This window comes from Enhydra lutris, unplaced genomic scaffold (assembly GCF_002288905.1).
Source record: "Enhydra lutris kenyoni isolate GAN:26980312 unplaced genomic scaffold, ASM228890v2 scaffoldscaffold63, whole genome shotgun sequence".
Lineage (NCBI taxonomy): Eukaryota > Metazoa > Chordata > Mammalia > Carnivora > Mustelidae > Enhydra > Enhydra lutris.
Window position 1 is genome coordinate 3587977 of NW_019154147.1, and position 144179 is coordinate 3732155.

The 144179-nt window shown below is 37.8% G+C and overlaps 1 protein-coding gene across 6 annotated transcripts; it reads left to right on the forward strand.

The window, feature by feature from the left end:
- The first annotated feature begins 26075 nt into the window (after positions 1-26075).
- LOC111158801 (mitogen-activated protein kinase kinase kinase 7) lies at positions 26076-100837 on the forward strand. 6 transcript variants are annotated; one of them, XR_002641377.1, is made up of 17 exons: positions 26076-26366; positions 40266-40376; positions 43439-43504; positions 44008-44053; positions 45139-45277; positions 54918-55042; positions 58230-58358; positions 60077-60207; positions 62012-62093; positions 64797-64927; positions 65601-65730; positions 78036-78100; positions 90677-90782; positions 95217-95278; positions 96393-96508; positions 98613-99381; positions 100178-100837. XR_002641377.1 is itself a non-coding variant. In XM_022521063.1 (17 exons), exons 1-17 carry the CDS (start codon positions 26247-26249, stop codon positions 98791-98793), a joined length of 1821 nt encoding a protein of 606 aa, XP_022376771.1. In that variant the 5' UTR covers positions 26076-26246; the 3' UTR covers positions 98794-100837. The 6 variants fall into 6 exon arrangements, 5 of the variants coding, with proteins under 5 accessions (XP_022376771.1, XP_022376770.1, XP_022376772.1 ...); XM_022521063.1 differs by adding an exon at positions 69270-69355 and having other exon boundaries at positions 78041-78100; positions 98613-100837; XM_022521062.1 differs by adding an exon at positions 69270-69350 and having other exon boundaries at positions 98613-100837.
- The last annotated feature ends 43342 nt before the right edge of the window (positions 100838-144179 follow it).

Below are 144179 nucleotides of genomic sequence, written 5' to 3' on the forward strand. Positions count from 1 at the left end.
TCCCCCAAGCCCCACCCCAGCCTCCACTAGTAGCCTTGGGATCTACCACCAATGCTTTGGCATTAGGGAATTCCCTGCTTCCACCATCCAGCAGAGAAGAAAGAGAGGAGCTCTTCTTGATTTCACAGAACCATGACGTACACACACAAGTTCAATGACTGAAAGCCATTTCCTGATACATCATTATGCACAGTGAATTATCTAAATTCAAAAATATATGCTTTTCCTTTAAAATACATATTCCTTGAAGGCAAAGCTCTTATAAAGTGACCAGTGCATATGTATACATGTCCACTGCATTATTGCCTACCAATTTTACCCTCTGCTTTAATTTCCAGAGCCAGTGCCTCAGTCACTGCAACCCAGTAAAACACCACCAATTGTGCCCATTTCTACAACTAACAATGTCCAATTCTGCCACCTCCTCTGGCCTTCTCTTTTTTGTTTCCTATCTGTATTCATTCTGTCCTACATTCTCTCGTGCATGAAGGTGTTACACAAACATTCATTATTGATGTAAGAATTATTCACTGAATGCCTACTATGTACAAGACATCGTGCTGAGTACAAAGCATTGGAGTACCTGGAGTTTTAGCATTCCATTCATGTCTGCTCTAGCCCACCAATTTCTAAAATGTCAACCAGGTCTTAGTCCACTGATGCAATATGAACCTAAGTTCTTATTCCTCATACTCCTGGCATTTGTCTAGAGATTGTTGAATGCATGCATAGTTCTTTTCTTACTGATCCTTGGTAGTCTTATTATGTAGACCACAAAAACCCTAGCTCATTTTTTGAGAATGAACCTCAGTTGTTCAATCATTTAAATAAATGAAATTGCTTTCAATAGATAGTTCTGTGTTTTACAGAGATTGTATAAAAGTCCCTTTTAAATAGTTATGTTCAGAGGTAATTCTGAGGAGATAAAGGGAGCAAAAGGAGATGAAAACTATAATAAAAGTAAAATAAAATTAAAATAACTAAAATCCTGAAAGTAAGAGGCATAACTGTGCCATGTTTACCTGAAAACACCGATTTTCAGGGCAGAAAAAACCGAAGCAGAGGTGAGTTTTCACTTGACAAAAAGATTTACAGTATCGCTTTCCAATATGAATAAAGTACAATTCAATTAGTAAAAAGAGAATATACGTGCTATTTTCTAGTATATATCGATATAGCAAATCTGCAGTATTTGTACACTTTACTCAGCCTAAGTTTGATAATTGATCATTGATGCCCACCTTCTCAATTTCTGGCTCTTACTTCATTTTCAAAACCTTATTTTCTACAAAAATAAGAATAACCAGGTGAGAGGCATATTCTGAGAACAGGTTAAATGATTTAAGATTGGATCAGTCCTCTGCTTCTTCTCAGCCACCCAGACAAAGGCTAATATATGATTGTCAGATCTGGAATCCATAAATGTCATAAGCACAAAGCTGAATAATCCATATCAGTGCACAGGGCTTGGGGGAAGGTGTGGGAAACAGAGGATAAAGAGGCAGAGAGATTACATTTAAAGAAAAATTTTATAATCATAGTTTCTAAATGTTGGTTAAAGGAACATTTTAATCTTATTATACTGTATTTTTCTTACTCTCTGTACTGCCTGAATTCTTTCTATTCAAATTTCTGCTTATTCTTCCTTGCTAGTAAATTCCCTTTTTTCTCCATCTTTTCTATAGATCTTTTATATTCCTTCAGATTTTCTCATCCTTGCTTCTTTTCCCCTTTTCATTAGTCTATGTAATCTATTCTTCTCTCAACCACTTTATTTCTCTTTTTTTTTTCTCATCTTAGATCTGGCTTGCATACAATCAGATCTATAGATAACAGTATTAGCGAATACAGGATGTTACAAATAAGTATAAGAACAAAAGCATCATTCTAGTTTTAATTTCTTTTGTAAACCAGCTTTGTGTTTTTCCTCAAGGCTTCTACCTTATTTTCTTTTTATTGTTATAAGCATCTTTATTCAGTTAAATGTATAAATGTGAATCAGTGTTTCCAACAAGAACCCAAACCCCAAGCTAGAAACCCAGAGAATTCAGAGTCTGTAAAAATTTGCCAGTGCCTCCACTTTTTGATGAGAACAGATTTGGGTCTGGATGAAGTCACCGATGTGTCTCTGAAGAAACAAATGTCAGCACGACCTATTAAAGTCAACCCAGAGCTAGGTAGCAACAATGAGCTGGGGATTAGCATTGACAGCTCCCTTAATGTGATTCTTTTGGACAGGGATTAATTTAATGTGTTGCTGTCAAATGAAACAAAAAACGAGATGGATTTACTAATGACTCTATTCTATACCACACACTTTTCCACCCCTGATCTATGTCAGAATGAATCTGACAGCAAAAGAAAATAATTTTTAAGATGAAAAGGAAGAAGACATTGCCTTCTTGACAAACTTCCAAGAAGGGAATTTTTACTGGGCTCCCAAGAGGGAGGATGAGTGTAGGGTAGGGGGCCAAGTGAAGGAAGACAATGGGAATGGCTGACCACCATTCCAACAAAGAAGCAGAGCACAAGGATGGGGACCTGGTGTTGGCCCCATGCTTTGGCACAAACTTGCAAGATGCCCTTAACTTCTCCAGGCCTCTTTTACCTCCTGTGTGACAGTAAAGGTTGTATGTGCTAGGAGGCTTCTCAATGTCATTTTACTTCTAAACTGCTAAACTCTGAGAGGGGCCCCAAACCAACTGGGAGCATTAGCCTTGCAAAGACAAGCCTGCACTGAGGCTATGACAGAGAGGGGGCGAATCAAAGAGCGAAGGTTGATCTTTTAGCAAAACGGTTTGCCAAGTCAAATGCTAAAGCCTCCTTAAAATAATTTGGATTCTTCTTTGTTCTCCCTAACAAAGAAACTTTAATTCGCAGTTCTCTGCGAAGACAATGCAGACAAGCCATTTTCAGGTGAAAGGTGTCTCGTCAATTAATAATCATTGAATAATCACTAAGAATTGGCAGGAGATATTCATCAAATTTTGATGCTCATAATATGACACCGCATTGACCTACAATACAAACTGGGCATCACTCTTCCTTGTGATTGTTTTGGTTTTACTTCCTATGAGGTAAACACTTCTCTACTCACTTATTTGTATATCCTCCTGTAAGTTACCATGAGGCTAGTAAATAACCTCGGCTTCCCTGTGTCTGCGGCTGGTCTCTGACAGGTACGCTCCACCACAGAGTGTGCGCACAGGCGCTGGGAAACACTGTCCTCAGAGCCCCGCCTGAAGCGTGTGGTTAACTCAGCACCCACCCGGAACAGGGTCCATCCCCAGCCCGCCCGTCGGTGGGTCCAGGTCGGGGTAGAGGTACAGGCCACGAGAGGGAAAGCGGAGGCACCTCGCCATGGCTTAATTGGGGGACCCAAGTGCGGAGCAGGAAGAACCAGGATGTGACGGGGAGCAGAGGGATGAGACCCCTCTCCCCTTGCAGGACCCCAGTGCCGCTCGCCCTCACTCCTCTGCCCAGACTCCGACTGGGGTTATCTCCGGCTAGAGATAACCCGTGCTGCGCCCCCGAAAAGCGTCCTTGGTTGAGGAGGTAATGACTGTTCCCCGCCCGGCAGCCTGCACGGCGCTCTCCTGGAGCAGGGACTCCAACCCGGCGGGTCCTTCGCTTTGCCTGCCCTGTGCGCTCTTTTCCTTGGGCCGCTGGCACGATCCAGCCAGACCCCGATGAGAATCCTGCCTCCGGTACTTATCTCGGTGACCTTGAGCAGTTATCTAACCTCTTAAGGTCAGTGATTCCCACTGGTTAAACGGGACCGAAGATGCGGTCTCCGGGGCTCCCTGTGGGATGAAATGAGAGGACCTACGCCCGCCTCGAACCCTTAGTGCCCTGCCCCGTCTTCGTTCAGTTCCGCTTCTTCCTTTTCTATGATCTCCTTCTCCCTTTCCTGGCTTTTGCTGTTATTTTTGATCCCGTGTTTTCCCTTGATTTTATCTCCCCAATCTTTCCCAGAATCCTTTTACTTCTCTTTTTTCCATTTCTCCTTTTCCTTCCATACTCATTATTGTAGCCAACAATTCATCAAAGATTTGTTTCCACTTCCTAGACTTCAGGATTCCCAAGGCAAACCCCTATCATCTCCACTGGCCCGCTCCCCGGGCCACCCCAAATAATCAGGCAGTCAAGGAAGAGCTCTGCTTACTATGTAAATGCGGTCTCAAGATATACGTGCCCTAGCCCCAGTTCCAACCAGTAATTTTCTGCTATGCAGGACCCCTGAGACCACCGCTGCCCTAAAGGCAAGGGCCGCTGTGTTATCTTTGTCATTGTGTCCCTCTGCCAGGCCCAGAAATCTATGCAAGGGTTTAAGAACGACACAAGCTACCAGCGAGCAGAAGCAGGAGCTGAAACTGGAACCCAGTCTTGAACTGACTTGCCTTGATTTCTTACTAAAGAGAAAATCAAACTTATATATAATGTTCTATATTCATATAGGAACATTTTTTTCAAATCTTCGATTAAGCTGAAAGATAAAATGTAAAAAGAAATAGCACAAGATTTACTCAAGTGTTTTGTTGTCTTTTTCTAAGCCATGTTCTGTAATTTTTACCTATAGAACTGAAGTTTAAGATCAAGTTCTTTGTTGAGATTGGTTAGAACAGGAAGAATATTGCATTGCTTAATAAGGAGGAGTTACATTTTTGTTCATTTATTGAAACACTTTAAAGATGTCTGATAATGCTATTTTTTGTAATAATGAAAACTGCTACCACATACACTATCATAGTACATATAGTATAAAAAGTATAAATAAAATACCAAAACCTATAACCAAAGTTTGTATATGAACTTTTTTAAAAGAAGCAAAAAGCTAAGGGGAAAAATTCTTCTAAAGAAGACTAGAGAATTTTTAGTTGCTTGCCATTTACCTCAAACTTAAAAGTATCAAGTTTCCCTTAAAATTATTTCTCATTTTTATTAGAATCTAATTGTAGATCACCTGTAAAATGTTGGGGGAAAGAAGACAAGTGGAGAAATACTAAATCTGTGCTTAGATTTTTGAAAGAGTAAAAGAACCACAGTACCACCTTGTGGGGAACTGAGATTTTTTTCATCTGTATTATGGTTGTTTTATGCCCCTTCACTATATAGTCACATACACACACAAATTTTAAATAAAAATAAAATCTTTTAAAGCACAGAACAAAAAGTTGGGTCTATGTGAATAAATTATGATAATATGCCTTCTCTATTATTTTAAACACACTAGCATGTTTATGTCAAAATAACTTTCAAGTTTTATTAACAAACTAGCATAACAATATGCTAGTTTGTTCTTTCAATAAAGAAATCTTGCTTCTAATACTAATTAATCCCAGAAATCAAATGTTAGGCATGAAACACTAAATATAATTATATACATATCCCAAAAGAAGAATAAGTCTTTCAAAACTGGTTTAAATTTTATTAAATAGTATTTATGCCTTTTAAATTTCTTTGTTCGGTTGCCTAGACTTGAAAGAGGGATATTCTTAGACAAATACAAAACAGTGTTTTACTTTTTTAAAGCTGTTTGTTTCATTACATTTAAGATTGGTAGAGAAGCCAGATGTGTTTAGAGCCTATATTTGATAGTTTAAGAACTGTTCTAGTCATTTACTGCATATTAAAAAGGACATAGATCATAAAGACTGCATTTTAAGATTAGAAGACTCCAAAGCCAAGAAATGCAAAATAAAAACTGTGTCTCTTCTATTGTACATCTGGAACTATCTTACATGACATGGATGTCTCCTGCTTCTAAACATGTTTTCTGCAAGGCAAGAGAGAATTCTGGGGTTACCTGTAGGCATTCTTTATTCTCTGTGCTTTAGAATCACAGAGCTAGGATATCCCTCTGACCTTCAGGGAGGACTAAATCAAAAGCATCCCAGGAAGAGAACAGTGTATTTCAAACTGTGTTCGGCAAGCCCTAGGGTCTGTCAAAAGATTAGAAGGGGAGGGGAACACCAGCAGAGGCCCCTCGCTCCCAGGTTCTACCAACTGACTATGATTACATCATTTTCACTCTGATTTTCATCATTTAAACAACAGGCTCTATGGCTTTAAAGGTGTTAGAAAATCACTAATCTAACATAGCTTATTTTGTAAAAGATTAGTGAAGAATTGCTACAAGAAATGTCCTGATGCTTCCTGTACATTTACTAACTAATGTATTTTAGGAGCAGCCAACCGTGTTTCCATATAAAACATTCCTTTCTTTTAAAAAAAAAAAAAAAAGGTTCATTACAAAATGAACTAAAATTGAAAAGTTTGGCTGTATTTAAAAAAAATCTCAGTTAAAACATAAGTATATTAAATAAAAAATCTCTGTATTACCACCTCAATCCGCTCACTTCCAAAGAATAACACAATTAACAATCTGGTTTGTACCCCCCCAGACACTTTATCTCTGTGAGCACAGATACAAATGTGTATGGGTACGTACACACAGACACATACACACAGAGTGTTTGTTTCAAAAAAACAGGATTTTATCATCTGTGGTTTTGCCCTAAATAAAACAATAAAGAATATTTTTCTGTGTCACTGCCTCCAGAACCACCTCATTTCTTGTATTGACTCCATCTTATAACTGACTCCATATAAACTTAATTTCATTTCAAATGTTAAATATTTGGATTTTTGTTTGTATATTATGTATTTGCCCTTGCTCTTCCCTGATCCAAAATGCATTACTTGCATTCCACCTGGCCAACGCCTACACATGTAAGTTTCAGTTTTTTATGTTACCTTAGAGTAACCACTCTACCAACCTGTAAGAAGAAACAATTTCAAAATTTTGAAACATAGTTTCTTAATACAACATACTTTCTTCTCTACCTGAACATTTTAAACACAGTAACACAGGATTTTTTTAAAGCATATTAATTTCTTTACATGAAAATAATAAACCTACATCCTTTTTGGATTTTCCTACCTCAAGAATTGGATTTATGCTTTTTGGAGAGCAATCTGCTTGCACCTATCAATAAAGTGTGGATGTTGGTTCTCATGAAAGAGTGGGAAGAAGGAAAGGAAAGGAGGGGAGGACGAAGAGACAACAACCCAGAGAGATTATAGGATATTGGGATAAATCTGCACTGGGTAAATAATCATATAATATGTTTGTCATTATTAATTTTGACAAATAGTAATAAGGATATTACATTATGATAAACTATTTAAAGAAATTGGGTTTTCTTCTCAAAGAGCTGCAAAATGTTACAAAACCTCTCATTCTTCTTTACCTTTTAAACCCAATCTTTGGTGATATATTTCTGAAGCATCCGACGTATGTTCTTTCCTTTTTAAAAAATATATCTCAACATACAGATAAGCCCCTTTTAAGTCTAATGAATCTTTGATTGAAATTTATATGTCATTGCTTTCTTCTCATTTAATGATTATAGTCTTTGTCCTAAATTTATTATTAACATACTTAGGCCTTTGTTTCTTACCAGCCCATTCATTTTTCTATTCTTAATTCATTTTTCAAATAAAGATAAAATATAATTGGATATTCAACTGTTAAATAAATACTGCTACTTGGATAAAACCAAGGAGACAGGTGAAGCTAAAGTTTTGGTTGATTTCTAAATCAGCACTAATAAGATGGTGTATAAGAGCCCAAATTCAATATACTCCGTAGTTCAGGAGTGTCAATGTTTAAATGTCTTAAGTCTTCACTTTAATACATGAAAAGGAATGTATGAAAGCTAAAGGCCAACATAAAACATAAAGTGTTTTCCATAGTATTAGAGGAGTAACAACTAGAAAAAAGGTGTGCCCTTATCAGGGGTTTCGTTTTCAAGGATATCATTTGTAATAGTAGCAGCAGCCACCAAGATAAAGCTAAGCTATGAACCCACAGAAAATTCAGACAGGTCTGAGTATACATATCTCGAAGACAATTGAGATTGGGTTGCCAAAGGCCTATTTCTTTTTTTTTTTTCTTTTTCTTTAATTTTTATTTATTTTTTAAATTTCTTTTCAGTATTCCAGAATTCATTGTTTATGTACCACATCCAGTATTCCAAGCAATATGTGCTCTCCACAATACCCACCACCAGGCTCACCCAACCTCCCACACCCAGACCCTCCAAAACCCTCAGATTGTTTTTCAGAGTCCATAGTCTTTCATGGTTTGTCTCCCCCTCCAATTACCCCCAACTCCCTTCTTCTCTCCATCTCCCCATGTCCTCCGTGTTATTTCTTATGCTCCACAAATAAGTGAAACCATATGATAATTGACACTCTCTGCTTGACATTTCACTCAGCATAATCTTCTCCAGTCCCGTCCATGTCAATACAAAAGTTGGGTATTCATCCTTTTTGATGGAGGCATAATACTCCATAGTGTATATGGACCACATCTTCCTTATCCATTCATCCGTTGAAGGGCATCTTGTTTCTTTCCACAGTTTGGCAACTATGGCCATTGCTGCTATGAACATTGGGGTACAGAAGGCCCTTCTTTTCACTACATCTGTATCTTTGGGATAAATACCCAGTAGTGAAATTGCAGGGTCATAGGGAAGCTCTATTTTTAATTTCTTAAGGAATCTCCACACTGTTATCCAAAGTAGCTGTACCAACTTGCATTCCCACCAACAGTGTAAGAGGGTTCCCCTTTCTCCACATCCTCTCCAACACACGTTGTTTATGTCTTGTTCATTTTGGCCATTCTAACTGGTGTAAGGTGGTATCTCAGTGTGGTTTTGATTTGAATCTCCCTGATAGCTAATGATGATGAACATTTTTTCATGTGTCTCTTAGCCATTTGTATGTCTTCATTGGAGAAGTGTCTGTTCATGTCTTCTGCCCATGTTTTGACAGGATTATCTGTTTTGTGTGTGTTGAGTTTGAGTTCTTTATAGATCCTGGATAGCAGCCCTTTGTCTATATTGTCATTTGCAAATATCTTCTCTCATTCTGTGGGTTGCCTCTTTGTTTTGTTGACTGTTTCCTTTGCTGTGCGGAAGCTTTTGATCTTGATGAATTCCCAAAAATTCATTTTCGATTTTGTTTCCTTTGCCTTTGGAGACATATCTTGAAAGAAGTGGCTGTGGCCAATGTCAAAGAGGTTACTGCCTATGTTCTCCTCTATGGTTCTGATGGATTCCTCCCTCATGTTGAGGTCTTTTTATCCATTTAGAGTTTATCTTTGTGCATGGTATAAGAGAATGGTCCACTTTCATACTTCTACATATAGCTGTTCAATTTTCCCAGCACCATTTATTGAAGAGACTATCTTTTTTCCACTGTATATTTTTCCCTGCTTTGTCAAAGATTATTTGGCCATAAAGTGAGGGTCCATATCTGGGCTCTCTACTCTGTTTCACTGGTCTATGTATCTGTTTTTATGCCAGTCCCATGCTGTCTTGGTGATCACAGCTTTGTAGTAAAGCTTGAAATCAAGCAACGTGATGCCCCCAGTTTTGTTTTTCTTTTTCAATGTTTCCTTAGCAATTTGGGGTCTCTTCTGATTCCATACAAATTTTAAGATTGTTTGCTCCAGCTCTTTGGAAAATGCCCATGGAATTTTGATCGGAATGGCATTAAAAGTATAGATTGCTCTAGGCAATATAGACATTTTAATAATGTTTTTCTTCCGATCCATGAACATGGAATAGTCTTCCACCTTTTTGTGTCTTCAATTCCTTTCTTGAGTGTTCTGTAGTTCCTCGAGTACAGATCCTTTACCTCCTTGGTTAGGTTTATTCCCAGGTATCTTATGGTTCTTGGTGCTATAGTAAATAGAACTGATTCTCTAATTTCCCTTTCTGTATTTTCATTGTTAGTGTATAAGAAAGCAACTGATTTCTGTACATTGATTTTGTATCCTGCCACATTACTGAATTGCTGTATGAGTTCTAGTAGTTTGGGGGTGGAGTCTTTTGGGTTTTCCATATAAAGTAACATGTCATCTGCGAAGAGAGAGAGTTTGGCTTCTTCATTGCCAATTTGAATACCTTTTATTTCTCTTTGTTGTCTGATTGTTGTTGCTAGGACTTCAAGAGTTGAACAAGAGTGGTGAGAGCAGGCATCCTTGTGTTCCTGATCTCAAACGGAAGCTGTGAGCTTTTTCCCATTGAGGATGATATTTGCTGTGGGTTTTTCATAGATAGATTTATGAAGCTGAGGAAAGTTCCTTCTATCCCTATACTTTGAAGTGTTTTAATCAGGAACGGATGCTGGATTTTGTCGAGTGCTTTTTCTGCATCAATTGAGGAGACCATGTGGTTCTTCTCTCTTCTCTTATTGATTTGTTCTATCACATTGATTGATTTGTGAATGTTGAACCACCCTTGCAACCCAGGGATGAATCCTGTTTCTAAAATAGACCAAGGATGATCCTGGGAAATACATCTTTATGTTATCAGAAACTTCAGGAGTACCAATTTACCCAAATGAAAGTAATAAGCTAGTGTTAACACAGAGGGATGATTTTGGTCATGTTAGCAAGATTATATATGACATGTATGGAGACTTTTTAAAAGCACTGGTAAGAATTTAAGAGACCAGAATGACCTTGGAGTGGCCTGGGGCAAGGGCTAAGGGGAGGAAGGGGGGAGTAGATAACTACAGAAATACTGTTTGCTTTCTGTTACAGTGAACTTGTAACACTTTATCCTATCTATATTCTGTATCTGGGGCACCCTGAGAAAACGTGAGTTAGATAATACAACACTAGGCTCCAACAGACACTGTGCCAAGTTCTTTCTTTCAAAGTTTGATTGATTTTTAATTTCAGAAGCAGAATTTTTTATTTGAATCATGAGAAGAACAAATAACTACTAAAGGAAAATTATTTAAGGGCTCATTACTCACCATAATTTGTATAAACCAGTGTCTCCAAACTATGATAGGGAAACAAACAAACAAAACCCCAAAAACAGAACAGCCCTGGCCTTTGAGACCTTTAGGGCCGAAATCAGCTGGTAAAGGGTATAAGGAATATACACAGATGATGGCAATGTTTTATACCTTAATAGGGTTTGGATTCTATAGAGGTATTCACTTGTCAAAACCCAGCAAATGGAATACTAAAGATTTGTACATTTATTGTATGTAAAATTTACCTCAAAAGAAAAAGTGTAAAAAATACTGAACTCTTGTTAATGATATGAATGTTAAAGCACTTAAAGAAAAATGTACCAATGTCTTCTATTACTTTCATCAGTGAATATATCAAAAATTAAGATATATCAATAGGTGGATAAAGGGTTAACTATATGGACACGTAATAAAACAAGGAAAGTAAAAAATGTTAATGTTAGACTCTAGATGGTAAATATTTAGGTTTCACAATAAAAATACTTTTCAGTTTGCTGTACATTTGAAAACTTTCATAATGAAACACTGGAGAAAAAAAATTAATGTCTCGGATCTAGGAAGACTTGAAGTCTAAAAGGGATCAGAGTGGGCTGATAGGATCTGTTTATAACCCAACTAAAATAAATAACCAGTATGGGATGGAAATAGGAAAGAGCAATATGTCAGCTCATCTCATTTTTACTGCCTCCAATTCCCCCAGCATTCCCTAGCACCTCAGATTATTTTGATTCTCCCACCTTTGCCTGGTTATCTAGCCATTCTGTGTGTCAGGCAGTCAGTATAAAAATAATTACAGCTGTCCTCCATCCCACCTCCAACTCACACCACCATCACACTCCAAACAAACAAGTTTAGACGCTGATGCACTTGCCCATATTCCCAGTCTCATCACTGGCTTCTATGTTGTGGCCTGAAGCTCTTTAGCCCACAGTCAGGTTTAGGATTCAGTTCTTCCATAATGACCAGTGGGTTTCTGGGATTACCCTGCCCCTTTCAATTCCAGTTCTGAAAAACTCTAGTTGGAAGGGTGGAGTTTCTGTTTTGGTTCCATTTATCTCATCAGGTTCTGTGGTCACTCTCCCAGTTTGGTGCCTGCAGCCCAGACTATCACATAAACAGATAATGACTGCTGTACCAGAATGACCTCTAGGATAAGCAGCTTAAAGAAGAGGGCTACCAAGGGTCCTTGACTTGGAAAGCATGTGGCTCAAAGAAGGGTTAAGACAGTAAATGATAAATCTAAAAAGGCTGAGGTCAAGCCACATAGTTACGCAACAAATATATTTAAGTCCCTACAATGTGTTGGGTACTACGCCAGGCACTGAGTAATTCAGTGGTGAACAAAATATAGTCTCGGACCTCACAGAGAGGCAGAGGTAGTAAATAAACACTAAAAAACAAATATATATAAATATATACATACTAAATTTATTACAAATACTATGAAAAAAGAGATCAAATATTAAGGAGACCCACTTTAGACTGGGTGGGGAGGGAATGTCTCTCTCTGAAAAAGTGTCATTTAAGCTGTGATCCTGTGAAGTGTCAGGGGAAGAGACAAACAAGATGGAGAGAAGATGTGAATGTTTGTGAGACAGATCGATGTTCAAGAAAGGAAAGAAAGCTTATTTGCCTGGACCAGCATGAGTAAGGGAATATAAGTTCTTGGAAAAGGTTTTAGACAACTGAACATGGTCCAGATCCATGCAGTACTGGTAAGCATGTTACGGCCTCTCGGTTTTATTTAAGTACAGTGGGAAACCACTGGGTTTTAGGCAGAGGAATTAAGTCTTCCTGAGTGCCACCTGCCCCAAAAATGGCTCCAGTTCTGGGTACTAAGGCTTCTGAAATAACACAAGGATGTCAGCTTCAAAAGTTCAGAGATTTTTATCTGTATTGCTCATTGCTCTATTTCCATCAGGAACTTGGTATACATTTGTTTGCATCTTAGAGATACATTGTATCTCTAAGCATAATAGGTCTTCTTTATGATTGCAGACTTAGGTCATACTCAGTTTCAATGGCTTTGCTCTCCTTTAAGCATCTAACTATAGTTGCAACATTATAGACTCTTCTTATTGCTTTACAAAAGAGAGAGCTTAACTCTCTAGCATATATCCCAAGAGCCAAAGGATTTTCAAAATATAAGTCCATGTGTTTGATATTTTGATGATAAATCTTGTTGGGGGAAGGAAAACCATGGCTTCATATAGTGTATACAGTGTTACAAACCCTACAGTTGCAAGTGAGAAAACAATGTAAATTGTGTAGGGGTGGTGGGGACTATTTGGTGGAACAGTTGGAACTTAATGGTTCATGAAAGTAACAGTTCAGGGATGGAACTCCAGGCACCTCTGAACACAGATGTTCAGGCATTGTCATTAGGATCCTGTCTCTTTCCATCCATGCTGCAATTCCCTTACAGGCTTTGTTCTCAAGCAAGGTCTCCCCAAATGGTCATAGGAACAGTTAGTAGTAGCTCTGGGTATACAAACTACCAGTTTAGCAACCTAGCAGAAAGAGAATGACTCTAGCCAAAGTCTATTGGCTCTGATTAGCCTGACCTAGTTCACATATCTACTCCTGAACCAGTCACTGTGACCAAAGAGAGATACTATTCTTTGTGGCCACACCTAGATGGTTTTCCCACCACTGAAAGTTGGGGTGGGGGATGGAGCAGTGAACCTCACCTGAAAACCAAGTACAGAGAGGGGTCACTATTCAAAGGAAAACCAAGATGCTAATGCCAGAAGAAAGGAAAGTGAGTATTAGGTGGACAAGTAAAAAGCCAACTACAGAGTATTAAGAATCATTTTTATGTCAAAAAAAAAAAAAAAATTAAAGGCAGGGATGCCTGGGTGGCTCAGTCAGTTAAGCATCTGCCTTCAGCTCAGGTCATGATCCCAGGGTCCCAGGATCAAGTCCCACATTGGGCTCCCTGCTCGGCAGGCAGCCTGCTTCTCCCACTGCCCTTCACCTTCTTGTGCTCGTTCTCACTTACTCTCTCTCTCTCAAATAAATAAAATATTTTTAAAAAAATTTTAAAGGCAGAGAATGGCTAACAATTTTTTTATGGACCATACATACAAATAAGTACAAACCTTTACATAACAGACTCTGTGTGTATAAACTTCCTATTTCCTCAAGGTTCAGCTGAATGAAAATTTCAGGTGAACACTCCAATCAATGCATGCACTTGAAAAAAAAAAAACACAGCTTTTAACTTATACATGTTTACCCTGACATGACAGGAAAGCAATAACCATTTACAAGAACTTTATGCATTTCTAAGGAAGTTTTAACAATATTTTTTAAATTAAGCTGAAATGTGAAAAGCTAAATGTGGCATGTCATATAGCAATCAAACTGCTATATGCTATTCTGCATATTATTAAGAATTACTAGTGTTTTGGACCACTTATTTACTTAATAAAAATATATTCAGTTGTAAGTATTTTTATACTTAATCAAAAACTTTTAAAAAAAATCTTAAGTATAAATATGGCTGAACCAAGTGTGATAACACTGAAAAATGCTAATTGCAGTGAGACATTCCTAGAATAATAAAGACCTTGAAACAGAGTCTATGGTAATGAGGTCATTCTTGAAAGAGAATTCTTGCAAGAGAAGAATATCTGAAACTGAAGAGGGGGGGAAAAAAAAAGAACTGATTAAGTAGAACTACCAGATATGCAAAATCAGTAAGCTGCAATCAATATGGAAAAGCATAATCGAGAAAATGTATTACAACTTTGACTTTTGCAATGCAAGTACTAGGTAAAAGCATTAAACACATTGAGTGAAACCAATAATTTATTGACAACTATTAACATTTGTAAGAATAGTATGTAAACAACAAAATATGCAGCTCAACTTTAAGTTTCCATAAAAAGGTGGAGAGTTAAGACCAATCAATAGGCTCATTAACTGCTGTGAATCTGAAAGCCAGGAATAGTACCTGACACATAGTGGATGTTCAATACATTTTGTTCAATTAAAAATATGGCATATGTAATCATTCCAGTTACTTCCATTAATTAAAGTGAACAATTTGGTGGATCATTTGGTGAATCCAATACAGCATTTACTAGAATGTGAATTTACAATTGAATATACCCAGTAAGGTTCTGCCAATCATATGTTGGGGTATATAAGTTCTCAGTCCTGAAAAAGTAAAAAAAAAAAAATCATACCTACCATTTGAATTTTATACACCTGCCTGGCTACAACCAAGACTCTATCATTATTGTTTAGAGAATACCAAGTTCTTAGTTAGGTATCCCCTAAAGGCAAATCCTGAGACAAGGATGTAATGTACCTTGTTTATTTGAAATAGTGACCTTGACAAGGACATGAGAAGATAATGCGGAAAAGGAAAAGCAGCTGATACATGGTGCATAAGCCAACTACCTCAGTGGACACATAGGGAAGCTCTAGAATTATGCCGGTAAAGGGGTGAAGAGCCTCGTATTTATACCTCTATACCATGGTGACTGGGTTAAGGGTGATCAACTAAGGAATACTACTTTTCATGCATTTTCAGAGCACCCAAGCATGTCAACAAAGTGAGTTTTGGTAACCCAAAGTTAGCCCCCACAATAAAGATGTAATAGCTGGCCCTTAAAAAATCAAGTTGGCATGCTTGAAAATACTAAAAGAATCTGAGGGTATGAATATGGCACTCATAGTGTCTGCTACAACAGGCAAGAAATGGCAACTGGTATGTGTAGTGGAAGAGGATCTAGAGAAAAAGAGAGGATATGAAGATAAAACTCTTCATAACACCAAGCTAATTAGCTTTTAAGGGCACTATAGTAAAGTAGCTACTACTGTCTATACTCAGCAACTCACTGCTGCTTGATCGAGGAGTGAATAAATAATTTAGGACTGTGCTACCCAAGAACAGATAAAACCAGAACACTACAGACAGCCATGGCAGCTCACTGGCAGTGAGCTCTGAATTTTACTTTTTAATGTTTACTTTTGACAACCTAGCTAAAAGGGCATGGCTTTGAGGTAGGACTTTTTCTTCTAAGAGATAGTTATATACAGTTTTAGCCATAAAATATCAAAAATAAAAGTAATAGATTAAACCCCAACACTTTCTCCTAATATAAACACAATTAGTCAATTAAAAATCTAAAGTAAAAAAGTATCTTGAAAGAAGTGTAGTAATTTAACTTATTCTCTACATATCCTAAATCTCCCACATTCTTTCTCAAAATCTCATGACATTTCGAGACTAAATTTTTTGTAAAGATTTCATTTATTTATTTGACAGAGAGAGAGCACACAAGTAGGCAGAGTGGCAGGCAGAGGGAGAGGGAGAAGCAGGCTCCCCGCTGAATAGGGTGCCTGACGCGGAGCTTGATCCCAGGATGCTGCAATCACGACCAGAGCCAAAGGCAGCCTCTTAACAGACTGAGCCACCCAGGAAGCCCTCAAGACTACATTTTTAACCCAGATTTCACATCTTATTACAGTCCTACAGCTAAATCTTGCTGCTTTCAGAAATCTTTTGTATGTCAGTTCAATATGCCTCGAATGGAGGTGAATTATCAATTCTGATGATATGCTTTTTTTTTTTTTTTTTGGTAAATTAAGCTAGAGACACAGGAAATAACGTATTCTTTGTTTAGAGGTTTACTGAAGTTGGTAATGAGTCCTTTAGAAAAAACAGAAATCAATTCTGAGCAAGGAAGTTATGGTAAGCTATATGAAATTGAAACCAAAGATGACTCCATTTTTGTTAGTTTAATAAACACCATACGTCAATTCAAATATATGTTATCATTTCCCTTTTAGTGAAGATAGCTAATATTGATTAATAAACTTTTGAATTGTGTGGATATATGAGGAGGTGTAAAACTTACTCTCATTTAGATTGATCAAGCGTTATTTCATTTGATCCCAGAATGAAATTTCTCTTTAGGCCGTGAATCTAGTTTGATCAGGATAATGACATACTAACCTAAGCAAGTGCCATTTATCAAGGAAACACAAGTATTTACTAGGAAAGTTAAAAAAAAAATAGAGATTTAAAACCCTAACATAAACTGAATGATAATATTTTTCGTCATCCCCAAATTACCAATTCCTACTTAATGGCCATGCAGTAAAACAGTATTATATTTGATATACTCATTACAGTATGACCATATTCCTAAACATCCCTGAAGATTCATTCTTAATGATTAATTGAACCTGTACTCTTTAAAATGTTTTACTCCACTTAAATTTCATCTTTAATTTCTTCTCCCTGAAACCAAAGAATCTCACCACGACATCTGTAAATGATCAGATGAGAATGGAAATCCTATTAGAAAAGTCATAGGGATGCAATCCTAAAGTATAATTATCTCATCAAATAAATGGAAAAGGTTCCATATTTTTCCAGGGTAGGCCCATATTCAAAAAATATCCTGCAAATAAAGTTACAATTAATCTATTTTTCTTCAGGGACCCCAATATACCCCAAAGCAATTTGATCATCTGAGAGTTCAATATGCAAAAGCCTAGAACTGGATTGTTAGCAGCTACAAGTAGTAGTAGAATCTAATTCAATAGCTCAATAGAAGCTAGGACTAGTAATCTGGCCCTGAACTTTCAGGCAAATAGATTTTGGTGATTTTACAAAGAACCTCAAGTGTCCATTAAAATGAAACATCTTCCTACAGTTACAGTGCTGGTAACTGTCTTTACAAAAGTGACCAGAGGATGTTGGTAAAATGATTTCATAGGACACGGTGGTGAGTTCATCACAACTGTACCATATCTTTAATACACCACCTCTTTCAAGCCTCTTTTCTTAATGTTTTCTATTATTAGAACTAGGTTCCCTTTCTCCAGCCTCTCACTCAGAAGCACCATACTATAGCATTGGCTTTTTATTTCTTATGGTTACTAGTGGTTTTGCCAAGTAGGAATCTAAAGCCTAATCATCTTTGAGCGAACCAATAAAATTGAGTTATTGAAGTTATAAAACCAAAGATTACAGCCAAGATCAATGTGTCCTCACCAAGGTGAATTGTTCCGTAGATGCTACTGGAAACAGTCTTCAACTGCAGCCAAAAGAAATGTCTTACAAATCAGGACACTAACATCACTAACATCAATTTTTTCTTTTAAGTAATAGAAAAATAGGCCCAAGATTATTGTTGTATAATTTTTAATTCTTCAAAATGAATTATTAAAATACATGCTGCTACCTATATGTGACCTTAAAAATTCTCTACTCTGACCAGGCTGTGAAATAGATGCTTAAGGCTGCCTCAGTCATATTTTAGACCTACCTGATCAGATTCTCCACGAGTAGTACTCACTGACAAAACTCTAGGCTGTGGCTAACGTTTGTTATCACATCATGTTCCTTTATGTAGTATTTCATTCATATTAACATTTCTGAACACCATATATTTTCCAGGCACTGTACTATATACTTTCACATATTGTTTCATATACATTAAGATTTAAAGATGGACTGACATTTTAATATTTAACTTTGATATTATTCATATTCATAACAACACAAATGAAATATGGCAATATTAATAGGAATATAGCATAACTTATAGGGTAATTCATTTAACTCAATATTGACAGTGTGGTCAGTCAGGCTTCAAATAATAAAAAATTATTGGATTATTTAACAATTCAAGCTAAAGCTATCAGCATGAATTTAATAGTCCATGCTATTGCACTACAGGTAGAAAATTCCATTTAAAGAATAATCATCATAATTCCATTTCCTGAATTCTTCTAATACTTCCAGTATTTCTTCAAATATCTGAGCTTTAAATATTGATTTCCCAAACTTATCAAATATGACAGAACAAGTGAAAACTGAAGATCAAGCTAAAACACCACTGGGGGATTATTTCCGTTTAGACTTATTTCCCTTAACTTTCTGAATGCCTCTGGGCATAATCGAAAGACCCTGTTTGTTTTCCTGTACTACGTGTTAACGTTTAAGTGCATTACATAATTGAATTGATTAAGAATTTTTAGAAGATTAATTAGCATCCCAACAGAAATTTAACAGAACTTTTCATTAATACCTTAATCTTGATGGTACCAATTTCCTTCTCAGAACACTCTAAATTCCCAGAGATGGCTTCTAAATATGGAGCCTCTATTTACTTAATGGAGCTTTGCACCACTGAGAGTAGCTCTGTGGGGTACTAGGGAACTCAGAGAAAGATGTGAAATGGGCTGCTTAGGAATAAGAATGCAAAGTAGGCCCCCTCAGCCTTGCAGGTTTCAAGCACTATATATCCCTTACTCTGATTGCAACTTCAGCAGAGTGGAGTGGTTTGTTGAAATAATGAAGAGTAGATGGCATCCATTTTAGTGGAAAGTTTTAATTTGTGATTCCCTGAGGCTGTGTGAAATAAAACACCCTCATTTATTCCCGTAAATGAAGCCAAATTGCTTTCTGGAATTTCTTCTGAGATAGACCATCTAAGAACACTGATTTGACATATTAGTCTGTGAACTAACACATTTAATGAATGCACTTTTGTAGTGAAGAGCACTATTTCTATGAAGGTTATTTTTATTTCTGAAGTATATTCTTATCTGATTAAGTTTTTGCTTTTAAAAACCAACGCTAAATATATCATGATGTTTTAAGTTTGCCTCAGAAGCCCAAAAAATAAAAACCTACCTATTCTATTTGATTCTACATCTGTTTTACTCATTTATTATTTTAAGTAAGCTCTCCATCCAACATAGTGCTTGAACTCAGGACCCTGAGATCAAGAGTTTCATGCTTTACCGACTGAGTAAGCCAGGCACCTCGATTTTACATCTATTTTCCTTAAAATACCAGTTATTTCTGAAAGCAATCATTAGCATCACAGTAACATTTCAATTTCAAAATGCAATTTAAATGTATTGCATTGTAATGAGTATTTGGAAAAAATAACAAGTTCATCCTTGAAAAATCTAGAAACAGAAATATCCTTTTTTTAATCTTTTTTTTTTTTTTTTGAGATTTTACTTATCTATTTGTCAGAGATTGAGAGAGAGTACAAGCAGGGGGAGCAGCAGGCAAAGGGAAAAGCAGACTTCCTGCTAAGCAAGGAGCCCAATGTGGGGCTTGATCCCAGAACCCTGGAATCACCACCCAAGCCAAAGGCAGATGCTTATCTGACTGAGCCACTCAGGCATCCCCAGAAATATCTTAAAAATGAATCATTTAAAGATTGAAGAAAGATTTAAATAGACCAGGAGAACAAAGCATTTTCAAAACTCTAAAATACTTAAGAAATCTTGATGATAAACAATTGATATGCTATTTATCAATTTAGCCATTTATTAAATCTTCTCTCAATGATAATACAGAAAATATGTGATTAGCTCATTCCTTATAACTGAAATAAAGTGTTTGCTTAGACATAAAGGTATTCATTTACATTTTATAAAATGATTAAATGTCTACTTCTTTTCAGGTGCTGTTCTAAGTCCTGAGACAGTGGTGAGCACATGCTTATAATCCCTGTCCCAAGTGGAACTAACATCCAATGAGCAGGAGTTGGGAGGGTGGGAGTACAGAAAATAAACAAGGAGGCAAATAATTAAATAAGATGATGTCAGATAGGTAAGGACTAGAAATAAAACTGAGTAATGGATAGAAAGGGAAGGAGTATGTTGCTGAAGGGAGGAAATTTGGGAAATCGTAAATCCAAGTTGAGAACGGCTTACCTGTAGACTAGCATGTAGGAATAGAAACCTAACACACAGAAAACAGAACTTCTCCTAATTGTATGGGTCCAGGGCATAAATGCCTGGACTCACATGCTACATTTCTAAATATTTATAAGTTCTAACTCAAGATAACAACCTGGTAAAGGAAATATATTCCATCCTTCTACTTCGGTGATACTAAGTTCACCAGAATGTGGTGGTATGAGCAAAGCCTGTCTTCAGCTCCTGACCTAGACCCCTTTTTCCTATTTTGGACTCAAGTCTATATTGTAAGGAACCTTACATACCCACATGTTTAACTTCGTGTAAGCATTGAACACTGAAACACCCTTCTATCTTGGTTTCCAAAACATCATAATTTTTAGTTTTCTACAAATTTCTTTAGCAATTCCTCTGCATCCACCCATGCCTTAAATATTTCATTCCTTAAGGCTGTTTTCTATCCTATTCTTTCTCACTTGACACATCCTCCCTAGGTGACCTCATTCATTTCCATGACTTAAATTAATGTCATAAATTTCACTTTTTACTATAAGATTTTTGCTTAAAATGCCTACTATCAATTCCTGATTAGACCTTTAAGGATGTTCCCTTCAAACTCTTGATAGTCGTCATCAAAGAGAAACTTTGTTCACACAAAGAAATGAAAAAAGTGTTTAAATACTTTTAGAGCCATTTTTAAAATTTGCAACAATTACAATCATATTTAAGACTCCAACAGCTCTTCCTCTTTTTAAAATACAAATGTAATGTTCAAATTTTTATAATACTATGAATGGATTTTGAAACCAGTTGAACTTTTTCTTATCAAATATTTCAAAAACAAGGGAGATTTTATCTGCAGGACATAATGGCACCATCAAGGCAGTTGTCTTACAGCCAGCTTAGCTGAGGGAGTAAAAATTAAAACATTAGTTAGCTACAAACAGAAATGTCTGTTATATGTAATGTCGAGAATGCTTTAGAACTGTACCTACCTCTACTACTCCCTCAGGTAGTAGAGGTCTAACTTTACCCTCCACACTGTGGGCATCTGAAACACAAACCCTTTCTGCAGCCCCATGGGCTGCTAAAGACCTAGGATAAAGATGTCGGGAGTAGCAAATATGGATAAACTCAAATATTTAAGAAATGCATGAATTTGGGGAGCTGCTCTCCAGCAGTGTCACTGAATTACAAAGTCATTGGCTATCCTTTGTGTATTGCACTTTTGAATATTTGAACAGAAATCTATTTCTGAACTACCTGGAAAGAATATTTGATCAGGTTGGGCTAGTTTGTTTCTAGGACAGGCAGTAAGGATAATACTTTCTAGACACTTAGCTCAATTAGAATAGACATACGAATAATGAACATTTGTTGGTTGCAAACCAAACAAACATTCCCTGCTTTTTCTAGATTTTTCTTCTGGTTGGGAGCTCCTCCTTCTCATAGCCCATGACTCTTTGAATCCTCAGTCTAAGTTATACAAGATATTTTCAACCTCAAACCTCCTGTGCCCTACTGGTCACTCAAGGGTACAGTTGCCAAGAACTTTTTGAAAACAGAAGTTCCATGCTCTTCTGAAATAGCCACCAAAAGAGATACTCTGTCATTGTACTGGAGTGTATGTAACTGAACAGTGAAATTTCTAGAGCCTACATTCTCAATGGGGGTGAAAATTGGAGAGAGAGAAAAAAGTCTTACTTTCTTTGTGTATAAAGCATAAAATGGGCATACAATCCATAAACAGATATGCACCATATCTGTGGTATTAAAACTTGGGGGGGGGAGCATTGAGAAAAAAAATTTTAAAAGGCTCTTTGAGGGAGCATTAAAGATAAAAAGATAGAGAAACAATGTTCTAGAGCAATGGCAAATACCACAAAAGGCAGAAGACAACAATGGAAGTAAATTATTGATGCTATCACTAAGTTTATGAATCAAGGTTTATACACCAAAACCTGTTCTAGCTCAACTTTCCACTTAACTAAGTAAATAAATTCCTTTTATTAAGCCATTATGTATTGAGTTTCCTATCATTTATAACAAACGTCATTAACTGACAAAATATGGAATTCATTACCTGATGTATTATACATGCCGATGCAACAGAACACTAAAGTGGAACTGTTTTAGTCTGTTTCTGCTAAGTCGCCATGAAATTAGGTGCCAGATATCTTCATACCAAAATGAGCCAAGTAGGATGATATTCCTACTTAAAACATGCAAAGAGAGAGTGGGAAATGGATTTCAAAACTCTTGGTCCTCATCCCATGGATAGTGCAGAAGAGTTAAAATTGAAGACAAGGTTGAAGGTTAAAGAGTAGTGATTAGGCCACTGACATGAGGGTGGTTGGTGGAGAGTGCTCAAATTGAGAGAAACATCAAGAAGTTCCTTTAAAGGGTGCCTGGGTGGCTCAGTGGGTTAAAGCCTCTGCCTTCGGCTCAGGTCATGATCTCAGGGTCCTGGGATCGGGCCCCGCATCGGGCTCTCTGCTCGGCGGGGAGCCTGCTTCCCCCTCTCCCTCTGCCTGCCTCTCTGCCTACTTGTGATCTGTCTCTGTCAAAGAAATAAATAAAATCTTAAAAAAAAAAAAAGAAGAAGCTCCTTTAAAACCTTACTTATATCTCTGGAAATGTGTGTAGACAAATTAGACTGGTAAATAAAATTCAAATTGTGAGGTCCAACCATCAATTCTCAACTCATGAAAGTTAAAGAAGTTAAAGGGAATACAAATTAAAAATTGAGGTGAATTAAGATAAGTTCAGCCCCACCCCCTCATTTCTCTGGATTCAAACTGAATTACTCAGGAATCTTTGATTGCAAGTGACAAAAATACAACTTGGCTTGGCTTAATTGAAAAATGGAAATTTACCATCCACATAATCCAATCACAGGAGGTGATCTGGACTTTGGGGATGACTGGATCCAGACATGATCAGTGCTGGGACGTTATGAGAAGCTAGTGAAAAGGTTCCAGGCAGACCTACCTGCTTGCCCTGTACCCCCATAAAAAGCAGTCTGTGAGCACACAGGGGAACTGACTTTAGACTAGTATCAGTATCATAAGTCCAAATCAATGGATAAAATATAGAAGCAGAAATACTGGAGATTTCAAAATCATGTAGGAAGTTCACTTTGAAATGCATCCACCAAAAAAAATGATAGAAGTATGTGTGCATGGTTAAATAGATGGGGGGGGGGAGACAAAAACAAAACAAAACCAAAAAACAAAAAAAATAAATAAATAGACGGACAAATATAGAATAAATCAAGTAGAGTAAAATGTTAATGCTAGAATCTTGATGGTAAGTATATAGGAGTTCACTGTAAAATTCTTTCATATTTTCTGTATGTTTAATTTTTTTTTCCCAACAATATGTTGGGGGCGGGTAGAGGAAATCAAGCAGAATAGCATCATGGCTATAAGGATTAGTCCCTTGTCAGCAGAATACTAGTTCTAAACTGAAGGTACAGAAAAGAGACCTTACACCCCAGGCAAAGGGAGAATTAGTAAAACCATTCATTCAACCAGAACACAGAACAAACATTTCTTGAGCTTCCACTTAGTAAACCCACTGAATTAAGATCTAAGTGTTAAAGAGAAATCAGTAATGACCTGCAGAGTGATAGCATGAGGTAAGAGATGACCATCCTAATTTGGGAAATCCAAAATGACAGGTGAACATGGTTATCCCATTGACTTAATCTGTTTTTATTTAGTTATTAGTGCACTAAGCATCATTTTAAATGTATAAATAAAGCTCTGATTTTTCACTTGGACAAACGAGTAGATGGATATTATCCTTCACAGAGACAGAAAATGCACACAGAAAAACATATTTGTACTGGGTAATTTTTGCATTTGCTTTTGGAATCTTGAAGTTTAGGTGTTTACGTCACACCTAAATAAAGATGTTCAATAGGCTGGGAATGCAGGTAATATTTGAGCATTGGGAGAGATTGGGCATCATCATAAAAGTGGTCTAGGTATCCAAGACACTGTGTATCATCCAGGGTGTATGTGGAGAAGAAATTCTTTCACTCTTTTTATAGCCACTCACCAAACTATCATTATTACCAGAACTACAAAAATGACATGTTTTTCAGTTCAAAACTTAATTTCCAAATCCAATCACCCATTTGTTATCCCAAATATGTTTCTTACTTCTGTACAGCATTTACTGGGTTGGCTACTTTTTTTTTTTTTAAGATTTTATTTATTTATTCGACAGAGATCACAAGTAGGCAGAGAGGCAGGCAGAGAGAGAGAGGAGGAAGCAGGCTCCCTGCAGAGCAGAGAGCCCGATGCGGGACTCGATCCCAGAACCCCGAGATCATGACCTGAGCCAAAGGCAGAGGCTTAACCCACTGAGCCACCCAGGCGCCCAGGGTTGGCTACTCTTTAATTGGAAAGCTCTCCTCCAGTGATATTCCCATCACCATTCCCCTCTCTTTCCCTGTTCTGACTGTTCCTTTTCTGTCTCTTACCTTACTGAGTCTTAGAATTTGACAACTATAGGGTTTCATCCTTGGTCCTTAAGCCTTCATTTCTAACTCCAATTCTACCAGTTCAGTTTTAGGTCAAATCGACTAAATAAAGTTTAAAAGCTAGTTTAAAACTAAAAATTGAATTAATAGCACAACACAGGCAACACCTTGGAGCTACACTGACCTAGCTTCTTATAGCCTGTGATATTCATAATCTTTTTCCTCTCTCTAAGCTTATTTTCTCATATCCTTAAAATGGCAGCCAAAATATTTAATTTGCAAGGATATTAATGATTAAATTATAAACACAAAGCATCTGGGTGCTCCGCACTCGATAAGTACTATAGATACAACCCATAACTTCAGATGAATACAAGTTATAAATATCTACCTTACCTAATATTAACTTCTGTTCGTGTGCACTCAGCCTACAGTTATTCAGGTTACATGCGTTGGCTCGCTCTGTATTATTTTCTTTAGAATCTCTCATAGCATCAAGTACTGGCTCAAAGTAACAGCAGCAACCGCTTTCTTGCCTACACCGCATTGAGGGAAACACATTTCCCATGACTTCTTAAAGATATAGTTCGGTTTAGCTTAGAGGTGAAACTGAAAAGCTTCGTCACAAAAACTTAGTCCAACACTAGCCCGTCTGTCCGCAGGTCTCTGAGAGAAAACGGAGGGGAGATACAACACAGTTTACCAAGCAGAGTTGAAAACTTAGTTTTTATCTTTCCCGCGGGTGTCTGAACAACCAACCGCATTAATATACCGTCGTACTCTGCGCCACTTCCGTTCGCGCATTTTAATTACGTCAGGCATCAGCTCTCGCGGTATCACCCGATGCTGCAGCCCCTTAATAAAGATCTCGCGAAATTTGTTCTACAGTTCCAAGCCGGCCACTCACTCTCCCCTACCCCACCCCCAATCTGCCCTTCCTTTCCCAGTCTCAGTCACAAAATTCTCCCCTCCCCTTTCTGGAGCTCCCAACCCTCCACCTATTTCCGATTTCAGGCCGGAACCGGAAGTCCGGTGGGCGGGCCCGGCGGCGGAAAACGCAGAGGAGCCGGAGCCGGGACTCGGCTGTGGCCGCTGTCCCTGTCCCCGCCACGGATCGCCGTGGCTTCAGTCTGAAGGTCGGTCCGGAGACGGGTGGGCGCGGCTCTCCCCCGGAGTCTCGGGGTGGCAGCCTTCCCGGGCCCCCCGGGCTCCGTGAGGGATCATGTCTACAGCCTCCGCCGCTTCCTCCTCTTCTTCGTCTTCGGCCGGTGAGATGATCGAAGCCCCCTCCCAAGTCCTCAACTTTGAAGAGATCGATTACAAGGAAATCGAGGTGGAAGAGGTGAGTGAAGTCTAACACGGGGGCACCGGAACCGGCCTTTGGGTGGTGCCGACTCTTTAAGGCTTCCCCTGGCCCCTCTGATTCTCAGGGCCCCTTCGGGTCCACTCGGGAGTCCCCACACAGGCTAGGTATAGAGCGGACTTTGCTTTCAGATGTCCTGGGGAAGCTTGCTTTTTCCTTACTTGCGGCACTCTTGTGTTTGGTCCGGTGCCTGGAGTTCGGTTATCTCAAACAGCTCAACTGGTGAGATGGTGTGGTCCACCAGTTCTTTTGTATATATGTGTTTGTGTGGCGGGGGGGGGGGGGTAAATTCATCAAAGACCATGGCCGTTTTGGAGTTTCCGTTCATTGAGACTTGTCTGAAGGGCCAACGATTGTATTATGTTTGACTTATAGCTCAGTGCCTGGTACGTAAATGCTTGTTAAATAAACTGTTTCCCCAGCTACCGAATGATTCCTCACTTTCGCTGATTCTGTAGAGTAGTATTCATGATATTAAATGTTCTACCTTCAGTTGGACTGATTTGGATAAATTTTACTGTTAGTAATGTAGACTATGATGAAAAACTGCTTCAAGGTATTATATTCCGAAGAGATAGTTAATGATTTCGGTGACAACCGCAATATAACACCAAACCAGAAATCACTATTAGAAAACCCAAATCCATTCTTCATTCTGTAATAAGAAATTTTAGAGAAAGATAATAATGTGCTTTTAACATATTGTTTGTTTATAAATATACAGAGTAGATTGATTCTAAGGACCACAAAATTTAGAGAAGTAAAAACTGTACATATTTTAAAGATGCACTTTAGAAAGTGTTAAACCTTTAGCTGAAAATAGTATCTTTCAGTTATCATTTATTCTTCATTTTTAAAATTTGTTAAATACTTTGCAGTATATATGCCATAAAGAACACTGTGTGTCCTATGTTGCAGACTTTCAGCGAATCATCTCTACTTTGAAAATCCAAAATTCTTTTTAGACAGTGGCAAGCTAAAGTAGTGAGATAATTATCATTCAACAAATAATTTTTTTCTATTCATGTTTTGGAAGAAAAATGGATTCCTTAATCATATCTTTTTGTGGCATAAAGTAATCGTTGAGAACAGCCTCATTTTGCAAGGTAGCATAAACAAGGCTTTTGGAGTTAGCCATGTGATTTGAAGCCAGTTTCCTAACTAATCCCTTTGAGCATTATAGCTTTATCCTTTAACTATGAAACAGGGATAATAATTTCTATGTAATTTTATCTGTGTACTTCCTATTATGCAATAAAATCAAAACACCCAACACAGTACCTGACACTAACTACTAGGAAACTGAGTTCTAGAGAGGAACAGTAACCTTCTTTAAGGTCACGTGGCTAAAAGAAGGCCCTAGATTTTGAAAAGAGGGGGGAATTTTTTTGTGATCATGGGGGTGTGTGTTTTCTATTGAGGCTATGATAAATTCCTTTTTCAGAAGTGGATAGTTGATCTGCTTTCATGGCTTTCTTTTTTAAGAATAAAAATTCAGTGAGTCAGTATAAAAGAATTGCAGTTTTTAAATAAGCATTTACGTCTACTCTGTGGCAAACTGCTGTACTTGTAGACTACAAATTGTTATATAATAATAACTTGTACTTCACCGTCTACCAAATGCTTTCACAGACTTACATCATTTGATTCTTACAGCCTTCATTTTCTCACACTATTTTCTAAAGCATTTTACATTATTGCTTCTTGGAAGAATGGAAGTTAGTGAGGGGACATTCATCATTTTACTGCTCTTCCCAGAAAACCGTCTAACTTCTGATAAAGTTTTACATTTCTAAAGATATTTCTTTCAGTTTAGATATTGTTTCAACCTTTCTTTAGTATACTTAGGATATTCCTGAGGAGTAAATTTTTGTTTTCAGATGAAAATTTCTAATACTAGTTGGTTATCTAGTTTAGTTTTCATTTTTTTAATACCCAGTTTATTTTCACTTTAAAGATTGAATTTGGACCTTTCTGTTGTTGAAAACATACGTAATTCCCATTACATTCATTCGCACACATTAAAACAGTGTTCTATAATCCAGCGTTTACTATAGGTATTTAGTTAATAACTATTTCTGAACTTAGATTTTGCTTCTAGATTAAAATCAAAAATAAGAGAGCAAAGAAAGATGACCAGAAACAAAAAGTATTTTACATTGCTTTTAGTATTTCATATTATACAAATACATTGTCTATAAATAAAATTAAATTTGTATTTCTTAAGTAACAGTGTAATTGAAGCAGCATTATATTGATACAGATAGAAACTGTGTAAGAAAAATACTCCAACCACAAGCCAAATATGCAGTCATTTCGTAGATGCATATTTTTAAGGCATCAGCTGATTGTAATCCTTACATTCCTAATCTTGTGACTCAGTAATATCAGGGCAGCACTTCCTAAATTCAGTTCTGATATCAAATTATGTGAGGTCTCAGCCTCAGAAACTTATATAGGTTTTGGGGTTTTGGGGTTTTTTTTATTATTTTTGTGTTTTGTTTTGTTTTGTTTTGTTTTGTTTTGTTTTTAAGCCACCTGGTTTTTACCATTCTGGATCTGAGTGAAGAGAATGTTAGAATAAATAGTGAGGTATGTACATTGAAGACAAGGTTGCAAAAGTGGTAAAAGCAGTGTGGTGTAGTTAAAAGTGTGCTGGACTGGGTATTTTAAAAAATTGAATGCCGCACTGATTCTAGCGTAATATATTTCAGTAGCCTTGAACAGGTAACTTAATTTTTCTGAGTCTCTGACTTTTCATGTGAACTGAAGGATTAAATATGATCATTTAAGGGGCACCTGGGTGGCTCAGTGGGTTAAAGCCTCTGCCTTTGGCTCAGGTCATGATCTTAGGGTCCTGGGATAGAGCCCCGCATCAGGCTCTCTGCTCAGCAGGGAGCCTGCTTCCCTTCCTCTCTCTCTGCCTGCCTCTCTGCCTACTTGTGATCTCTCTCTGTCAAATGAATAAATAAAAATCTTTAAATAGGATCATTTAAGGTGTCTTCCAGTTCTAAAATGAAAACACTTTTATTATTTCTAGTATTTTTGCTCTGTTTCCACAGTAAGCTTTACATGATCTCTTGTGGAATGTAGTTGGTAACTAACCCTGGTTAAACAAGACAAATTTCCCTATTTTACAGATTCTGACAAATGGTCATAGAGTTTGATTTACTAGAATCAATTACTAGAAGCCTCATACCTAAGTAAATGGTAGAGCTGGGAAATTTGAATTTGAGATATCTCACTCCTGAGTCAGTTGCTCTTTCTACTAGATTTACAGTGAAGCACTCTGACCAAACCTTATTCTGAGAATGGAGAAACAAAATACTGATTTTCTTTATGGTGGTTGGTCCTACACATTTAGTGAACATTCTCTTCTGTGTACAATACAGCTAAAGTACTGTGAAAGATGAATAGAAGAATGCTAGGATACTCTCCTTTTTTTAAAAAAAAAATTTTTTTTTAAGATTTTATTTATTTATTTGACAGAGATCACAAGTAGGTGGAGAGGCAGGCAGAGAGAGAGAGAGAGAAAGGAGGAAGCAGGCTCCCTGCTGAGCAGAGAGCCTGATGCGAGGCTCCATCCCAGGACCCTGGGATCGTGACCTGAGCCGAAGGCCCACTGAGCCAGCCAACCAGGTGCCCTGACTCCTTGAAATTTTTGACTTATTGTGAGACTAGAATAAACACAGAACAGTTAATAATTAACATTTTTAGAACCATGAATTTAAAACTGTGGCTATAAATAACTGAGCACTGAAGCCATAATTTGAAAGTAGGGTTAATCACAGAAGACTTCATTGTATGGAAAACAGTTTGAAGCCAGATTTTGAATAAAGTAAGCATCACACATTGGGGAAGACACAAAGGTGAATTTTCTTTGCAGTTGCTCCTCTACCTAGCATTCTCTTCTCCCAAGAACTTCACATGGCTGGCTCCTCTCACCAAGTCCCAGCCCAAATGTTTAATCCTTAGGGAAACTTTACCAGATCTGCATTAGTTCCGTTATCCTTTGTGGAACTTAACCAGTAAACAAAATTATGTATCCCCCAGCAAAACGTAAGGTGCCTTATTCATACTTGTAACACCAATGCGTAGCACCTAGTTTTTCTATAAATATTTGTTGAATGAGTAGTTGAAGTTATCACAGCATAATCATGAAGATTTAGTGCTCATCCAGTTCTTTCATATTGCATGTGATAAAACCAGAGGTTGCGGTAAGTTTGTGATTTGGCTTAGGCAGCATTTACACTAGAAATGAAATCTGATTCTCTGTCTAAATGTTGATTCCATTATACCTAGCAAATGCATTTGTTTAGTAGCGATTTTAAAAAGTGCTGTGAAGGGTCAGATGCTGTAAGTAAACCATGTATTGGTGGGCTTTTACTAACATCCTGAAAAGACCCTATTTGGCATGGCTGCTTTTTAAAAGGGAGACCTATGGTGTTGACATCAAGTATAATAGGAGCAACGTACATATTATCACTACAGTACTTATATGTTGTTAAGCTTTATTATAGAGACCCAAAGGGTTTGTTTTAAAGGAAAATATAGAAAGAACTTTGGCAGGGATGTATATTTTGTAATTTCAGAAGTATATGGGCAACATAATGGAGAAAAACCTCATTTATAGTGGCCTGAAAAAACTGAGTCTATAGATTTGTGAGCCAGTACTTAATTGTGGATATCCAGAATTATTAATAAACTCTTCCATGTGAAACTTAATGATCTTTGGTTTCATTAGAAATCTGAAATTGTTATCACAATGAAGAGATAGGCACATGATAACTTGTGTGTGTGTGTGTGTGTGTGGCTTAAAAGGTGACATAGGCATATTACTTGAAAGAAAGGCCTACTAATTAGGTCAGATGTCTATGCCAGATTTTAAAAAAAGACCATGAAAATTCAAAAGTAAGTTTGGATAATCAAAGCTTTACTTTTATGTTGTCAAGCCTATCTTGTCAGCAGATGGCAGTTCTATTCTGCCGCAGTTTATTAATAGATATTGAAGTTCTAAGTTCTGAAATAGTTGGAGGCTCTAAATTCTAACAAATAAATATAAGATCTATGCTTGTTCTGTCATGTTCCATATTTCTAGCCAGAGCAGTGGCAGCACAGCCAGGGACCATTCGCATAGTTCACAGAGCAGGGCCAAATCAAAGTGACAACTATAGTCACTGAACTAAAAATAACATGAATTGGGGACAATTTAGAAGAATTATTTTGTAGTAAATTAAGAGCATATAAGCATCCTTCACCATTTAGTATAGCTTAGGTAGGCTTTTTGTTTTGTTTGTTCATTAGTTTTTAATAATATGACTTGGATAAAGGAATAGTCTTCCATCCTAAAGAAATTAGTTTTTAAAGGAGTTGCTTTCCTTAAACACACAGAATGAATTCTGATTTTGATTTTTGTGCTTTTTAATATTAATTGCATATAAATATTCCCATTATCTCATATTTTTCTGTACTATTTTTTATTTAAAAATTACATTTAAACTCTGCTTTTACTATATGAAACTAAAGTTGTGGACCCCAAACCAAGAGGACTACATCACCAAGAGGGGAAAGATGCATATCATAAGAGAATTAATCTAACAACATTTTAATTTAGAAAACATTCATAAATTTGGAGGAAATATTTCTAAATTAACTTCCCTTTTAAAACCAAAATCCTGTTAGTATTCCTCTGTTCTTCTATTTTTACAGAGGAGAGATTGTGAAAAATAGCTAATATCTATTTCTGGGTTTGCCATTTTGTATGGAATTTGTGTGATAGGGGAGATGCTTGTAATTTGGATGTGTGCCCTTTTTACCCTCTTGCCGAAAATTGATCTTTGGAGAAAGCAGTCATTCAGAATAATTGTTAATGATGATATGTCAAAGAAACTTACGTTATTTGGATATGAATCCAACCCAGAAAGCATATTGATTTGTCAACTTGAATTAGAAATTTAGTAGCAAGTAAAAAGTACTTCCTTTCGGGCGCCTGGGTGGCTCAGTGGGTTAAGCCGCTGCCTTCGGCTCAGGTCATGATCTCAGGGTCCTGGGATCGAGCCCCGCGTCGGGCTCTCTGCTCAGCAGGGAGCCTGCTTCCTCCTCTCTCTCTGCCTGCCTCTCTGCCTGCTTGTGATCTCTCTCTGTCAAATAAATAAATAAAAAATCTTTAAAAAAAAAAAAAAAAAAAAAAAAAAAGTACTTCCTTTCTTTGTCTTGTAATTTGAATATTAGGTTTTTCATTGTTTACCTCAGTTGCCAATGTGTCTCAACTTGTCATCTATGCCACTCATTTCTACTGACTTACTGTGTGTCAAGAAAAACACTTGGGTTGCTCACAAGAATCCCCTTTTCCTTTCTTCCTGCCCAAGGTAGCCTCTTAGTGCTCTGGGAGACTTTCATAAATAATGTCAACTGGTCTATGTGATGGCTTCCACCAGAATATTTTGTTTCACTATTAATTATGTTTTTAATAGGACCTAATGTTGTCATTCTCAAACCAGAATCACCTGAAGAGCTTATTAAAACACAGATTGCTGGACCCTACCCTCAAACTCAGTACTTTTGGGTTGGAACCTTAGAATTTATATTTCTCACAAATATTCTGTGATGCTGATGCTTTTGATCCAGAGACCACACTTTGAGAGAGCCATTGAATTAATGCTTTGCTGTTTTTGCATTTGCTTTCTTGTGACACTCTTCTGGTTTGCCTGCTACAGTACTGACTGTTCCTTCCCAGTTTTTGCTGGTTCTTCCTCCTGTGTGTTTTAGATGTTGAAGTTCTTTGGAACTCAATTCCGGGTCCCCAGTATTTAGATACTGTTTTTTGGTAATCTCACCCAGTTGATTGACTAGAAATAACCAACTAAATGCTGTTATTTAATTGCTAAATGTGTTATTTTAAAAAACATATTTTATATATATATAAAATTTTTTTGTTTTCCTTCATTAAGCTGTTGCTTAATCTAGACATTATCCTTGATTCATCTCTTCCTCTCCACCCATCCTGCTGCATGCAGACCATCAGCAAGCTCTTTTTTTTTTCTTTTTAATTTGAGACAGAGGGAGAAAGAAGCATAAGCAGGGAGGCAGGAGCAGTGGGAAAGGGAGAAGCAGACTCCCCACTGAGCAAGGATCCTTATGTGGAGCTTGATCCCGGGACTCTGAGATCATGACCTGAGCCGAAGGCAGTCACTTAATCAACTGAGCCACTCTGGTGCTCCGCAAGCTCATTTAACCCTACTATAAAACATATTCCAGATCTGCCCATTTTTCTGCGCTAACATCAGTCTTGTCCTCACAGCTCTTCTCTCTTGCTTGAGCTGCTGTAATAGCCTCGTATCTGGTCTCTCTATATATTCTAGCTTCCCTACAATCCATTTTTCATGTAAGAGCTAGAATGATTTTTTTAAAATATAAAATCATATCACATCGTTTCTTCTTAAACTCCTTCTGTTTCTTCCCATTGCACTTGGACTGAAATCCAAACTCCTTTTCATGATGGAGAGAGTCATTCAGGATCCAGACTCTGCCTGTCTCTCCAGCCTTATCTTGCATCACTCTTCCCTTCTCCCACTATGCACCGCCCACACCAAACCTTCCAAGTATTTCTCTAGGTCATCACTAAAATGTCACCTTTCTCAGTGCAGCTTTACGGACTACCCTGTTTGAAATAGGCGAGGGGGCGGGGGGTATAGTACATACATAATTGTACACACAGTATTTTTCTCCTTTTCTTCTTAGCACACTTGTGATTTACTAAAATATATGTGTTTTCTTGTATATCTTGGGTCCTCTTTATTTGTCTTTCTCCACAAGAATATAAGCAGTAGGAACAAGGATTATGGTTTATTTTGTTCGCTTCTGTACCTTGAGTGTCTAGGATACCACCTAGTTTATAGATGGAGTTCAGATATTGTTGAATAGGGAATAGTGGGTTATTTCCATCCCTCCTTATGGCCTTCATTTTACTTGTTTCTTCTTTGATTGGTTCCTTCGATCATTCAAGTACCAAGTTAGTAACATCCCAAGGTTTCCACTAGTCTCTGTCCTCTCATCCTCATTTTGTGTTTTCTACATGGCATTTTTTGCAGTCTGGTATTTTTCTCGTTCATCTTTTTGTCTGTTGATTGTCGCGCCCCCCCCCCCCCCCCCCCCCCCCCCCCCCCGCCTCCCTTAATTAAAAGCACATTCAATGTAGATCAGGGCCTTTGTCTTGTTTATTGCTGTATCACTGGTATCCTAAATGGTACCTGGACATAGTAGACATTCAGAAAGTACTGGTGTAAGGAGTGAACAAATGAAGTTCATTATTCTCTTGGCATGAACCTCACCTTTACCCCTTTTGAAAGGAGAACTTACCTGTCCTTCCTCCATTGGCCTACACTGATTCTCCAAAACTGCTGAGCTCCGTGTATTTGAATTATCTGCCATCCTACAGTCTGTGATATAGGTTCCAACAATTTGCTCAACCACAGCCTCCTTCCAGCAGTGTAGAAAACTCTAATTTTCAGTTGCCTCATTTTTCTCTTGATAAGAGTTTTTTGTATCATTTCCATGTTCTCTTGGGGCTGAGAGAGCCTGAGTAGGGCCTCCCTTTGTCTGCCTCTTTTGCATTCTCCATCATCTGTAGCTTCCCTTGTTAGCTAAGCTGCATGAGGCAGCCCTCTCTTAGGGATCTCTTTGAGAAGTGGAAGGGATAAGTCCTTTCTGCCTTCAAATCCCTAAACCTGTCCTGAATCCCTAAGCCTATCCCCTGAAGGGGAGGGGGTGTTACTTTAGCCACCATCATAGACTAACCTTTGGCTTACTTTAGCGGTTAAGTACTTAAAAATTATTTAACTCTTGTTTTGCCTTGAATTATTTTTCTACCTCACAAGGTCAGTTATTTTTTTTCTTGTTAACTCTTAATGTCTCTACATTTATGCCTTTGAAAAAATGGGAGTTTTTTTTGATATTGCATTCTGAATGACCAACTATGTATTTCTTAATATATTAATATTTATTATTATATTATATATTATGTATATTATATTATATATTATAATAATATATATAATATATATTACTTTTTCACAGTTCCTGGCTCACAGCTCCCAAAACCCTCAAAAGTTCATAAGTGAAGAGAGATATAAAAATCTCTCTCTCTCTTTCTCATATGTTTTGTCTTTGTCTCTCTCTCTCTCTCTCTCTCTCTCTCTCATATGTTGGTATTGTCTACAATAGTCATTATTATATTTATTGGCATTATTTACATTACATTATTTACAATAGTCAAGATATGGAAGTAGCCTAAGTGTCCATTGACTGACGAATGGATAAAGATGATGTGGTTTGTTGGTATGGTAATGAGGCTACTTTGAACACTACCAAAGGATAGGGGTTGGTGCAAGGAGAAGCTACTTTGTGATTAGAAGTTTGGAACGTTCATTGCCATCCCCCTGACCTCCAAGGAGGGGAGAGGAGAAAAAAGGAGAAGGGCTGGAGGTCAGACCACTTGCCAATAACCAAAGTTTAATCGATCATACCTGTCTAATGAGGCCTCTATAAAAACCCAAAAGAACAGTGTTTGGAGAACTTCCAGGTTGGTGAACACATAGAGGTGCTAGGAGAGTGGCTCTCCTGAAGAGGTCTTGGAAGCCCTCTACCCTTTTCGCATACCTTACCCTGTGGTTCTCGTCCATCTGGTGGTTTCTGAGTTATATCCTTTTATAATAAACTGGTAATCTAGTAAGTAAAATGTTAAAGTTTTGTGAGCCACTCTAGCAAATTAAGTGAACCCAAGGAGGGAGCCATTGGAACCTCCAGTCTGTAGCCATGGTCAGAAGCACAAGTTACACCTGGGCTTGTGACTGGCATCTGAAGTTGTGGGAGGAAGGGGCAGGTTTGTAGAACGGAGCCCTTAACCTGCAGGATCTGATGCTATGACCAGGTAGATAGTGTCAGAATTGAACTGAATTATAAGATACCTAGCTGGTATCTGAGCATTGCTTGGTGGTGTGAAGAAAGTCCTCTTCGTTCATTGGAAATGGTGATCAGAATCATTTGATACACAGAAATTTAATTCTTTAAGCATTGATTCTGTGCTTCTAACGTCACTCCTTTGAATTCATAGCAATTTTTTTTTAATCATGAGTTTCAGTTTATGTATACAACCTTAGGCATCTTATACTTTCTTTACTATCATTTTGTATATGTTTCACTGTATATGTGAAGTCTCTTATGGCCCTAACATGAGTGGAGGCTTTTTTAATAAGCCATGGGCTCTCATCTTACAAGAATATGCCTGTTTTATATGTCAGTGTTCCCAGAAATTAGTTTCTTTAGCAAATGGAAGAAAGTTTATCATGTCCTTTTTTGTTCACATTATGTTCCCATGATTTTAAGTTGAAAACTCAAGATTCAGCCATTATCTCAGCACTAGATGGCACTTTTGCATCACAACTAGTCCTACAACACCTAACAGTTTTTGTGACAAGTGAATGATCCACAAATGTAATGTTTGGAATTCCTGCATGGGTATTCCTGAGAATAGGAAAATGAAACAGGAGGAGACTTACTAAGTACCAGTTGCTTTGAGGTATTTTTAAATATATGGTTGAAGAATATTTTAAATTCATAATCATCATTTCGTAGTAATATTAATAGTCTGGTCTCTATCCATACCTTCTTAGCCTAATGTTGCCATAAAGTTGAAATTTCTTTCAGGACCTTTTTTGCTATCCATCATGGCTAATTGTGAGACAAATGAGTAGTATCGCTCCTTACACTGATCCATACCTAACTCTAAGCACTTACTCTTCTGTAGGATTTAAGAAAATGCATGGGTTTGGCTTTCTTAAGAACCCTATAGATATCACTGAGGACACTGTAAGCATCTCCCTTTTACTGTTGAGAAAACAGAAGTGCAGAGATGTTAATCTTCCCAGCATTAATAGCTAGTATGTAGACAGGACCTGTATTCAAACTCAAGTCTGTTGGATTTTAGAGCCGAGATCTGCTCTTTCCTTTATTCTGATGGTGCCAGGTTTAGCCAATACCTATTCATGGTAAAGTAACTGGATGACTAGTGCAATGATTGATGTTGGTTTCTTTCTCTTACAAGAGATATAACTCAACACCCAAAAACAACCCAATTAAAAAGTGGGCCAAATACACAAACAGACATTTCTCCAAAGAGGACATATAGGTGGCCAGACATGTGAAAATATGATCAACATCACTCATCATCAGAGAAATGCAGTTCAAACTATAATGATATATCACCTCACATCTGTCAGAGTGACTAAAATCAAAAACAGCAAGAAACAGCAAGTGTTAGTAAGGATGTGGAGAGAAAGGAACCCTCGTGTGCTATTGATGGGAATGCAGACTGGTATAGCCATTGTGGGAAACAGTATAGAAATTCTTTAAAAAGTTTAAAAAAAAAAAAAAGGAACTACCCTGTGATCTAGTAATTGCACTACTGGGTATTTACCCAAAAAAAAAAAAAAAAAAAATGAAAACACTAAAGGGATACATGCCCCTGCCCCAGGTTTATTGCAGCAGGTTTATTTACAATAGTCAAGATATGGAAGTAGCCTAAGTGTCCATTGACGAATGGATAAAGATGATGTGGTGTGGATATGTACACACGCACACGCATGCACAGGAACATTTTTCAGCCATAAAAAAAGAATGAAGTCTTGCCATTTGCAACAACCTGGATATAGCCAGAAAGTATTATGCCAAGCTAATCAGTCAGAGACAAATACCATATGGTTTCACTCATATGTGGAATTTAAGAAATAAAACAGAAGAACCAAGGAAAAATAAAAAGACAAACCAAGAAACAGACTCTTAACTGAAGAGAACAAATGGATGGTTACCAAAGGGGAGGTGGAAGGGGGAATGGTGAAATAGGTAACAAGGATTAAAGAGTATCCTTACCATGATAAGCATTGGATAATGTATAAAATTGTTGAATCACTATATTGTACACCTAAAACTAATATAACACTGTATGTTAACTATTCTGGAATTAAAACTAAAAACTTAAAGAAATACTTAGAGATGACAAAATAAAATAGAGAAGAATGTAAGAATAGAGGAGAATGCATGAAAAGCGCATAGACTAGTACCTGGCACATGGTGAATATTCAGTAAATGGCCCATGGTTTAACCATTTGGGTAGTTTTATATATTATTTAACATGAGAAACGTCTATGCTGCTTTGTGTAACGTATGAAATAGGATTTGAGCTATGGCTAGAGTGGCCATATATCCCAGTTTACAGCCACCGTCCTGGTAATTACTAGCACTTTCTTCTTGCTCTAAAAAGAGTTCTGATATAAATAATAAATTACCTAATCACCCTGGCTATAGCCAGCTTTGTTACAGAAGAGCTTTGTACCCAGGGATTTGTTCTTGGAAAGTTTGTCTAAAGTAAAAACTCCTCTAAGGAAAGATAACTGGTACTTTTCTGACATAGAATAGAGATATGTGTGTGTATATTAGCATCCTTAACATTCTGGTGTTAAACTCTCTGGCATCAAACTGCACTTGCTCTTCACGAAGGAATATAGCCTTGGGCAAGTTCATTTCCTTCTTTAAAACTAGGTACTTTATCTGTAAAATAACAATAGCATTAGTACCTGTCTCCTATGGTTGTGTAAATGGGATAATGTAAGTAAAGCGTTACATAGAAAGTGTATCATAAATGAGAGATGTACAGAGGTAGATATTTCACTTAAGGAGAAAGCATTGATACGAAGTATTTAGATACATTGGGAACTGAAAAATTGGAGTAGACGACACTTAACTAAGGTCCTTTACAGTGATGAAAATCTAATGGTTTTGATTTACAAGGATAAAAAGCTATTCTTTTGTTGATTTTATATTAGGGCAAATTTCAAACATTTGTGAAAGTAGAAAGCGTAGTGTGAGAAAGCAGTGAACCCATGAGGTACCCATCACTTAGCTGTCAACAGTAATACAATACATAGCCAATCATTCTTTTATAACTTTCAAAAATAACTTTAACGAGATATTTTACATATCATAAAATTCACCCATTTGAACTATTAGTCATTTGTCAAATTTGCCAAGTTATGGAACTGTCACCATAAATCAGTTTTCAGACATTTTCATCCCTTTGGTAATATTCATTCTACCACTTTACAGTTAATCCCAGTTTTCACAGTCAGTTCCAAGCAACCACTGATCTACTTTCTATCTCTATGAATTACCTTTTCTGGACATTTCATGTCAATGGAATCATACAGGATATGGTTTCTTGTGTCCAGCTACTTTCACTTAGTATAGTGTGTTTGAGGTTCATTCACATTATAGCATGTATCAATTAGTAGTTCATTTCTTTCTCTTGAAAAGTGTATTCTCTTGTATAGGTAATACCTTGTTTCGTTTGTCTTTGCAGTCCCAGTGTTTTATCATCTGTATTTTTATCCTTTCACATCTGTTTCATACCCCTACTGAACTATACAAAAGCTATGTTTAATTTCATGAATATGATAGCTTAAAAACATTGATTGTATGTTCTTGCTTTTTATATTTATTTTCCCAAACGTAGTCTTTCTGTCCTCTCATTCATCTTGCCAGTTTTAATTTGTTTTCTTGCTCCAGGGGTCTTTGTTGTTTGTTGTTTGATTTTACCTGACAATAAAGAGCTGTCTAGACTATAAACTTTCAGAGACAGAGATAAGTTCATTTCTTTATTTCCTCACTTTAATGAAACATTGTACTTGCTCAGTGGCAAATCCAGATAGTGATGATTTCTAAATCTTTTAATAAGTCTTTCAAGTTGGCTTCAGTGTTCTATGTTGGGCTGAATCTATTTATTTCTGATTCTCATGGGTGTTTGTTTTTTGTTTTGTTTTAACTCAGGTTGTTGGAAGAGGAGCCTTTGGAGTGGTTTGCAAAGCTAAGTGGAGAGCAAAAGATGTTGCTATTAAACAAATAGAAAGTGAATCTGAGAGGAAAGCTTTTATTGTAGAGGTAAGTTGTAATGTTTTTTCTAATGTATAGTTCTTTACCAAAGATATTCTGTGAATTTAATATGAAAAAGTTATTTCCCAGTTGTCATTTCCCTGTATACTTGAACCTTAACATTTGGTTGAACCAAAGATAATGCTGTAGAAACATTTTTCATTCACACTCTTAATTTTAATTAAAAATTGGGGGGAAAAGACTTTTAACCACATAAATGAATTCATCCCTGAATTAAAATACAGATCATCTGTGTAATTCAGATCTATTTCAAGGCATAGGATTTAAATTTTAGAATAGAAATGGTATTCTATCCCATTATCTAAAATTAAGAAGGGAAATTTTATGCATTCATTATTGACTGAATATTTTTAGAAATTCAAATGAGATCACTTTACAGGGAAATAATTTCAAATTTGATTTTTTTTCTCATTTAGCATGAAAATCTACAACTCTGTTCTCTTACAGATTCAGTGATCAAGAATTCAATAATCATGAATTTAATAATAGTAATTGTATTATCAGATTTATTCTTTATTAATTTTGAACTATTTTGTATATTAGATCACAGTAGTTCGTTAAATTAGTGGGGTTTTTTTCCCCCTCATTGGCCAATGGATAAGTGGTCTTTACCTTACAAACCTTTCTGAATTTATGTCTGTGGTTATATTTAATTATAATTTGCAAATATACTTTATGATATTTTTAAATGTATAATATGGAGAATGAAAATTTAGTTGGGATACAATGAAGGGGATTTTTGTAATTAATTGAATGAGTTGAGAAATGTTGATAATTTGGGGTCCTCATGAAGAAAAGGTGATCTCTAGTAGTATGCTCCAAGAGTGGCCTCAGCATTGCCTTATTCATGATTTTTGTTTATGGTTGAAATAAGGTCTAAAAGTGCATTGGTACTTTCACAAAACTAGCTAAGAGCATATGTGTTAAATGCTAGGAATTAGGAGTCAAAACATTATAATAGGTTGGATAAAAAAATTTTTATCAAGGTTATACATACAGGTAATTCAGATTGTCAAATAGTTCTCCACATAGTCTTATTTTAAAAACTTTTTAATACCCAGACCTCTTCCCATCAAGTTTTTTGCTTATCAAGGCAACTACTTTGAGCTCATCCCTTAGTTTTGTTTGTGTCCCCCAATCGAGAGACTCTAATCATTGGGATGATAAAGAGGCAGTCACTAAACTGAAGTCAGGAAAGGAGAGAATCTGGTCTGCCTTTCAACTAATCTCTCTGTTCCTTTGTTGGCTTATTTGCATAGGTTCCTGGTAGTACCATCGGTCCAACCCTTTGTAGGTTTTATGAAATTAATCTCATTTCTGTTCATTTTTTTCTCATTTTTTTTTAGGTCCACTGTGTCAGTTACTGCTAGTCATTTGCTTTTCAGCTTCCAGAAACATGTGCTGTTTCCTCATTTGACATTCTCTTCATCTTTCTGAATTTGTGCCTTGAAAAAATGCCTGTAATATCTTGGTAGGATTTGGGGAAGGAGCAGAAATAAATGCTTAAGGGACATCTGGGTGGCTTAGTTGGTTAAGTGTTTGCCTTCGGCCCAGGTCAGATCCCAGGGTCCTGGGATCAAGTCCCATATTGGGCTCCCTGCCCCACTCTGCCTGCTTCTCCCACTGCTTGTGCTCTCTCTCTCTGACAAATAAATAAAATAAAATCTTAACAAAATAAAGAAAGAAATGCTTAAATAATGTGCTATCCGAAGCTTAGTGCTAAACCTTTAGAAGACGAAATACCATAAATATATTTTTTATATAATAAATGAATATAATAAATAGTAATTGTTGTGTTGGGACTGAAAATACACAAGTGTTGACTATAGAGAAATACAGCTTTCTAGTGACATATAGTAAAAAGGTTAACCTTCATATGAGCCGGCTGTATAGTGTGGATAATAGAGAAGAGAAAGAGAGGGGAAAAGACAGAAAAGAGAGGAGAAGGAAGAGTAAGTGCAGTTTGGAGGGACACATTAATAGAAGTTTGGGGTGTAGAGCAAGAGAAACAGTACAGCCAAACCTCTCACCGACCTCAATGTGATTCATTGGATTGGGGAAGATTATTTGCATAGGTACCTGGTACTATCATTAGGAAGTAGGGAGAACAGCTAGGAACATACCATAGTGATTACTGCAACAATTCATGTTGGAATTACTAAGGCAGTGGTAGTGGGAATGGAGAGGACGCGATTAATTCAAGAGATGGGAGAAGGAAGAAGACCATACACATATGCAGAAAGAGTACAGATTTTAAGTTGGATGAACCAAAGTTGAAACCTTGGCAGTAGCAATAGGTTATTTAACCTCTCCCTTAGCCCTGTCTGAGCTTTATCTTAAATGTCCCTTTTCTTTTCTTTTAAATTTTATTTATTTATAACAGAGATAACAGGGAACATAAGCAGAGGGAGCTGGAGAGGGAGAAGCAGGCTCGCTGCTGAGCAGGGAGCCTGAGATGGGGCTCAAACCCAGGACGCTGGGATCGTGACCTGAGCCAAAGGCAGCCACTTAACTGACTGAGCTACCCAGGCGCCCCAAAGGTCTCTTTTCTTATAGGCAGAAATGACAATACCTACCTTGCAGAGTTGTGAGAATTACGTAGTATCTGTTAAATGCCCACCAGGACCTGGTACAGAGTGAGGTAGGCTATGCAGCCATAACTCTGAAGGTGATGATGGTGACATAGCTTCATTTGCCTTGGATAACTAAGCTCAGTGCCCTCTCTGGGATGGTGTACTAACATTTCTTGTTAAAGTTTATTTTTTCTTACTTGTACTTATCATGGCTTGTTCATACTCCTGTTATAGCACTTTGCATTTTGCCTTAGTTATTCATTTACATGTCTGTCTCCCAAATAAAGTGTGAGAGCTCCAGGGCAGGGAATCTTTTCCATTCTGGGCAGGCATTTATGACACAGCATCTGCTACATAGTGAATAATGATTGTTAAATGATTAAACTAATATTTTATATACCCTAAAATTGTAATGATATAATGTAATCAATTCCTCAAAAATTAGCATCTTTTAAAAGAAACCTTAATTTGTTACAGCTTCGACAGTTATCCCGTGTGAACCATCCTAATATTGTAAAGCTATATGGAGCCTGCTTGAATCCAGTAAGTTTGTCACTTTTTCATTGTCACCTGTCTATAAGCACTGACATAGTAAATGTTTGCAGGTGTGTAGTTTCTGAAGTTATTTTGATCTGTTATTTTTTCTTAAATTAAAAGTGTAAAAATTACCCTTTACGTATTTGTTTGTAGTCTGTTAGCAACACAGTATATTGCAAGAGTTATCTTGGGTGGTCTTATCCATTAACCTCATCTTATGAGGCTCATGATGTTCTGTGCCAGTATCTACTCAACACTGGAGAAAGCTTTCAAAGTTCTGGCAATTATCTTTTTACACACACCTGCATTCTTGGACAGTGGGCCCCTATAAGACAAGGCCTTAGATCATAGATCCCCTTCTTTTTTCCATTAGTACCATTCACATAGCAGAAATCAAAAGAATAATTTCTTGTGCATTTTTAAAATTAAAGATTGAACTCAGTTCTCTCTCAAGTCACCTAAGATGTTATAGCCCTGTGGTTAATTATACTGACATATGTTTCTTTCAGGTATGTCTTGTGATGGAATATGCTGAAGGGGGCTCTTTATATAATGGTGAGTGTCATTAGACCTGTCTTTATCTAATAGAGTAAAATCATTGAAAAGCTTTTCATATACACTGTTAGTTACTTAATTTTCTTTACAGCTTACCTTCAGAATCTCAAAAGGAGGTAATTAAAAATAAATCTGCTAAAGATAAGAAATGAAAAGAACATTAGTATGTGAAATTTAGAAGTCTGAGTATATCAATCTTTTCAATTGATGGTACTTTTCATAATGTTAAAAGCATTTAAGTCAAGTAAAATTTGCTTTTTAAATAGATTTTAAAATATCTTCATACTTTTAATGTTTTTCTTTTTGTCCTCTCTTAGCTTTGAGCCTCCTAATTTGAGAACTCTTTAAACATACTTTCTTCCATTTCATTCCTCTTAATTTGCTCTCTTTACAAAAAATGAAATTGTGAAAACTTCAGAAAACATTTTAATTATAACAAAGAAACTAGGTCATTTAGTTATATTTACAGAACAGAGCTAACTTTTTCACTCTTAAGAAATACCAACCAGATAGTAAGTATATTAATTGTTGCATTTGTATAAAATAAATGGTTGTATTTTATTTTTTTTAATTACCATTTTATTTAAATTTTTACTTATATTCACTGCCCATGTGTTCATTGTTGATGGGTATCTCTAATACTCCATTGTCTTACTTGGTTGAATTATTTCTAGTTTTTAGCTATTGTAGAAAGCATAATTTTAAGTATCTTGACACACGTTATTTTCTTTTTGTACTACTTCTCTGTACTTCTCTTACAGTAGTATGCCATCACATTGCTTATAAGTCACATTATTGTGTGAAAGACTGTCAATGTGGAAAAGTGTGGTGATTCATATTAATTTTGCTCGAGTGTAGGTATAACATTTAATAGAAGTATCACATTGTAGGTGCTTATGTGATAGTTACCCATTTGAAATTATTAGATATTTCCATCTTTGTATTTAGAAAAGAATTAAAAGCAGAAGTGATGGGAGCATGAGTAGGAAAATACCCAGTCATGTGTTCCAATAGTGCTCGCATTCACCTTGTGTCTTTTTTTATATGCAATAAAGTTCTTTTTAGTTTGTGCCTTTCTTTTGCAGTGCTGCATGGTGCTGAACCATTGCCATATTACACTGCTGCCCATGCAATGAGTTGGTGTTTACAGTGTTCCCAAGGAGTGGCTTATCTTCACAGCATGCAACCCAAAGCTCTAATTCACAGGGACCTGAAACCACCAAAGTAAGTTCTAATAGTGTGGTGTCTGTCTCTGTCTCTGCCGCCCAGCCCTCCATCCACTTCCTAATTCAAGCTAATTGTTGCACCTGACTTTATCTTTTCTCTTCCTTTTTGGCTTGTTTGAGAGTGTTTATTTTTAACTCACCTTCATTATTTAGTCATTTCTCTAAGCTTGCATTTTAAAATGTTGTCTTTACTAGGATTTAAATCTTCGTCAGATTTTTATTTTAATAATTCTTGCTGTCGATTAGCATACTTCTGCAGTTGGTTAGCCTATAAATCTTATTTTGTGCCTGCTCTATATATTGTTGCCCCCAGACAGTTCCATAAAAAAGCAAAGACAAGTTTGTCTTATTCCCCACTATATTCCTAATAGCTAGTACAATGTCCACATGTAGTGGACATTCTGCAAAAATTTACAGAGTGGTTATTATTTGCCATTTTAGAGGAAGGCAAAAGGACATTTCTGGCTTCTGGGTAGAAAATGAAAATATTCTGGATTTCTTCATATTAAGGATCCTAGGACTTGGAAAGAACTTAAAAACTCCCTAAATAAGTACTTTAGAAGGCTAAAACTTTAGGGGTTTTTTTGTTTGCATAGGTACTCAGTTAAAGAAAACACACATGTGGGTTGTCCCCTTTTCTCTCAGATTTTTTTTTCTTCTTTATCCACTTGTGACAGAGCTAAAAAAAAAAAAAAAAAGTCCACATGCCATTCTCTCTCTTCCCACTCCCTCTGCCACCACATCAGTCCTTGTGTAAGAGGTTTTCCCTAGGAAATCAGTCTCAAATATTCGTTTCTCTTGATACAGGTAGCTTTAAAGTGTCCCTTCTGGGTACAACTTGTCACTCTTATGTCTGATCTGATACTTTCTACATAGGTTTCAGCTCTTGGAATGACTGTTCTCACTAGTGTACCTTATTTCTAGTCTCAGACTTAAACTGATTTCTCTTGCCCCAGGTCCCTGGTCAAATAATGTTTAAGACCTAGATTCATGACATACATTTTTTTTAACTTGACTCCTTGAGGCTATTGCCTTAGCTGCCTATCTTGAATATGAATAGTGAAGAAAAAAGCACTTTGTCTTTCTTTCTTTTTTATGAAGCGTGAGTCCTCTTTTGCTCCTCTTCATTAACACACAGCTGAATTATCAAAACAAATTAATGAGAATCATAGCTCTTATCCAGCAACAAATTGACTAATGATTCAAAAGATATAGGCAAGCATCAGGTACATAGCGTCTTTTTCTGAAAGATCCAGAAACTATTAGATGGAACTCTTCAAAAGTATCCCTTTTCTTCTGCATTAGGTCACATTTCAGCTTTGAAATAACTATTTCTAAACAATATACATGAAAATATCTCACAAAAGGAAGTCTTTTGAGTTTTCCAACATCTTTTCTATTCCATAATTTTACAACTAAAATAACTACCTTCATTCTCTATCTACCCATACTCCATAAATCCATAAATATTAGATGTATTTACTGAACCTACTTAGACCAGTTATGTCCTACTAAAATCATTTGTAGATAGGGCCTGTAACTTTTGCTAATAAATACCATCAGTATATTTACAGGAAGTCTGGCTTAGGTCATACATTCCTCTTGGGCATCCTTATGTGTGCACTCATCCTGTAGTATTTCAGATTATCTTTGGGACATCCGTATTCAAACTGGGCTTTAGAGTTAGAACTGATTTTTCAGAATGTACTGGGAAGAAAATTCTTTGAAATGGCTGTGTTTTCATATGAAATTATATATACAAGCACATGTACTATGTTATTGTCACTGGAAAACCTGTGGATTCTGTGGTCAGGAAGAATTCCTCTGAATGGCATATAAAGAAGGCACCTGATGATTTGGTTAGGTATTTTATATAATGTCAATTTGTGCCCTATTTTATTAATCTTTTGCAGGTTCGTTCGCATGTACTTAAGAAATAAAAGTGTGTTTTTGATCCCAGCTGTGTGAATGTAAGCCTACAGAGAACGTTTAGGTGCATATTTCAGTGAGCCTTGAATATCATGCTCATGGCTAATGGCATATTAAAATCTTAGTGAAGGAGTACTAATTAAAATAATAATAATAATGTAAAAGTCATTCAGAAAAAATTGAATCTATCAAGATGAAACAAGGAAAACCAGTTATAGTTCTTTTGTTGGGTAAAGAGTAGTTAGAGCTGGAACAAGAACAGTGAAACAGGAAGTTTTTTGTTGATGTGCATATAAAGGTAAATTGCATTTAGCATTCTTTCCACTTCAGTTATTATAGGAGTATTTGTGACATTATGGAAATGTGTGTAGCAGTTTATCTGGTTTATCATAGTCGTTGGACTAAAAAGAAACTAATTCCTAAATAATCTCTCCAGTTAGAATTTTAATATGAAAATTATATATAAAGAATGTATAAAAATTGTAATTTCAATGGACCCCATATACTGCTATTGAATATTACTACAGTGTGATGGTACAACTTATCTTTATTTCTGTTTGTCATCAAGAGGAAAACTTAAGTAAGGGTATACTACTTGGTGAATATATTTGGGTAATATAGCACCTAGGAAAATCAGAATCTTAAATTCAGAAAATTTTCTGGAAATCTTTCATTAAATTAGTCTAACCATAATAAGAGTTATGTTCCTCCCACACACACATTCAAAGCATAAGAATGGTTTTGGGTTTGAACATTTTTAGAAGTATCTTAAAAATAAAGATATTTAAAATAAGGACCATTTTTTTCCTTCTTCCTTAGAGGTTATTTTACTTTTTTCTTTAAATTATATGTTGTTATTCTCAAATAATACATGTTTGTGATTAAAAACAAATTCAAATAGTTAGAAAAATATAAAGCAAGTCTTTCCTGCCTCCTATTCCTCAAAGGTAACCACTGTTTTGTTTTTTTAACAATGTATGGGTTATACTGTATATAATGTTTCTTTTTTCACTTACTTGGACATCTTTTCATATCACTGTATTCAAATATTTACCTCTTTATTTTTTAGCCTCATTTTTAATAGATAAATAATATTTCTGTTACCTCTTAAGTAAGTACTTGAAACTATTCTTGGTCTTATAAGCAATCTCAGAAGACTTGATTTGTAGAGCTGTTTTTAGAAAACAGAGTGCTACTGAGTCTTTTAATGTTTTGAGATTCTGCATAGTTTTTAATGCCCTAAGTTGGTGCTTCTCAAACTTTCCTACCCCTCAGAACAAAGTTGTGATATAATGTAACCTCAGCCATTCTAAGACTAGGGACAGAGCCCAAATAACCCTTCTTTAGGAATTTTGCATGCACATTTTACTTCACCTGCATATATTGCGTAATTTGTTTTAAAATCAGTGTTAGGATGTTAAAAATACTTAAAACTGAGTAAAAGTGATGGTCCATGGAGAAGTGCTAGCTTTAACTTAAGGCTTTGTAGGCTCCCTGCCACTTATCCTGGCATACACTAATATAATGGCAAGGTTTCATACCCTGGTTTGAAAACCGCATAAAGTTAAGCTACAGTATCTATGCACTTAAATCCTAACAACCTGTGAGTGCTGATAGAGATTGTATAGAAATGTGGCTTTGATTCTTATGCTCACATGATAAGAATTTTGACACTCTAGAGTATGGCGAACCAGATCAACTGAAAAACCATCCTACAACAAACACCCAGAGATAAATGTGTATGACAACAAATATCCTTTTACATGTATAGGTGATCTTACAAGAAAAGAGAAATCATCAGGACAAAAAATGGAAAGCACTGAATCCTGAGAGAATTTAATCCAAGCATGGAAGCTAAAACTATTGTGAGCTGTCATTATCAAAAATGTAAAGCCCTGGTGTTAATGGCTCTTGTGTAATTGGAGGTAGGTCCTGTGTTCTGCACCAGGTGAAGTAGCAGAACTGAGATCTCTCCATAAATTTAGGATTCCTGGAGGGAACAACTTAAAAGTAGGCTAGAAAAAATACCAGTTTTCTGACTAGGCAGACATTTATTTCTTAACAGAGGTCTCCCCGTATGTTGTTGCGAGTTGAATTTGCCCTGCTTGCACAATCCAGAAAAATCCCAACAAAATAGATTGAAAGTGTTTTGGGATTGGTAGTGTCCCACGGCATCTAGTAGTAAGTGAAACTCCATTTTAAAATCCTATGTTTTGGGGCGCCTGGGTGGCTCGGACATTTAAGCATCTACCTTTGGTTCAGGTCATGATCTCGTGGTCCTGAGAGCAAGTGCTGCGTCGGGCTCCCTGCTCAGTGGGGAGCCTGCTTCTCCCTCTGCCTCTCTCTCTCTCTCTCTCTCTCTCTATATATATATATATATATATTTCTCACGAATAAATAAATAAAATCTTTTAAAAAATAATAAAAATTTAAAAATAAAGTCCTATGTTTTCAGTCCAGATTTTAATTATTCCAGATTAAAATTGATCAGATATGAAGCCACAATAAAAATTACCACATCCATAAGGGTCCAAGTTACCATGGGTAAAAGTCAGCAGAAATAACACAAAGCAGAAGTAAGCCCTCAAATATTAAGACTCCAGATATTTGGGGGCGCCTGGGTGGCTCAGTGGGTTAAGCCGCTGCCTTCGGCTCAGGTCATGATCCCAGGGTCCTGGGATCGAGTCCTGCGTCGGGCTCGCTGCTCAGCAGGGAGCCTGCTTCTCTTCCTCTCTCTCTGCCTGCCTCTCTGCCTGCTTGTGATCTCTCTCTGTCAAATAAATAAATAAAATCTTTAAAAAAAAAAAAGACTCCAGATATTTGGAATTATCAATATGAAATATAAAGTAAATATGCTTATATAATTTACCCCCAAAAAGGAATTAAAGTGTGCAAGGAATAAACTATACAAAATGACCAAAAGAACAAAATTCAACATTTAAGAATAATTAAAAATTTAAACTAGCAGATCTGAAATAGGTGACAAGAGAATTGGTGAGCTGTGAGATATATCTGTAACTACCCAGAATGCAACACAAACAAATAAATAAATGAGAAAAATAATAGGTTAAGGAACACAGGGAAAGGAAAGATAGGACTAACAGCACAGAACTCCAGTAGAAGAAAATAGGATGGAGAGAGTTTATAATTCAAGAGAGATTACGGGCACCTGGATGGTTCAATGGGTTAGGCCTCTGCATTCGGCTCAGGTCATGATCTCAGGGTCCTGGGATCGAGCCCTGCATCAGGCTCTCTGCTCAGCAAGGAGCCTGCTTTCCTCTCTCTCTATACCTGCCTCTCTGCCTACTTGTGATCTCTCTCTCTCTGCCAAGTAAATAAATGAAATATTTTTAGAGAGAGAGATTGGCCAGGAATTTTCTGGACAAAGGTATGATTTCTAAGCAGGATAAATGAAGTCTACCCTGTGACACACCTTAGTGAAGCTACAGAAGAACAAAAACAAAAGGGAGATTTTTAAATCATCTGATCAGAAAAGAGATTACCTACAAAGTATTGACAGATTGAAGTACACTTTCCAGCACCATTAGTAAAATCTGGAAAACTGGAATCATAACTTCACAGAGCTGAGAGAAAATAGTATACCTGCCCTAAATTACTTTCTAAGAAGAAGGTGGGAGTTAAAAGATGTTTTGAAACAAAACCTGAGAGAATTCACTATAAATGGACCTTAATTGAAGGTAGTTGGGATAGAAAGAAAATGGTTATGTAGGACAAGTATAAGATTCAAGAAGGAATGGTGAAACAAAATAAGTAAAAATAAAATAAATGTTGGCTGTAAAACAAAAATATCTTTTTTGTGTAAGAGAAGGTGGTTGAAAGGGATTCAAAATAAAGAATTATTTCTTTATAGAAAACAAGTAGAATTACTTCTTGTTTACACATGACTTTCAGCTTTTTTTTTTTTTTTTAATAAACATATAATATATTTTTATCCCCGGGGGTACAGGTCTGTGAATTGCCAGGTTTACACACTTCACAGCACTCACCATAGCACATACCCTCCTCAATGTCCATAACCCCACCCCTCTTCTCCCAACCCCCCTCCCCCCAGCAACCCTCAGTTTGTTTTGTGAGATTAAGAGTCACTTATAGTTTGTCTCCCTCCCAATCCCATCTTGTTTCATTTATTCTTCTCCTACCCCCTTAACCCCCCATGTTGCATCTCCACTTGCTCATATCAAAGAGATCATATGATAGTTGTCTTTCTCCAATTGACTTATTTCGCTAAGCATGATACCCTCTAGTTCCATCCATGTCGTCGCAAATGGAAGGATTTCATTTCTGTTGATGGCTGCATAGTATTCCATTGTGTATATGTACCACATCTTCTTTATCCATTCATCTGTTGATGGACATCTAGGTTCTTTCCATAATTTGGCTATTGTAGACATTGCTGCTATAAACATTCGGGTGCACGTGCCCCTTCAGATCACTACGTTTGTATCCTTTAGGGTAAATACCCAGTAGTGCAATTGCTGGGTCATAGGGTACTGGCACAAAAACAGACACACAGATCAATGGAACAGAATAGAGAGCCCAGAAATAGACCCAAAACTCTATGGTCAACTAATTTTCTACAAAGCAGAAAAGAATGTCCAATGGAGAAAAGCCTCTTCAATAAATGGTGTTGGGAAAATTGGACAGCCACATGCAGAAAAATGAAATTGGACCATTTCCTTATACCACACACGAAAATAGACTCAAAATGGATGAAGGACCTCAATGTGAGAAAGGAATCCATCAAAATCCTTGAGGAAAACATAGGCAGCAACCTCTTCGACCTCAGCCGCAGCAACATCTTCCTAGGAACATCGCCAAAGGCAAGGGAAGCAAGGGCAAAAATGAACTATTGGGATTTCATCAAGATCAAAAGCTTTTGCACAGCAAAGGAAACAGTTAACAAAACCAAAAGACAACTGACAGGATGGGAGAAGATATTTGCAAACGACATATCAGATAAAGGGCTAGTGTCCAAAATCTATAAAGAACTTAGCAAACTCAACACCCAAAGAACAAATAATCCAATCAAGAAATGGGCAGAGGACATGAACAGACATTTCTGCAGAGAAGACATCCAGATGGCCAACAGACACATGAAAAAGTGCTCGATATCACTTGGCATCAGGGAAATACAAATCAAAACCACAATGAGGTATCACCTCACACCAGTCAGAATGGCTAAAATTAACAAGTCAGGAAATGACAGATGCTAGCGAGGATGCAGAGAAAGGGGAACCCTCCTACACTGTTGGAATGCAAGCTGGTGCAACCACTCTGGAAAACAGCATGGAGGTTCCTCAAAATGTTGAAAATAGACTTTCAGCTTTTTAGGTAATGATATAGAGAGTGTTTTACACATTTAAATGTTTAACTTTTGAGTAAGGTAATAAAACTGTCTTTTACTTTCATAGTTCTTTTTGCACTTTTAAAGTGCTTTATATTGATTTCAGTTTTTATAGGAATAATAAGTTACATTGGGATATAAAATACCTAAAACTCTGAGTATCGGTTTCTTTAAAGGAATCCTAATAGCTAGGAATATTAGTTAAAACCAGCTGCTGTAGCTAATATTGGGCTTATCACAATAGAAATTTATTGCTCATGCATGTGAAATCCAAAAGAGGGGTTCCTGTTTGGCAGATGATCTTCCGCATTGTCATTCAAGGACCCAGTTAAGCTCCCTCCGTTTTGTACTTCCGCCGTCCTCCAGGACTTTGGGAACTTAAGCATTCAGCCAGCAGATAAAGAGAATGGAGATCACATATGAGAGGTTTTTTGAACAAGGCCTGGAAGTGACCCTCCCACCCTCAGTGGCCCCAACTCAGTCTTAGGTATAATTACCTACAGTAGAAGTTGGGAAATGTCTAGTATGCCCCAGAGGAAGAAGGGGATGGCTTTTATGAGCAGATGGCCAGTCCCAGTCACCCAGAGTATTTACTGCTCTAACCACCGGTTAGAGCCACTCACGGCTCTTCACCAGTTAAACATCTCAAAGGCTCTAACAGTCACCATCCAGTTCACCATCCGGATGAACAGCTCAGGATGACATGCAGTCCTCCACCTGTGGCCTTCCATAGTTTGGAAACGAATGAATTGAAAGGACAAGTTATCTGTCACCTCTCTCTCTCCCCATTCACCCAATACATAATAGCTGAAAGATGGGGCAATCAGTAAAACTTTCCACTGGGGAAAGGGAAGCATGGAGGCATACAGTAGTTCCTAGTCTCTAGGGGTGAAGTCTTGGCATTGTCTGGTCCCTCTGCCCTGGATTTGTAAGAGGGGTCTTGATCAGACCTTTGGCCCTTGAAAAGGAACTCCCTTATCCATTGCTCATGATTCCAAGCTTCACCCTTTCGTGGGTTCCCCCTTGTGCATTCTTTATACTATGCCAGATGTGGGTATTGGTGTATACTCTCCTCCAAAGCTGTACAGATTTCCCAGCTGCACACTGGTTATGTAAATCTGGGCTCCTGAGGATTGTTGTAAGACTCAAAATAATCAAAAGTCTTATTTAGAAATTTGTAGTTCATTTGACAGTATTAATTTCCTCAAGAGTAGGCTTATGATCACCCTGGTTCCAGTCAATTTCATGTGCCTGTGACTATTACCAGAATTCTTTCTTAGGCAAAATATTGAACCTGGTTTATTTGATTTCTGGCCACATTGCCTTTTCTTAGCGGAACATTTTAATTAAACTATTACGTTCAGGTGGGAAGTACTTTCTCTTAATTTGTTCTTTGCTGCGGTACTGAGTCTTAAGGGCTTTTGTCAGTCTTATTTCCTGCTATTTGGAGTTTAGAAGCAGTCAGCTTTTCCAGTCCTTCAAGGCCACATTATCATAGGAGACAATTTTTACAAAGTGTTTTGCCATGTCATTACATGGATCTGTTTCTTTCCAGTCTCCAGTTTTAGCTTTCTTGCTGCCTGTTGCTAAGTTAATATCAAATATATTAGATTTTTGTTATAGCAGCATCCACTTCTACACCAATTTCTTATATCGGTTAGAGTTGCACTGTTAACAGTAGGTAAGCTCTGAAATCTCATAGCTTTACAAAATACAAGTTTGTTTGTTGTTGTTGTTTTTTTTTCCACTCATGTGAAGTCCAAAATGAAATAGTAAGTTTCTCATGTGGTGGCTCAGGATCCCAGGCTCCTTGTAGCTCAAAATCCTCTGCACTCCATGGCATATGAGGAAAGGAAAAGAAATATATATATGTGGGAGATTTTTATGGCCAGGCTTAAAAGAGAACTACATCACTTCCACCTACAGCCCATTGGCTTGAAAAACACTGCAATAGGTAGATTGAATTTAGGGGACAAGTGACTTACAAAAGTATTGATATCCATTTACTTCCATTTTAGAACACATAATGTTGACCTACTAGAACTTTTTTAAATCCATATTTTATTTTGGCCCAGAGAGATGTATAGTCAGGAAAGATTATGGAGATAGAGATGAAGACATCAAAATGTGGATCTAGCAGTCTCCCTAAGAGAGCTAGGTTAAGGCAATTTATTTTTTGCTAATATTCCTCTGAACCATTGAGCTATTAGAGTGACCAAGAAGTGTTTGACAAAAGTTGATGACATTTTGCTTAACCATTTCTATTACCACAAATGCCTCCTCTTTTATTGTAGATAATCAAGTGTTGGTCTTACAACCTTTGTTTTTGTTGTTTTGTAAACAGCTTGCTGCTGGTTGCAGGCGGGACAGTATTAAAAATCTGTGACTTTGGTACAGCCTGTGACATTCAGACTCATATGACCAATAACAAGGGGAGTGCTGCTTGGATGGCACCTGAAGTTTTTGAAGGTAAATGACAAAAGCATGTCTTGACTGATAAGATGCCTTCTTACTCCATGTACATCCAGAGTGTGTTTATGGCTTTACCCTGTTTCAGTGGTTTTATTTCTGCATAGTACATACTAGAAAGGATATACAGTTGACCCTTGAACAACATAGAAGTTATTGGTGCTGACCATCCCGTGCGGTTGGAAATGCACATGTAACTTTTGACTCCCCCAAACTTAAATACTTATAGAAAACTATTGACCATAAGCATTAGTGATAAAATAAACAGCCTTTTAACACATATTTATGTATGTATGATATACTATATTCTTACACGAAAATAAACTGAAAAAAGAAAATGTTATTAAGAAAACAGTAAGGGAACTACATTTATAGTATTGTACTGTATTTCTCAAAAAAAAAAAATCACATTTAAGTAGACCTCTGCAATTCATACAAGTATTCACAGGTCAACGGTACTAAAGTCTAAGAGGCAGTAATAAATACAGCCCTAGATCTTAAATCTCATAGCAAGATTTGTGTTGTCTAGCAGTGTCCTATGCAAGTTCAAGTATATGTACAGTCAAGCCTCATCTTCCTTTTCCACCTATTGCAACTGTAAAATGTGCCTATTTTTAACCTGAAAATCAGTATTCATGGTTCTTTCATGGTTATTTGCAGGCATGTATAGAGCAGGGGAACATTTTGAGTCGTCCAACATATGTTCCCAGCTAAGTAGCAAGACAACACACTGCCTTCTTATTTCGGCTCTTATATTGTGTCATTTTAATGATCTACTTAGTGCTGTGTTTTTTTCGTTTTTTATGTGCTTTTTGTTGGTGATTTCGCTGTTTAAGATGGCCTCCAAGGGCAGCATTGAAGTGCTTTCTAGTGGTTCTAAGTATAACAAGGCTGTGATATGTCTTAACAGAGAAATATGCTAGCTAATCTTTATTCAGACATGAGTTATAGTGCTGTTCCATGAGGTCAATGTTAATGAACTCACATATATATTAAATAAGGTGTCTTAAACAGAAACCCATATAAAACAAGGTTATATACTGATCAGTGACATTAAGAGGTTCACAGGAACCTAACCCTGATTGCCCCCATGAGCAAATGACTCAGCTTTCACTAGTCCAGTCTTCACAGAAACTTTATAGAACATAAACACCAAGAATAACAAGAATCAGTTGTACTTTGTATTGATTTCCTAGCAATTAAAAACTGACAGTCTAAATGAGCATGCCTTAAAAGGATTGCAAGTAATTTGGTAGAAATATGATACCGAGAAAGACTAGTAAAGGATGAGATGTTTAATTTCTTTTACATCTCTGTATCTCACTCAAGTTCTAAAAGAATGATCCATAAATTTCATAATACCTTTCTGTATGAAAACATCAAGTTATCTTTTAAATGAGAAAAGTTGAACTGAAGATGTGTGATTTGTGTGTTAGAAAGTATGTCCATTAAATTCAGATATGTTCAGTAATCAGATTCTGATTATGGCTTATTTCTTTTATTTTTGATGAATTTAACGTTTTTTTTGTTTCTTTGTTTTTAGCCACCTGAGAGAAAGAGAAATTTGCCAATGCAGTTGGTCTCTTGAGTGGAACTGTTTTGCCATAAAATTCAGTTAAAAAGTGAATGAACCAGCAGACGTTAAATTGTACAAAATTAAATAGTGCTTCCTGTTTTGTTTTGTTTTTTTAAAGATTTTATTTATTTATTTGACAGAGAGAGAGATCACAAGCAGGCAGGGAGGCAGGCAGAGAGAGGAGGAAGCAGGCTCTCCGCAGAGCAGGGAGCCCGATGCAGAGCTCGATCCCAGGACGCTGGGATCATGACCTGAGCCAAAGGCAAAGGCTTTAACCCACTGAGCCACCCAGGCGCCCCCTGTTTTTAAGTTCATATACAGAATACATTGATTTAAAACTATTCAATTTTTTTAAAGATTTTATTTATTTGTTTGATAAGAGGGAGTGGCAAGCAGAGGGAGAGGGAGAATCAGGCTCTCCATGGAGCAGGGAGCCCTATGTGGGGCTCGATCCCAGGACCATGGGATTGTGACCTGAGCTAAAGGCAGACGCTTAACCGACTGAGCCACATAGGCGCCCCTGAAACAATTTATTTAAAATGCTTTTCTGTGAGTTAAAATCACATAGTATTACTGTAATGTGAAGAGCAAAAAGACTTATTTATACCAGAAGCCAGAAATAATTCAGAGTAATAAAAGTTCATACTGTAAGGCTATAGTGATTTCTTCATTTCTGAAAGATGTCAGTCCCTATTACCCAAATTAGATTTTAATATTTTAGTGCTTACAGTATACTTCTTAGTGCATGTGTGGTACTATAGTCATTCTTACATGGATTTTGGGGGTTTGGGGAGTTTTTTTGCTGTGTAGTTTGCTAATGGGCCCAATTTAGTGATCCTATAAATTTTGCAGCATAATCTGTCAATTGGTTATAATCATTCTGAAAAATTTGTTATCCATCATTTTCACTGCTTACAACATTAAAGTTTGCAAATTAAGAATTTTTGTCTTGCCAGATACTGAAAAGAAAGTTTTATCATTTAATTAGAAATTTCTTCTGTTGTGATAGTAGAGTAATGAATGGGGGAGGAAAATTTAAGAATGAAATTAAATTCTTAAAATGAAAGAAAGGAGGGGTGCCTGGGTGGCTCAGTGGGTTGAAGCCTCTGCCTTCAGCTCAGGTCATGATCCCAGGGTCCCGGAATCGAGCCCCGCATCGGGCTCTCTGCTCGGCAGGGAGCCTGCTTCCCTTCCTCTCTCTCTGCCTGCCTCTCTGCCTACTTGTGATCTCTGTCTATCAATTAAATAAATAAAATCTTTTAAAAAAAAATGAAGGAAAGGAAAGTACAAATGTCTTATACTCTGCCTCACAGAAAGTGGAAGTCTGAATAAATAAAAGACAAATCCTGTGGCTCTCCATGAAAAGGTAGAAAATGACCACCTTTCTAAAGTGGGGTTTTTTAGTGCATCATTAATATTCGGTTCATAAATAAATGTTTTGTTGCAGAGACTTAAGTTACTTAAGAAATTAAGAAAGAGTAATTTCTCAGCTATACATGCAGCATCCTCCTGTTTTTGTACATAGTGCTCATTCTTAAAAATTTATGAAAGCAATTGTTCCTGTAAGTCATGTGGAAAAGAGTCTTGAAATTATACCACCTTTTTCTCTAGGTAGCAATTACAGTGAAAAATGTGATGTCTTCAGCTGGGGTATTATCCTTTGGGAAGTGATAACACGTCGGAAACCCTTTGATGAGATTGGTGGCCCAGCTTTCCGTATCATGTGGGCTGTTCATAACGGTTTGTAAAAAGAAATTTTTCTTTTATATATTTTGTATATTTTCTGTCTGGACAATTGTATCTACCCCAAAGAAGACCATTTATCTCTAACATTAAAATGTCCAGTTCTCCTCACCCCCAGAATCAGGTAGGGCAGTACTGAGAGTGGTCCTGTCCTTTGCCCAAGGCTGAGGAGGTCTGCTGATCCTGCTAATTAAGGAAAGGCCATCAGTAGACAGCCAGAGCCGACTACCTAGGTTGGCTTTCTCTAGGGAATAGAGAAGCTTCAGATTGGACTCTGTGGAGAAAATAAAACTTAAAAATAAATAAATAAAATCTTTTTCAAGGTTAGGGTAATTGAGGAGGTATAGCCTTTTCTCCTGAGGGAGCAAAGAATAATAATAAGAATTGTTACTTCAGCTATTCATAAAGGCAAAACACAAAGTGCTTCACATATGCTTTCTTTTTATCTTCTCATTCATCCTTATAAGGGGAGTATGTTATTGCTTCATTTAACAGTTATACGATTTTACAGAAACCAAGACTTAGAGAGGGAAAGGAAGTTACTCAGGGTCATTAGATTAGTAAAGTATTGCTGGGATTCCCATCCAGATCTTTCTGATTCCCAGTGTCCCTATTTTTAACTTACATTGACTTATGAACTCAGTGTCCTTTATCCCTCCTGCTTTTTTTAGACATGTAGTTGTGATGTTTCTAACCACTGAAGATATTAGAATACATGTTCTTCATTAATCAAGTTATTTCACATTTGATTTGGGAAAATAAACTCTTCATGGAGGGAAGTTGCTTAACCTTTTTTATTTTTATATCATTCTCTATTATTTAATTTCTGTCAATTGGTTATAATCATTCTGATTATGGCATTTAAATTTTACTGGCATTTTAGTACACTATTCCACAGATCATAAAAATACCTGCCTAACTACATCATTCATAGATTTGTCAAACAGTACCATCATATGAGTAATCCTAAGTGTTCTTAGTTTCCTGTACTGTCTTTCATTTTACCACCTTTAATGTCATTGTAGAGAATGCTGGAGCATTGACTAAGACAATGTGTTTTGTTTTTCTATTAATTGTCAGTAAATAATTGACTGTCGGGGAAGTACAGAATAAAAGAACTAACTTGTTAGTTGGTAAAATTACAAGGATTTCATTATATTTGAGGCTCTTTTTCGGTTAGGGACCTTTCTGTTAATCTTGGTAATTACACAGAAGTTGACAGGTTTCAGTTGGTGAAGAGATGGATTCACAGCAGCCAGAAAGGTCTGCCACTGACAAAAGAGTCATTTAGAGATCAGTGAGTATAACACCATAGTTGATGACTTTTCTGTTATGGAAGGTGATTTTTCAAACACATTTGAAATTTTTATAGTGAATCTGAAAACCTACCTAGTTCAAGTAAGATTACCTCAAAGCACCCATTAAGCCATTATTACTTGTTAAAAGAACAATGTTTAGAACAAATGAGATATTATTTCTCAGTCTTACTCCTACTGTACTGCATATATTTTAATTTAACTTTGGGAAAGGTGTACCTTCCCCTTTATGAAAATATAATGTAAACCTAATAGACAAAAAAAAGTATTTATTATTCCAAAATAAATCTTAAATTATAAGATCTATAAAATAAATACTGTATTGGGAGTACATATAAAAAGCTTACACCATTCTTTGGGTAAATCCATTCTTTCCCCCCTTCTAATTTTCAATTATAGGTACTCGACCACCACTGATCAAAAATTTACCTAAGCCCATTGAGAGCCTGATGACTCGTTGTTGGTCTAAAGATCCTTCTCAGCGCCCTTCAATGGAGGAAATTGTGAAAATAATGACTCACTTGATGCGGGTATAATCCTTCTTTTGAGGGGCTTTGGATTTAGGGGAATTTGATATATACTGAGTCTGGGATTTTAAAGTGAAAAGACATATTGCTGTTTTCTGCTTTATACTTTCCTGTATTGTCCAAGTTAGAATGGGCATTTATTACTCATATAATCAGAGGAGAAGACTTATTTTGGGGGAAAAAATCTAGTTCTTTGTAATGGAAGGATAGCTTAACTAGATTTCTGAACTTGCTTTTTCCTCCTGCTTAATTTAGCGAACAAATGTGTTTGTTTGGGGGCCTGTTTCCTCATCTGTAATCTGAGAAGCTAAATTAGATGTCTTTATACAGGACTTGGGTATTTTCTTACTCTAATACTTGACAAACTAAATTTGAAATTTTCTTGAGTATAGATCTTCATCAAGCAGTCATTTTTGCAAGGCAATAGAATGGTTGTATTCCCAGACACATGTATTTCATGATTTTTACCTTTTGGTGTTTAATTACATATTTTTAGCTTTTCTTGTACCATTAAAAAGTTAAACATCTAGTATTTAATAGAAATTTTTAATTTAGAAGAATCCTTTCAAATGATTATCAAAATTTCTTAGTCTATAATAAGCAGACACTTGGAATTATTTTAATAATTTTAGGCCTCTAGTTTTTGGTACATTAACAAAAATCTCCCAAGTGGTACTTTGACTTTAAAAGTTCACATACTTATTAAGTGCCTGAATTTTAGAACAGTAGAATAATTTTGCTCGGTAGAAGAACCTTTCAGTCTCCTTAAATGTAGACTTCCTAGATGGCCAAAGATTTGTTTATTCTACTGAAAATGATTTAGGTTAACCAAGCTTGCACTAACTTGATTAAAGTTTAACCCATCATATGTGGGTGGGTACCAGCTATATGTACAATTTTAGGCCCTAAAGATGTGCTCATAAGAAAACAACTTAGTTTTCATAGTGAGATACCTTAAAACATTGGGATATATAAATTGTTCAGATTGTAATTGTACTTATATTTGCTTTGTCTGACTTGAAAAGAACACCTTTCTTTTTTTCCCTGAATTCTAGGGTTTTTTTTTTAAGATTGTATTTATTTATTGACAGAGATCACAAGTAGGCAGAGAGGCAGGCAGAGAGGTGGGGGGAAGCAGGCTCCCTGCTGAGCAGAGAGCCCCATGCAGGGCTCGGTCCCAGGACCCTGAGATATGACCCGAGCCAAAGGCAGAGGCTTTAACCCACTGAGCCACCCAGGCGCCCCCTGAATTTTAATTTTTGACAAGCAAAATTTCCAATATTGTATCTCCATTTTATAGAGGAACAGCCATAATCTGTCTTTGATATTCAAAATATTCTGATTATTCTCTGACATACCAAACTCAGTTGTCAGACTGACAATAATTTTAACAATTTGAAAGTTTGTATCGGTGCTATGAGAACATAAATACATTTTACCTAAGTACAAGGAATAATACTATTATATTTGGTATGTTCCTCTAGAAAAATATAGCTGTTTTCTTGAGGAGTATCTAGGCTCTGTGTAAAATAGATACTACTTAAGTACATACACAGCATTGATCACAGTTGAAATTTAAAAGAGTAGCACATTATCATCATCTTTGCAAGTTCACAAACTTAAGGCATATACTGAGTTTAGACCTCTATAAATTCAGTATATGCTGTAGGGAAAATAAAGCACCATCTCCGCTACTTTCACATCCCAGGACAAGGAAATAATTAATGTGTATTCTTCGAGTTAATTCTTACAGTATTTATTTTGTATTAAAGAAATTTTAAATTTTGATTTACTTTTTCATATATAGTACTTTCCAGGAGCAGATGAGCCATTACAGTACCCTTGTCAGTATTCAGATGAAGGACAGAGCAACTCTGCCACCAGTACAGGTAAATGGATAGATTGGAAGAGTAATAACTTAATTTTTTTTTGTCTCTGTTCCCATGAAATTATAATCAAGAGGCAATGGATGATGTCTCCATTTGCATTTTAATTTCTTCATTTCATATGATTGACTGCAATTTGGATTTCCAGGTGCATCATTCTTCAGGAAGGTACCCAGATTAAAGAGTTACTAAAGTCTTGCTTCCAAGTCGTAGAATTCTTGTATAGTTAAATATAAAAAGATAGTATATTGTATTGCTGGGATGTCATTCTTTATTTGAAAAATAATCATTTTTACACAGATATGGGTAAATCAAATAATATTAGAAATCATTGTAAATTTTAAAAACTGCATATTTTTTTATCATGAACACTCTTCTTTTTGGTCTTTATAGAAGAGTCTATAGAAACTCTTATTTAAGAACTCTTATTTTTAGTTCAAAGTTCCTTAGTTTTCTAAATACGGAGTAGTAGGATCTGTAGTTTGTGATCATCAGAAGAGACAGTAGAAATAAGTCTCTAACTTAGAAAAACTGCTTTTCAAAATATATGGCATTTTAAGCACTCATTAATTTAATTACAACTAAAAGATACATGTGTATATGTACACATATATTTATCCCATACTTAAAATTTTATTTTTACTGAAAAATAAGTTTGCTGATGTTTCCTTCACCTCAAAAATAATTACATTTATTTTAAGCTGGTTTAATAGTTTTTCCAAATTCTATTTTTACTAAAAATCTTTAAGTTGCTCTGAATTCTAAAGTGAACTTCTCTAAAATTCCTTTATTTGTTTCTACCACCACCTCCAAACTCTGTCCCTGTTTAAGTACTGTGACCTTCAGGCCTTTGATCCTTCCATCTTTTCACTGAGCCACAGTTCTCTTAGATCCTTCCTTTTATCCTCCCTTCACTTAATTCCAGATAGTTATTATAATTTCTTGTCTTAGGCTTGTTTGACTAAACCACAAATGGTTCGGTCTGACACTCAGCTTGCCGTTGCCTGTAACTGTGCAACTGAATGTGGCTGGAGACAATACGTGTTTACTGTTTTCAAATGCTTTAGTGATAGAGTGATGCTGGATGGTTGTACTGTAGTTTAGTCTGTCTCCTCTTGCCTGGGTGACTTAATTTTACACTTTAGCCTCTCTCCTCAAACTTCAAATACCTCCTCTTCACTCCTCACTTTTAGCTGATCCTATTTACCTATTTCTTTGAAAAATTGGAATGATCAGAAGATAGCTCCCAGAGGCTCCCCTACTACATTTGCCCACCTACCTATGTATCTGTGCCCATCTGGTCTACGTTCTTTTTGTTACTGTGGCTGAGCTCTCCACGCTCCTCACCAGAGGCAAGCTTGTCTACTTGTGCACTATATCCCATCTGCTCTTTGCAGCAGTTCTTCCCTCAGTCTCTTGCATCACCAGCCTTTCTACTGGAATCATTCCCAGGGCATATATAGTCTATATTTGCATCCTCTTAGCTTCTCTCTTCCTCATTCTCTATTGCCCAGTCTATTGAGGCTTTTATTATACCACTACTCCAGAATTGCTCTTGTCAAGGTCACCATTTGTCTCCACATGACTAAATTGAAATGATTTTCAGTTCTCATCATTTTTTTTAAGATTTATTTATTTCAGAGGGAGGGAGGGAGGAAGTGCATCCATAAGCGTGGGGGAAAGGCAGAGGGAGACAGGGAGAGAATATTAAGTAGACTCCCTGAGGAGCACAGAGCCTGACTTGTGGCTTCATCTCATGACCCTGACATGAACCAAAACCAAGAGTTGGATGCTTAACCAACTGCGCCACCCAAGCGCCCCCAGTTCTCATCTTTTTTGGCTTTCAGCAACATTTGACACAGTTCATTACTTTCTCCTTATATGTTGCACTTTCTTTAGTTGGTCTCTTGGATATCATACTAGCCTGGATTTCCATCTTCTATCTCTGGCCACTTTCTCTGATAGTTTCCTTTGCTGGTAATTTTACCTTCCCAACCTATTCATGTCAGCATGCCTAGGGCTCAGTCATTAATATTCTTTTGTTTATCTCTCTATACTCGTTTCCTCAGTAGTCTCATAATATTACAGCTCTGTATACCATCCATTTGCTGATATTTTCTTCCCTCCCTGACCTGAACCTCATACTCCTATATCCAACTCCTTACTTGATATCTAATAGGAACTCAGTTGTTAAGCATCTGCCTTTGGCTCAGGTCATGATCCCGGGGTTCTGGGATCCAGCCCCATGTTGGGCTCCCTGCTCGGCAGGAAGCCTGCTTCTCCCTCTTCCACTCTGCCTGCTTGTGTTCCCTCTCTCGCTGTTTTTCTCTCTGTCCAAATATATACAAATCTTTAATAGGAACTCAAATTTACCATTTTCCAAAAACTAAGTTCCTGACATTCCCCTCAGACTTACTTCTCCCGTTGTCTTCCCAACTTTGATTAATGGCTGCTCTGATTTACTAGCTGAGGCTAAGAATCTTATAGTCATCCTTGATTTTTAGAAGATTAAGCATTTTGGTTCCCTTTTTGTGTTATCCTTAAAATTCATTTAAAATGGGTTTAGATCTCTTCATTGGCTTGAAAAGTCTTATTTTGTTTCTGTTCATGTCTTGTTAGTTTAGAAAAGAGTTTAAGTTACATATTATTGAATGAAGCCTCTGTATTATTCCCAACCTGTAGTCATAAATATTTCTACTTTCCTAGGCTCATTCATGGACATCGCTTCTACAAATACCAGTAATAAAAGTGACACTAATATGGAGCAAGTTCCTGCCACAAATGATACTATTAAACGCTTAGAATCAAAATTGTTGAAAAATCAGGCAAAGCAACAGGTTTGTTTTGTTACTAAAAGTAAAATGTGATGACCTTACTAGTAGTCATAACTTTATACTAACTGAAATTTTTTGTTACCTTCCATTATACTAATGCTGAATCTTGTTCCTGAAGCAGACAGATAAGAATAGAGACATAAAATGAGATTCTCCAACTATTTATCACTGATCAAATTATTTTCCCTTCTGATGTTTGCTGCCTTTGCCAACAGTGCAGCTCCCTGCCTGTGATGTTCCCTAACTTTAATGGTTGATGATTAAAAATGTAAGAATGCTAAAAAAAAAAAAAGTAAAATGCTTATTTCTTGGTTCTACTGCCCAGTTAAAGGAGTTTGCCCTAAGTCTATCATTTCATATTGTCCAGATATATTTTTGCTATTATTGATTTAAAAGTATTTTAAGTGATTTCATTCATCTTACCTGCGGCATTTAGGTTAACTAATAATTGTAGCCTTTAACTCCCAACTCCAGTGACTACCCTTTCCTAAAGGCCCCTTCTGGAGCTTGCTGTCCCTTACCCCTGCAGCTTCCTCTCCCTTAAAACTTCCCTTTTCTTTCAGAACAGAACAGAATCCATTAAGGATCTCAGGTGATATCTTTCTCATCCTAGGCTGCCCAGGATTTTTCAATTTAAAGAGCTTCAGTAATTCAAATTGACCTATAATTTTAACAGAGTGAATCGGGACGTTTAAGCTTGGGAGCTTCCCGTGGGAGCAGCGTGGAAAGCTTGCCCCCAACCTCCGAGGGCAAGAGGATGAGTGCTGACATGTCTGAAATAGAAGCCAGGATTGCTGCAACCACAGGTAAAAAGGAAATAAAAATCTGAAGAGGAGTAGAAAGAGTAGTTTTAATCGTTTCAGCAGTGGGAGTATTGGGTTTTTTGTGTCATAAAATTTTTTAAAGCAGGAAATAGGCTTACAAGATACTTTCTAAGCTTCTAGCGGATAATTTATATGTTTTTCTCCAGTTCCAAATAAAGCAGATATGACTTGTAAAATTATTTGGATCATAAAATATATTTTTATCAAATGTAATTCAGCTCGAACATGAACTGAAAATTTAAGTGGAAAATTGAAATTTTGCCAAAACCAGAATGTTTTAGAGGATTTTTAGTGATTCTACTAGAATTTGTGCTGAATTCAAATAATAGCAAATACTTTGTTTTGAAATTAGTAGAAAAATGTACTCTAGATCCAAATATGATTTGGCCTTACTATCTGCACCTCTTCCTTCCAGTAGCAAAAATAGCTAAGTTGGGTGTAGCTAATTCTTTTAATTGCTATATAAAAGATCGTGGTAATTTTATTCAATCTTGGAAAAACTAGCATTTAAATTACATTTTTTCAATTCTTAAAAGGATTAATTACAAAAGCATTGGCTAGCACAAAAACAATTACAGTTGACCCTTGAACATCGTCCAGGTTCGGGGCATCAACCCGCCATGCATTTGAAAATCCACATGTAGGGTGCCTGCCTGGGTGACTCAGTCATTTGAGTGTCTGACAGAGAGTCTACTTGAGCTTCTCACGCTTCTTCTCTCACCCCTCTCCCCCGGCTCATGCTGTCTCCCTACATAAATAAATCAATCAAACCTAATAAAAATAAATAAAGAAATAAATAAATGAAAATCCAGGGGTACCTGGGTGACTCAGTTAAGTGTCTGACTTCAGCTCAGGTCATGATCTGAGGATCAGGGGGTCGAGCCCCGTGTCAGGGAAGAGACTAAGTGAAGAGCCGCTTTTCCCTCTCCCTTTGCTCCCCACCCCCTCATGTTCTCCTCTCACTCAAATAAATAAAATCATTTAAAAAAAAAAAAAAAAAAGGGAAAGGAAAGAAAATTCACATGTAACTTTCTACTCTCCCAGAACTTAACTACTAATATTGACCTGAAGCCTTACCAGTAACAAATAGTTAACAAGTTTTGTATATTATATGTATTTTCTACTGTATTCTTACAGTAAAGTAAACTAGAGAAAAGAACATGTTATTAAGAATATTGTAAGGAAAATAGGGGCACCTGGATGTCTCAGTTGGTTGGGTGGGCATCTGCCTTTGGCCCGGGTTATGATTCCAGGGTCCTGGGATAGAGCCCCGCATCTGGCTCCCTCTCCCTCTGCTGCTTCCCCTGCTTGTACTCTTTCTCTCTCTGTCAAATAAATAAATAAAATCTTAAAAAAAGAAAAAAGAATATTGTAAGGAAAATACATTTATAATACTATACGATATTTTTTTTAATCACATATAATTGGACCCACGCAATTGAAACCCATATTGTTCAAGGGTCAATTGTATATGTTTTATTACCTGAGTGAACTTGTAACCTTCTTTCTAACCAGGTTTCAGCTTAATAATGCTGGCTTAATTTGTTTTCTTTCAGTTCTTCCAGGGGTAGAGGGAAGCTAATTATAAAAGTAAATACATTTCTTTTATGGGAAATGTGGAAATGGAAACAAACAACCAAAAAAACAGTTTTCCATAATTGTCCCACTAAGAAATAAACACTTAACAGTTTTGTGTATTTACCTCTGGTCTTTTAACCATATATGTGTATACATGTGTATTTTCATGTATCATGTATTTTCATATACATTTTTAATTTAGCTAACCAGGTTGGTTTGTTTGTTTTTTTAGGTCTTTTTTCTCATTCATTCGTTTTGTTTTGTTTTCTAAATAGAATATTCTCCCTTTTTTGTGGAGCTCTTTTCAGAAAGAAGTTTTCCAGAGGACCATCATATTGTACTTGTCTTCATCTAATAATGAACACTGATTGTATCAGCATTAGAATCAGCTAGCTATAATAGAATATTCAGAATAACAATGTCTTGAACACATAAGCTTTCTTTTTCACACATAAAGAAATTTGAAGATAGGCTCTAGGATCATTAGGTACCTGAGCTCCTCTGTCTCTGGGCCACAGTCCTATTGTGTGGCTTCCATCCTCAAGGTTACTTTGTGCTCCAGAATAGCTGTCATAATCGGCAGTCATCACATCCACAGTCCAGGCAGCAAGAAAGGAAAATTAGGGAAAGGCCAAAGGGTCCACGCCCAGGCTCTTTCAAGGATCTTTACCAGAAGTTCCCCTTAACAACTTCCATATAGATGCCTTCGGCTATAGTAATATGGTCAAATGGCTACTCCTGGCTGCAAGGGAAAAAAGGATCTGTGATCTTTTATCTGGGAACACTGCTATCCTGAGTAAAGTCAGGGTTCTACTGCTAAGAAGGAGGGAAGAATAGAGATTGGCAGGGGACTGGCAGTCTTGGCCACACAGAAGATCTTTATAAATGATCAAGTTGAATGAAGCTCACCAGCCACTAACAAACAAGCCTTCCTGGTCTCTGAATCGCAGGTGTTTTTCTGTGGGGTGAGGGCATCTCAGTGTAGTGGCAGATGAATAGTGCACACAGTGATAGATCTTCACACTTGGGGAACCTTTTCACTTGAAGGATATCATTCAAATTAGAACTGCTAAATAATGATTGCTATTCTAAAAAAAGAAGTGGTGTTATAACGGTTTTTATATCTTTGCTAGTGTCAATTTTCTAGTCAGGCACTAGTTTATAATTATTCCTTACAGAAGTGATATTTCACTAGGTTAAAAACAACCATATTTAAATTATCCTACCCTCTCTAAATATAGAACAGATGCTGTTGAACGTCACTGAATTTTATATAGTTCAGATTTTTTATGATTGTCTTACTTTGAAAAACTCATACTCTCCAGCTTTTAATACTGTTCATATTTAATGGCAGTGCACCTTGAACTTTGGAAAGTACAGTAAATACTCAGTTTAATAGAAGTATATGTAAATATTTATTTACAAAAGCATAAACATTTCACACTTCAATTCAGTAATTACATTTAATCACAAATTTTACTTTATAGCACACTTCAAGAAACATCTGATTTGAACATATATTCCTGTGTTTGTGTGATTAAAACAAATATGGCAGCTTATTTCTTTTTAACTCCTCTCTCCCTTCCCACTTTCATCCTAGCCCTCCCGTCGCTTATCAGTGATTTCACTTAGGTAGTTTGTTTCTGTGAACATGTTTGAAATTTAGCTTTGTTATTACCCTGCAGCTTTGTTTGTCTCTGTCCTTTTTGTTTTCTTTTACTGCTAATAAAACTAGTATATGAAACATCTTTATTGATAGTTTGTTTCTCCTAAATCATGCCTTTTCTAAGCATGGATAAAAAGCTAGATAGTTCTGCATGCCATTCTGCATGAAGTATTATTAACATAACTATTTGAAAAGTATTCTGGTTTTGTAGTTAATCATTTTCCGTGTTACTGTTTGTGGTTGTTTGCATGTATACTGTATATATATGTTTTTGCAGCCTATTCCAAGCCTAAACGGGGCCACCGTAAAACTGCTTCATTTGGCAACATTCTGGATGTCCCTGAGATCGTCATATCAGGTATCATAGACCAACTCAGGTGGTCTAATAGCTGTGGGACCGAAATAATGAGCCCTGGTACTTATAAAATGCTTCTTGCTCCAATTCGTCTAGGACATAAAAATAGATACCTTGCATGCAGTGACTAGGAAGACAGATTGAAAACTATACATTTATATATACTGAAGCAGACTTGACAGGATACCTTAAATCTCCAAAAAGGAGGGTAGTAAACCTTTTCCCAGAAGGGAGAACACTAGCCTAGAATTTTACCAGCTTGCTTGCTGCTTTTAAATGAGCAGATGAGCTGAACCAAGACTTTTTTTGCACCCAGCAGAAAGAGGAAACAACTATTTAAAAATATTTGTTGTCCCTTGGCTCCTTTTCTTCCTTATTTTCTACTTTTCGGGTTCCCTCTAGGCTTCCTATCCAAGCCTCTTTCTGTTGGTAGCAATTGAAATTTGAAGTTAAGAAAAAAGAATTGCTAAATTCCATTTTGCCTTAACCTAGAAGATAGAAACAAAGTAAAACCAAATGAGATTTGCTGCATGGTATCCTGCCAAAGAATCATGGTCAATTCTGATTCTTATATGCTATCAAGAGAATCTTCTTGCAAATTTTATGTTTTTATACCTAACTCACACATGGTACTTCAGCATCTCAAATTGGTAAATTGCTTTTATTTGTTACGGTAATAATTTCATAGATGAATCTAAATCACCATATTTGACAAAAACTTAAATGGCATATGTAACCTTCATTATTGGTTAATATATGTCATCAGAATTATCATTTATTTCTCCATCTGCTTTGGGTTTTCCTCGACCTTTTCCCTAAAAAGAAATACACAATTTTCCCCACACACATTCATGGGTATGATTTGGGTAAATTCCTCAGCACTCTATACACTGCCTGTAATTGTGCTTTTAGCATAGTATTGTATCAAAGTTGAAAACCTAGAGGTCATTTTCTCCTCTAGTAAAATGAAAACAAAATAGAGACCATGTCTTTGTTACTTACTACTGATGGTATCAGCAGTTATCTGACACAGTGCCTCACACATAGTGTTTAATAAATATGTGCCTATTAAATAAACAAACTGTTATTGACCTCCCATGGCTAGGAACTAGGATACATATAAAATCTGTATAAATTATAAATATGCATAAAACATAAATAATACAATTCTTAGGCATTTTGTCTGTATAAAACCATTTTATATTAAAGTAATTTTTATTCTTTCAAAGTGCTTTATTCTGTAACACCATCACTATTGCTGTTCAGAGAAAAGAATTAACGCATGTCTTACATAGTAATTTCATTTATTGAGTCATGGCCTGCTTGCAGAATTAACAGAGTACTTGAGATCATTTTACCTCTGTACTGAAAGGTACAGCATTTAAAGGAATAATATTTTGACTAAAGAAGTGGGAACACAAATATGCATACTGTTAAGCTGTGATTACTTTAAATTTTCGAGTGAATCAGTAGAATTTAGAATTTGGCAGTATAATCTTAAGCCATGTCTTATGAGTAGCATTAAGAACACATACACCACATGCATTGAATGATATAGCCAGTACTGTACAAAATAATGAGGGAGAAAAAAGAGAAAGAATAGTCTTAATGGTTCTCAGCCACGATGAATTTGCCCTCCAGGGGATATTTGGCAACATCTGGAAACATTTTTGGTTGTCACAAGTGGCAGGTGCATATATGGTGAGCAGGACCCTGGGACACTGCTGAACATCCTACAGTGTACCAGATAATCTTCCAAAAGCCAAGAATTACTGAGCCTAAAATGTCAACAGTGCCAATGCTGAGAAACTGCTTCGATACTCTTGTGTGGCCTGTAAAGTAGTTTAGAGTACACCATCCTAATTGACCTCTACAACAGTCTTATAAGTGGGTTACCAGATTAAATTACAGCTCTTTTAGGAGTGAGGAACTCAGATCTAATGGGTTTTGAGTGGTTTTCCCAGAGGCAAATAGCCAGGATCCCAACCTAGATCTGACTCCAAGTCACATCCATTTTCTCCTCTTTTGTTTGAGTCAGAGAAGACAGTAATTCTGCCTTGCTCCTGTTTAGTGTTCACATTAAAGAGAACTCTTTGGCCAGCAGACTCTTTTTTGACACTGATTCCTTGTTGGGAGTCAGGAAACCTTAAGTCTGCTCTTAATTGCCAGAGCATCAATGCTGTTCAAATACAGATGGTATTCAGTAACACATTTTATTAAATATTTTTGGTGACTCCCCCCCCCCAGATAATCCAAACATTAATCAGTTTTGCTTTCTTTAATAAAAGAATACAAGCACTGAAATTAACAACAGTTGGACATAAAAGCCAGACATTAATGTGTTCTTAAGTTGTATTTTTAAATTAAATTAAATATAAAAATATAACCCATGCTTTGGGAATATTTCAAATGTCTTACATGGCCATTTTAATTTATAAAGAAAGATGATCCTTAATTCCCAAAATTTCTTTGTACCTTCTAGAATTTTTTTTCCTGAAAGTCCATTTCCCACAAGCTCTGTCGTCAAAACTTCTTGCTATATCCAAACAGGTATTCATGAATACTGGATCCCATTTGTAAGCACTTTTTTAAAATATAGCTTTTTTTTTATCTTATCTGTTATGAATAAGTATTTTGAATAGTACTGTCCATTGCCCAAGTGTAATATACTGAGTCTAATGTACTTCTTAGAATGAGCTGCATCTTTTAATAAGAGTGTTCTTTTGAGCGTCACGATAACTTTCATGTGTACTTTTGGCAATGTACAAATACATCTTTTTGAAAGTGTGTCATGCTTGAACTTTTTTACATGTACCAAGTTTTTAAAATTGTAAAGTACACACTGTTACTCTAAAGAGTTTTTTTAAAAAAATACATTTTTATAGTAACTGAAATGCCTAGTCAGAGGTGAACAAATTCAAGTCTTGTTTTTTGCTTGCTCTTCAGCACTGTTTTATATTCTGCCATCCTTCAAGCAATCTGTGGCTTACAATAACTTTCATTAATGTAATAGTCACTTGGGTCATGCAAAAATAGATCTTTAATACCTCAGGAGTTCCTATGGATTAAGCTACACAATTTTTTATACTTTTTCTACATTGACCCTGGCTCTGAAGAAGTGTTGGCAATGTTTGTTGCGAATGACTCCCTTCTACTTTTCTCTATAAGCCACAGAGAGTGGCTATAGATCAATCTGGCTTTTTATTACCAAGTGACACATAGTTAAGAGCAGATTGCCAATCGAGTATGACATTTTGCTAATTCTTCATTTGTGGAGAGTGCCCTGCAAAATAACAGTGTTCTACCTAAGCAAAGTAAGTATAAGTATAGAAGTGTCTTGCTTAGGATTTAAACTGACCTACCATTTTCTGATCTATTTGTTTATTGAACATTATAAACTGATAAATTGAAATGAATTTTGAGAAAAAGAAATAGACTTTCTTAAATGTTTTCCACTAATACTCGGAAGTTTTAAAAGCGTAATCAATTCTCCCTTTTAGCCAGTTCGTTTTCATTTGTTTTACTTTATTTGAGGAAAAGATGAATGAGTAGATTATTATTAGATTGCTTTAAATTTACTTATTTTTTCCTCTAAGATCTTAATAAAAATGTGAATTTTTGTTTATTTGGTTCTTCTATTTGGATTTTTTTGACTTTCCCACATTTTTTTGTGTCCAGGCTTCCAAGGTTCTATTTTTTCCCCCATCTTCATCTCAGATACTCAAATGAAACAGGCATTATGAATTATGAAGTTATATAATACATTTTGATAATATTTACTAGTATTAGAATACCTCATCTATATTTCTTTCAAAAATCCAGGTGTCAAAGATCACCAGGTAAAATGTCAAAAAAAAAAGTTAACAGGAGCAACAGTCTTTTCCCATTTAAAGCATGGAATAAGACACTAGGTAGTTAATACAAATTTTGTTCCTGGCTTTAGTTTCAGTAATTGAAAAAAATCAGCAGTTCTGCTCTGGAGGCCTTGTGTGAGTAATTACAGCATTTAAGGAAATCAACTGCAGTAATAAAGCATTTTGAAATCCACTGAAAAGATACTATCAAATACATACGTATATACTGCCTTTGAAAGATTTCACTGAAACATTAGTCTTCTGTAGTTCCTTACTTTTTAATATGATATCCCTTACACACAGTTTATACCAGATTGATTACTATCCTAAGATGATATATATTTCCAAATATTGCAAAAGTAAATTTTTCCAAATAGTGATATTATATGACTACCATAGTTATAGTATATATACATCTTTTAAAAAGTAACCTACAAAGTTTTATAGGATATTTATGTTTAAACAGTTTTTATGCTGTTATACTCAGTAGTACTGAATTTCTTAGGTTAGACTAAATTATAATTCTTGCGTTCGTGTAAAACACTTGAAAATTCTCATTCCATAGATTAAAAATTGCTTTAATGTGCTTCTGTTTGAGAACCTTGAACAGTGGTGCTTTAGTGTACCTTTGATAAGGCTAAAATAATATTGCATAGCATTTTAGAATCATAGAGTGCTTTAACAGAGGTGATTTTTCTGTCTTACATGCAATTCTTAAGGATATAATAAATAGTGAAGATTGAATGTGCAGATATTTCTTAGTCAGTTGTGTAAAATGTTTTTGCCTAGGTCCCTGAAGAACCTGAATTTAATTGATATTTTTTGTTTGTAATACTGTTCTTAAAGCTGAAAGGAACTTCAGGTGTCCTTATGATTTCAACTACATTTAGACATCTTAACTGAGAAAAGTTTAATGAATATTTGCTTTTAATATGCCAGACGTATTTAGCTCTGTATTAGTTGTTTTCATGAGTATAATGAACAGTTAAATAGAATAAGTAGAATATGGGAGAGTCCAAGCATATTTAACAAAAATAAATGGATAGTTGAGTTTCTCATACTTAAGTCTTTTCCTCCTCCAGCAGTTTCAGAGATCTTAGATAATAGGCAAACAGATTGGCCTGGTGGGGATGGGGGGTGGAGGGGTGGAGGGGTGGGGGGAGGGTAGTGCAGTGAGGGCTTTGTACAATCCTGGACAGCTGGACGCTGCGATACTGTTCAGAGGCACTTGGGCACTGTTTTGCTTTCTCCCCTCAGGACAAGAATATAACCTTATAATACTATATTTGGTTCAAGAACCAGTAGATCCTGTTCATAAACATTACTTTAAGTACATCAATTGGTGGTGTAGTTTTTCCACCCAAATAGTGCAGTGCTGGTGTGAAGAGACAGTGAGGTAAAAAATGTAGATCTGGCAGGTTCCTACCTTGGACACATAGTGTCATTAGCAGCTAGAAACCTTTGAATTTGGGACTCTGCAGCCCAAGGAGAGCTATGCTAAAATATTTCTGCTTCTGTTGTGTATAGCCACCTCACCTTCAATAAAATTCTGTAAATGTGGCTAATTAAAAAGGAAGTTCATCTAACCAACATTAACGAGAACATTTAGTAGTCTTTACATATTGTAGCCTATCAAGATAACATTTTGTAATCGAAAAACTAATAAAACTAGTTTGTTAGAAAGTAAAATACCACTAATAATTACTTCCCTTTGGTAGGAGGAAAAAAACACCCACCGTGAGGGGCCTTCTAAGGAATGAGGCAGAACTTGTTGAAATAAAAGAATATGAAATTTGTGGCAGCCTAAATGAGAACATACATTTTTAAATTGCATGATTTCATGTGAAGCAGTGATATAACACAAAAGTGTATAGTGCTGTACAAATTTTTTAAATTTTATATATTTTACACATGAAGACACAATTTTAATATTTTTGCTATTAAAATTTATACCATTCAGTATTTAATCAAAAATTCTAATATTAAAATATTTTAATGAATATGTAATATTCATTAATAGTTTATATTTGTTATTTATATAATTATTAATATTGTTTAAATATTTTAATATTCAAAACTTATGACTCTCAGAATTTCCAACATTTGTCAAGAGATGTCTCCAGGAAAATGTAGTGTTGATTTTGACATAAAAAGAATATTAAAGAAGTTTGGAAAATAGAAAAATAAGAATAATTAAGGTAAGGAAAATAATGAGCTTACTTAAACCAATAAGAAAAGCCACAGGAGTGTCTAGAAAGGGTTCTGTTCAAATACCAGTTCAATAAATGAGTTGTACTTCAAAGAGAAGCTTTTTGAAGAGATGTATTCTGTTTTTGTGACATTAATTGTAAAAGCAACTGAATTGACAAAGTTGCTGTTTCAACCACACTTTCTTTTTGGAGGGAAAGGGAGTATGTGGGGGCATTATGTTGGGCTAGGGATATAGTTTATTCCTTTTGTTGCTCTTACTTAGAGAAATTGTTCTAAAAAAATACCACTTGTTCCCTGTGGCAAGTCCTAAAAGTTCCAGAATTTATTATAAAATGAAATACTCAGGACATCATTTGCAGGTTTCAGATTCCTTGTTCAGGCATCTGTGGACATCATACTGACCCTCAATTCTACTTTTTTCATTTATACTACCATGTGTAATATAGGTATGCACATATCAAAGAACCATGAAAAAATATAGAATGAGTTTCTAAATTAGTTTTTAATTGCAAAAAAAAAGTTCAGACTCCAGCTAAATTTACTGAGAACACAGCCCAGTAATTTTCTTTTGCAATAATAGGAGTTTTACTTTTTTTTACATTCACATTTCCAAATTATAACTTAAAACTTAATATTGGAGCAACAAGTATTTGTTGATTACAGTACTTTTTTGCTTTGTCTAAACTTTGCCAGATGGTTTCTGCATTGGTTATGCTAATTAAAATGCATTGCCTAATATGCTTGCTTTGACTCGTTTTGTAGCTTGAAGATTTCTCATTTTATGGCATTCGTTAACTGTGTCCACCTCTTATTTACCCTACTTCCTTAAAAATTTTTATTCCCCTTCCTTCTACCCTACTTAGATTTGAGTTTGTTTTTGTTGTTATTGCAGTAGTGATGTAATGATTTTTAGAGACATGTGCTGGGTGGTTCCCCAGATTCACAAATGTTGCTAATCTGAAAAGAGAATTCCAGACACTTTTTTATAAGCCTGTCTCATCTCAGCTAATTTTAGAATGATTGTGTTGAATGAAGTGTGCCTAAAATTGCTTATTAGTCATGGTGGTAGGGATCTTTTTGTCCTCAGGAAACAGGGAGAGTTAAAAACTTTCACAAGAGTATCTTAGTGTGCCTGATTCAACAGATTTGCTGTTATTTGTGTTATTTTAATTTGTATCCAAAAGTTGGAACTTGCAGGGGACCTGGGTGCCTCAGTCGGTTAAGCGTCTGCCTTCAGCTCAGGTCATGGCCCTGGGGTCCTGGGATCTAGCCCCACATCTGGCTCCCTGCTCAGCGGAGAGCCTGCTTCTCCCTCTCCCTCTGCTGCTCCCCCTGCCTGTGTTCTCCCTCTCTCTGTCTCTCAAATAAATAAATAAAATCCTTTTTTTAAAAAGTTGGAACTTGGAATGAAATGAAATTTGAAGTAAATTTGAGCTAAAATTATGCAGAGAATTCTAAAACATAGTTTAAAATGAAAAAAAATGATGTCTTAAAAATTGGAGTGTAGCTATAAACTTGAGTTTTTATATTTGCTACATATTTTACTGCATTAAACATTCTGTGTAAGGTCCTTTTAGTTTACATACAAAATAATAATGGGGTCACATGGATTAAGATGCTAAATTATATTGCTCCTTGGTTTAAAATAAAATACTGAGGATTATAGAAATATAAAATTTTAAGAATGAATTCTCTCTGCTAATTGGACCAAAACTGTTACAGTGTACATTCTCAAAGCTGCCTACTAGTTTAGAAATTATGTAGCTTTCAGAGTCAAAAGAATTTTGAGTATTGTATCAGCTGTTTCTCACAATATTTTTGTGTTTCCTTTTAGACAGCTGATCTCTCATCTTAAATGATACCGTATAAACAGCTCTATGCCCAAATAAAAGTACTGAGTGAAACTTTTGCTTAATTCATTATATTTTGCTTATATTTTTAGAATTTTTTCGTAAACTGGTTTTTAGATTAAATTATTATTAGCATGGAAGTTCCTAAAGCAGCCCCTTTCAACAAGCTGTATATTCAAGAATGGAATGAGAGTCATTCTTCTTCAGTAGGAATATTAAAAGAGTTGTTCACCAGTAGTAAATTACTAGATTCTGACAAACACTAATGGGGTTAAGTGTGACTCAGTCTAATAAACTTAAGCCTAAGCATCCTTTTAGGCTCTGAATGAACAAGGTACTGTTGTTGGGTAAAGCCAGTCATGTTCTACTACCTGCTGGCTAGCTGTCTTGCTGTAGAAATTGTAACGTAAGGCCCTTGAAATAGATGCCATCATCAGCCCCAGCCCACAAACATTCATCTATTTAAATACATGACAGAAGATGGTGCAAGAGAGTTCAGCAGCTATTCATGCAGGGTAGGAGCAGGACCTACTTTGTTGGAGGCCGGCAACTTTTGAGTTAAAACTCTGCAGCTGTTTCTCTTCCTTTCCTTACAACATTCTCTTCTTTTTTTTTTTTTTTAAACAATAAACTGACTTAACTCTTTTTCCCACAAACATTTTGTATAGATCCAAGGAGCAACAAATTCCAGCTTCCTACTGTAGCAGTAACATCCTTGTTGTCTGTTTGAATAGATCTCAGTATTCTACTTTTTTTTTTTAATCTTTTAAAAGGCAACGGACAGCCAAGACGTAGATCCATCCAAGACTTGACTGTTACTGGAACAGAACCTAGTCAGGTAAGACTTAACATTTGAATTCTCTGTCTTTGAAGAAGAATAATGGGCAGAAATCAAGAATTAACTATAATATATATACTTTGCAGAATTAGTCTCATGAGTTAATCTAAAATTGTGGTAGAGAAGTTCATTGGCACCTGAATTTAAATACTTTGGGGAAAAAAAGTGTATATGCCATTGTTAGCTTAACTTGAAGGATAGTTTATCATAGTAGGTTGATTAATTCAGTAGTGTTCCATGTGCATTATATATATATATATGTGTTTTTATATATGATTTAATAAAGAAATATCAACTTCATAATTTAACAGTTTGTTGTTATCCTTATGCTCTAAAGTGAGTCATTAGTGCTGTCTCCTTTTTACTAACAAGATAAAGAAAAAAAATTTTACTAACTATTTTACTAATTACTAAGATTTACTAACAAATATTTTCCCAAGAAAATGTCACTCCTGTGGCATCACGTAAGGCACTAACATACCTAGATGACTCCAATATCTTTTAATTTGTCATATTTACTGGATTTATATTTTTGTGAAATATGCTTAAGACCGTATTTACTAAGCAGATGGATAAATTCTGGAATGGCTTCTATCACAGTTGCTAAGGTTTTCTTCATCTTATATTTCTGGATGTTCTTCAAAAGTCTTATTACCTCTTTATTGCTTTCTTTATAAATGATCCAGACAGTTATAATTTTAGCCATTACTGACAGAGTTTTAACCAACAAGTATATAAAAGTAGCAGCACAGCAAGTATTTTTTTCTGTTATTCAGCTCAATACATATAATTCATGTGATATTTTTTAAATGAATGAGAACAAATTGTGAGGTATTTGTTGATTTATTTTCAGCTGTATTACAATATGAGCACAACATACATCTGAAGCAATAAAAATCTCACATTATGGTCCATATTCATGTAAAATTACAGGATTATTTATTATAAACAAAGATTTAATTTATGATAAGATGTGCTAGTACTTTTCATTCTAGAAAGGTGTTTTATTATTTCATTTTTATAAATTTTTAAAAAATTCTTTTTTTAATTTATTTGAGAGAGAGAGAGAGAGCACAAGCAGTGGGAGTGGCAGAGGAAGGAGGCAGAAGCAGGGAGCCTGACAGAGGGCTCCATCTGAGGACCCCAGAATCATGACCTGAGTCGAAGGCAGATGCTTAACCAACTGAGCCACGCAGGCATCCCCCCTTTTTTTAATAATATTTTTAAATTTTAGAGAATCTTTGTAGTCGTTAATAAAAATTTGAAAGCCCTTTATAGGTATCAAATTAACTAACAAAAAGCACTTGAAATATTTAATGAATATTTAAATATTTAATGATATTTGAATATCATTAAATATTTAAATATTTAATGATAAATATCCTTGATCTTCATTTATATCTGGATATATTTTTTATTTCTCACAATGCCTATACAGACACTCAAACACCTATACACACATATGTACATTGTACATATATATTTATTATATATGATATGAAGTAACCCTAAATCTGAAAGTATTATAAATGAATACAGTCATTTTATTTCATTTATTTTAATGGCTTTTTCAGTATATCTGCTTTTGTGAAACCCCAGAACTTTTGAATGACATTTCCCACTTTCTCCCCCTCAAATACTTCAAGTGTTGGTGAGGGCAATTAGTAACAGATAGTTTGGCATCTGGTATTTGCTTTGATTCCTTAGAGGCTTGATGAGCTCAGCCTTTTTAACCCTGTTTATTATTGCCATTGATATTCCAGTTATGAGAAATGCTAGCCAAGTGTTCTCCCTTTGACTGAGAATGTGAAGCGTGCTCTGAGGCAGTTCAGAAGCTTGTGTGAGTGCAAGTGCCCTTCTCTGTACTCTGTAGTAAAGGCATTGCTGTTATTCGGGACTCACCTCACCAAAGTAAGCCTTTGTTACTTCATCACAAGTTCTGTATGACTTGAGATTATGATTCTTAGCCTTTTCATTTGTAATACCTTCCATGGAAAACACTGGAACTGAGGCAGTCATGTCAAATGACTGACAGTCATTTGCATGAATTGTCATGGACTACTGCAAAAGATTCAGAGTGAGGGGGATTTTAGGGTGGCAGTGAAACCAGTTCTAAAACGGTTGATGGGGGGGCGCCTGGGTGGCTCAGTGGGTTAAAACGGTTGATAGGGGCGCCTGGGTGGCTCAGCGGGTTAAGTCTCTGCCTTCAGCTCAGGTCATGATCTCAGGGTCCTGGGATCGAGCCGCGCATCAGGCTCTCTGCTTAGCAGGGAGCCTGCCTCCCCCCTCTCTCTGCCTGCCTCTCTGCCTACTTGTGATCTCTATCTGTCAAATAAATAAATAAAATCTTTAAAAAAATAAATAAATAAAACCGGTGATAGATGGCCATTGTGTAGCCAGTTTTTAAAACTGATCCACTCTTCCAGAATTACTTAAGTATCATAAATGTAAAATACCATTGAGGATGGTAAATAGCAATTCTAATACACTGTGAAAACATTTTCCTCTGAAAGTGTTAGGACAAACAAAAATTAAATCTTTTTAATTACTCATGAAAATGATATTCATTATTTGAAAAAAAATTATGCACAATATGGTTTTTCAGAATTGAAGGTATAGTTCTTTTTAAATTCTGGCTAAACGGTGATAAAACAGATGCATAGGGGGTTTTGTTTGTTGGTTGGTTTTCGCCATGGAAATTGGTAAAGAACATGAAGAAAAGAATTTGCCCACCTGGTACAGTCATCAGAGGAACAGAAAACTTACTAATTACGTTTAGTAGTATGTCTCATAGAGGAAAGTAAACTGATTGGAGTTTATACTTTGGCTCTTGATTCAAGACTGACCTTAAAAATCATTTAGACTTTATATCTGTAAATTAAAATTAGGTTGTTTTTATACTGCCGTTGCTGTTGAGCAGAATAGTGAATGAAGTAAACCTCTGAATTAACAGTAGTTGTGATTTGTCTAAAATTCTGTGTCCTTAAACATACAACTCACTTTAAATTCACTCAGGTTTTTATTAAGCCAGAAAGCTTATTAAGCACACTTAGTGGATCTGGCCTCTTACTTTGAAAACATACTGAGAAAGAAAATAGTAGCCCCAGGATGTCAAAGAACTGATCTGACGCTGAGGCCTCAAGGGCTGTTAGAAGCTGGGCATAAACAATGTCTCAGAACACCAATAGACAAGATTATACTGAGACCATGATAAGGTGAGACAAAACAAGAACACTTTTTAGTGTCTCAGCACAGACAAAAACAAGGTCACTGTGCCACACACAAAATACCAGACATTGCCGTCTCCCAGCTGATGTGAGTGACTGTGCTTCTTTACCAGCTGCAGCTCTATCCTCATTCTAGTCTAACTTCCCTGGAGAATTGCCTCTGCTTTCTGGCAGTAGCTAATCTGGAGTTCACCCCTCCTTCCTTGGAACTGCTCCAAAATCACTCATCGAAAGCCCCGAATCTACAAGTTCTACAGTCCTTTCAGAGATACCCCACATTATCCCATAGTGAGCACTCTGCTTCGCTGCAGTGAGTGTTAAACTCATCTCCTCCCATTGTGGGTATGTTCCTGGTGCCAAGAAGGCCCAGCCCCCTAATGTATTTGAGCACAGCAGACTTACACCCAGATCACTTAGAGAAATGCAGTAATATTGTTGTGCACCAACTTTGTGCTAGTCAGGCCTTTATTTTTTAATTTTTTTAAAAAAGATTTTATTTATTTATTTGACAAGGAGAAAGATCACAAGTAGGCAGAGCAGCAGGCAGAGAGAGACGGGAGGGTGGGGGGGGGGAAGCAGGCTCCCCACTGAGCAGAGAGCCCGATGTGGGGCTAGATCCCAGAACCCTGAGATCATGACCTGGGCTGAAGGCAGAGGCTTAACCCACTGAGCCACCCAGGCGCCCCTTTCTAATTTTTTTTTAAAGATTTTTATTTATTCATTAGAGAGAGAATGGGGGGGGGACATGAGCGGGAGAAGGGGCAGAAGGAGGAGAAGCAGACTCCCCACTGAGCCCCAACAAGGGGCTTCATCCCAGGACCCTGGGATCATAACCTGAGCTGAGGGCAGACACTTAACCAACTGAGCTACCCAGGCACCCCAATAATGTATGTTATTTAAATCATAACCCTGTAAAAAAATAAATAAATCATAACCCTGTAAATTTGGTACTTTTATTTTCCTCATTTTGCAGATGAATAAACTGAGGGTTAGAGAAACTTTCCAAAATGTCTTCCCTTGTACTGCCAGTAATTGCTATAGCCAACTTATGAATCCAGATCTGATTCCAGAACAGACACACTCTGTCATTCTGGGTTGCATGTAAAACTGAATGTATTGCATGCTAAAGTACTCCTAGATCTCTTTGATTTCAAGATTTCAAGATGATAGTGTACATCATCATTAATTATTTAAATAGTTTTTAATGATGATGAGTTTTAGCTGTATCATATTACTGAGCAAGGCTAATTTACCTTGATAATAAATTTCCTGAGATGGCTGTACAGATTTACTTTTTATATATCTGGGTGAGCTTTCCTTAAATTTCACCAAAATTACATATTTTTGTGTATGTCTGCATAACCTTCTGGAGTTTATATATATATAGATCTGTTTTCAGGAGTCTCTTGGGGGGATAGCAGTCAGTGAAAATCACAACCGTAAGATAGATGATGCGATGATGATTGTTTAAAGAGTTAGGCCTACTATATTTTTAAATGGACTTAGAATCTACTTTCATTAGTCAGATATGTGACTCTAGGTAGGTTCTTTAATTTCCCTGAGCTTCAGCAATCATATATACCAGTGGGGATCACAACACCCACTCCTTGGGGTTCTTATAATATGTAAAAGTACCAGACACACTGTAGATGCTTAATAATGTACACCTGCCTCCCCATAGTGTACTTCCCAAGGTTCTTATTACTTCCTTGTTCTCATTATAATATATTACTATCCAGAAAACAAAAATAGCACTGGGAAAGAGATAGTCCCATTGGCATTCAGTTTTTTCTGTATTATAGGAGAAGTTTGTGTTAGGGATCTTAGAAAGTATTGGCACTAAAGGCCTTTTATCACATATCAGTTATTTATTTAAGGGATATAATTTATTATACTACTACTTCTATCTGTCTTCAGTCTGTACCTCCTTCAGTATAAATAATTTTCTGTTAAAGCTCTAAGTCAGAGGTTCATATAATAGTTTTAAGTAATTCCTGGTTCATAGTATACCTTTCTTTTGGAGAATTTAAAGACCATATAAGAATAATAAAATTCTAAAATTTCCTTATAATGAACTATAGTGAAGCTAGAATTAGATTGATCCTGTACCTTCAGATTAGAAAGAATGTTTTCAGTATTACCTGTCGTGTAGAGATTTAATTATCTGTGACTATCATAATGGAGGAAGTACCCTTGTAAACGCACATCACTAATTTGATACCCGTTTCTTTTTAATGTTTATATTATTCAGATGTTACTTCAGCAAAATTATCATATAAATCTTTAATCTCTGTGCTTTGTTCTTATATAATTTTAGCAACTGAAAGTTTAAAATAGCTTTTAAATGTCAGTCTAAATGGTAGCACTGGCCATAAATTTTTTACTTACGAAAATATTTTCCCAGTCATTCAGGTGAGACGTAAAAAGCAAAGCTTTATTTTTGTCTGTAAAATAACTCCCAATTCCTTTTTATAAATATTGAGATAAAGTTCTGGGCAAAGTCCAATCCTGTTTCATGTCTACCGATGGTAATTTGCCCTCTGGTTTAAATTTGGCTTTGTATTCTTCTGCCTTAAATTTCAGTGTGGCATTTTTGTACTCTTGTAACCACTTTCACATCCAGCCTTGTGGTAAATCAAGTTTTTCCATCTCTCTTAAACTTTTTACAATTTGTGTGAGAATAGAATAAAGTAATTACAAATATCTTGAAGAAAGAGGCAACCCAAATGAGTTTTATTAATTTGAGAGCATACATGAACATAAGAATTTGACCAATGATTTTTTTAGTAGCTACTATAAACTAAAACTTCTCCCTTAGTAGTTTTCAAGCAGCAACATAAATTTAACCCATAAACTAGTTTGATTTTTTTAATTGTCAAATATTACGTGATCCTCTTATTAATACCTTATATTTTTCAGATGTTCAAGAAATATAATTATGGCTTATTTTTAAATATTTAGTTTTTTTATATGAACATTTTAGCATATTGTTACTCATTGAAAAACCAATTTATTGAAGTCTGAAGACTTACTTAGTTAATTTATGGATGTAAATTTAGCTCATGATGGCTTTTCCTGTAGTTTTCAGGAAAAACTAGTTTTGAAACTTGACTTTAAAATATTAGCCTTTGGGCATCTAGGTGGCTTAGTTGGTTAAACATCTGACTCTTGATTTCAGCTCAGGTCATGATCTCAGGGTTGTGAGATCAAGCCCCGTATCAGGCTCCAAGTTAGGCATAGAGCCTGCTTGAGATTCTCTCTCCCACTCCCTCTCTTCCTTCCTCCCTCCCTCTCTTAAAAAAAAAAAAAAAAAAAAAAAAAAAAAAACAGAAGAAGAAGAAGGTTTAAAGGACTCAGGAGTAATGTCATAGTATCTGTACTTTTTTTTTTTTTTACCAAGGGTAGCAGCATCCAAAAGTAAGAGTTAACGAATTTCATTACTGATTCTTTTTGGTATATATTCTTTCTTGTATACAAAAGGTAAATAAGCCTAAGCACCAGTCTTATACCTGAGTACTAAGAGCTTATGTTATCATTTTATTCAATGAGTATTTATTTTGTAGTTATTATATATTCAGTAATTTCCTAACTCCTGGGGAGTACAGTATACAAATACACATGATCTCTGCCCTTAGTATATTATAATATTTTTGAGGAATAACAAACATTGAGAGTAATATAAACTATTTCAATCTCAAGTTGAGGCTTATGTAGTAGCAGACTATAAATACAGCCAAATTCAAAGAAGAAAAGTGTCTTTGTTACAGGGTTTAGTCACTGTGTTTTATAAAAAGAACTGTGATTTTAATCTTGAGAGAGAATTGTTAGGTGCTACAACTTCATTCATATATTCCCATCTTAGATTTACAACCTAATAATCAGCCACTTAGTGAACATTTTTATTGTGTCAAAAAATACTTCAGATACTTTATTTCATTTGATTTTTTTACAAACTGATGAGGCGGGTAATACTGTCCTCATTTTACTTATTGAGGCTTAGAGATTAAACAATTTATGTAAAGCCACACTGCTAATAAATAGCAGACAGAGATTCAGACTCTGGGTTGTATTGTTTCCAGTGCCTGACTTCTTAACTATTACTACTATTCAACCACACTTGATAAATGAGCTTAAGGCACCAAAAGTTTTGGTGCCTTAAGCTCATTTATATTCAAGTTCACATAGCCAAAGATGGCAGAACTGAGATTTAAATCCAGGTCTCCACAAAGTATTAGACTAAATCATGTGAACTCGCTGATACTCAATTATTTTGATGTATAAAATGTCAGATTCATGTAGTTCAGTTGTCATATTTGCTCTTTGCATTAGACCATATAATCCTTAAATGAATGTAGGGTCAAGATTACAAGCAGGAAGAGAAAGAGGGGCATAAGGAATTGTCAGAGGAGAGATAATCCGGATAGGTAAGGTAAAACCTGCCGATGGAGGGTTAGGAATTCCAGGGTGGGAATTTCAGAATTGATCCATTCGCAACCAGTAGATGAACATTTGTAGATGCTGCTAGAATAAAGTAGTCTTCAAACACAGGATCTGGCTTTGTGCTCAGAGAACCAAGGATGTAGCAAGAATGAACATAACGTGTTGAAGGAAATCTCAGCAGGGCCCTAAAGGATGAAGAAGAATTAGCAATAAGGAGAGAAAAACAATGAGCATTGTTATACACAGGGCACCTTTGTAAGTATGACATGAATAAACTAAGGTTTTGGAAAGACCAGTCTAATAAGGAGTTGAAAATTGTTTGTGGTATAGGAAAGCTTTTTTGGAGTTTCTGAAGCAATTTCTTAGGTACCCAAGATGAAAGTAATATTCCATCAGTCTTTTCTTCAGAATTATTTTGTGATTTATTTCCAAAATTATTATACAGGTGCCTTTTACAGTTTTAGTATCCTCAATCCGTTGTGAGTTTTCAAGGCTTAAGATAATAGAACTGTAGCAGTGGATGAAATACTAAAAGTTAGCACATCTTTAACCCAGCTCCACCCCCTCTCTAGATAAAGAAAACAAGACTTCTTGAAGTAAACTAAATTAGACATAATACCATAATTAGAACTCACATCTGCTAATTTCTACACATGGGGACTTTCTATAACTATTGTATTGCCCTCATTTTACTTGATGCTGTCTTTGAGTGTTTCTGTTGAAGATTTTTTTGAATTTATGTACTTTTTATGTTTTACTTTGTATAACTCCATATTCTTTTTTAAGTATCAGTAACACTTTTAAGAAAAAAAGGTGCTTTTTTGAAAAAGAGTCTTATAGGGACACCAGGGCGGCTCAGTTAAGCTGCTGCCTTCAGCTCAGGTCATGATCCCAGGGTCTTGGGATCAAGTCCCGCATCGGGCTCCTTGCTAGGCAGGGAGCCTGATTCTCTCTCCGCCTCTGCCTGCCACTCTGCCTGCTTGTGTGTGTGTGCGCGCGCGTGCGCATGCTCTCTCTCTCTCTCTCTGACAAATAAATAAATAAAATCTTTTTTTTTTTAAGAGTCCTATAAAATCCATTTTAACTCATATGTCCTTTGAGAATTTTTAATATATGAAATATTAATACATAGATAAGAGTATATGTAATATGCAAGTTATAAAGCCTGATAATAAAATGAACACTTATGAATCCACCACCCAGCTTAAGAAATGGAACATGATCAATTCCCATGACTCTGCCTATGTGTGCTCCTTGCCTGTGACCTTTCTGTCATCCACCAGCCTACAATGCCATTTTCTGTGCTACCACATTTCTAGACTTTTTATAAATACTAGTTCTCTAGTTAAGAAACTATCTTCTCTTGAATGGAATTCAAGTTTGTTAAATGTAGTTTCATAAATGGCTGTTAAATTTTGTCAAATGCTTTTTTTATGCATCTGTTGAGATTTTTCTCCTTTAATCTGTTAATATGATAAATTGGATTAATAGAATTCCTAGCACAAAGTGACCTTTGCATTTATAGGATAACCTCAACTTTTCAAATGATTTTTATTGTTTTTATACTGCCAAATTCCATTTGCTAATATAATTTTTAGGACTTTGATTTTCGCCCCTATATTCATCAGTGAAGTTGCCTAGCATTTTTTCTTTTTCTGTCCTTATTTCTTGATCAGATTTACTGCCTTACAGAATGAGTCAGGAAGTGTTTCTTTTTTCTAGAATAATTTCTTCAGGATGGTAAGTGCCTGATAGAACTCAACTGTAAAATCCTCTGAGGTTGATGTTTTCTCTAATGTATAGAAACTTCAGTGATTTATATATTTTTTAGAATTTCTCTATTTCACTTTTTTTAATTTTTTGTTTTATTTTTAATTTACTAACCACCAATTTATAGTATTCTCTCATTCTTATTTTGTTATTTTTGAGGGGAGGCTGATGACTTTGTTCTTTTTCCAATTTTATAAGTTAAATCTCTAGCTTATAAACTGTCACTGCTTCTAATTTTTTTCATCTAAATATTTGGAATTAAGTATTTTTCTCCAAGTGCCTCTGTAGTTGCATCCCACAGGTTTTACTGTGTTTCATGGTAAAAATCAGTTCAAATACATTCTCATTTCCACGTTGCTTTTCTTTGAACAGTTAGTTATTTAGAAGTGTTTTTAAATGTCCAAATATATGAGATTTTTAAGGTTAACTTTGAGTCAGTACAAAAATAATTTTTTTTAACTTTTTTTGAGATTTGCCTTATAGCTAGTACATGATCAGTTTTCATAAATGTTCCATGGTGCTTAAAAAGAATGCATATTCTCCAGTTTTTAGGTATAAGATTCATTGATATGTTTAGATTAAGCTTTCTTCTTAATGCAGTTCAGGTTTTACTGGTGTTGTATCTTATTTTTTGATCTGGTTTTATAAATCATTTACCAAGGAGTTTTAAAATACTGCACTATAGTGGTGATTATGTTCCTTTCTCCTTGCAGTTTTATTGCTGTATCTGTTTGGAAGCTATGTATAGATATAGCATATCTTATAATAGGTAGAGCATTATAAATTTTGAATTGTTGTTACATAATGAATTGACTAATCATGTTATCTCTTTCTCTAGTAATTTTTTTTAATCCTAAAATGTATTCTTTCTCATATTAATATAGCTACATAACTTTATTTTGGGTAGGTTTGCCTGTCTTTTTTCATCCTTTAACTTCCTGGTTTCTCTACCCTGTGAATTAGAGCTGTCTCTTATAAAGAGCATTTAATCCAACCTTACAGTCTGATTTTTTAAATATCTTAACTCAAGAAATTAATCCATTTATATTATGGTTACTGATTGATTTGTTCCTTTTTATCTTATGCTTTATCTTATTTCCCTTTTTGCTCCTTTTTTTGCCTTCCTTTGAATTGAACAAATATATTTCTCATCCCATTATTTGTCTTTCTAATTTGGGGATATCATATACTACTACTTCTAGTAACTACCTGTGAAATTTTAACACTCATACTCAACCTAAAGTTAATATCTTTACCTCATCTTCAACAATATAAGGATTTTTAAATCAGTCTCTTGCTTATGCTATTTTTTTTAAAGATTTTATTTATTTATTTGACAGAGACCACAAGTAGGCAGAGAGGCAGAGAGAGAGGGGGAAGCAGGTTCCCCGCCAAGCAGAGAGCCCTATGCAGGGCTTGATCCCAGAACCCTGAGATCATGACCTGAGCCGAAGGCAGAGGCTTAACCTAACACTGAGCCACCCAGGCGCCCCTTGCTTATGCTGTTTTTATTCAAGTTTTAGTACTGTCTTATTATCTGTTTGCTTGGTAATTTTGAAAATTACTCATGTTCCCATTGTTTAATATTTTCTGTGCATAGAATCTCCTTATGTTTACCAGTATTCCTGATTGCAACTTGGTCCTTCAATCAGGGAAAACTTTTTCTTAACCCTAAACTACGTGCTTTAGAAATTGTTGTAAGAGCTTATGGATGAAAAAAAATTTAAAAATTTAAAAATTTAAAAAATTTTTTAAAAAGAGCTTATGGATGGTGGAGTCTATTTTTGTCTAAGAATGTTATTTTGACCTCATTCTTTTATGTTTTTGTTGGCCAAACAATTCTAAGATAGTTATTTTCTTTTAGCAGCTTAAAGATACTCCACTTTCTTCTGGCTTCCTTTTTGCTATTAAGAATCTAACTGGGGGGCGCCTGGGTGGCTCAGTGGGTTAAGCCTCTGCCTTCGGCTCAGGTCATGATCTCAGGGTCCTGGGATCGAGCCCCGCATCGGGCTCTCTGCTCAGCGGTGAGCCTGCTTCCCTCTCTCTCTGCCTGCCTCTCTGCCTACCTGTGATCTCTCTCTCTCTGTCAAATGAATAAAAATTAAAAAAAACAACAGTTACCTTTAAAAAAAGAAAAAAAAAAAAAAAGAATCTAACTGGAGGGGCACCTGAGTGGCTCAGTGGGTTAAAGCCTCTGCCTTCAGCTCAGGTCATGATCCTGGGGTCCTGGGATCGAGCTCCACATCGGGCTCTCTGCTCAGCAGGGAGCCTGCTTCCTCCTCTCTGCCTACTTGTGATCTCTGTCAAATAAATAAATAAAATCTTTAAAAAAAAAAAAAGAATCTGACTGGATGGTTTTGGGAATAATCTGTCTTTAGCTACTTTCTGCTATCTTCTATTTTCTTTGTTCTCTAGAATTGACTATAATATGACACATGTTTAATTCATTATTATAATTCTGTTATTTTTTTCTGCTTGGGATTGATTGTGGTTGGTATTTGTTGTATCATCCAGCAGTTATGTAAATATTTTATGAATTCACAGTGGATACATTTCTCCCCTCCACCCAGAGCCACTCCCAACACAGACAAATTTATTTGCTCTCTGCTTTTGTAGGGTAGATCTTTATTCCTAGTTCACTCTTTCCCCAAGACTGAAGTCTTTCTTGGGTTTTAGCTTTAAGCCCAGCAGTTCTCCAGTCTTATTCCCATCCTACAAAGGCCTAAGACTTAATGCCTGTTCCTTTGAGTGCAGAACATAGTCAAAACAAAAGTTTTAGGTCATTGGTGTTCATTTGAAATTCCCAGGACTAACAGTTTAAGCACTTAACTGGACTCCTGATCCTGCTTTATTTCTGGTCTCAGAGCATTTCTCTTACTTTCTTGAAAGCTCATCAGTTTTTAAGAGGTATTCTGCATGAGTGCATATAAATTTTTTGTTTGTGTGTATACATATGTACAGACGTGTGTGTGTGTGTGTATAAAATCTTAGAGGATTTATTTATTTTTTTCCAAGAGTATTTCAGGACCTCTAGTGATAGAAATGGAAAGCTGTCCTTTGCTTTATAATAAAAATTTTCTCGTATCTTTTTTTTCACATAAAAATCACATTTTGTTCCTCCTATCATTTCTTCCTATAGGTAAGCAGTAGGTCATCCAGTCCTAGCGTCAGAATGATCACTACCTCAGGACCAACCTCAGAAAAGCCAACTCGAAGTCATGCATGGACTCCTGATGATTCCACAGGTGACCAGTGTATTTCCTCACTATAATTAAGAAGTTGAATTCATCATATTTGTTTCCATTTATTTGTGTCATGACACTGATCTTTATAAAGGCAGGCATTTCAGAGTAGATTTTCATATTAATAAAATCAAATATTTAGCAATAAACTTAAAGATGAGTTTTTGAGTACTGAGATAGATTGTCTTGCCTTCTGCATTTTCCCCCCAGATACTAACCATCTATATTAAAGATGATTTTGTTCCTCTACAGAGGAGGATACTGTATTCTTGATTCTTAAGTCTCTGATTTTCCTATTTTTGATCCATCCTACAGATGATAGTAAAGTCCATTATCATTTAAATAACTAAAATCAGTAGGAGAATAAAAATAATCATCTTAGTCTTTTGTCTTAAAGACACGAGATACCATGTATTTCAGTAAGAAAAAAAAATTCTGACCGTTAATGTTACATAAATTTCTGTTAATTAGACCTTAAAAAGCCTGTTAAATTAAAACTCCCTAGTGGCACCTAGGTGGCTCAGTGGGTTAAGCCTCTGCCTTTGGCTCAGGTCAGGATCTCAGGGTCCTGGGATTGAGCCCTACATCGGGCTCTCTGCTTCCGCTTTGTCTCTGCCTGCCTACCTGTGATCTCTCTCTCTCTCTCTGTGTCAAATAAATAAATAAAATCTTTTAAAAATAGTAATAATCATACTAAAATTCCCTAACATGAATGACTAACTGGTCAAAATACTAGTATTAAAATCTAATGATGGAATAGTTTTATTATGGGCAAGCAGGAAGTTATGTGCCACAGTGGAATTAACTTTCCTTAGCATTAAGAGAATTCCCTGATAAATACTCAGCAGTATGGTTCTATAAAAATTTATTATTTATATGTTATTATGTCAGAGAGGGAAAGATGATCTCCTAGGTCTTGGAAAATTAAACCATTTGTGATTTTATTTAAGATCAACTGTGTTATTAATAGTGTCAATTAAATTGAAATTAAAAAGTCAGCTTTCTCCCTTTACAAACTAAAACACTCCTTGTAAGTATTTATAGATATTTGGCATGGCTTAGTCAAGTTCGTAATTTAATTTAAAAAAATTAACTGAATAGCTTTCTCTCTTTCATGTAAGATACAACTAAGTTTAGCCAGGGGTGTACTCTCTCGTTTTAGTAAGTTTAAATTTAGTGGTGGCAAAAAACTCCTCTGAGTTTCACCCCCTAGCAAGCCCAACCCCAATTGTCCAGAACATTCACCACTCAGCACATATGCAGAATTTGTCACAATGTGCTTTCTCTCAGAGGTAGGTAGGGAAATGCTCTTGACAGATTTGATCATTAACATTCAGGTAAGGTTAGCTCTTTCCTGGTTCTTCAACCCTCAATACTTGCCCTGACATTACACCATTTGCTGAGAGCTAGTGCTCATCTTTTGCAGGGCCTCCTGACTTCAGCCTAGACTACTCTAGCCATGCCAGTCAATGGAATTGTGAATTCATGGAAGTAAAATAAAAATTCTCTTATGTCCCTTTCACTTCTGTTTTTTTTTTCCTACTTCATGTGTTCTTCCAGCCTTTCAAACCCAATCTCACTTTTTTCCTTGCTGGGACCTAAAATACCAATAGCTAGAAATCATATCTAGGTCCAAAATTCAACTGAATTTTGTCTTTCCTTTAAAATACAGCAAGTATGTGGTTATAATTTTAGGTAATTTTGAATATAATTTTAGAAGTTGAAACTGGTTTAAGCTTATATTTAATGATGTTCAGCTTTGCATTGTTTCTAAGAAAAGTACTGATAATAAAGCTAATACAATAAATTACAGGGAAGAGATATTAGTAAAGCCTTTTTCTTTGAAGTCTCCCTGATTCAGGAAAAATTTAGAAGTGCATACATAAGTTTAAGTAACCTAATTAATTAGGTAGTTTTATTTTAAAAGAGGAGGGATTTCTATCCATTTTCAGAGAAAAATAAGAAGCATATCAGTTTAATAATCATAGCACACAATGAGTGCTCTTGGATTTATATTTATAATATACAGAGGATGAAGAAAGACATACATACCCAAGAGCAGTTAGAAAGATAGCTAGACACAGTAGAGGGAGCCAGAGAGAGGGAAAAACCCACTGAAGAGTTTTTCTTATTTGCAAAGTTTAGAAGTATAAAACATGGCCCACTGCTTACAATCTTATTAGAGTCATAATACTGACATATTAAAAATAAAAAACTCATCATGCTTTATGTAATTTAAAAAACTACTAAATTTGCAGTGGAAAGCTCAGTGTTTTAAAAGTTAATAGAACAATCCTTGAATTTTTTTTTTCTATTCCCTGAATACTGTGAAACATTAATATACTTAATTTTAAAATATGTATCAGAGGGGCGCCCATGTGGCTCTTTCAGTTAAGCATCTGCCTTCAGCTCAGGTCATGATTCCAGGATCCTGGGATGGAGCCCGGCACTGGCCGCCTTCTCCCTTTCCTGCTCCCCATCCCGCTGCTTCTGCGCTCTCTCATGCTTTCTCTCTCTCTCTCTCAAATAAATAAAATCTTTTAAAAAATAAAAATTTTTTTAAAAGTAAATATATATCAGATGACAGGGTGCTTATTTGATAAAATATACCAAGTATGAAAGATTTAAGAAAGTAATAAGAATAGAAATATTGAACGAGTTCAAGATACTTAATTCTTCCTATAAAGCCCAGGGGGAAATAATTTTTAATCAATTGTACTTTTGCGGAAAGTAATGTTCCCTGGGCACATAGTTCGAAACTGTTGTTGTGGGTAGGGAAAGAGTTAGAGAGATAATAAGTTAAATGTAGTTTTCCTTTAGCCATTCCAGAAGATTACTTACGTTAGTATATGATTTTAGGGTAGGTAAGACTGTATTAGGCACTACACTCTACTCTTTATTGCACTCCAGTATTTAATAAACATTACGTTTTTTAAACATTACTTTTTCAATCTGAAATGCAAACTTAAGTATGTAAAACTGCGCTTCCTTCCTAATTCTCCATTTAGTGTCAATAATAACAACAGTAGTAGTAACCATCACCACCATGTGTTGACAGCTTACTATATGTTAGCATTGCACGGTATTTCTTACATGCATTTTCTTATATCGTTTGATTTAGCTTAGCTTTTGGAGTTACTTGCAAGCACATTCACAGTGGCTTTGAAAAAGAAAACTAGAATATCCGTCAGTAATAAATTATTGAAGTTACTGAACCATCAGACTGTCCTGGATTTTTATTGCATCGCATGCCGTGCCTTGCTGTCAGCCCGAACGCATATTTATCTGCACCATCTTTCAAGGAGTCACTTGTTAGGAAAGGGGCTGAACAGTTCACTTTTTTTTTTAAGACTATTTATATATTTATTTGACAGACCACAAACAGGTAGAATGGGAGGGAGAGGGAGAAGCAAGTCTCTCCGCCGAGCAGAGAGCCCGACGTGGGGCTCAATTCCAGGACCCTGGGGTCATGACCTGAGCTTACAGCACACGCTTTGCAACTGAGCCACCCAGATGCCCTTGAACAATTCTCTTATTTAACTCATTTACTCTTTCCTAACAGTGGGAAAGCAGCTACTTGTGAAATAAAAAAGTCCATATTACTTCACAGTTGCCCTGCCTGCTTCTGGAGGCATAAACATGTGACTCATGAAGTTGTTATGACAGTTTACCTCTTTTGAAATACAAATAAAAGCTGTCTGTTCAAATACTTTGATAAAATCAACAGGTTGTTTGATTTAACCCATTTAACTCTCCCACCCATGACATCGAGCTAGTTTCCCTACTATTCATTACACCTGTGTTCATTGTACTCCCCTCAAAAACATCTTCCATTTTCTGCAGCGATTCTCATTAGGAGAGGTGGGAAGGAGTTCACACTAGAATATATATAAATTTAAGATATTCCACTGGAAGAGAATGTGTCTCCCCCCCACACTTTTTCCATTAAAGAATGCTAATATTCAGGGAATTGACACAGCGTTATAGTAAACAGCATGATCAAGGAAAGAGATATGAGGTTAGACTAGGTAGAGTTAATGAAGACTGAATTTAAAGTATAAAGGTCCCATACCACTGTTTTTGTTTTTGTTTTCTTTCAGGATTTTATTTAAATTCAAGTTGTTTAACATATAATGTAGTACTAGTCTCAAGGGTAGATGTTTTTGTTTTTAATTGAACAAGGGCTTATGACCTGTAACGTTACACAATTTATAACCAACTTAAATTGTGCTAGAGTATGGTTGCATTCTGATTATCTGGTGATTGGATGTTCTGTTTTTACCTTTAGAATTCAGAAATAGACTCTCTTCATTATTAATAACAATAACTTTAATGTATTATTTACTTTAGGAAAAAATGCTAATATTCATGCATGCTCTCTTGTGTTTTGCTTATAATTATTCATGATAGAAAATAAAACACATACTTGAATTCCAGATACCAATGGATCAGATAACTCTATCCCAATGGCTTATCTTACACTGGATCACCAACTACAGGTAAAAAGAGTACTTTCTCAGTGAATGTTTACTTTTTCCTTAGAAGTTTAGACATAGTCTCTCTAGAAAGTGGACAGTTTTATTTATATCTGGCATCATATATTCATTTATTTATGCTTTTAGATGGCCTCCTTAAACTTTCTAAAATCAAGTTAAAATGATTTGTCCAGTTAAGTTTAAGTTAATCAGATCTAAAATTGGTAGTCATAGGTTAACAGTTGTCTTTAAATATTTCCATATGTTTGTTTAAGAATACCAAGAATGTGGGGGGGTCATCTGGATTCCTCAGTTAGTTAAGTATCCAACTCCTTTTTTTTTTTCTCTCTCTTTTTTTAAAGATTTTATTTATTTATTTGACAGAGACATAGTGAGAGAGGGAACACAAGCAAGGGGAGTGGGAGAGGGAGAAGCAGGCTTCCCACCAAGCAGAGAGCCCAATGTGGGGCTTGATGCCAGGGCTCTGGGATCATTACCTGAGCTGAAGGCAGATACTTAATGACTGAGCCATCCAGGCGCTGCAAGCATCCAACTCTTGATTTTGGCTCAGGTCCTGTTCTCAGGGTTATGAAGTGGAGCCCCATGTCAGGCTCTCCACTGGGTGTGGAGCCTGCTTGAGATTCTCTCACTTTCTCAAAAAAAAAAAAAGGGGAATGCTAAGAATATCAAAAATAGCATTTTTGCTCTTTAATTTTAGTGCTGCAGTATAAAAATTTACAGAAGCTCATTTCTATTTAATAGATTTCATGGTACACTGTCATATTCATAGTGACTGAGAATTTAAGTAATACACTTAACTGTCTCCTCATGAGTATGAGAGCTAGAAGCTTCTTTTGGTATAATACAGTTTGACAACCTGAAATGTAAAACCAGAGGCCAGTGATACTCTGGTCATGATTCTCTGTAACAACAAAAGTGTTAAAACAGCGAGTGTGAATTTATATTCTGAGTTAACTCTGTCAAAAGGACACTGACATTTTCTAGACCATGGTTTAACACTTATTTTTAAAAGACAACTGCTTTAGTGCTATGAAAACATATCACTTACTGTCTTAACTCTCAGCTTGATATTGAACTTTGATTGAATTATGTTTTAAGAGTCCTGATTTATTTTTAGCCTCTAGCACCGTGCCCAAACTCCAAAGAATCTATGGCAGTGTTTGAACAGCATTGTAAAATGGCGCAAGAATATATGAAAGTTCAAACGGAAATTGCATTGTTATTACAGAGAAAGTAAGTTATCTTTTATGAATAAAACACATTAGTATTTTGAGTTTAAAATATGTTAAGGTGAAATATTGTTGGAAAACATGAAAACTTTGTAATTTTTAGAACTAATCGTTAAGCATAGAGTTGACCCTTGAACAGCTTGAGGGTTGGGGTGCTGAACCCCTACTCATCGAAAAATCCACATGTAAATTTTGACTCCTCAAAAGTGCTATTGGCCTACTGTTGACTAGAATCCTTACCAATAACATAAACAGTCAATTAACACATATTTTATATATGTATTATGTACTTTATTCCTAGAATAAAGTAAGCTAGAGAAAAAGTTTTCTTAAGGAAATCATAAGGAAAAGAAAACACATTTACAGTACTGTACAAAAATCCATGTGGAAGATGATCCATGTAGTTCAGACCCATGTTGTTCCAGGGTCAACTATATTTCCAACTTGAAGGTTTTACATGTGTTCATCTTTAAGTTTAAAGCAACTTTTGGCTTTTTTTTTTAATGCAAAATTCATCCCTTTTGACTACATATACTATATTAAAATTAAGGAAAATAAATTGGTGTTATATAAACATTTCTTATGTCCTAAGAATTTTAAAGCTAAAAGCTATTTAGATTTATAGTTATAAAGATTTATTATTTCTTTAGACATAGATAAAATAATTTGATTTACTAATACTCAGCTGTGTGTGATGAGTGCTATGAAATGTGGAAGCCCAATGATTCACAGACCTGTACCCCTGGGGAAAATAATATGTTATATGTTAACATAAAAAATAATAAATAAAAAAATATTTTATAGATATATTCTTTCTAGGTATATGTTTATTTTATACATGTGAGTGTTTTTCTGGGGGGTTTTATACTCACGTGTTTTTCTGAGAGTTATAAAGAGGCTGCCTTCCTCCTCCCTTTTTTAAGAAAACCAGTTTTCATGGTCCTTTATTTGAAATTCTAAAAAACAAAACAAAAACTTCAGTTTTCTTAAGCATGATCCTCATGAAATTTTATACCTCTGAAGCTTAATTATTGTGGAAACTGAAATGAAGTGCTGTAGTACAAAATCAAGGCAACTATATGTATACATGGTAATAGGATTCCCTCTGTTAATTTTAACCTAAATAAATGAAAATTTCTTGCTTCCTGAAGTAATTTGTGGGAAGTTTTGTTTGTACTTCAAAAAAAAAAAAAAAAAAAAAAAAACAACCGAAACCAAGCTCCTACTGTTAAAATTATTTCAGCTCAATACCTTAAAGGATATACAGTAAATAAATATTAGAATCTGCTAATTGTAGAATTGTTGACACTTCATGTTTAAAAAAAAAAACCTCTTTCTTTCACATATTTAATCTATACTTTGTTCATTTGAAGGAGGAATTAGTTGTGTGCTAGAAAAAATAAATGATGGATTAAGGGAGTGTGAAAATTGTGACAGTTTTAATCAATATTAAATACTTTAAATGAGAAATATTATAAGAAAATCATCTAAAGGCTTTTCATTAATTATTCAGTTATATCCAGGAACTTCACTTTAGGAGTTAATAATGAACATCTCAAAGTTTTATCAGGCTATAAAAGTGTCTAATGGTCTTTCCTGAAAATGTTCGTAAAAGTGAGTTAACTCATTTGAAAGTGGTACTTTGTATTGTTCTCACTTTTAAAATAGGAAATAGATTCTAAGTTGGTAGCATCTATTTTAATTAGCTTGTACATGTTATATGAGCCCCCACTTTGTACTGTAGTTAAATAAGACTGTAACTTCAAGCATGAATAAAAGTTCATGAGTGTAAAAGTGGAATGTGAATGATAAAACATGTTATTTTCCTGTGGTCAGGAAACTAGTATTTAAAAGTTGTTTTATACCATTTTATCTGCATTCACTATTTGTCTAAGTACAGTTACTTACAAAAGGATTATGGTGTTTCTATGGGTACACAGACTAGTGGGTGATAGATTTTATTCTAGTCCACAAGTGTATTTGATAAGTATACCTAAGATGCATAATGATCAACCCAGAATAAAAGTCCTAAAAAGTCGAGCTCATCAATTATTAGTATGAATTTTTCTATCACATACAATATTTTATTGTGTGGTATTTGTTTTCAGGCAAGAACTAGTTGCAGAACTGGACCAGGATGAAAAGGACCAGCAAAATACATCTCGTCTGGTACAGGAACATAAAAAGCTTTTAGATGAAAACAAAAGCCTTTCTACTTACTACCAGCAATGCAAAAAACAACTAGAGGTCATCAGAAGTCAGCAGCAAAAACGACAAGGCACTTCATGATTCTCTGGGACCTTTAAATTTTAAAATATGCAAAGAAAGACTTTTTTTTTTTTTTTTAGGAAAAGAAAAACCCTTATAATGACAATTCATGAGTATTAGCTTGGGGCGTGTTCTGAATGCCAACTGCCTGTATTTGCTGCATTTTGTTTCATCGTTAATTTTCTTTTTCTTATGGTGGACATGCAATTCAACTGTCTCCTTGCATAACATGGGGCATCTGTGACTTGAATAAGCAGCAGTTCTCAACTTCAAAACAGCTGCAGTGAACCATGGCTGTATATGCATGCTCATTGTGTGAAGGCTAGCCTAACAAAAACGGGGTATCAAACTAGCTGCTATGTGCAAACATCGTCTTTTTTTCGAGGTGGAACCTCAAGAATGATTTTGTTCTTGTATCTCATCTCAAAAAACAATTTTTTTTCCAAAAGATGGTATATGCCAAGTTAAAGACAGGGTATTATAAATCTAGAATAATCAGTGGTACATTATAGAAATGCAGAACATTTAAGGATAGTTGCAAGTGAGGGCTCTGATGCCAGCATCCTTCAATCAGTACTGAACTTAGTTCCATCCACAAAATATTTAAAGGTAAGTGGTGGTTGCTGTATTTAACGAAAACATACTTCATTGGACTAAAATCTGACTATGATACATTGAACAAAATGGAACCTTTTTTTTAAGATATAAAGATTTTAATTTTGTGATTGAGTGTATGTGTGTTGAAACTGTAAAGATTTTATCACTCTAATAGTAATATCTCTTAAATGAAATTAAAAGGTAAATGAACACGATCCAGCTTAAATGATCATTCCTTCCTGCAATGATTATTGGATTGTTTTAGTTTATATTTGAAAAACTAAAGAGAAATAATTGAAAATGGAAATAATTGCTCCAGCTAAAAGGCTTGGGCTTAGATTTCTTTTATGATACCAAAAGAGTAAAAAACCTGGCAAATCAGGAGAAGTTAGTAAGGAAATTAAAGAAATAAATACAAATTCATGAAGTATACTATCTATGAGCATTGGAGTAATTGATTTTCCTTGCAAGCCCATCCTAGAATGCCTGCTGCCTTTCAACACTTTTAAGGGAATTTCAACACTTATAAAGAGAAAATTTATATTGTTAACAATAACTTTGCTACCAACTTTGAAAATAAAGGTAATAAATTCATTGAAATAATAGACTATATAAGCTCTATTTTTTCAGTTGGTATTAAAATAAATCACATTTTGATACCAGTACAAGGTGTCTTTTAAACAAGGATGTCATCAACTTCATTTTTATAGCATTAATGTTTTATGAAGAGAAAATTAAAAATGGAAGCATAATTGCTGTGATTATTAGAATTACATCATGATTGTATTGTAGTTTTGCTCTGTTTCAGATAAGCAAGTTGATCTAAGAAGTTATCAAAACTATTCTTAAAAATGCTAAAGCGGGTAACTTTTTCTTCTGTTATTTTTTTCTCCTCCTTCTGAGTTTTATAATGTATTCCTGTGTATACAAGCAATAAAGGTAAAAGACAGTTTGTACTAAACTGTGTCATTTTTAGCTTCCTCAAAATCTGTTACCAGAAAGTTTCCAGTAAATAAACGTCTACCATTACTTTATTTAAATAAAAGAAAGGGCTGTCATTCCCAAACAATTTGATTACCTAACTGAAAGTATACTGTCTGAACACATCAATAGTAAAATAAAATTGACATAGAAAAGAACTGTAGAGTAAGGAAAAGTATAACCCATTCATAGCATTGCTGCTTGTGATATGTGTGTGTCACTCCACCAAAAGGGATCTAGTCAGTGCTCAGAGACTTTTCTGGTTATCTCAGAGCATGAGATATTCAAGTGTGGATGCTAATGGTTAACCTTTCCGTTAGGATTTAGCATTATAGATTTCAGATTTTATTTCTAGTCATTAATGTGTTTTTGCTATATATTACATACTTAAAGGGAAAATTTATTATTATTACATGTAATCACTTTATAAAAATCTCAAATAGGAAAATGGAAGAAAACAGTAGTGTTAAGTCATGGTGCCAAATGCCAAAAAAAAAAAAAAAAAAAAAAAAAGGCTATTGAACCCTTGCTTGTTTGTTTACAGTAAGTTCCTTGTTTGTTTACAGTAAGTTCCTTCATTCTCACACTGTAATTCTCCTAGACGCTGAGTGTACTTCAGCCTACTTGGTTTTAAAGTAGTTGTGTTGCAAAGTTCATACCTTTTAAGTCCTGATTATCCTTGATGGGAGAAAAGGGCAGCAGGGATAATCAAAATCTACAGCCGGTTTTATCCCTCATCCTCACCATCAAACCTTCAAACAGATTTTAACAAGGAGCCGAATGTTTTACTTATAAAAAAATTTTACTTTTTATTCTAACTCTCATTTTTGGGTAGAAATAGTGAACAGACAAGCAAGTAGCTTAAAGGCCCTCATGTAAGAAATTCACAAACAATCCCTAATTACATTTCATTTTTTCCCTCAAGGGAAAGAAAACAAAGTCTAGGGAGAGACACTCCTCAGCATTAAAAATAACTGAGTCGAATGAAAATCATTTAACATTATTAACTTTAGGGCAGCACCGCATATTGAAGAGATTTGCTTGAAAGTTGTTTACAATTGTTTGACTTTTTGTTGAACCATTTTAGAGTACTTAATGTGGTTTTTTTCCTCCCAAGTTTCTTCTGTGTTCCTAGTTTCAGGTCCTGCTTGTAGCCAGAGGTCACAGGCATTGCCTGTGATGCTCTTTTCTTTCTGTAAGTGTGTGGCTTTCAGCAGTGAACTTCTCTCTTCAAATGGTAGGAAGTTCTACTTCTGTCATTCAGAACATTTTATGTGAAACAGTGTAATGCAGAAATCCTTGTATATACTGTATACTTGAAGGAAGCTTTTTAGATTTATTTTTGTTTGTAATAAAATTCAGATTGTTATTCTAAACTTGTTTATAAAAATGGTTAATGATTTATATCAGCAAATGAGCTATAGGAGCGTTTTACCTTACATGAAATTAAATAAAAACTGAAAAGTGAGTACTCTTAAAATACTCAACACAATTGTAACGTAATCATGATTTTTGAGAGGGTAAGTCACTGGCCAGTTAACATATCCATCTGTAACAATTCACATTTTTTTGTTAAATGGGTACTCTTCACAATTTCATTAAATCATGATTTATATAAAGTACAGTATGGCATATACATTACTGAGTGATTCTTCTCATTAGAAAACTGATTTCCTCTAGGTTATCTACCTTACATTAAGTATTCCATTCCATTATCAACTTCCTAGTCTCCCAGCCATCACATAATGCACACATAAACTTTTACAAACTTGACCTTCATTTTAGTAAATCAGCTCATTCATCATTCACTCATTCCTTTAACAAATATTTATTGAGCACCTGTTATAAGTGAAGCTCCTGTGGCTAATCAGTTACATGTTCTCTTTAGTCACATGGTAGTTAGATCATATTCTCATTTCCCAGATGGAAAATTAGGCTGCTAAAGGTTAAGACTTTTGCCTGAGTCTCCTTTTCCCCCATCATCTGTTTTAGGCAGAATCTCATGCAAGGGGACGCTGTGGCTACCATCCCATGATGCAAAGAAGAGCATGAGAAATGCAAACGGGGGGAAGATAAGAGGTCACTTGCAGGCACAGAGGCTTTGTGACCACTCTATAGATCACAACAAAGCCAACACTGAGACCCACACGTGTCTTTTAAAACCAAGAGTGTGCTCCAAACCATTCTGCCGTACTGTAATTTAAAACTTGCTGAATGCTTCAGCTTTCACATTCATTTATTCAATGAGTGGGGTGCCTTCACTCTTCCACTCCCCTCAGCTGAATGACATGCTAAAAATGGAAATAGAAATGATATTGTGAGGCTTGGTCTAGAAAGAAGACTTGTTCTCCACTCTCAGGAAAGGCTTCAGGCTTTTTCATTTTTGGTTTGTTTTTGTATCTCTGTTTTTACTTTTTTGTTTTTTTTTTTCAATTGGGATATAATTTTTATATAAGAAACTGCATCCATATAATGATGTGTAATGCAGTTTACTGAGTTTTGACATGCTCATACACTCAGGAAACCATCCAACAAACAAAATACATAATGAACATTTCCACCCCCCCTCCCCAAGGTCTTCCATTCCCCTTTACAGTCCTTCCCTCCCTTTACTTCGGGCCTCAGGCACAGCGCTTTCTAACAAATAAAAATTTGCTTGCATTTTCTACTGTTGTAAACAATAAAATCACTCAATATGTACTCTTTACTTTTTAAGCTTTTTTCCCCCTCTTGAATAGTTGTTTTAATGCCTTTCACAGGAAATTTTAATTAAACCATTCTTAGCGATACTTGAGAACTTTTCACTATCAGTCTTCAAGAGAAAACGCAGGTTTGAAGAGACTTTCAATGCGTCCATTGTAGCCAGCTTGATTGTGTCGTGTTATCTTCTGAAACATTTCACATCACTTTATTTTTACATTTTCAGAACCCTAATACTTTGCTTACAAAATCCCTTGGGTTGTTTGTTAAAGTCAGCTTGTTTCTCTCTGCATTTAGGTGTTAGAAATGCAACACAGATGTGGACAGTAGCAACCTATTAGTAGGTTCATGATAGTTTTCAGCAAATACAGTTGATCAGTGTAACTTCTTAAAAGTTACTCCTTCCATTTTCATTTAGATTGTGGCTGCTGTTTTGCTACTCAGAAACCTGGGAAACTCTATTTTAAAAAACAAAACAGTCTTCTGTATATAGTATTTGACATGGGTATCTTCTACCGATGCTGTTGGTGGTCCTGTCTGCTATAGTGGTGCCCATAGAAATAAATAAGATTACACTGGTAGCTCATGTATTGCTTACTGCCAGGGCCTGGGTTCCTTTTCCATCAGTAATTAGTAACTGCTCTCAGTTTCTCATCCCTACTGCCATGAGGGCCCACCAAAACAGTTTGTGAAATGAACTGCCCTTCATGTCAGTTTTTCAGTGAAGTCTTTTTGAGAATCAAATTCTTATTTAACTTTATCTGAGTCTTGTGGTGCTTTTTTAAACGTTTTATTATTTGAGAGAGAAAGTGCATGAGAGGGGGGAAGGCAAGGAGGGGCAGAGGGAGAAAGAGAAGCAGACTCCACACTGAGCAAGGAACCCACTGTAGGGTTCAGTCCCAGGACCCTGGGATCCTGACCTAAGCCCAAGGCAGACGCTTTTAACGATCTGAGCCACCCAGGCACCTCCATGGTGCTTTTATATTTCCAAGTAACAAAATGCGTTTTTTTATCCTGTAATTTAGTGGTCAGTGATCTCTTGTAAATGCCATATGGCATCAGGATAATTGCTTTGAATACACCAGAAATCACTGAACAAATGCTGGATATTTATCTTCTGAAAAACAAAAGTAATATACAAAATGCATTTCCTTCTCAGACTTGTTTTTTGTTTCTTCTGGTGGACACCTCTTCTTTAGTTACTATAGGAGAAACTACATTAAACATTGATAAATTTACTAAATTCAAATTAGAGACAGAAGAAACCTGAAAATGGGTATAACTTTTTATGGTTGAAGAAAAAATAGTAGTATTACTTCACATGCCTTGTTGACTTTTAATCTGTTTCCTACAAAGATACTACCTAGTACCCATCTAAAATGTGAGCATATTACTTGGCAAAAATCGATACCACTCTTGTTTCTTTTGTGTCTTCCATGAGAACCTTTTAACAGATATTGTTTCTTTGAGGATTGGAAACATGTCTTTATTCTCTAAGCTACATATGAAATTGATAATTTATATGCTTACAAGCAATATTTTAGTACATTTGGGCTAGTATATACTAGTACATTGCTGGACAACAGTCTTACTTAAAAATTCATACTAAAACTCATGTCCAACTACATAATTCTGTCTCCCCATTCATGATTCCACATTTTACGTACAGGACAGTTGAAGTGGTATAAGTTCCTTGGCCTAAGCTGAGTATTTCTTACATTTTTACTGTCTTTTGCAGTCATATCAGAAAATTCTCCAGTCTCTGTGCTCCATGTACTGTGATTCATAAGGACGTAAGTTTGGCTGCTGCCCAAAATAATAGCTTAAACAAGATAGCAGTTTTTTCTTTCTCACAGCAAAAGTCTAAAATAATATAGTTTTGCTCATCTGCCTCCTAGCCAAAGAGGAGGCAGAAAGGGCAAGAGCAGTGAAGGTACAGTTACTTAGGCTCCCATCTGTTAGCCAGAACGTTGTCACATGAATTTACGCTACTTGCAGGGAGGCTGAAGAAGTCTGTATAAATGGACAGCCATATGCCTAACTAGAAGGTAGGAATTCAGTTACAAATGAAGGATCGAAAAGATTTAGAGGACAGGTAGTCTCCACCACTCAACCACTGGAGTCCTTGCATGCGTCCCACAGGGGTAGGAACTTCCCTTCCATTACTGGCCCCAGCCTGGATCCTTGCAGGTAGGGGTTGACCCAAAGGGAGGGGATTCCAAAGGTTCTCCCGTGGATTTTGGTGAGGAGGACGCTCAGTCTCAACAAGAGGAGGAAAAAAAAAAAAAAAAAGTCAGAATTTTAATGACTCTAACTTGTTCCTTATTCTTATTAATATACATCCTAGGGACCTCAGCCTCTGAAATTTGGCTTCACAATGACAGGCTATTTATTCAGGGAAATAAACTTTTTTTTCCAGTTCCCAAAGTGATTCTGTTACACTGACAGATTATAGAATTACCCACACCATAGAGCAGATAGAAGGGGTATTGCCTTTGTAAATTTACTAGATTCTAACCCATCTAGTGTTGTGAAAGCTAAGAGGAGGAGTGTGAGATTGTGATGTGTAGTAAGAAATCTATATTTTCCCTTCTTGTTCCTGGCACACAGCTGGAATTTCTTAGGTGGTGAGAACAATAAAGACGTCTCACTTTGTTAATGAAATGATTTTTGGGAAAGCCCTTAGGTGGGGATGGAAGTTGGTTGCCAGGGGGGCCAACTGCCTGGTTAGAAGGTGGGAACTGTCTTTCATTCCCCTCTGCCGAACTTCAGGGAGGAAAGAAGGACTGGAGATGGAATTCAGTCACCAAAGGCCAATATTTTAATTGGTCATGCCTGTGTAATGTAGCAGCTATAAAAACGCCAAAAGAACAAGGTTCAGATTGCTCCTGGGTTGGTAAACACATGAAGCTTGGAGGAGAGTGATGCACATGGAAGGCATGGAAACTGTACCATTTCCAATACCTTGCTTGCCCTGTGCATCTCTTCCATCCGGCTATTCCGGGGTCGTATTCTTTTATAACAAACTGGTGATTTAGTAAGTAAAATGTTTCTCCCAAGTTCTATGAGCCACTCCAGGAATTTAATCCATTCCAAGGAAGATAATGTTGCGACCTCTGACTTACATAGGCAGTCAGGTCAGAAGCACAGATGACAACCTGGACTTGGAATTGGTGCTAGAAATGGGGACAGGAGGTAGTCTTGTAGGACTGAACCCTTAACCTGTGGAATCTCATTCTGTATCTGAGTAGACAGTGTCAGAATTGAGTTGAATTTTAGGACACCCAGCTGGTGTCGAATGGCTTGGTATGGGGGGAAAACACCCACACATTGTCATTGGAGTCAGAATCATGAATGAGTCAGTGAAAGATAAAATTTACCATATCCCTGAGATTCATGAAACAGAAACATGGAGGTAAGGATAAGATTAGGAAAGATGCAGAGCTAGAACTTCAAAAACTATAGAAGGGCAACTCAAAAGGGCTTTAGGAAAGTAGAGCTAGGGGGAGAAAACTTCCTTTCTATACAAGGAGTGATACCTGAACATCAGAAATTCAAGAAGTTTTAAATATACGAACTTTGTTTTTTCTACCACTCCCATCGCTATGGAGGAAGTATGGAAAGTAAAGGTGATGGGCGCCTGGGTGGCTGTCAGTTAAGCGTCTGCCTTCAGCTCAGCTCATGAGCCCAGCATCCTGGGACTGAGCCCCGCATTGGGCTCTCTGCTCAGCAGAGAGCCTGCTTCTTCTCTCTCACCTGCCATTCTGCCTATTTGTGCTCTCTCTCACTGTCAAATAGATAAAATCTTTCAAAAAAAAAAAAGGTGAAATCAAATCATTTTAGAGTTATACTGTTAGATAATTATGTTTATCACAGCATTGAGTTGTTTGTTTTTAAGTATTTATTTGCAAGAGAGCAAGGGGAGGAGCAGAGGGAGAGGGACAAGCAGACTCCCAGCTGAGTGCAGAGCCCAATGTGGGACTTGATGCAGAGCTCAATCCTAGGACCCCAAGATCATGACCAGAGCTAAAACCAAGAGTCAGATGCTCAATCGACTGAACCACCCAGGCATCCCAGCATTGAGGTTTTAAAAAGCAATCTGAATAGCTATTAATCCGTGTTAAGTAAGTTATAGTAGATATACACCAGGGAATATTTTATGCCCATTAAAAAGTGTTGTGAAACTGAGTAAAGGAAACCTCTTTTAAAATGGAAGGGACACTTGGCAGGCTCAGTCGGTGCAGTTATGTAACTCTCACTATCAGGATTGTGAGTTCAAGCCCCATGTTGGGTGTAGAGATTACTTAAAAACAAATCTTAAAAAAATAAAATAGAATGGAGTCAAGAGGCCAGAAGGGGGAGTTTTCATGCTCATCACCAATGCAGACCCCAGCAGGAAGAGACATACCTTATACTCCAATAGAAAGAAACCTCCTTCACTACTCCAACAGAAGGAAGAAAAAATTTCTCCAAGCCCAGCAACTAGCCCAACCAATAAGAAAATACCACAATTCAGCCAATGAGAAACTGTCACCACCCTGAGCTCTTACTTTCCCCCAATAGACTTTGGTTCAAAAAGAGTTCCTCCCAACTAATTCCTTTTCTCTATATAAAGTACTGTTCGTGTCCTTTGATCTGACTTGGTTATGGTTTCCCATAGCTTACATGTTCTGAACTGCAATTTCTCTGCTACTTCCAAATCCATTTTGCTGGTAGAATAACAGTGTGATAGAGTTCTACACTTGATAATATATATCTGTCCAAATTGAGTGCTTGAAAATATTGAAAGATTGACACATGAAGTAGTGTTTATAACAAAAATGGAACACTTAAAAAAAAATCTTATCGGTGTAATTCATTATATACATAAATAAAATGTACAGTTCTATTAATAGATGCCTAAAGGACAGTTGGGAAAATTTACAAATAAAAAAACTAAAATGGAATTTCCCAAACTTGATAAAGATCACAGATCTAAACCAACAGCATATTAAATAGTTAAATGAAAATCATTTTCACTAAATCTGAAAAACATTTTAAAATCTGAAACAAAGCACAGGTGCACTGTCATTCAACATTTCTTTTAAGTTCTAGCTGATAAAAAGACCCCAAAACAGAAGAATAAATATAAACACTGAAATGAAGAAACAAGATTATCTTTACTTGCAGAATGTAAAATTATATAGAAAGCCCACAAGACTACTTAAATTCTAAAAGCTAGAGAATTTGCTAGAGTGACTATATCTAATACGTGTCAAAATTAGTTTTTTTCTGGGGCGCTTGTGTGGCTCAGTGATTTAAAGCCTCTGCCTTCGGCTCAGGTCATGATCCCAAGGTCCTGGGATCGAGCCCCACATTGGGCTCTCTGCTTAGCAGGGAGCCTGCTTCCTCCTCTCTCTCTCTCTCTCTCTCTCTCTCTGCCTGCCTCTCTGCCTACTTGTGATCTCTGTCTGTTCTATAAATAATAACAATCAGATTGTTATTGGAGATTTTCTTTTACTCCAACTGAAAATGGCAATAATACTATAAAATACCAAAGAAAACATTTAACAGGATATAGGGCTGATGAACACTATAACCTTAATAAATAGTATAAAACAAGATATGAACTTAACATTATCCTAAATGAGAAAACAATATCATAAAAATTGTTACGTACCTATATGTATTATAGGTTATTTGTTTACTGTAATTTCAGCCAGAAACCCAGTGGGGTTGGGAGTAGGTTTGTTTTGAATTGGACCAAGTGATTCTGAAGTTCTTAGGAAACAGATGCTCAACAGTTAACGTGTAATTTTCATACAAACTGCACATACTTGGGTGTAAATTTGATAAGTTTTGCAAGACGTATACATCTGTGAAACCACCACAGTCAGGATGATGACTCTCCCCAATTCCAAAAGTGTCCTTGTACCCCTTGATAATGCATCCCACCCCCTTTCCCAGACAACCATTAGTCTGCTTTCTATAACTAATTATTTGGCATTTTCTAGAATTTAACCTATAGAATATAATCTCTTTTGACTGGTTTTTCACTCAGCATAATGATTTTGATATTCACCTACGTTGCTTGCTGCATATGTGAGTAGTTTGACCCTCTATTATTTTTCAGCAAGATCCCATTGTATAGTTGCAGCACAGTTTGTCGATGAACTCGACTACTGATGGATATTTGCGGTTTCCAGTTTTTGACTCTTAACAAATAAAGCTTCTATGAACATTTGTGTACAAGTCTTCACATAGGTGTTTTCATTTCTTTGGGGGTAAATACTTGGAAGTGGAACAGCTGAGTTTTATGGTAGGTATATATTTAACTTATTAAGAAACGGCCAAACTTCTCCAGAGTAGCTATGTGATTCTACGTTCCCAGCAGCAGTACTAGAGAAGTATCAGAATTACAGTTGCTCCACATCCTTGTCAACATTTGGTATGCTCAGTATTTTTTTTCATTTTAGCCATCCTAATGGGTGTGTAGTGGTAACTTACAGTAGTTTCAATTTGAATATTTCCTGACAGCTAATGATTTTCAGTATATTGGCATATGCTTATTGGGCTTTCATATAATTTATTTTGTATAGTGTCTGTTAAAATCCTTTGTCCGTTTTTTAATTGGTTATTTCTCGTAATATCAAGTTGTGAGATTTATATATACTCTTGTTGCAGTTTTACATCGATATTTGTGCTGTGAATGGTTTCTCCCAGTCTGTGGCTTGCCTTTTTCATTTTCTTAATCATATTTGTCAAAGAAAAACCTTTTTGTTCTTTCCTATGAAATTATTTTTTAGTAGTCTTTATTCAAGTGTAATTAACATACAGTATAATGTTACACTGTTACACTGATACACAGTGTTCTATATTAGTTTCAGGTGTACCCTGATTGAACATCTCTGTATATTTCTCAGTGCTCATCAAGATAAGTGTACTCCTAATCCCCTTTATCTATTTCTCTTATCCTTTCACACATCTCCCCTTCTAGCAACCACCAGTTTATTCTCTGTGTTTAAAAGTCTTCTATGTTGTCTCTTTTTTTTCTTTATTCATTTGTTTCATTTTTCAAATTCCACATGTTAGTGAAATCATATGGTATTTGTCTTTCTGTGATTTAATTTCACTTAGCATTATACACTCTAGGTGAAATTCGCTGAGTTAATCTACATTATAGACCCCTCCTTCCCCCCATAGGAAAGTGACCTTGCCTGAAATAATCCTTTTTTTTTTTTTTTTTATGACTTCCTTGCCCATACCCCATTCTGGCTATAAAAGGCTTCCACTTTGTACAGCTCCTCAGAGCTCCTTTCTCCTTGCTAGATGTGATGTTGCTCAATTCATGAATTACTGAATAAAGCCAATTAGATCTTCAGATCTACTCACCTGAAAATGGTTTTTAACAGGGCAAACAGAAGGAGATTGAGAGCCAGAGGTGGGACATAACTTGCTCATTTTGCTGGAAGATACGCTGGATTTTAAAACTAAATGTACATATCACCTTGAAAAATTAAAATGTATCTTTAAAATGCATAAAAGTAGTAAGACAAATTGTTAATTTACTTGCTGAGGTGTCTTCTGCTTCTTTGCTCTGAAGCTCCTGCCCCCCAGCCTGTGGTCAGGCCGCCATGGATGTGCTATATAGTCAAGGCCCTTAAAGAGCTGGCCCAGCGGGCAGAAGTGCAGGAGGCGTCAGCATTTCAGGGCTGGTTTGGCCCTCTAGTTATCAGAGCCAAGTTCTGAGGAGTTTTAATTAAGCTCAAGTTGGGAGTGAAGGAAGGGGAAGGATTGGGAGAAGAGAGGAAAACCCCATCCCTTGTTCCAGCTTGCCTTGTCATTCATTATTGCTTACATAGCAATGATCAGCCCTGCTCAGCTACCACCAGGGAAATTATCATATGTAAATAAGAAACTCGGGATTACAAAAGGTCCTTGAATGTTCAACGTGATTAGTGTTCAACTTAATCTTCAGGGATTCGTATTTATGCCAAGTTAATAACTGAAAGGATATTCTGTAAATGACTCATTTAGTCATAGCATATACTTACGGTTTTACACAAATTATCACTACAATTTATGGTGATTAGAGTATTAAGTTCAATTTCCACTTATGGTTGGAGGCAGCTGTTTCAGTGTCCCTCAGGTTTAATACAGCAAGTCTTACAATGGGTCGTATGTTGTATCAGCGAATGCTACCCTGCCATTTTATCGGAGACTCTCCATTATGCTGACCTTGCAAGCGCGTCCCCTGTGCAGAGAAGCCATAATTTGGCCCAAATTCAGGACTCTTCGTACAGTCTTGAAGATCTATGGGGAGCTTGACTTTTACATTGGTTCACAGGCCATTTACTGATTCCTGAATCACGGTAACATTTTTAAAAGAACTACAAAGAATTCATGTTAACATTGTTACTGTAAATGAGAGGACTTAGAATCTTTCCTGAAATGAGGAGTTGACAAATACACATTCAATTCTATTTCCCCTCCCAAAATTTGATTCAATTCTTTCTTATCATCAACACCTTAAGTATATGTGACAGAAGAAATGAATTTGCCCTCGTGGAGAATGGGGAAGGTAACATTAACAAAACCAAGATAACAGGCATTTAGAACTGGATCTAGGCCATCTTGTGTCCTCGGCATAGAAACTGGCCGGCCCTCCTGACTCCCAACAACAAGGTGGCATCTAACCAGGCCCAGAACCAGTCTGCCTCCCAGATCTTTTTCCTCCAGGGAATTGCTTTTCCTTCACATAGTCAGTTATAACCCTCTAGTTTTCAGGCTCCAAAGCAAAGTCATTGTGACTGCACCTCCTTCCCCATGTGGAGGAGCAATTTGATGAATGCCAATCTAGGAGAAAGCAGAAATGTACTTGTTACCATTTCATCTATAGATGGCATGCCTAGCTTGGAATTACAAATAATAAAAAACTGGAGATTGTCATGTCAGTGAATAGTCTGATCTTGTCCTCCCTACTATGGTTCTTTTCATTTTCCTTCTTTCCTTCACTAAAAAAACAAGATGACTATTCACCAAAGAAAAGTGAAGAAGTATATCCACATGTTCTTGAAATCAGTTTGTAGGGGAGAGTCCTGTGAGATGAAATGTCACATTCTACTAGATAATAAAATGCCCCAATCCTACCAGCTAGCAGAACAAGAGAATTTGGAACAAAGATGGTAAAGGAAATCTTTAATATATTTAATACTTCTAAGCCCCATTTGACTATTTTTAAGTATAAAATAAAACCTCTTCCCCCAAATAACCAAAGCACTGTGTCTCAGTAGGAGCAAATTTTATTCCTTTATTTTAATGAACCTGACTTTGCTGGTACATGGAGCAGTCTGCTGAAACACACTACTTTTGCATTGCGGACCAGCCACCTCCGCATTTGTCACTGTGACAGGTTGTTATTTAAGGGAAGTGGCAGGTTGTTCAGATCCTAAATGAAGTTCTAAGGAACAATTATAGCAATGTTAAAACATTTCAGGCAGCAGAACTGGCTCAGGTACTAGCTTGTTTAGGCAAGGAAATATATAAAAGCTGATTTCCTGTATGTTTTGGATTTATCAGCCTACCAAAGAGTATGTGCTTTCTTTCTTTCCTTTTAGGATAGTCGGTTATGGGGACGCCTGGGTGGCTTAGTCGGTTAAGTGTCCAACACTTGGTTTTTGCTCAGGTCATGATCTCAGGGTTGTGAGGTCAAGTCTGCATCTGGCTCCACACTGGGCACTGTGCTTGGAACCTGCTTAAGATTCTCTCTCCCGGGGCACCTGGGTGGCTCAGTGGGTTAAAGCCTCTGCCTTCGGCTCAGGTCATGATCCCAGGGTGTTGGGATCGAGCCCAAGCAGGCTCTCTGCTCAGCAGGGAGCCTGCTTCCTCCTCTCTCTCTGCCTGCCTCTCTGCCTACTTCTGATCTCTGTCTTCCAAATAAATAAATAAAATCTTTTTAAAAAAAAAAAAAGATTCTCTCTCCCACTCTCACTCTGCCCCTCCCCCCACCCTCTACTAAAAAAGAAAGAGAAAAGATAGTCACTTTTGTTAGCAGCACGGAGTTTTAACCGTGATAGTTGGCATAGCTAATACTGGAAAAAGCAGGCTCATCTGGGGCTTCCGAAGTATGAGAATAAGCTAAAGTAGCTTTAAAACTAAGGTATCTCTCTTCAGTATTTTCTCTAGTCTTTTGTCATGTCCGCAAGTGGTTGACAGTATCAGCAGGGCCCGAACAGAGGCACAGCAGGAAACTCCCCCTATATCCACTATTAAAGGAATGAGTAAGCAAAGTAAAAAGACATTTCTTTGCTAGTAGAGGTATGTGTTCACGAAAAGGACCCAGCTCCTCTGGTTCCTGGCTTCAGAGTCTGATCACAAAGGCACAAAGGTGCTTTGCTTGTCTATGCAAATTTTCTGTCTACCTGTGTATTCTGTTGATGGGAGTCTGCTCATAACTATAAGTTGCATGTCTCAGTGAGATTGGGATTTGCTCCTCATTGATTTTCGAATACACCATTTATTTCCCTTAAGGGAGACAATGCGACTTGAAGCTTTCCTTGTGTGCTTCAGATCAGAAACCTTATTGGGGTGCAGAGAGTTATGATTCATTATATGTGTTGCTGCAGATGTACTCTGAATAACTACTAGTTGCAATTTGTTCTCTTCTAGACGGTTATAGACCAGTTCATTATGCTGTGCTCTTGTGTTTTCCCTCCTCATTTATTAGACTTTGTCACTATTTACAGACTGTGGTAATCATAAGATCAATTTAAAAAGAAAAGAATTTTCTTTTCTTTTTATCCAAAAACAATTATCTTTGCAGGCCTTCATCAGGTTAGTTACATTATGTATGCTATAAATACCTATATATACATTTTGTGAAGCCTTATTTATTGACACAACTACTTTTAAAAAATACTATAATTTAAAACATTTATTTCAAAACGTAAATCACTTTTTTGTAAACCAAGAAATGCATATTCTTGTTGCAGAATCTTTTAGCAAATACACAAATACAAATCTGTAATTCCCACCTTCCAACAGCCCACCTGTGTCCCCATAGACCACTGTACCTTCCATGCTTGACTTCCCACTGTTCTGTCTCCACTTCTGCCTCCTCCTTCTTCAAACTTAGATTTTCAAATTACAAAGTTGCCTATTCTCATTAAACATGCTGAATAATTCACAATTACATAAAAAGGTAATAATCTGTTAAGTGTATCCTTCCCTACTGTTTTCAGTATTCAAATGCATGTCATATTATACATGCAGACTTTTGCTTTTTTTTTTTTTTAACCAAAACAGCATCATATATCTGCCCTTCAGTGTCATTTTCATGTAGCAATAGATCATGGACATCAATCCATATCAACATATATGATCCAGTCCTTTAAAAAACTACATCATTTACATAATTTAATCTTTCCCTGTCAGTAGACATTTCTGAGGTTTAAGGTATTTTTTAATTAAATATTTTTGGTTGTTATGCAATATTTCATAATTTCTTCATATATATCCTTCTATACAGGTGCTCCTAATCCTTAGATTTCTCAAAAGGAATGTTCTATCCCCAAATGTGATTTCACTTTTCATAGAGGCTCCCAGACTATTCTGGAATAAGTTTAACAAAACATGAGAAATAACAAGTATTGGTGAGGATGTGGAGGAAAAGGAACCCTTGTGCACGGTTAGTAAGAATGCAAACTGGCACAGCTACTGTAGAAAACAGTATGGAGGTTCCTCAAAAAGTTAAAGATAGAATTCCCCTATGATTGAATGATTCTGCCACTGGGTATTTACCCAAAGAAAAATGAAAACACTGATTCAAAAAGATACAAGCACCCATATATTTATTGCAGCATTATTCACAGTAGCCAAGATATGGAAGCAGCAGCCCAAGTGCCCATTGATAAGTGAGTGGATAAAGGTGTGTGTGTGTGTGTGTGTGTGTGTGTGTGTGTGTGTAATGAAATATTACCCAGTCATAAAAAGGAATCAAGTCTTGACATTTGCCACAACATGGATGGGCCTAAATTGGCCAAACCAGCCCTGAAATGCTGACGCCTCCTGCACTTCTGCCCGCTGGGCCAGCTCTTTAAGGGCCTTGACTATATAGCACATCCATGGCGGCCTGACCACAGGCTGGGGGGCAGGAGCTTCAGAGCAAAGAAGCAGAAGACACCTCAGCAAGTAAATTAACAATTTGTCTTACTACTTTTATGCATTTTAAAGATACATTTTAATTTTTCAAGGTGATATGTGTATTTAGTTCTAAAATCTAATGTATCGGGGCGCCTGGGTGGCTCAGTGGGTTAAAGCCTCCGCCTTCGGCTCAGGTCATGATCCCAGGACCCTGGGATCAGCAGGGAGCCTGCCTCCCCCCCCACCCCGCCCCGCCGCCTGCCTCTCTGCCTACATGTGATCTCTGTCAAATAAATAAATAAAAATCTTTAAAATCTAATGTATCTTCTAGCAAAACAAGTAAGTTATGCCCCACCTCTGGCTCTCAATCTCCTTCTGTTTGCCCTGTTAATAACCATTTTCAGGTGAGTAGATCTGAAGATCTAATTGGCTTTATTCAGTAATTCATGAATTGAGCAACATCACATTTAGCAAGGAGAAAGGAGCTCTGAGGAGCTGTACAAAGTGGAAGGCTTTTATAGCCAGAATGGGGTATGGGAAGGAAGTCATTTAAGAAGAAAAAATATATATATATTTTAGGCAAGGTCAGTTTTCTCTCCTTTCCTTTTTTTTTTTTTTTAAAGATTTATTTATTTATTTTAGAGAGACCAAGAGAGCAGAAGCTGGGGGAAGGAGGAGGAAAGGGAGAGGGAGAGAAATCCTCATGCAGACTACCCTCTGGGCAGGGATCCTGATTCAGGGCTGAATCCCAAGACCTTGAGATAATGACCTGAGCCAAAATCAAGAGGCAGATGCTTAGCTGACAGCTCCCCAGGTGCCCCAGCCACTTTGCTTTGGGGGAAAGGCAGGAGTCTGTCGTGCAGATTATCTCACTAGTGTTGACAGGGATATTTCAAACAGATTGGTTCCAAATTCCACTCCTAGAGGAGGCTAGAATTTCATTTAGGTTAGGTATTAAGTCTTGGTCTGCTGGAATGGGGATTAGCATAGGTGAGTCCATTTGGGGCCTGTTGTTTCTTTTTAATAACTCCATACTTGTAAATAATATGTTTGTACTGCTATTTATGTATGAATATTGCATACCAAAATTTTGACCTCGTATTATGGTAGTGGAAGACTTAGCTAGTTTGTGCACACCTCTCCCATTTCCTTAGATCACAATTAGTTCACAGTTTTAGATTTAACCAGTGAATATTGCATTATCATGACTATATAACTAGCGTTCACAGCTGAGCCAAGGAACTAATTATATGACCTTTCTCTTAAAATCATTTGTCTCTCCTAGTTTCTTTTTTCATATGTCTGTAGATTTATCATCTTGTTTTGGTCATTTTATGGTTTTATTAACACAATACGACGTATAGAAGCTGTTCGTTTGCTTCGCTGCAAGCCTGGCATTGGGATTGGTGACTGCTGGCCAGCTAAGCTTCTCTTTCCACAATGGCTTTAGGATTCGTGGAGGAGACATTGTGAGCAATCTCTGTACAGTAAGATTTGTTGCACATTCGCAGCACTCCAAGCTCCTTGACAGTGTGGATGAGAAAGTCCTAGGAGCCACTGGGCCGCATGTGCTTGTTTTCTTGTTGCTCCCATAACCAATGTTGGGCATCAGGATCTGGCCCTTGAATCTCCCGCCTCTGGGTTTCCACAAGCTGTGCTTGATTTTTTTTTTTTTTTAAGATTTTATTTATTTATTTGACAGACAGAGATCACAAGTAGGCAGAGAGGCAGGCAAAGAGAGAGAAGGAGAAGCAGGCTCCCCGCCGAGCAGAGAGACTGATGCGGGGCTCGATCCCAGGACCCTGGGATCATGACCCGAGCCAAAGGCAGAGGCGTTAACCCACTGAGCCACCCAGGCACCCCTGGGCTTGATTTTAATATATCACTAACTGGTACTGGATGGTCCTCTTTTTAATGACCTTGGCCTTCACCAGAGATCTGAGGACAGCCAAGTAGGAGATGGCTGCCACCTCTGCTGGCAGAGCCAAGAAAGAAGTAGATTTATCACCTTAAAAACAAAACAAAACAAAAAAACAAAAACTCCCAACAGATTTATCACCCACACCCATTAATAATTTTTCATATTCTCAAACAGTTGCAGATCCATTTCCTCTCTGGAGCCATCATTCTGCAGACCTAGTACAATTCCCCTAGCTCCCATACAGACCTTGGCACTTTCTTGGACAGGCCCTGTTTCCTGGATTTCATGTCTTTCTTTTTTGTGGTTTACTCCCTTGTTTTGCTGAAGCATATCATCCAGCAACTTCTTCCGAAAAGGCACAGATGAGGTAAACTTTTTGATTGATCAGTTTGTCTGAACATGTCTCTATTCTACTCTAGATGCTCAGTGGCCCCTACATTTCTCCCCAAGGTGTACCCAGTTCTTTAGTATGTTCGTCCCCTGAAGACTGAGTACCTCCAGGTCAGACAACCCTAAAATGGTCTTCTTGCTCAACTGTTTCCTAGACCATTTAGGCTGGGAGAACTGATATTTTCAGTCTTCAAGTCTCTACCCTTTTAGCATATAAGGAAATTCGTGCCTCATAGTTACATACTTTTTGTTTTTATAATTCTATCCTTAGGCCTTTTCTGTCCAAGGACATAGATTGGGATGAGGCAAGGCAGAAGTCACAAGTGAAAACTCAACTGCCTGAAATTGACTCTCCTTGGCCCATGAGAGTTTGGCAGTTTTCCAAGACAAGGAATGTAGGGTAGAGCCATCTCCGGCTGCTGTCTGTCCAGCTGTGGGTGCCTCACCCTCCCTGGGCTGCAAGTTGCAGGGCGAGGCTCACGCACTCTGACACCTGACCCTGAAGAATGAGGATCGATTGGTCAGTCTCAGAGGGATGAACTCTCCATGAGGAAATCAATACCATCTTTTCCTAAAAGGAGCCAAAGCAATTTAATGTTCTTCTGACAAGGGAGAGGGAAGGGGCATCTAGGGTACTGTTCAAATTAAGGGGAAAAGGAGGAAAAAGTTACATTAAGTAAACGATTTATGCAAAAAACAATCCCAGCAATCATTATCTTTAGCACCCTTCTCTCTTGCCTCTGTGGAGGCTGGAAACAAGAGATTTGCGTTTTGAACTTCTGTTGCCAGTTGGGGTGGCTAAATAACCTAGATATGGCCAGTGGGCAGTGGGGGGAAGACTGCTGGGGGCTCCTAAAAGACCTTTTCCCAGACAGGCCTAGAAGGAAGCAGGCTTTGCTCCCATCTGTCCTTCCTGCTTAAGACACCGTGAGGATGCGGGGCGCCTGGGTGGCTCAGTGGGTCAAAGCCTCTGCCTTCAGCTCAGGTCATGATCCCAGGGTCCTGGGATCGAGCCCCGCATCGGGCTCTCTGCTCAGTGAGGAGCCTGCTTCTCCCTCTCTCTCTCTCTGCCTGCCTCTCTGTCTACTTGTGATCTCTGTCTGTCAAATAAATAAATAAAATCTTTAAAAAAAATCAGTTATTTATGAATTGCTGGTCTTCTCATTAAAGAGCTTAGAAGCGTCACGAAAAAAGAAGGAAAATATTGTACTGAACCGTGTGTCAGCATTAACAAAAGCAATGATGGGAGGCTTGTTCACCATTGAGAAGTCTGCAGAACTAAAATGTGATTGATATGTCTAAGGACGGAATTACCCTGAAAAGTGGAAAGAGGCAAACATTTCAGCAAGGGACCGTATCTGTGGAAGGGTGGGAATGGAGATCTACGGAGAAAAAAAAAAATGGCTAACCAAGAATTCAAAGCAGACCTGGGGTGGGACGGGGCGGGGGGGGGGGGGGGGGGGGGGGGGGGGGGGGGGGGGGGGGGAGCACCTTGAGTTCTGACTCACTTCTCATAAAAGAATTCATTTACCACAGTGGATGGTGCAGGCACCAGGACAAAGGCGTTCCTGCCTGGAGGCATTCATGGGTTAATGAAAAAAAACAAACAAACAAGGGTGTAAAATAGGCAAAGGCCACCCCTTGTGATATGTGCCATCATGGAATTAGGTCAGAGTGCTGGAGGGAGCTCCGGGGGGAGGGGGGGTACCCTATAGTAGCCTGGGGCCAGGACCCTATGAGCCTTAGCTGCACACTGCAGGTTGAAAAGAAGTTGGCCAGATATTACAGGGAAATGTTTCAGGATAAGAGCGCAATGTTCAGGGGCCTGGAGTAAGAGATTATGGTACAGAGTTCTGACGGCTGTTCCATATGGCTGCAGTAGAGGCTGTGAGATGAGCACGGTGAAGTGAGCCAGGGGAATGGGAAGGGACGAGGTAACGATGACAGGTGTGTCTCTGAAGGGAACCAAGCTGGAAGCCCAGGGAGCCGTCCTCCAGGTCGCCGTTGTGCACTGCATTCTTCCCGCATCCCTGCTCTGCTCTTTTCCCCCTGCTGTCCATTCCTGCGGAAATCAAAAGTCATAACGTGTAGGCTACTGTGACTGCCCCGGCTTAAAACTCTCCAGATTTCCCATGGTATTTGCGGTAAGATCAGAGACTCGTTACAAGTCTACAGATCCTTACCTCATCCTGCCACGGCCCTCCCCTTCAGCTCCGTCCACACCCACTTCTTCCCAGAGGGGTCTTCTCACAACCTGCTCCCAACTAATACTTGCTCAGATGGGACAGCTGTGCTTCCTCAGAGAATCCTTCCTTGATCCCAATCTAAAATAGGCTCCTTCGGGGGGGGGGGGGGGGGGGGGGGGGGAAATTCACATAACAGAAAACATCTTTGAAACATACGATTCAACGGCATTGACCACATTCATAGTGTTGCACGACCACCACTACCTAGTTTCAAAACATTTTCATCACCGCAAAAGAAAACCCTGTACCCATTACCAGTTACTCCCTATTCTTCCCTCCTTCCGGCTGCAAGGCAACCATCTGTTTTCTGTCTGTATGTATTTAACCTAATCTGAATATTCTATATAAAAAGAATTGTATGATATGTAACATTCTGTGCTCCTTTATATGACTAGGTAACTTTCCACCGTATAGATACCACGATGTTTTGTTTCCCCATTCCTCCCCTGATGAACGCTTGGGTTGTTTCTGTCTTTTGGCTGTTGTGAATAATGCTGCTTGAACAGTTGTGTGCAGGTATTTGAGTACCTGTTTTCAGTTCCTTTAGGTATATACCTGGGAGTGGAATTGCTAGTCATATGGTAATTTTATGCTTAACTTTTTGAGAAACTGTCAAACTGTTTTCCACAGTGGCTGTATGCTTTTTTTTTTTTTTTAAATGATCCTTTTCATCTCTCTCTCTCTTCTTCTTACCCACCTTACAAACTCTGTAAATGTCCTGGCCATATCTGATTTATGCACTCAAAAATACTTGTTGGCTGCACAAAGGAGTGAAGGAATGTGACAAAACCAAGTCCCAGTTTAAACATCACTCGGGATTCAGGTGACAGATGGATGGATGGATTAGAGGGGTCAGATGTACAACAGAAAGCAGAAGGGGCTGGCTACGTTCATCGGGAGCCTCACTGGACCGAACGACCAGATGAGAGACCTTCCTCCTCATTGTCGTCACTGCCACAGCGCAGCTGGCACACTGCATTGTACCTGTTCATGGCTCAATGTCCTCCCCCATTTGTCTGTGAGTTCTTTGGGACAGCCACCACCAAGTTTTTCTCCATTGCAGGTTGGTTACACAGTAGATTCTCAGCCAGTGTGTGATGAATGAATGAATGAATGAATATGAATGGAGAAACAGATGCTAACTATATGATCTTCAGCAACATACTTAACCTTCTAAATCTTAATTTCAGTGGTAAAATGGAGCCAGTGATGGTCTCTGCCTCATAGGATTCCCACGAAGAGTGAAAGGAATAAAGCCACCAAGGCACTTAGCACCGGGCTGCCCACAGCAGGCACACACGAATGGCATCGTGCACTCTTTATGATTGCAGGCATAATTAGAACAAATGAGCTTAAGGTAAAGGAGCAAGATTTCAGCCTCAAAGACAGAAGAAGAGTCTCATGTAAACTTTACGAGAGCAGGACCACGTCCTTCTTATTTCCTTTTCTGTCTCCAGTGCCTGGCGTGGGGCCAAGACAAACCATTGGCTGAAATGTGTAGAAAGCGAGACTGATCGAAGGTGGAATGGGCATCCTGGGAGGTAGAGAGCTACTCATCACTGGAAGTAATCAGGCAAACAATGCCTACCTGTTAGAGATACTGGAGAGGGGAGCCTACTTTGGTAGGACCACAGAGGAGTTAACCCCAGAGATCCCTTGCAATTCTGGGATAATTTGTGTTGATTACCCTGGTCAGACAGCAGATTCCTCCCAGGCAAGAGATGGGAATGAAGTAATATCTCTAGAGGTAAGGGCTACTGAACACAGTACTTTCATCATCTTTCAAGGGAAAAGGGAAGCATTTTAAATGCTTCAAAACTGAAGATAATGAAAGAAAGTGAAATCTGGAATTTTCTTGAGTCTAAGGATGAAGGAAAGCTTCATAAGAGCCCAAATCTCAAAAAGATATCTGTGCTCGGGGCACCTGGGTCGGTGGGTTAAAGCCTCTGCCTTCGGCTCAGGTCATGATCTCAGGGTCCTGGGATCGAGCCCCGAGTCAGGCTCTCTGCTTAGCGGGGAGCCTGCTTCCTCCTCCCTCTCTGCCTGCTTCTCTGCCTACTTGTGATCTCTGTCTGTCAAATAAATAAATAAAATCTTTTTTTTTTAAAAAAAGGTATCTGTACTCACATGTTCATTGCATCATTATTCACAGTAACCAAAGCATGGAAACAACCCAAATGTCTGTTGATAAACGGATAAAGAAAATGGGTGTGTGTGTATGTGTGTGTGTGTGTGTGTGTGTGTGTGTGTGTGTGTGTGTGTAATAGAATATTATTCACCCCTGAAAAAGAAGGAAATTCTGCCATTTGCAACAACATGGATGAAAGTGAAGGACATTATGCTAAGTAAAATAAGTCAGACAGAGACACAGTCTTCATGATCTCACTTGTATGTGGAATCTAAAATAGTCAAACTCATAGAAGCAGAAAGTAGGATTGTGGTTGCCAAGCATCTTAGGGGAAATGGGGGAAATGAAGAGAGGTTGGTTTAAGGGTACGACTTTCAGGTATAAGATGAATAAGTTCTGGAAATCTAATGTATAGCATAGTGACTATATTTAATCATATTGTGTACTTAAAACTTGCTAAGAGGTTAGATCTTAAGAGTTCTCACCACACCAAAAAAAAAAAAAAGAAGAAGAAGATGGCAACTATGGTGGTACATATGTTAATTAGCTTGATTGTAGTGATCATTTCACCAAAAAAAAAAAAAAAATTATCAAAACCTCAAGTTGTATACTTTAAATATATATAATTTTTTTCTTTCAATTATACCTCAAAGAAGTTGGGGGGAAAAGCTAGGAGCCCAAGACTCTCAGATAATTATGTTTTGCTTAATGTGCTTTTCTTTAGCAACTGCAGAAACTTTTGTATTTTCCAGTTGGAAAAATCTGAATACTATTCTCATTGTGGTAAAATACACATGACATGCAGTTTACATTTTAACCATTTTACTATTTTTAAGCATACAGTTCAGTAGCATTAAGTACATTCACCTTGTTATACAACCATCTCCAGAATTTTTTTCATCATCCCAATCTAAATATTTTTAGATAGTAATATTTTGCTTAAGAAATCTGTTTAGAAGCTAAAAGTAAGCTGTTGATTAGCAATTAGCTTTAAAAAAAAAAAAAAAAAAGGAAAACCGGTAGAATGTTATTTTCCCGGTATAATCACATGAAGTTGCTTTCATATGAAATAAAGTAGCTGAATTTCTTGAATAGACAAGGTGCTTTTGAGAGATTTCCTGTGTATATAAATTGATTTAAATGTCATTTGTCTGAGGGTTCAGAAAGATTAAAAACTATATAGATTTCATGCATACCAATCACTGTGGTCAATAAAAACTCTCAAAACCTTCTATTCCAAGAGTCAATAAATGACATTTTACAAGCATAGATGCTACCGGAGAAATGAAAATCACCAGCCTCAGAAAATTTGGTTACTTGCTTTATTTGTACCTATTTGCACTACAGTTGCTTTCACAGCAGGGATGTAATCAGTCCACCTGCCCACATCAGAATCACATGGATAAGACCTGAAATCCAATAACAATAAGTCATTTTTGACAGCAGAAAGTAGTTTCTGTTTCTCCTTCAGCTGACCTCACAGGGCATCTCCAAGTGCTGTGTGTGCTGGGCTCCACTGCTGGGGATCAGTGCAGAGGTGGGCCTGGGCCTCACCATTCTCATGGGCCTCACACATCACAGCCTGTCCCCGGGGGGGGGGGGTGGGGATGGGGGGCGGTTCCTGCAGCCCAGGACAGCTCCCCACAGGAGGGCACAGCAGGCCCAATCAGACCGATTATAATCAGCTTCATTTTGTTTTCTTTTACTTCCTCCATTTGATCAAAACAGAATCACCAAATTCAAAAGATTCCTGAGCAGCAAAGGTGAATGAAACAAACAGCTAATATCAGACACCATTTCAAAAGCAAGTGCCTGGATAAACCTGTAATAGAATTTCCCACTTTACAACTCTGAAGATGAAGAAGGCAAGTTACCATGGAAACAAATACTCTCTTTAAAGAGAGACAGGCTCCTCTCTTAGTCTGAGCTCTTTCCAGAAGGGAGGAGGGGTGGGAGGGAAGGCAGGCCAAGGATCTTCAACCAGAACAATGAAGTTTTCTTCTCACTGTTGAAATTTTACCTGTGAAATTTGCTTGAGGGGTCCATCAGCTCTAGACTATTTCATTTTCCTGGTTGTACAATTAAAACAAAAACAAAAACAAAAACAAAACCCTTGAATCAGGTATTTTAAGATACTTAAGCAAAATAACATTTTATTGATAATTTCATTCCATTTTTTTCTTTATTCAATTAGTGACACATGTTGGTGACAAGTGAAAACTGGCAGTACGTGTCATAATAGGCAAAGAGGACTCACTTGTCCTGGTCTTCCCATTCCCAGAACACACTCTTTGAGGTAACACTCTGTTGTCCATATTTTTTCTGCCTCTGCCTTGTTCGTGTATATATACATTTAAGAGATTATACAAACAAAAGACCCTAGTAACCCAATTTAAAAATGGGCAAAGAACTTAAATATCTCTTTCTCCAAAGAAAATATACAAATGATAAGTAAGCACATGAAAAGATGCTCAACAATAATAATAATTAGGGAAATGCAAATGAAAACGAGATGCCACAGTGAAATACCACTTTACACCTACTGGGATGGCTATTATAAAAAAATAAAAAAACAAAATTACAAAATAGTAAGTATTGTTGAAGAGGTGGAGAGACGAACCCTTATGCACTGCTGGTGGGAATGTAAAATGGTACAGTCACTATGAAAACCGTTACCATGTGATCCCCAAATTCCACTTCCGGGTATGTACTCCAAAGAACTGAAAACAGGGACTTGAGCAGATATCCGCACACCTGTGTTCATTGTAACGTTATTTATAATCGCATTACTTTATTTTTTAATTGAAGTGTGTAGCTGACACACAGTGTTAACTCGTTTCGGGCGTATATCATAGTGACTCAGCAAGTCTGTATGTTACACCACAATGGCATTATTTACTGCAAGTAGAAGCAACCCAAATGTCCACTGACAGATGAATGTATAAACAAAATACGGTACACTCATACAGTGGAATATTATTCATCCTTAAAAAGGAAGGAAATGCTGACATGTGCTACAGTAGGAGTGAACCTATGAGAAATTATGCTAAGTGATGTAAGCCAGTCATAAGAGGACAAATACTGTATGATTCACTTACATGAGGTGCCTAGAATAGTCAAATTCATAAAGACAGAAAGTAGAAGGGTGGCTGTTAGTGGCAAGGGGAGGTAGGAGTGGGATGTTAGTGTTAACGAGGTACGGCTTCCGTTTGGGAAGATGGAAGAAGTTTTGGAGATGAATGGTGGCAATGATTGTACAACAATGTGCATATCTCTACACTTAAAAATGGTTGAAATCGGGGCGCCTGGGTGGCTCAGTGGATTAAGCCTCTGCCTTCGGCTCAGGTCATGATCCCAGGGTCCTGGGATCAAGCCCCACATCGGGCTTTCTGCTCTGCGGGGAGCCTGCCTCCCCCCTCTCTCTCTGCCTGCCTCTCTGCCTATTTGTGATCTCTGTCTGTCAAATGGATGAATAAAATCTTAAAAAAAAAAATTATTAAAAAAAATGGTTGAAATGGATATATATCAGTTATGTTTTTTAAAGTCAAAAAAAGACTGAAATAGTCAATTTTATGTTTTGTATATTTTAACACAATAACAATTTTTTAAGTTATGTGTCTGTACAAGGGTGTTTTTGTATATATAGCTGACCTTTGGACAACACAGGTTTCAGCTGCGCAGGTTCACATATGCGTGGATTTTTTTCCATCAATACAGTATAGTACTGTAAATGTATTTTCTCCTCCTTGTGATTTTCTTTACATTTCCTTTATCTAGCTTATTTTTTATAAGAATACAGTATATAATATCTATAAAACATACAAAGTATATGTTACTCGACTGTTTATGTTATCAGTAAAGTTTCCAGTCATCAGTAGGCCATTCGTAGTTAAGTAGTTAAGTTTTAGGGGAGTCAAAAGTTATCTATGGATTTTCAGCTGGGGTGGGTGGGGTGCCACTTCTAACCCCCTGCATTGTTCGAAGGTCCACTATATAGAGAGATAGATGTGCAAGAATTTCATTTTTGCTCTTGATTGCTCTTTTACAGAAAGAGAATGATACTACACACACATTCTTTATGTAACAAACTCCAAACCTTAATAATATAATCATTTAATTTTGCTTAGAATTAGGGATTCTGTGAATCAGGAATTTCCCGCAGGCACAGAAGGGACAGCTGGCCATCTCTTCTCTTTGGTGTCTGAGGCCTCTAGACAGAGTCCAAGCCCGGAGATTGGATCATCTGGAGGCTACTTCACTTACACATCTGGCGGTTGATATTGGGTCCTCATTTGGACTGTCAACCAGAACATCTATGTGTGGACAACCTACATGGGCTGCTTCCTTGAACTTCATCATAGCATGGCCGCTGAATTCAAGGGATGGTATCCCAAGAAAGCAGAGCAGAAGTATATGACATTTTTATAATCTAGCCTCAAAGGTCACATTGCATCCCTTCTGCTGTACTCAGTTAGTTGAGACCATTACAAAGATCTGGCCAGGTTCAAGGGGAAGAGCTCAGTGGGAGGAGTGTTAGGTTCTTCGGAGGAGGAGTCTGTGGGAGGGACAGTGGTGTTAGGCCATCTTTGGAAAACACACTCTGCCACAACACATTCATTAGTTTGCAGCTTGCTCTTAACAGCATTTCAGGGATATCCCTAAAAGTCCCAGAAGATGTAATTCTTCAATTTTTCTCAAAAGCACTTTTAAATTCCAAAACTAATATAAACAGAGTAACCAAACTTGGAATACATGACAGAAAAATCTATCCACAACCCCCCTCCTTCAACCAATCACTGTAATTATTTTTTGTCTTTTTAACTCCATAGTTTTCTTATACATGAAGTTTTGTGTTCTTTTTTATTTTCCCTTAGCATTAAGTGCCCCAATTCACATCCCAGTACTAAGTTATCTTTTTTATTTTCCTTATATGGACAAAGCAAAAGAGAGTAGGGTATACCATGGGATAAAGTCCTCAGCTCAAACCTTTTGCTTGGCCTAATCCTACCTCAAACTCCCAAGAAAAATCACACCAAAGTTTCAAGTCCTCCATCTTCTTGAATGACCACAACGGCATGAGTGAGCTGTGTGTCTGACCACAGTTACATAAGGAGCAAGCTGGCGACTGGCCGGGCGTGGAATGACCGCACGCAAGCTTTCACCCACTTTTCTGCTTGGCTTCGGGATTTCGACAAATACACGGAGCTAGCATATTAAAGTTTGGCAAAGCCCATATCTCCCAAACACTACTCCAAACTACTGCTCGTTGTCATTGGCCTGCTGTGAAATGAGAAAAAATAACGAAAATGTGGTGAGTGTTTCATAAAGCTAAATGTATTCACTTTTTTAAAAGCCGGGCTTTCTTCTGGGATCATTTTTTAAAATGTCAACATGTATTTTCTTTTATAACATAATTTTGATCATGGATTTTCTTAGCATTTCTAGTTAGCAAAACAAATCGGGCAATTCGAAACGCAGTCATCCTTAAACTTAAGTTTCAACAATTTTACGGCTCTGTGACATCCCAAAGTCAAGGAAACACTGATCCAGTCCCGACTCCCTCCTTACAAAGAATCTTAGGGTTTGGTGTATAATGTTTGTCAAAAGGGATGACCTGGGACGCCTGGGTGGCTCAGTCGGTTAAGCCACTGCCTTCAACTCAGGTCATGATCCCGGGGTCCTGGGATCGAGTCCTGCATCAGGCTCCTTGTCCAGCAGGGAGCCTGCTTCTCTCTCTGCTTCTGCCTGCCACTCTGCCCATTTGTGCTCTCTCTCTGACAAATAAATAAATAAAATCTTTAAAAAAAAAATCTTTAAAAAAATAAATAAAAATAAAAAAGGGGATGACCTTGTGAGGTAGGGGGAAAGACTGGTTGATGTGAGAGGAGGTTCCAGAATGCCGAATCCTGCCTGTGACAGTCCGGTTGTGTGCATCGAACGGGTCAGTTATGCTGAGTTTCTTATCTCAGCATCAAGTTCTGTTGGTTCTGCCACCTTCTCCCGAGGAGGGGTGAAAGGCTTACCGGCGCCAAGGGCAGGATGCCATGTCACTGCTGGGCGTCTCATTGTGCTGTGTGCTGCCCTCCTCGGAGCTTTCCCTCACAAAGGCTGCTCAGCAGGTCCTGCCTGCCGCGGCTTGTGGAGAAGTGTGAGGAGAGATACTCGAACATATGAAGTATTTCCCTGGGAGTTCTTAAATTTCAATGAGAATATTCTGTAATTAAAATGCCACTGCAGAATTTTTTTAAATAACAAATTACCGTCTAATTTCCCTTTGATCTGCTTTTTCCACTCGGGTTGCAAGGTTTTACAGAATTTTCCCCAAACGCTTTGAGTCTGCAGTAATTTTGTTGCATTCTGATTAAACTTCAAAGGACAAAATGCCAAGCCACTAGAACAATCTAAGCTTTTTACCACTTCATTGATGCAATCAGCATTTTCAGAGCATCTACAATGCCCCGACGTTGTGTTAGGTGTTGGAGAATCGAAGATGAATAAATACGGCCTGGTCCTCGCGCTCCCTGGGTTCACTGTTTCCAGGACCTGATCGAGCCATAAACAGAACATCGTAATGCCATGTCCGGCGGTAGAGATGCCATCACACGGCCATTGTGTAAAGGGTCTTGTGAGACCAAAATGGCGGCACTGGCTGCGCTGACACGTCATTTATTTAGATTTTATTTTTAAGTCATCTCTACACCCAATGTGGGGCTTGAACTCACAACCCCGAGACCAAGGGAAGGGTGGCTTGCTCCACTGACTGAACCAGCCAGGTGACCCTGAGCTGACACTTTAAATGAAACTTAAAGGAAGACTCAAAATCCAGCCAAACGAGGGCATGAAGGCATCCCAGGCAGAAGAGACAACATAAGCTCAGGTCCAGGGGTAGGAAGTGGTATGGCCCTGGGTGTGTGTGTGTGTGTGTGTGTGTAATGTATGCCCATGCACATGTATGCAACTGTGTATATGTGTCTGCCTTTGTGTGTGTGATGGTATTTCCATGAGCGGAAAGAGCTGGAGGAGGTATGGCCTGGGACACTTGACTGAATGGCCGTGGGGACACGCAGGTTGATCTGCAACAAGTGACCAGCACCCTGGATTAGTTGTGCGTCTTACAGGAAGAGATTCAAAGGTTTGCTTTAGACAACTTAGAAAGAAGACAAAACTGACTCCTACACAGATAAATTTGACTCTAACATTTGTTTTGAACTCATCTGTCGGAGACTCTGAAGTTTCTAGTCTAGTTTCTAGTTTCTAGTGCTCAGCCCTAGAACAGAGAACCCGAGTTCTTCCGTAGAACTGATTTGTGGGGCCCTTGTCTTCTAGAGGCCAATCCAGAACTTCTCAAGGCTTGACGCCCAGAGCATCCGTGGAGGTCTTGTAAAGATGCAGACTCTGACTCGGTGGCCCAGGATTCTGCATGTCTAAGAAGCTCCCAGGTGCCAGTGCCGCTGTCCACAGAGCACACTCTGAGTAGCACAATCCAATGCACTTGCTGCAGTCTTGGTCACCTGCCAACCCAGACGGACCATAGGGGACTCACGACCCTCAAATCACTGGTCAGTGGTGCGGAGTCTGCCAGAGGTTCATGTTTGGATCCTCCGGGCACCTGGGACACAAGGCCCCATCTGGCAGGGGTCCAGGCCTTCAGGTTTGGCTCCACAGACCAAGAAGTAAAGGGTGGAAGCGGGAGCGAAGGAGGTAGAAAAGGTTGTATGGGGCTGGCGCATGCTCAGAAGATGGGCCCAGATACCTCCTGTGACAGATGTTAAGATACTAAGGGGCACAGAAAGGAAGAAGGAGCTCAGGCAAGGGCCCAGGTAAAGCCTCACTCAGAGTCAGGGTACTTAGCACTGACTGTGTGCCAGGGACCGAATTTATGCTTCACGCAGATGTCACATTTCATCTTCATCCAAAGCCCTGGCAAAGCAGACTATAAATCCCTGCTAACAAAGAAGGAACTTGAAGTGCAGAGCAATTCAGTAAATCATCCAACTTCCCAGAAGACACACTGTGGAGCCACAGTTCACACCCAGGTCTGCACGATCTGAAAGCCCAAGGCTTTCAGTTGCCACACACCGTCCACTGTTCTTCATAACGATGGATGAGATCCACGTTCTGTGCCTCTGCCTGACGTAGCCTGCCCTGGACATTTGAATCCAAAGCAAGTGAGGTGAGCCATGAATAAAGGAAGCAGCAGGTCAGGAGGAGCTGGCATCTGAAGCAGACCTGGCATCCGGACCACTCTTGGAGATAGAATCCTGGCCCTTTTGGTGCTGAAGGTCCTCTGCCTCCATGTAGACCAGCCAAGGGGAAGAGCCCTCGTGGTCTTGGCCTGTGCCTCGGTAGACAAAGTGGCTGGTGGGCATCTGAAAGCCATCTTGAATAGAAACTTTGGCAGAAGTGGAATATTTACCTGAGAAGAAAGAAGACAGGGCACTAAATGGGAAGACTATATAATATGACAAAGTGTCTAGAACACCATAAGCCGTCAGTCACTGGGAGCTGCTTTTCCTCTTCTTGTTGTTGTTGTGGGGGCTCTGTCTGTGCCTTGCTTCAGAACCAGCCAGAGAGAGACTAGGAACATTGCCCCGCACTTCAATACGAAATTGTCCCAGGAAGCCAGAGCCTTAATGAGTCCAGCAGAGCGGCCAAACCAGCCAGCAGAAGCTTTGTAAAGTGCTCTGGAGGAGCAAGGGCCTCGCCACGCTGTGCACGCGGACATCAGCCTGTGGGGGGCACCCGGTCACTGCTTATGCCTGCCTGTTCGTCCTCGCTCTCACAGCCCAAACACTGTGCTTCTAGCGGCCAGGAGCCTTTCTCTAGAACGAGCCTCGGCCTGGAGTTGAAAGACCCACTCTGCCCCTCCCTGCCACACCCAGTCCCCGCTGTGCGGCCTCCCTCAGGACCAAGGGAGGGGACGCCTGTGAAAGGAGCTAAACAAAACCCGAGGAGGCCTCCACACACAGAAGCAATGACATTACTCCGCAGGTGTCCGGCCATTCTATTCTAATTTGGGAACTTATGCTTTATTAAAATCTTATTACCATACCCTCTGTGTTTCCTCTAAACGGCCTGGAATCCTCTGAGGGACGAGGGAGCATTTACTTGCATACATACCTCCATACAATAAATGTCTATGTGGAACCAAAAAGCAAAATTACACATATAGATCTAAATACACCTATAGGTATAGAGATACACATCTGTATGCATACAGGCACATATTTCTCTATCTAGATATAGATAAATATTTTCTCCTCTGTACTCAACTCAAAGGACCACTTGGAAAAGCAGGTGAGACATTTGCACAGTTAGTCTAAAAGATTATTTAAAAACAGAAATAGCTTGGAGCAGACGACTGGAAATCATTCCTTGCTGTAGCTCCAATGAAGAAAGCTGTCTAATTCTTGGAAATTTAGACATTCTGCTAGTAATTTAGCACAAAAATGGGCCTGGCTCAACCTGCTCTTCACATTTTGGTAATTTAAAAGGACATAACAGAATTTTATTTTAGTGGTAATTGCAAACTCATGCAGAAAATGTAAATGCACATTTCATGATTAGCTTACAGCACAAACTATGGCTTCTATTAATGTATTCCAATTTGTAATTCTTTTCACAGTATGAGATTTGAAAGCTGTGATTAAAATTAATTAGGTTAAGTAAAGTTTATCCCCCCTGAGCACTGCTATTGGGAAAAAGCAAGAGGAAAATGCGAACTACATCTGGCTCTGTAGGAAGCTGTGTCTTCACAAGAAGTCGGCTGACTTCTCCTCTCCCCACAGAGGTTGCATGCTGCTTATTTGGCATATCTCAAGCACCATGTATCTCCTCAAGGAGCTAATTGAACCATTAAACTATTCTTTGCTGGCTCACAAAACCACATAGACTGTGACTACATCATCTTCAAATAAGGGTATTAGGTAGATCCATCAATTGTTTAAACACAATAAATCTGGGTGGGCTGGGGGGAGACACGTACATCTGGTAAACCTAAGGTAATGGAGGCCACCCAGAATTCAGTACGCAATTGCTGTGAAAGAGGCGCCAATGAGGGGCTGGCAATGAAGATAATGACTAATTAACACCTGTTTGGAGCTCTCTGCTTTGCACATTGTCTTAAATATTACCTCACTTGATCTCCTCAACAGTCCTGACAAGGAATCCTTACTGTTGTCCCATTTCACAGATGAGGATACTGGTGTTCAGTGAGGTGCCCAGGATGGAAAAGTGCTAGAAATCAGACCCAGTTCTAATCCTACACTCCTATGGTTCAGCTCTACAGCTACTCAACAAAACAAAACAAAACTTTTAACCTATGTCTGACCTACGTTTTCTCTATGGGTTGAACGTCATTGCTCAGTCTCATATAATAGGAACTAAGGCAAAGGTTAACAGCTCCAAAATGGTGTCCTGCATCCCAGTAAATAGAGAAGAAATTTGGAGGGCCAAGACAAGACAAAGTGAAAAACTGGCACAGGGACACTCTGCTTCTCTTGGAGATCCTGGCTGGACTTCTCTAGTCTTCCTTTATGGTCCCTTTGCTTAATACCCAGCAACTTGTGCAGCCCTGACTCCCCTTGTTTCCTTTGCACAGTTTAGTCCCAGCTTCCAGTCCAAGCCCCGGGAATACAGTCACAGCTAACATACACCTGCTTCTGAGCTTGCTTGTCCCATGTCCCGAGTCATGATGTCCCCTTGCTTCCTGTGACTCACCCTACCTGGATCTTTACACTGTCTGCTCTGAGTTCATTCAAGAAGGAGTAGATGGCCCTATCATCAACTTGGGATGATGTGTATTAACACGGTCTATATAAAATCTAAAGATGGGAACTTCTAGCTCGTACGATAGTAGATTAGTAGGAAAGATGGCAGAGTGGGTGGGACCTCATAATGACACTTGTATCCAGCCACATGGAAAACCACAAGCTCTTAGAGACTACATACAGGATAAATCCTTGCTTTTAAGGTGGAAGTTGGTGTAAGAAGCCTCTTCTATTGCCAGTGGAGGTGTGACCAGGGAAGCCCAGTTCCATGTTCATGTGTAGCTTGTTCCTACAACATATTGCTGGTGTGATTTGGGCCTCTGCTAAAATACCAACAAATGAGCTGGGAGTAGTCTCCAGAACCAAATCAGTCTCTGCTGGCAGAGGCTCCCAGTAACCCTGCTCTTTGCCCTGCTCCCACCTATGAGGAGCACAATACCTGCAGATATGCCTTAGCTGTGTTGGAGAAGAACATTCCATGAAAGCTGCCCAGCAGCAGATGCACTAAACAAACCTGTGAACTCTTCTTTCCTAAAAATCCATCCAATTCAACAAACAGGGACAGCACTGAACCAGGGCTGTGGAAAAATAAGAGGTAGGAGATGTGGCCTCCAGCCTTCAGGCAGATGCAGTCTAGGGGAGGAGTGCAAATTCACTGTCCTCTGCTACAGGTTAGACTATCACGGGAAGTTTAGAAAACAAGTTCAATTTCTGTATTTTTAAGTATTCCCTTGGGAGTACATACAACACTTGGTAAGTTTTAAAAATTAGCTAAAAGTATGCTTATAGATTATTAATTCTTGGGATTTTTTAACCTCTTACTTCAATACACCTCCCAAATTTTGCGTTTTGGGGACTCAGCACATTCTGGGGTAAAACTCTGGTTTAATTGTTGCTAAATTGACGAGAAGACCACCCACAGAGGACAAGGCCTTGATATTTTGATATTCTTAAGGTACCTAATTCAAGGGTAGAGTCCCATATTCTGAAACTAATAAGTCTCCAGAGATAAAGAATATTTCCCTGAAATTCAGGAATTAAATGAAGGACTGATTTTTTTTTTTTTACATGATAGTTAAATTTAAAAAGAACAAATAGCATATGGTTAGAAGTTGGAGAACACAGTTGGTGGTAATGTTCTCAGACCTTTCCCTTCTCCACACAAAAATGTCCATTTTCCATCTTCTAGAACCATAGAAATCGGGGGTAAAAGGGAGCTTGGAGAGTATTTTGTCCAGTTCCTCCATTTCACAGCAAGAAAACAAGTTCAGAGATTCACATGGACTCTGCAGTCCTGGCTTTGCCCTGCCTTCTCCTAATCAGACTAAATTCTATTTAATAGAATCCCCTTCCAGTAAACCCTGCCCAGTACAGGCAATGTTCAGCGGTGGGAGAAAATTTCAGCAAGTTCTGAATGCTGGGCTTTGGGTCCAGCATTCCCATCTTCCAGGCAGCAGAGGCAAACGGACTTGGGGAAGGAAGTAAATAAAGGTTACAGTTTCCAGCTTTGAGGTGAGACGTCACATTGTCATAACTGTAAAGAACTGGCAACTCCGAACAAATGAGCTCCCTCAGCCCAAGTTTCCTTTTTACATGATAGCATCAACTCATTATGCTTTTGTGAGGAACAAATGCAACAGTGAAGCCTTTATAAAAGCAATCCATAAGTGTTAACTGACTTTATATTCATATTAGTCTCAAAAGCGGACTATTCTGAACTTGTACCATGAGTCTGGGGATTTAGAACGAGGTAGACCCTGCCTCTGATGGGATACGTGGCCTCGAGGGCATGACTTCCCCTCTCCCAGCCTCAGCTTCCTTATGCAAAGGGGCGCTCGCTTACTTTCAGGACCACTTTGGGGATTAAGTGATAGAGTGTATGTAAATGAGCGATTAATGCTTGTCTCCAGTACATGCTGGAGAGCTGTTCATCTGTACCTAAGCCAGTCACGATGAGACTCCTTTCAGGAGAATCAGGAAATCCTGTGGCACAGGTCTAGTGGCCCGAGTCTGAGGTTCTCCTTCATGCCCGGCTACCCTCTTCTGAGTGTTTTAGAACTCTGGTTCCTCCCACCTTGACAATTTTCCTGGTAAATATCTCCCTCCACTTGAGTTTATGTGGCAGCTTCTATGTTGCCTTCTATGTCCAGCTTCTCTTATCTAATGTCAGCTCTCGAGCTAAAACCTTCCCAAACCTGGACTTCAGCTCTTACAGGCAGAGAAGGGGGCCAGGCCCACCCCAGACCTGTGGTGCCCATTTGGGCTGTATTCGGTCTAGGGCATAAGGGTGATGATACATTACGTATTAATTTCTCGCCCTTTTAGGTTATCTATTTTTGCAAACGTTCTTTAATATACATGATACACACAAAGATTCGTAGTGAAGCGTATGTTTAAAATGATTTTATAGATAGGTGTGCACAATCAAGCAATTTGGGAGACCTCTGCCCAGAGGTCAGCTGGGGCACAGGATCCACTCAGAGCCTCAGCCAGCCCCATGGAGAATGAGAAGCAGGGGACTGAGCTTAGAGGAGCTTTGCAGAATACTGGGAAGATTTCAGAGATCAAACAGGGGCTGAGCCAGGCAGGAAGTTGTTCTGAGGATGTCTCTCCGCCCAGGTCACACTGGAATGCCCAGGGCCAGGGCGGAGGCTGGGGAAGACCAGCAGAGCCCTTGGTCTCCACCTGTGGGGCCACCATTCTGCATAAACTCTGTGTGTTCTGTCTGTAGTCAACCCACCTCAAGAGGGTGCGCATTGTCCTCTAAATGAAGTTTTATCCTGGTAAATTGGGTGGCTGTGAATGGCAGGGGTATCCCTTGAGTCTTTTTATTGTTAACTCTCTCCAAGAGCACATCCTGGGCTGGATCTTTCCCACTTTTTATTTGCTTTTTATTTTCTGTTTTCAGCACTAACAAGGGAGAGGGGTCTCCCCTTCCTGGGGAAGAAGAGGAGGTTGCCTGGTTGGTTTTAGTGAAGGGTGGGTGTGGGCATCAGGGCTTGGAGAGGCAGAATCCAGGTGAAATGGGGGAGCCAGATGTTAGAGGAGAACATCATGCATCATTGCTTGATGCAGTTGATAAAGGGGCTTCACACCTGAGCCTCACAGTCACCCAAACCCTGCTATTGTTAGTTTCCATTTTTTAACACACATCTCCAAAGGAGCTAGCGACTCAAATGAACCGTTAGACTCCCAGGCTGGTCCTTTGGCCCTACCTTAAATCTCAACATTTCAGTGCTTTTGGGGGGATGAAGAGATTAAATTAAATCAGGGGACTAACTTGCAAAGCTGTGAATAAAATGTCCATCTTACAAAATATCCATGAGGAAGTTAAAGCTGTACCTTGGTAGTAACTGTACAGCTACTGGTCTGTCTGGTCCAGAATCCTCCCCAGACCTGGCCTGGCTTTTTGTCACCACTAGGTGGCAGTACAAGCACAGCCTTCCAGGGAGCCCTTACTATCCACTCTAGGTGACAATGACGAGTGAGAGGTTTCCTAATCAGGCCGGGCTTAGTCAATTCACAACTCTGGTGTCGTGGTATCAGTTTCAGTGTGTTTGGTTATCTGGAGTTTTCTCTGAGCTCTCCAGCCTTACCAGAGGCTGCATATCTTTGCCGGGGGAAGATACCAGCCATGGGACTTTATCCTGAATTTACTACAGTGAATAAGGGAAGAGCTTAACTGGACTCCCCGCCCTTTGAATACCAAGTAGTTGCCATCCCTGTGAGTAAGCCGGGCTGCCTGGGATCCTACAAGGAGACATCCCAGGTCTCCTGCACTGTGCTGCAGAACCAAATCCTTGGGCTGCTTAACGTCCCAGGCCCTTTCAGCGAAGTGACCAGCGACAGAGGAACCACAGTTCAAAGGAGGTCAGACTCGGAGGCGGCAAGTTACTAGGAGGAAATTTCTTCCAAAACATTGTGTGTAGCATTCACATGGCAACGAATGGCCTATTTTAGGGTGAACTGGTTCTAGAAAGGAGCACCCAGCACTAAAGTTAGTTATAGGGTTAATACTTATCAATGCACATTGAGCACACAGTCAGTACTGTAATACACACTTAGATCACCTCACTTAATCCGACTGTGACTGAGACGTGTCTGCTCTTACTACCCTGATGTCCAGGACTCTGAGGGTCAGAGCTGAAGCTATTTGCTCATGGCCTAGTGTTAGAGTCCAGGTCTCTCCGACCGAAAGCCTATACTTGTCTCACGATAGTTGCGAGACATCCTTTAGCAGCACATGGCGTCTCACCCTTCCTCTGCCACAGAAGGGGGGCACGCCAAAGCGCCTTGTATTCTAGCGCAGAACATTTTGGTGAGTAAGAGTGAGATGCCAAGATGGAGGGCCTGGGCCAGTGCTGCTCTCCCTCTGCAACCTGGGACCTGCAGACCTGTCTCAGCAAGAGATTCACATAGATGGGCTCATCCCCAAGGCCAAGGAGGCTAGCAGTGATCCTGACAAGCAAAGGAAGACCCGAGGTAGTCCAGATGACCAGGCACGTGGCTCAGGAAGACAGCCAGTGTATCCTATGTACTAACACGGGCACACGCTTTTTTTTTTTTTTTTTTTAAAAAGGGAGAATGAGAGATCATGAGCAGGGGGAGGGGCAGAGAGAGAGAGAGAGAGAGAGAGAGAGGGAGAAGCAGCCTCCCTGTTGAGCAGGGAGCCCAATGTGGGGCTTGATCCCAGGACCCTGAGATCATGACCTGAGCCGAAGGCAGACACTTAACTGACAGAGCCACGCAGGTGCTTCTGAACACACGCTTCTTAGTTTTAGCAAATCCAGTTTGATCAAGAGGCAATCACCGCTTCTCTTTTGTGCTTCTGGATGGAAATCCTTAGGTCTTAGGGTCAGTTTGGAGGTAAGACAGTGCAAGTCCAAGGATCTTGATTTCACTCATGGAAACAATCCCAGAATTGCAAATCTCCCTCAAGGTTTATTTCCCCAAATGCTTGTTCACAATGACATTTTCCTTGGTTGGCATCAAAATGAAAACAAAAGGACAATGTGGTCACTTTTCCATAAAGCTACATTTATTAGACTTAGAAGACAATCCCTAATGTGTAGATTCTGTCTTTCCTACTTCTTTATGGTTAAAATCTCTCTCTTAGGAAACAGAGGAAGTTGATTTGTATCTTTTTTTTTAAAGATTTTATTTATTTATTTGACAGACAGAGATCACAAGTAGGCAGAGTGGGAGGCAGGGAGAGAGAGGAGGAAGCAGGCTCCCCGCTGAGCAGAGAGCCCGATGCGGGGCTCAATCCCAGGACCCTGAGACCATGACCCTAGCCGAAGGCGGAGGCGGAGGCTTAATCCACTGAGCTACCCAGACACCCCATGATTTGTATTTTAATGATGTTCCCTGGAAAAACAATTTGACAGGCCTATGCAGTGCTCCCCTTTTCTTTTTCTCTTTAAAAAGTTATACAGATTAAAGTCTAGGAACCCCAGCTCTGGGCGGTCCTCAAACTTCCTTCCCTTGAGCACACTGGGAGTGTTTCAGGTACTGCCATCTAGTGGTCATCCCAGCACATACTCACAGGCTTCTCTCTGAGAACATAAATGGTAGGCATGTGAACACATGGGGTGGGTATGTGTGTGTGTGTGTGTGTGTGCTCAATTAGGTGCCGACAAGCAGAGATGTGTTAGCATGGAAAAATGCAGGTTTTGAAAACTGTGCAGAAATCTTCGGAGTGAACAGACCTCCTACTCCAAACCCATGTGGGCAGAATTGAAAGCAGGTGTGTGGGATTAGCACTCTGTATTTTTTCCAACATCCACCACCGAAAGGGCAGCAGCACAGAAACGTTTGTGCTCAAGAGTGCTATCAGCTAACAGGACATGAGAAATTGTAGAGGAAAAGTTTGCAAGACTAAACTGGAACCAGGTATGTTCACAATTTAACTCATACCTTTTGAACAACAGAGATATCCCTTCAAACTCTAGAAAGACCCATCAACCTTTCAAAAATGGGTAAATACGTATTTCTGCAAGAGCCTGGTGTCCTTAGCCGAGGGGGGATGTGGGTTTGCAAATACCAGACAGTCTTCATCTTTTGAGTGACCTGCATTGGGACCTGGCCTGCCCTCCAGCAGCTAGTGTACCCCACCCCGTCCTCCATGGCCACCTGTAGCCTCTGGAGCTCTGTCCTCAGCCTCCCACTGTCCTCCTCCTCTGAGCTTGCTGCTTATCCACTAGACAAAGTGGAGTCCCTTTCAGAGTGCAAGAGAGACAGACAGAGAGAAGGGGGAAATGGGAGAAATGGGAGAAGGCGATGGCTAATGGATCCTCCAAAGACCTACATATGCCCAACCCTGTGGTGCTCCGTAACTCAGCTGAGTTGTCCTGAAATGAGTCTGGGAAAATCAGGCTCCAGACACCGGCACACAAGCAGGCAGTCTGTCACTGGCCAACGGGTGTACTCCGAAGTGTCACACGTATATTGGCTCTCTATGAAATTTGAAATAAAATGTGAAATAAAACCATAAAACCAAAAGCTACAGTCGTTAAGCTCCCGGGCTGGTTCAGGAAACCCATTTAACCTATTCTGTGTTTCTGAGCTTTCCCTGAGTGGGGCGTGTGGATGGGGATGGGGAGGGTCTGCAGAGCCTTGACATTGAATCTTTTACTAATTCTCGGTAGAAATTCTCAGCACATCAACAGAGTACCTGGGGGGAGGGGGAGCTTGAAATAAAGAAATAAATCAAAATATAATTAATCACAGTTGCCAAGGGGAATGTGTTCAAAGAATTCTTAGAGAAGACAGCAGCCAATAGCTCAAAGGGGGCAACTGCAAGGATACACGGAATTGTTACCGTGTCCTTGCTCTTCTGGTCTCTGGACACCCAGGGCTGACTTTTGCTCCTTTCAGTTTCCTCCTCCACTGTCTGCCTGTCAGGCTGTGTGCTCCAAGACAGCTCTGCGCCCCTTGGGTCTGGCTCACCGCAGGTGTTCAATGAGCATCTGACAGACTGAACTGCCAACAGCAGGCATCATCTATTTCTCCCATTCATTCCATGTATATACATTCAGGGCCCGCTGTGGTGTAGGTGCGTGCTAGGTACTGGGATCAAGATGGAGCAGGGGAGATAGGGTTCCTGCCCGTATAGTGTGTGGCAGGCCGAACGATGGGCCCACCAAAGCTGTCTTCATCCTGACCCCTGGAACCTGTGAGTATGTTGTTGGCAGAAGGGACTCGGCAGAAGTGACAAAGATAAGGGTCTTAAGATGGGGAGGTTATTCTGAATTATCCAGGTGGATCCACTGTAATCATAAAGGTTCTTATGAGAGGTCACTGTAAAGCAGAGCCACAAGCCAAGGAGTACGGGTGGCCTTTAGAAGCCAGAGAAGGCAGGAAACAGATACTAACCCCCGACCTGAGCCTCCAGGAGGCACACACCTTCCGTTTAGCCCAGTGAAACTGATTTTGGAATTCTGACCTCCCAAACTATATGATAATAAATTTGCACTGGGCTTAAAGCCACTCAGTTTATGGTCATTTGTTACAGCAGCAAATGAATACACACTGAATGTAACTGTAGCTTATTAAACATTTTGCATAATGTTTAACAGACATTAAAAAAGTAACCCTAATAAACTGTGATAATAGAGGGAAGTAGAGAGTGTTGATTAGCCCATTCACCTTATTGTCTCCTCAGATTGGCTTAATAATTCATTCTTCTCTTGGCCAATCAGAGGACTTCTCTGAGGCTGTACCTTTCAGAGGTAGCAGGAATTCACTCTAGCTTCTGTGTCAAGTTCTGAGCCTTCAAATGCTTATAAAAACCATTCGGTGGATGAGTCCCTTCCTATAATAACAACTTTCACATACAGGGAATATTATTCCTTAATAAACAGTCAAGATCAACTTGGTTTTTTGGTCATGGAACCCTTAAAAAATAGAGAGGAGATCTTATTTGCACCCCATTTCTCTAAGGGGGGAAACTGAGGCATGGGTCTGCTCCAGTTTGCTCTGCCACGTGGGATCAAGAATATGAACCCAGGGTTGTACCCAGCTAACTCACTCAGTAGAACATGCAACTCTTGATCTTGGGGTTGTAAGTTTGAGCCCCACATTGTATGTAGATATTACTTAAAAATAAAATCTTCAGGGGCGCCTGGGTGGCTCAGTCAGTTAAGCAACTGCCTTCGGCTCAGGTCATGATCCTGGAGTCCCAGGATCGAGTCCTGCATCAGGCTCCCGGCTCCACAAGGAGTCTGCTTCTCCTTCTGACCTCCCCGCTCATGCTCTCTCTCTCAAATAAATATTTAAAAATTAAAAAAATAATATCTTAAAAAAATATATGAGCTCAGCCCTTTTGACACTTCAACCAAGGGCTTTCCCTTGGCCTCTGCTCATTATTTCCCAAGGCATTAAGAAAAACCAAGGCATTAAACACACAGCAGGATATAGTCAGCTTGCTACCTCGAGAGGAGAGGAATTCTGGAGAAAGACTAGCAATCAGAACCTATGGAATAAGAAAGCCTCCAGTTTTTAAATTAAAACTTGGGGGAAAATTTGACAATTGGAGGACTTTCATTCTGAAACTCATTTAACCCGAAAAGTCAAAACGAAACTCCAGGGGTGTGAACCCACAACAATCAAAATAAAAACAAGTTTTCACAAGCCCATTGCAAAGCTAAATATAGATTTTTTCAGATAGACCCACTCAGCTCCAAATTCATGACTTTAGAACTATTTCAAGCATGCTTTTACAAAAGAGTGTCAATCAAAAGAAAAGTAGTTGTGTGTGGGAGGTGGAGTAAAGCCAGGCGTGTATGTGTGTATGTGTAGGGGAGTGAGGCTCTTTTTTGTCCCCCCCTCCCCAAACTGTTAAGATGTCTTTAAAATACCATTTGTGGTCACCTACCCTGGTAATATTTTCTAATTGTGGTCAAAAGAAGCTGACTAAAGTTTCATGCGTTTGCTCCAAGAGGAAACAGTCAAACGCCGGGGCCTTAGTGTTGCCTGACCCGGTTTGCAGGTGCCTTTGTAGGGAGCTGTCTGTGTTCTGACCTGAGGAAGAGCCTACTTAAAACTTTAGGTGGAAGCCCTCCGGCTGCCACAGGCAACACGGCAGAAAGCCCCGTCCTTTCTGGGCTCACCCCAGCTTCCCTCTGTGCCTAGGAGGAAGAGAGGGGGACCGACAAGTCGGCCCGGAGTCACCTGTGGCCTGAGGGTTACCCCGGAAAGATGGCCTCTCAGGATCCTCACGTGTGGTGAGGGCTTTGAACCAGGAGGTTTGAACTGCTGAGCAATTTCTCATTAAGACGTGAACACCGGAGCGTCAGCTAGAGCTTTCAGCTTTTATTTGTGGTGGGCTGTTTTCCTGCCACGGTTACTGTGGTTTACCGTCTACCTGAGTGTTCAAAACTGCTTTGCAGAATCCAGTGGTTTTGGTTCAGATTTGGTACCTCTCATGCCTCACGCAGCCTCGGCCCCCAGTGACATGTCCTGCTGGCCGTCCCCTTCCTAGGCCATGCTGTGCTCCCAGGGGAACAGCCACCAACATTATCAGGCCTGCAGCGTAGCGTGTATTTCCAGGAATGGTAATTTAGGGAAAAGTAAGTTCAGTTTCCGGACACCTGTGCAAAAGATGATTTCCCAAAATGGACAACGAAAGTCAGTCATAAAACCATGGGGTCTGGGGCTCCTGGGTGGCTCAGTGGGTTGGGCCTTTGCTTTCAGCTCAGGTCATGATCTCAGGGCCCTGGGATCAAGTCCCACATCGGGCTCTCTGCTTGGCAGGGAGCCTGCTTCTCCCTCTCTCTCTGCCTGCCTCTCTGCCTCCTTGTGATCTCTGTCTTTCAAATAAATAAATAAAATCTTTAAAAACAAAAAACAAAAAACCATGAGGTCCAAGAAAGGAATTATTAAATCAAAAGCCTTAGAATTTTGTGACCTATGCCTATGAATTTATGGTAAGGAAATAACCATAAATATGTAAAAATGTTGCAAAAATAAAGTCACGGGGATATTTGTTAGGAGCTTATCATAGCTGGAAAAAAACTGGAAAAATCTAAATAGCAAATAGGTTATTGATTGAATAAATTATGTTAAGTCATGTTATTGCCATAATCAATAGCTAGCATTTATTAAATGCTTACTATGTTCTAGGTATGGTGCTAACTGCTGTATGTGTATAATTATTTTTTTTTAAAGATTTTATTTATTTATTTGACAGACAGAGATCACAAGCAGGCAGAGAGTCAGGCAGAGAAAGAGGAGGAAGCAGGCTCCCCCCGGAGCAGAGAGCCCGATGCGGGGCTCGATCCCAGAACCCTGGGATCATGACCTGAGCCGAAAGCAGAGGCTTTAACCCACTGAGCCACCCAGGCGACCCCCTGTATGTGTATTATTACATTTAATCCTTGAAACACTCAGGAACTGACGCACAAAGAGGTGGAAATCCTTATTCATGAACATGGTGATAATGAGATAAATAGTGGTCCCTATGATTCATGTTCACTCAGAACCTCAGAAGGTGGCCTTATTTGGAAGTGGGATTTTTGCAGAGGTAATTAGTTAAGGATCTCAAGATGAAGTCATCCCGGCTTCATCAATGACTGGTATCCTTATGAGAAAGGAGAGAGCAGTCTGAGACACGCAGGGACACAGGGTAGAAGTCTACATGAGGACGGAGGCAGAGACTGGAGTCCTGCGTCTACGAGCCAAGAAATACCAAGGGTTTCGTGGCAGCCGCCAGAGACTAAGGAAGAGAGGTAGGCTACAGATTCTCCCTCAGAGATCCAGAAGGAACCGACCTTGCTGACACTCTGATTTCAGACTCCTGGACTTTGGAACTATCAGACAATAAATTTCTGCTGTTTTGACCCAGTTTGTAGCCACTGGCTATGGCAGCCACAGGAAGTGATTACAGATAGTATTATCTGTATATTAAACACACATATATAATATATATTACATGTAATATATATTATAGCTTTGGAGCCTCTAAAAGCAGGGCTTAGAATTGTATACATAATGTCACATTTGTGTAAGAAATTTGAATATATGCATAGAAAAGAACTGGAAGAATATACAGCAAAACGCTTATTTCTGGGTAGAAAGAATCCAGATGGATTTTAATTTCCTTCTTTTTGCTTATCTGCTTTTTCTTTTTTCAGCACTGAAGTGCAATACTTTTCAGAGTAAGATACACACTGAAGTCTGGAGGAGTAAGGGGTATCATGTTGCAACTTACTCTCAAATGGTTCAGACAAAAACTAAGAGATATGTATATGCGTGGAGAGAAAAAGATAGAGCCAACGTGCAAACACGGTAGCCACCGGAGAAACTGGGTGGAGAGTACACGGAAATGCTTTGTGCTATTCTCGCAACTTTTCAGAAATTCTGAAATTATTTCAAAATGTAAAACTTACCCCTCCCCCAAAGAAAAGTCCTAGCACGGAAGACACTCAAAGTTGAAAGAGAAGAAACTTGATATACATGAATGCCAAGACACAGCCAACTTGAATATTCCAAGAATCAGAGAAGCTTGAGGAAGAAAAACGAGTATTTGCATTACAGCAAAGAGCACTCTCAAAGGG

Bases quoted from the DNA above. Each gene is read 5' to 3' on its own strand.
- LOC111158801 (XM_022521063.1), top strand. From the start codon at position 26,247: ATGTCTACAGCCTCCGCCGCTTCCTCCTCTTCTTCGTCTTCGGCCGGT. The intron at 58,359-60,076 runs GTTTGTAAAAAG...TTTCAATTATAG, and splicing joins CATGTGGGCTGTTCATAACG to GTACTCGACCACCACTGATC. The intron at 95,279-96,392 runs GTAAAAAGAGTA...ATTTATTTTTAG, and splicing joins CACTGGATCACCAACTACAG to CCTCTAGCACCGTGCCCAAA.